The 144,179-nt window shown below is 38.5% G+C and overlaps 1 protein-coding gene across 2 annotated transcripts; it reads right to left on the bottom strand.

Moving 5' to 3' along the window:
• Positions 1-40,975: 40,975 nt before the first annotated feature.
• On the bottom strand, positions 40,976-130,363 carry EML4 (EMAP like 4). 2 transcript variants are annotated; one of them, XM_018085248.2, is made up of 23 exons: positions 130,347-130,362; positions 111,908-112,090; positions 100,908-101,037; positions 93,464-93,592; positions 90,352-90,377; positions 89,873-89,905; positions 77,908-78,031; positions 73,153-73,302; positions 71,611-71,680; positions 70,186-70,296; positions 67,808-67,903; positions 66,039-66,173; positions 65,682-65,817; positions 63,807-63,958; positions 62,173-62,298; positions 61,923-62,054; positions 61,528-61,595; positions 55,667-55,755; positions 54,383-54,480; positions 50,060-50,147; positions 48,757-48,855; positions 44,287-44,417; positions 40,976-43,801 (listed from the first exon to the last, which is right to left on the bottom strand). In XM_018085248.2, exons 3-23 carry the CDS (start codon positions 101,006-101,008, stop codon positions 43,337-43,339), a joined length of 2,559 nt encoding a protein of 852 aa, XP_017940737.1. In that variant the 5' UTR covers positions 101,009-101,037; positions 111,908-112,090; positions 130,347-130,362; the 3' UTR covers positions 40,976-43,336. The 2 variants fall into 2 exon arrangements, with proteins under 2 accessions (XP_017940737.1, XP_017940738.1); XM_018085249.2 differs by lacking the exon at positions 89,873-89,905 and having other exon boundaries at positions 130,347-130,363.
• Between the last annotated feature and the right edge of the window lie 13,816 nt (positions 130,364-144,179).

Below are 144,179 nucleotides of genomic sequence, written 5' to 3'. Positions count from 1 at the left end.
GTTTTGACACATCCTTGTTCTGATATAAGACAAATAAGTGCAGCAACAGAAAATTAAAATTAGCTTCAAAAAATTTCAGGGACCAAATCAGGGACCTTGGATGAAAAATTCTTCTATGTAACAAAATACGGGTTTTGCCTCAAGTGAATATGATATGTGGATGCACTAGACATTATGTAAATAAACAAATTCATATTAAAATCTTATTTCTTGACCTGTAGCCCTAAAAAATAGTTGTCATACAAAAATTTCATTTTTGCTCAAAATACCGTCTCATAGGTGGAGAGAAGGTTGCAAAAAATACCAGCCCATGGCTTGTTTATGACAGTCAAAGACAGCAGTGGGTAATGAATTATTCTGTGTGAATCAGCAGAGTAATAAAGAACCAGGGCTCACTGCGAGGCAGGGCTGCTGAATTAGCTCCTCTCACCTCTCACAGTCACCACCTGGAGATCTGACATCCCCAAACTCATTTGCACACAATCCTCTCCTGTAGCTCCTTCTAAAAGACATGGAATGTGTTTTTCCCCATTACCTCAGGTAAAGCGCAGATTTTCTGGGTCATTTAGTCATTCCTTCCTCCCCAAGGTCTTGTTTCTCATGTTTTGAAGAGAAGCATTCCTGCTACATACAGGCCAGATTTATGACTAAAATTAGGCTGCTCTGCTCCCAAGTGGGGAAAACAACCCACCTTTCAAAGACCTGAGATACAGAACAGCAGGGACAGGTTCTTGGCAGTAGGAGGAAGATTTACATGTGGCAGCACCTTTTCAGTTTACAAAGGTCTTGCAGTTCCCATCTTTATATTTAACATGGAAGTTTTCATATACCTGTTATTAATACTAGTATTCTGAAATAAGATTACTTGAAGAATATTCTAAGTATATCTAATTCAAACTAATAGTTGTGGTGTTGTTTTTTGTTTAGTGAACTTAAGGCAAGAAATGGAGTGAGGGACAAAAAGACATAGACCATAGTACAATAAAGGTGGAAATCACATCATTACGTCTCTCTCTCTCTCTCAATCTCTCTCTCTCTCTCTCTCTCTATATATATATATATAGACCCTGGCACAAGAACAGCAGAGGGATAATTGGTGTCATTTGCTTTCTGTGCTGAGCAGTCTGGAAAGGTTAATCATGATTACCAGATGTTACACACACAGTGTCATCTTAGTGAGTGTATATGCAAACATATACTAACTGTTGTTCTAAAGCTCTTTAAACTGCTAAAATGTGGGATACTGGTACAAAATAAGAATATATTTCATGCAAAGCAAAAATACATAAGAATATTGTTCAAGATTGTGTTGTGGGTTGTTTTTTTTTTTAAATTAATATAGCTTAATTAAGCTGTGGTTGCAAAAGTAAATCATGAGCGTTCTTGAAATAGAGTATCTTTGCGTAAATCCATTAGAGCACATAACCGTGATAAAATCTGAGGATCACAGAGTAATTAACAAATTCTGGTGTTGCAATGAACATCTAAACAGCACAGTCATCCAAACAGGAGATTTCTTGCCCATCCCTGTCTACAGGCAGTTTAAACAGGATGTGATTACAGAAAACCACCAGAGATTGCGCAGTCCAGAGAGTCCTGGTTATTACCAAGAATTTTGTACTGTGCTATGGCTGCAAACTGTCGTATATGTACATCCCTCACACTGCTCCACTCCCACCAGTGAATTTATGGCAAGGATGAATTTAGGCTAATACGTCTAATGCAAGACAAAGTCTGAAGCATTGGAAAAAATGAAGAATGTCCATTTTAGGGACAGTATGGTTTTACTTACTAAACTATCTCTGTTAAAGCAATATCACTGATATAGTAAAAAATTAGAGTTCAGAAGTCTTGCAAGGACTTCTAATTCTTAATATTTACCCTCAGCGACTGTGTATAATAGATCAATTTTATCCCACATGGAGAATCATTACCTTTTGATTCTGAATTTGCAGAGCAGAATTTAAGAGCTATAGTCTGTTTCCCACATGATGGAAAACTAAGTGTTTCCATCAAGATTGCCTAGTCTGCGTGATATTTTTTGTCACTGTACTATAAAACTTTTAAAATATTGGGAACTTATAATGTTTCACAGTGTTGAAAGTATTCCTTCTGGATTTACTGAGGCGTCCCAGAACCTTTCATAGTCTTCCAGTCACACAATGCAGAATAGTTGGTCTTCCTGTGCACATCCAAAAATATTATTCACAGCTGTGTTTGGACACACATTTTAGGACTGCTAAAAACAGGACTGGATGTAGCTGCCTGTGGCTGCGATGTGGGTGGGAGGCTGCGCAGAGACATTTATCACCACAGGAAATTCTCTCTTTCTCTTTTTTATTTCATTAATTTTCCCTAGATTTATATAGGACACATGAAAGGTGCTCTAGTTAAAGCATCTTTAGTCCTCAACATGGCAGCAATACCAAGCATGTCCCTATCTGACAGCTTCCAGTTCCCATGCTCAGGCTATATCGTGCAGCATAATCTGCAACAGCAGTTTCCTTGTGTCCCCATGACCCTTGGTTTTTTGGGGCCCCAGAGATCCTCATAAATATTTGGGGAAAATAAAAATAACAACAGAACTGTAGACAGTCTAACAGTAACCTAGTTTACTACTAAATCTCTGTACTTTTTGAAGACTGCATGTGATCAGTACCATAACATTGGAGGATGTTCTATACATGATTTGGGAGACCCCTATGGCAAAAACTGTGTAGCATTCTGTACCTCTTTATAAATCAATTAATTCATAACCTACACTAGAATCAATTCCAAGAGAACAATTTCAAGATCTGAGTCATGGTACTTTATCAAGTCCTATCCAGTTCTACTGAGGTTCACACAATAGTGAATTACCGAAACGATTATTTAGCATTTGTTCACAGTGGGCATAGTTCCCTAATAGTTGTAACTTAATTGCTGGAAATAATCAGCTGGGGTTTTTGGACATCTTTTACAAGCAACTAAAAGTGTTCTTCCTCAAGAGAGATTTTAGGCTATAGGAACATATTTGATGGCTAAATTGGAAATTCGATCTTAACATCCAAAGATGTAATTATTGTATCACTTGTAACAATGGTTAAAAAAACCCAACAAATTAAGTCTCTGCAAAAGGCAGCTTTTTGTCATATAAACATTATGAGAAAACAAAATATGGAGGGTATTTGATATCAGTTATGACTGGCCAACCAGCTAGATTCCTACCACATCAAATTTCTTGTCAGTTTTGCTTCTATGGAAATAACTGAGAAAAAATATACTGAGGGCCTGGGGAATAGCTCTGTACTCTCCAAGCAGCTCCACTGATACATTTTAATCTTGATCTCCAGAGTAAAAGAACACCTGAAAATAAAAAGGTTAACCAGTCATTCACTGTATTAACACTTTTTCTCTACTTCTTTGTTAACTAGCTCTGGGAAAGCCAACGCAAAGGCAGAGGAAGCAGCCCTTCTCTCTTTGCCTACCCAGCAGCATCTCCTTCGGGATCTGTGCCAAAAGGTGTTCCCAACTGCAGTGTGGCTGCTTCTGGATACTCCTGACACCCTCTGTCCTCCAACAGCTTGTTTGCTCTTATATACCTATTGAAGTGATTCATATGACTGGTAAACCTCTCTTTACCATTAGGAGAAGCTGTGAAATGTAAACCAGCCTGAAATTTGCCTGACAAAAGCAAATCAATGGATAATTGTGTTTACACTGGAAAGGAAGCAATTAATCAATTCCAGCATACACATTTATTTGCAAGAGTAGATTATGAAGGCAAAGCAATCTGTTAGGCTCTGCTTTCTGATTTTCTGTTGGGATTTGCCTTCAGATTTACCTGTGTGCGTTTCAAAACACTGCCAACTGTGATAATGAAAATAGTAACTAAACAATGACAGAAATTGGTGCCACGAGAACATTCTTTATGAAGGAGGCACATAAATGAAGTTCTAGTTTACCTAGCACCTGGCACATGAGCCTCTTGTGCAGGAGTTCTTCCTCTCACATTCCTTTCAGCCTCCCTCGATCTCAGCACCTCTTGAGCAGCAGGTCCTGAGACAAAGCAGAGTCTCCCTGCAGAGAACCCAGGGTTCCCAGCTGCCCACCAACTGGGATGTGTGAGACAGTCAGCATGAAGGGGTTTGAAAGCCCAGGGGAGATGTATTTTCCACAGTAAGGCACAACTTTGTCAAGAAAGTATTTGTTGGTTTTGCATAAACACAGACTAGCAACAACATTCCAATGAAATGAATGGTTATGAAATTTATATCATTTTTCTGAGCAACTTTTGTGACCCATTACTGTCAAGTAAGCAAAAAATATTCAGAGTCTATCCAACTGACTTTCAATAGCTATTGAAAATTGTTTATCACTATTTTCTCTGTGAACTTCTTCCTTCTGACAAAAGTAAACCATAGCAGAGTTCAGACTTCCCAGAATTCAACCTCACCACAGAAGCTCCTTGCCAAATCCACATCTGAGACAATGAAAGAGGATCTGTTCCAAAGCATCCAGCTACGGCTGTGGGGGAATTCAAGATACAATACAACATGAAGATATTTTTGATTTAAAGATAAAAATGTGTACTATACATAATTCTAACCAATCTTTACATTGGTTTTATGCCCTTGTAACTGCTCTCTTCCAAAGGGTGAATGTCTTTAAAATACAAAACACTTACTTGTAAAAGCAATGATTTTTGGAAGGGTAACACGACATTAACCTAATCTTTCTTGTTTAATCAGTAGACAGAGTAAACGGGATATAACATGACGGTCCACATCCTCTGTGGCTTGAACTCAGAGAAATTGATAGGGAACATGTTGGTGGAGGAGAAAAAAGGGAAACAAGACTTTTTATGCACAAAGCACAGCTCTGTTATCAGGATGATTAAAGCCATTTACTGTAAAATAAGAGCCTTCCAGATCCTCCCAACATCCTGAACTCATTCTGCTATTCTGTTGTAATTAGATGAGTTTCAAATGTTGTAAAATATAAGCCTGTTTATGGAAAAATGTTCTGCTAATCAAGATGTCTCGGTGCATTTGGTATAAGTTTTCATTTCTATTCCTTCTAACATCTGTCATATAGGGGCGCCAATGGAGTTTTGCAAAAACATATCTAATACCTCTGCAACTCCAGCTTGCTACACTGAAGAACAGAAAATTCTCTAAAAAACAAGTAAAGGTAGGGTGGCCATCAGGCATACTCTCTCTGTGTGCATGCATGTCTGGGTTCACGTCCTCCGGAACAGGTTGAGGAGTGAACACAAATCTCCTGTAGCCCCAAGAAGAGTTCTGTCTTTCTTTTAAAAAGTTTAAAAAAGAGGAAATAGCAGAGCTACCAGCAGCACTGCTTTTAGATCTCTCCATTCCTTTTGCTTTCTTACAAGTCATAGCTTACAAAGGAAATTTTCTGGTGGCTGAAAGGTTACGTATTTTTTATTTCAGTTTCTCTTCTCAGTTTTCTTATTCCAAGTTTTCCTAATTCTTTTGAGGCAGCGAACTGTTGGTCAATGGCTATTGATTACAGTTCCATTTTTGTCTATTCCATCACTCATTTCACTGTCCCAAGTGCTTTCTGCAGCGCACTGAGGAGATGAGACCTGTCTTCCACAGCCCCTGTTCACCAGCTCTTACTGGTGAGCTTTGCTCTCTCACACAGTGTGAGAGCTCTTTGCTGCAGGGCCATGTCATCACCCTAGTCATGTTTCAGAGTCACTTTCCGAGGTCATTGACTCCTGTTCAGGAGTTTTGGTCAGCAGCTCAAAATTGCAGTACATCTCAAGGCTCTGCAACATCAGATATCCTCCTTGGGTTTTGACAACGATTTTTTATAACTAACATTTTAAGACCATTTTAAAACAAATACACATATACCAAATGCTAATACTCAAACTAATGGTTTGGGCATGGGCGTCAGGATCCTGAGTGCACTAACAGACCTCGCTGTCCTTTCCCAGCCTCCTCTGGATCTCCCCCTACTCTGTCTTTTCCCAGGAGCCTCATTTCAGCTTAACTGGGGCTATCAGTCCCTGTTCTGGTGACACTGCAGCTGTGCCAGTCTCCAGCCTCTGGCCCTGCCTCAACCCTATGCTGTGAATAGCCTGCCTTCCAGATGAAGTCTTTGGATGTACCCTGTGGCTGTGTCCCCATCCCTGTCTCCTTTTGCTGCTGTCGGAGATCCCTGTGTGGATATCAGACCCAGTTCATCCTCTCATGGTGCCAGAGGCTGCTGATGGACCCTGCTAGAGCTCTCTACCTGTGGTGACTGGATGTTGTGGAACTACACTCCATGGATGAGGGTCACCTTGGCTCCTAGTCCCTCAAGATACCCTGGCAACACACAAGCTGCAAGGGGGAAAAAAGACCTGTTGGTGTATACAGATGCATCATGGAAACAGTTTATAAATGGAGAAGATTTAGGAACTAGAATATATCTTTTGAAGAAGCAAGACTTGATTAGCAGGGTTTAAAGGCAGAAACTTTGCCAGAGGGATTGTAATGGCACAATACAGATGTACATATGTTTATGTACACGTGGTGGAGGTTCTGCTTTCTCCAGAGCCGAACAAAGTTTCAAGGAAGTGTGGATTTCTTCAAATGCAGTTAAGAGGACAAATCTTTTCTCTGGTAATTATGTACCTTTTTCTGCAGCCAGTAGCATGATATAACCTGCCAGGATTAAGCAACAGCCATCTGCTCCCTAGCCAAGCCTGGGTGTAGTTGACTGCCAGGCAAAGTGAATTACCTGCTTCACTAGAGCCTGCAGCGAACTACACAGCATAGGCAGCTCAAGCCAGATCACCTCATCAGATCCTCTCTCCACACACAACCACTGATTAATAAGAATAGCAACCCATCACAGACAGCTCAAGGAAGGCTACGGTCACACATCCAAGTGTCACTGGAAGCCTTGAGTCCAGTAAGACAGGATATTTTATGAGTGAAAAAAATCCATGGCATGGACATGCCAGTGTAAATATCCTCATTGCATCCTAGGGCTTAAAGAATCGTTCACTGTGGCCATTTGTCTCAAGACTGAACAGATAACAGCTGCACTGTAGTAATTCCTGACTCTTCAGAATACTTCTAATCAATGAAACAATGCAAGGGAACAAATAGATGCAGAAGCAGCAAGAGACCAATCAAACAACATTTTTAATACCCTTAATCAGGCATGCCTATAGAAGATGTTCTACATTTAGTAAATTTGGATCACAGTCTCAGGTCTTCTGATTTACAAAGAATTTGGTTTCAAGGTAGCTTCAGTTCATATTAATAATAATTGACATTACCTTGTAGGGGCTGCAGTGCTTTTTTCTACCATCTATAAAGGCAAGTCTTGATTGCATCTGAACATTAAAGTTGTTTGGAAAAGAAATGCCAACTCTTTGCTGTTTTCTTTTGGTAATGTGGGAAATGCTGTTTCTCATAAACAAATTGATCCAAATTCTGCAAACTACCAGTTTTGCTTCATCTAATAGTCATATGTCCAAGATGGAATGAAACAGGCCAGAAAAGAACATCATAGAGGATGTAACAAATATATTTTCCAAAAGAAAAAAAAAAGGGGTGGAGGGGAAGATGAACTGAGCTACAGTAACATATTGTGGTGTCAACAATACCAGTATTGGCAAAAATATCCCTTTATGTTCCATTACGCGGGGAAATGTCGTAGGCAGAACTAATGTAGGAATGTTTGATTTAGACAGAGAGGTTTTAGACTGTTTGCAAAAACAAGAAAAATTAACATTTGTATTTGGCCATTAACAGAAGTTCAGCTGATGCAGTTTGGGGTGCAGTTTCAGCAAGTACATGCAGGTGGATGGTATATTCAGGGAGAGGGAATTCAAGCACAAGAAACAGTAGGAGGGCTAGTGAGACACTGAGACATCTAGCAGCAATGCTTTTTTTAGTTTTTGATGCCAAGACACACTCTCTCCAATTTACTATTGCTCATATAGATAATTTCCTCTTTGAAATCAAAATCAGTTCAAAGCAAAGAGTGGCAGCCAAATTCAGGTAACAGACAATAGATCTGCATCAGGAACATCAATAGATCAATGCTGGTTTTCAGTGACTGCTGGGAGACAAATGACTCTGGCACATGATTATACAAGAAGAGTCTGTCAGCTAAACAAAACTATTTGTATTTAAATGAAGTTACTTCTTCCTTATCTATGAAGTTTACAAGAGATGAGCAGTGATCAGAGCACTTTCTGTCTGCATGGGAATCGTGAAATTTCTTTAATGTTTTGTAGATGTTCTGGTGACACCCAATGGTTAATGGAAAAGACATTATGTTACTTTGACCTTTTGTCAGACTGATTTGGAATATCCATAGGTCTTTTTATTTGATTAAAAAGTTACCCTTTTTCTCTTTTTCTCTTTTATCTGGTACCTTGTAGTCTGGAACGAGGAGTCTAACAGACTTGTATTTGTTGTATTGCATATTTCAGCTCTCTGTTGTTACATGGCTTTAATTTACCTATCAGTACAAAATGTTTGATTAAAATAGACATGGGTGAGTGTGTGGCAAAATTGCCACTTGAAACAGCAATCTAAAATGGGGTTAAGAAAAATTATGTCCTTATGATTAATTGGAGGATTTTTTTATTTGACGTGAAGTACATGCTAATGACTGCTTTTAACCTATTCCTGTTGCTTTTTCTTTATTTATCTGTCCACAAACTCATTTGATTGAGTAACTGTTGTGAGTGGGGCTTTATATAAATACACTTTACAAAAACAGAGGAATAGGATTACTGTAAATTTCTTAAAGTAACAGATTCTGGTAGCAGCAGTCCAGCAAAAGCAAGAAATTCAGTACATGAGCCTTAATTTTTCTGCCCTTTCATTCGGCTGACATTGGCATAGAAGCTCCATTCTGCAATGGAGTTTAAATTATGGAAGGAGTGGGTTCAGTCCATACTGTACATGAAAATGTTCAAACAAGCCATTAACTAGATCTTCCAACACCTCTTTCCATCCCCTGACACTTTAAACTACTCTCTCCTCTGACTGATGCACAAACTGTGTTCAGAGAGAAAGATTTTTCAGTGAGAGAACTGCAAAGGGACTGTAGAATGCTTGCTGTCACAGGATGGCACAAGATTTGGTCACTCCCATCAATGCAAGGGCTGTCTTAAGCTACCAGGAACACCAGGAGTGTCTGTCTTTGAAAGCAGAGAATATCTATCTTCCATTGTTCCCATATGCAGAAAGAATTCAAAACATAATAAATACTATATGTATATTTCACCCATAAGAATAACAAGAGTCACATGGATAATACGTAGACAAAAGAAGTTGACCCAAGTGGTTATTTTTTGGCCTGTGGTAGAGAGTCTGATGGGGATCTCTGAAATGCATCTAAAGAGGCTATGAAAGTTAACCAAGTTCCTTGTCCATAAGACTACAACACTGGCATGGAGTCCAAAGATCCACTTGAAAACTTTAGGAAAAATGTTTGAAATGCACTATTTTTGATAACATCACCAGTCAGGGTTTCTTTTCTTCGCCCCACCCCTGGAGGTGTTCAAGGTCAGGTTGGATGGGGCTCTGAGCAACCTGGTCTAGCCCACAGCAAGGGCGTTGAAACTAGATGGTCTTCAAGGTCCCTTGACAGTCCAAACCATTCTATGATGCTATGATAAAGAGAGAGAGACCTATTAGACAACTAAGATCTGAGAAGCAAGTGCCTATTGAAATAATAGGATTTCATGTCCTATTATTATCGGGGGAAGAAGGGGGGAGGCAGTTTCCATGTGAATAATTTCTTTTCTTATAAGGTCTGCCGTTAGCATTTTTGCTGTTACTGTTCTTTTCCTTATCTCATTGCTATTTCCAGTAAACTGTTCTTATCTCAACCTGTGATCTTTGCCTTTTGTGCCTCCAATTCTCCTCTCCATACCATAGCAGGGAAATGGTGGGGAAAATGAGGGTGTGGGAGAGCAGCCTGTGGTTTGGAGAGTCTCGGTGGGGGCACTGACTTGAGGAGTACCTTTCCTAAACACCACACCCTGTAAGAAGGCCAGAAGGTGAGGAAGACACATATTTGGGTCATTACACCTGTGCAAGTAGGATTTGATGGGCAAGTGAGAAGTAGATGAGATGTTGTTTGTGGAACTGTCACCTCTAAATTTCCCCCTCTGTATATAAATTGAGTAGTTTTTTCATACAATTTGATTTTGCGTTCATTTTGGTCTCAGGATACTATCCAGAAAACCATTACTTAAGTTAAAAAAAAGCTTCCAAGGGAACAGCATAATACCCTCTGTGAGATATCCTGCAAATACTTCCCTGTGCTCCTGGTAGCAGTGCTTTAAGCTGTACCTGTCTCACTGGTGTGCTCCAGGGAAATAGGCAAATCAGTAGAAAATTCAGAAGAGCCTCATGAACTCAGAATATTCTCAGGCCTTCTCTTTTCTTTAGCTTCTGAAGACTTGATAACATGTAATGAGCCACACCAGATAGTTTCTGGATGGGTGAGAAAGACTTGGTTTCACTAAAAGCAGGGATGAGAGTTAGAAGCTATTCCAAAGATAAAACCTGTGACTCCTGGAAGGTGAATGGCTGCATTAAGAAATCTTGAGGACTTCAGACTGATCATCAACACGTGAGTGGATTTTTCTGAATCAGAGAATGGAAACAAGTTGTTTGAGGAGGGGGAAGATGTGAGACAGAATTCCTTGTCAGAGCCTATGTAGATGAGCAGAGAATTAAATAAAGGGAAGGAGCAAGGAGAACTATTGCAGAGATAGAAAATGTTGTCCAGCATTTGTGTAGAAAAAATTACAATGGACAAGACTATAAATTGTAAAAGAAAGAAAATGGGGGCAAAGTACAGGAGATATGATAAAGACCACAGAGAACAACCTTTTCCCTCCTTTCCTCTGCCCAGATATTTGTGTTCTGCAGTAGGAACAGGGGAATCTCATCTCATCTCAATCAACTCCCACCTAAATCCTGTTTATTTGGCTTATACACCCCACTACTGTGTTTTTATTTTCACTCTAAGTTCCGCTGAATCTCTGGTGGTGGAGAGGCATTTCTCACTGCAGTGTCTGATACAACTAAATCAAAAGAGCGGCCATCTTACTTCTTTTTAGAGGTTAGTATGAGTTAGGAGTAAGTCTGAAGCCTATTTGAGCTCAGTTCAGTTCAATATTATATGGCTAAATTACACAGCTTCTGTCTTCTGAGCAACTTTGTTGCCTTTCAGAGCCTCCTTTGTTCAGCATCTCCTGCTACACAGAAATAGCATACTTCATAGGACTTCTTGTAAGCATCTCACAGAGCAAAGTACAAGGACCTGAATCCACAATTTTAAAATAAATACAAGTGCTTGACCATAATCAAATATATCATGATGTGTACCTTCTCTTGTTTGCTGATTGTTTATATTTGGAGCCAGAAATACATTTACCACTCCTCAGTTTGTAAGAAAATTGTTTTAGAAACAATTTGCCAATACATCCGCAGTTCTTGTGACCTCCATGTTGCAGTCATTTGCTAAATTCTGCCCTTTGCCAGCATTTAAAGCCACAACCTTCTGTTCATTATTAAATCATTCTAAAAAATATCACCAGCTAAAATTAATCTTTGGGAGACAGGAGAAATAGCTGCGAGACTCCATATGTTACCAGTCTTAATTTTATTCCCTCCCAGTCTCATAATCCTCCTTCCATTTGTTCCAGTAGTTCACTTATGGGCTCCCTGAGGGTACCTCAGAGTAGTCACTTCTTATCTCTTTACCACAAATGTGACATTACTTAAAGTACAGGCTTGAACAATGATATCAGTCACTATGTTTTCCTCTCCCTTTCTCTGTCAATGCACAGGACTAATCCAGCTCACTCTCTTGCACTTGCTATTCACTGAAATAGTTAACAAATACAAGCTGTTTTCTGTGGGTTTTTATTTCTAAAAAAACATAATTATCTCTCGATAAATCACAGTGTATTTGACTATGTAAGATAAGTTAATTTGAATATTTGTTTAGCATTTTTCATTATGAAAATGGCATTTTACCAGTAAGCTTGAGAGCAAAGGATGACAGCTGGGCTGATGGCAGAGTAACCTCTTGTCCTGTGGGATTATTGCCAGGGCTGCTGACGAAAGTTAAGTTAGAAAACACTCCCACACTGAATATCTACCCTGGGATTCTAAATCAGAACACTTATTCCTGAACATAAAACTTTCTGCCAAAATCAGACAAGAGGAATTCAACTTGCAGGGTCAAGTTTGTAAGGCGTCATCAGTAAAGGACTATAGCACCATGGCTTCAAGGACCAGATGGCAAACTAGGGAAAAATATAAAATACCAGGATTGTTCACCATCCAAATTATGCAATAAGCATTTTTATGATACATACCTTTTGATGAAACATTTTTTCTGCAGTTGGCAAGGAAAGAGAAAGGGTTGTTCACTAAGAACAGCTGTGAAGGAAGAGCAAGTTGGACCAAATCCACACATCAGAGAAGACATGAGAGAAGATAAGGTTGTCTAAGAGAAGAGTAGATCAATAAACGCCAGTGTATGATGGCTACCTAGGCAGCCTCATCTCCTCAGATGGTAAGATTGACGGAGAGATAGACAACAGGTTAGCAAAGGCATATAGTGCCTTTGGAAAGTTTCATAAAAGAGCTTGGCGAAATAAACACTTGAAGAAAAGTACAAAGATCAGTGTTTACAGAGCCATAGGGCTGTCTACTCTCTTATATGGATCTGAATCATGGGTCATCTACCGCCACCACCTGCGTCTCCTAGAACGCTTCCATCAACGCTGCCTCCGTACAATCCTAAACATCCACTGGTCAGATCATGTGACCAATACATCTGTTCTAGAACAAGCAGCAGTCACAAGTATTGAGGCCATGTTGCTGAGAACACAGCTGTGTTGGGCAGGGCATGTCTCAAGGATGAAGGACCACCACCTCCCTAAGATCTTGCTTTATGGTGAACTTGCCACCAGCTGCCGCATGAGAGGAGCCCTGAAGAGGAGATACAAGGACTCCCTGAAACAACATCTCAGCCTTGGCCATATTGATCAACATAACTGGTCTACTCTGGCCTCCAATCGGGAGGTCTGGAGACACACCATCTATAACGCTGTTGATGCCTTTGAGAACACACGCAGGATCACTTTTGAGGAGAAAAGACAACGCAGAAAAAATTGTGCCCTGCAGAATTTACCACCTAAGGAGTCTTTCAGCTGTGCCTTTTGCAACCAGACATGCCTGTCTCGTATTGGCCTTTTTAGCCACCAGCGCTTGTAGCAAACGTGGGTAGAGACCTTTCCCAAATCTTCGTTCGCGAAGCCCAGCCATGATGATGATGGCTGACAGAAAAACTGGTGAGGAACAGGAAGTTAGGAAACCTAAGGTCTTTATGGAGACAGGACAAGAGGAACAGAAAAGTAGTGGCATGGTCAAGCTGCAGGGCGGGATGTTGTTACCAGTTCAATACTCAGCTGCTTTATCTGCAGTTCCTTAGAAAATTTGATTTGTTCAGTCAAAGTAATTTGAGGCATATGCTTAGAAGGCAAGTATAACAGTTATTTCTTGATAAATTAAATCTTCTCTACCTATGACTTAACCAATGTTTGCAGAGCATCTGTAGAAAAATAACTACATTCCTTCAGGGCTCCCGGTGAAACAAGTCATGTCTCAGGGAGATAGGTCTTAGTTTAAGTGCACCACTCCAAGAGTAAAGACCAGAAAATACGTGGAAATAAAGACCTAGCAATTTGGTTTGCACAAGAGCATATTACAGTGTTCAGTGAGAATAACAAATTTTATGTTGACTCTTGATCCTTAGCTTTGTGCATCAGGGACAGTACCTCCTCTCTGTGGGTGTAGGAATCAACAAGCAAGGTTGTTGCCATCAAACCTGTTTTTCAGAGCACTAACACAAGAATGCATTTCCTGTTATTGGGAAGTCTGGAAATTACAGTCACAAAATAATAAAATGCAATTACTGGGAGAGCTAGGGAGAAGTTACCTGTCTACAGTCACTTATATTACACTTCAGAAATGATGGAATTTTTAATCCATTCTTGAATACTACTTGGAAACAACAGCTGTCAGCTCAGACAAAGTCTTCAGCGTGCCCTGATAGTCCTTGTCCAAGGCTGGTGAGCCCATGGGTATCTGCTGCACCCTGCTCTTACAAGTCACACAGGAGAGAGGAGAAGGCAGAAGTGAGCCCAATGTGAAAGTGAAGGCCAATGGCAAACCTGGAGAGGTTCTGAACTCTAGAATTCCATGAGCTGCTTAAATTGGTCTAGGAACTCTTCCAGCCTTGAATCAGACTAGAAATTAGGATATAAAACACATGGCCTATGTTTTCTAGCATATGCCTGCAGGAGGCTAAGCGAAGCATTTGACCCTGGATTTAATATCTGAACGTCCTTTTTCACATTTAGCTGAATACAACCAGAGATTTGTGTTCCCTGTCAGTGCCACGCTCCGCCTTACAGCATGCATTATTTCTGACAGTTTGTTTTATGATCTGTGATGATTTCATTCCTGCTGTGGAAAGCAGGAGCAGGTCTTCTCTGTCTCAGTGTATCCTGCATGCCTCTCTCTCAAACAATGATTAGCTGCTTTAGCTCCTATAAGACACCTTCTGACAAATTTATACTTTAGATAACCTAATCATTCTTAGTGCATGCTATGAAATTTCTCCTGCCAAATGAATTCTGTACTTCAATCTGACATTTACAGAATATTATGTAGGCTATTTAAAAAAAAAAAAAATTAGGTCTGTTTTGTGAACCTATAGGGTCATAATTTTTATTTTATTTTAATACCAATATTAATAATTTTAAAATGCAAATTTAATGAAGAGTGCAATTTTAAAGGTATGAAAAATATTAGATTTAAATATTTCAAATTATTATTTTTGAACTCTAAGAGAGTTTAGAATTATTCAAATAATTACTGGCAGCTTACTGATAAAGTACAAGTAACTCTTTAAGTTTGCCTTTTAAATTTAGTCAATAGGATTATAAGTGGCTGGACTAAGCCCTAGCTACAATTCTCACATGATCAAGTGAGGGGTATGCGTCACTGCAGTTTAGTGAGCTGCCTACACTTAAATCTGATTGAAGCTTAAGTAGATCAGAAAGATGGTCAGCCTGCGACATATTCTCAAATGCCAAATCCCCAAAGGAGGAAGAGAAGCCCTCAGATTTTAATAATTTATCTTTAAATGGCTTGGTTAGTCAGTCCAAACCAAACAAAGAATATGTTCTAATTAAACAATTAAAAATGCTTTCAGATCTATTACCAGGAAACTCATACAAAATTACATCCTTATGTTTCTTTAGCATGGTTTTATTCCTTTAATCCTTGATTATATAACAGTGCTTTAATCCAAGATAAATTGCAAGAGAACAACAAGGACCTAGAGAGTTTTGATTTTCAGATTAAGTTTGGTCTAAAGGCACACTATGCTCTTAGAATACCTCAGCAGAAACCTTTAGATCCCTGTAGAAGCCATGGCTGATTTGGTATTGTTCCAGGTTTGGTCTAGAAAAGATACTCGGTTTTAACTTTTATGCTCTGCACAGTTATAAAGTTTAATCAGTCTTTGGGTGTGCATACCCAGAGTGCCTTGAGCACTTAAACAGAGTTCAAAGTCATTTTGCTCATCAGTGGGACAATTTTTAATCCTCATGTGTGTCTCTGATGTCTGCTAATTGTCTCTTCAGACCTGAACACTCCTTTTACTCTGTTTACACAGGCTGTCCTCAGTAAAGCAGCTTTCCTCAGTAAATTGTTATTTTTCCACACTGCAAACACCAAATATCCCGCTTGTAGTTACTTTAACTCCTACAGTTGACACAAATAATACTGAACAAATACTTAAAAAACCCAAAATCAATATCTCTAAATAAAGACAGAAAATATGTCTGGGGAATATTCTAAGTACTAAGCGCTTTTTTTTAAAAGTCAGTTAGATAAGGATAATTGCTGTCATGTTACGGATATAAAGACAATGATACACATAAGACATTTTATTTCCTTGATATTTTTTAGAGGAGAGGTGAGTCAAATACACAAAATATCAAAATTTGCTGAGGTTAGATTTCTAGGAGTGAGTTTTAAGCTCAAGAAAATCAGAAGTTTAAAAGCCAAAGATCACAGGTACATAGCGGACACCAGAAATGCAAGGTTTGGTTAGGAGGTGTCCCAGATTTGATGCACTTCCCTCAAATTGGGCCTCATGACAACCTCAGAAATAAAGAAAATGATTCCTTCAAATTCAGTTGGCCAGAGCTGAGATTGCAGAAAAAAATGATGCTGAAGTGTCACATACAGCAGTGGGTTTTTGTAGTCATTCCTTTTCAGAATAAAATTGGAATCACAATCACACCACTGTTTTGTAATGAGACCTCTAATCAATCATTATTATGATAACAAATGTAACACTGTTCACCTGAGCCAAACGTAAATTAGAGACTACACTATAATAAATCCTGGCTAAAATATTAAACTCAATGAAATTACATTCATTAATTCAAAAAATAAATTATCCCCTGACATGTGAAAAGCTCTGTGCTGTCATGTGAGACCAACTGAAGTCTTTGGAAATTTTTTATGGAGAACAATAGTTTTTTTCATGGAAAGAAGTTTGGAAGGTCTGTCAAGTGTTTCAGAGAACATTCTTCTCTAGATACACTTGAAAATATGAATAAATACTTTTATATTCAAAATTTACTGGATGGTCTTAAATAAAAATAGATTTTTTGAAGTTCTATCTCTGCATAAAGAAGGGAGAGGAATTTATTGAAAGAACATTTTGACTTCCAGGGGATATTAATGCTGTTCCCAATAAAGACTGCAAATCATTGCAAGCACATCTTTAGCCTGGGTTCTTCCACACAATCTCCTCCCCTTTGGGTCCTCCTGCTTCCTGTCAGATTTTGACCTTGCAAGCACTCAAGAAATGTTCACGCTGGATGTCAAACTGGTAAGGTATTACTCTCTCCACTTTACTTACCTTCCAGTTTCTCACTTGTAGCCCCAGGATTTGTGTCAGCTGGGTGTACCAGCAGATTATTTCAGCAGTAAGCTTGTGGAGGCTGGGTCCCTGTTTGCAGAAAAGCATCCACCCCCTTGCCAGCTAGTGAGGTTACCCATGGAGGGGTGTGAGGCTTTGATTTCCACTCCTGAAGCTTATCTGTGTTTTACATAAAGAGGTACAGATGCAGTATATGTGGCTGGGAATCCATGTTTTTCTGCTCCTGAGCAAAAGCCACTGAACTGCTGAGCCAGGTTTACACTTACTGTTACAATCTTGTGTTAGAAAAGGAGACACAGAGGACATGTCTCCCACCCACCTTACTCTGACCAGTAGGATTTTATTAAAATTGAAGAAAGAATGGAAAAAAAATATTCACCCTTACTGTTACAGTCTTGAGGTCTTCACCAATTACTGCTATGCTGGGAAAGGAGACACAGAGATAATGTGTCTTCCACCTACCATAACTTGACCAGTAGGACTTTCTAAAACTGAAGATAAGAATAGGTCTGTGGATTCACTCCAGCTTTAATGCTTGGTTTGTGAGAACACCACTCACGTGGCTATTACTTGCCAAACTTCTTTGGACGTATTTTTCCTCCTGAACTGATGATCTGAGCTGATCGCAGACAGCAAAGAATTGTGATAAAACAAAAGAAAACATATGAGCAACATGAGCAGCTGATAAAAGTCAAGGCAAGAAAGCAACAATGACAGTTGCCACATTTAGAAGACTGTTATGAAAAGGGGAGTAAATGCTTTGTTCTCTGTAAAAAAAAAATTCTCAGAGAGGTAGTAACTTGAATATTAGGGAATAATTCTAATAATACAGGTGGATAAACAGACACACAGGTTACCAAAATGGTGTTTCTAAATTCCTAGTCAGGGGGGATTTTCATATCAGGGCATAACTCAGACAAAGACAGGACTAAAGAAAGTTTATGAACCGGAAATGCAGGTGGCCTCTGAACAGTGATGGTCTGTAAACACCAGAATGCTTTCCCTGGGACACTCTTCTCCCTTGCATGGCTGGGTCTCACCTGGGTATGTAAACATATTTGGCCATTTGTACTGGGACATGAGGCACAGCACAGCTGAGCACAGTGCAGAAAAAGCAAGAGTGGCTGTAAGGATCACATGCTACCATATCTTGTTTTTTCATAAACAGGTATCATGAAGCAGCTGAATGCAGCATATGTATTAAAAGTCCAGGTCACTGCTCCCCCCTTAAAGCTCCACCACAAAACCTTCCATTCCCTGTGATCCTGCACATCTCCAGAGCCCAGGAAGGTCTGTCCACCAACAGCACAGCTCCCAAGTACCTCACCACAGCAATCTGTTGTGTACATCTCACAGAACAGAAACTGAGATCCATGGGTTTCTGTGGACTTTCATTTCCTATTTCATAATACCTCTAGTTATCCATACTGGAATGCATGATGAATACATCTATACAAACTTAGTGGAAAAAACACACTGGGCATTATCCATTTTATATTTTTCAAAGGCTCAGAATGTTGGCCAAATCAAAACCAATTTCCACTGAAACTCTCCAAAGTCCTTCCCAATGAAAGCTATAATCCTTGCCAAATGTCAGTTCTCAACTGAGCTATTCAAATATTAATTTTTAAATGTTTTCCTGAAGGCAAAAATATTTTTTTTTATTATTTTTACATTTACAAACAGAACACAGGCATCTCATCAAAATTTATTGGACAATGAAAAAGGGCTGCCTTTCCCAAGCAACATTTTAGCCTCAAAAGGGAGACATTTTGCCTGAATTAAGAGGAAATTTTTGGCTACCTCTATCATGCAATCAGTCTCTGCTTTTGCAAGATCACTGCAGTAAGTTCATGATCAGTTATACTAATATTGATTCCTTGCCAGAATTAGGACACACTGCCACATCATACCCTGAGCAGAGCATCTCCCTGGGTGGCGGAAGGAGCAGCACTGACAGCCCAAGTGCTCATCCCACACCTGCCCTCACACATACTCAGCTCAGGAGGTCTTAAAGCAATAAACTTTAATTTATAAATAAAAAGCCGAATCACATAAAAAATTTAGCACTAAATCATTCATGACAGAAAGAAAAACAACAAGTACATCATGACTCATGCTTATTTATGTGTTTGTTTTTGCAGACTCCCAAAAGCCGACCAACAGTTAGCTGCATATAGGAGTATACTAAACTACCCACAAAAGGTATATTCAAGACACAATATAAATCATATTTTTCACTGACAGTACCTTTATTAAGTCAGCAAAATGAATTTTTCACTTCATAATTTCATTTAAAAAAATTTACAAGTCCTTTATATATTTATGCTGACTTTGTCGCAGTGAGGTACAAATTCCATGTTATCGGTTTTCAGTAAAATTAAAAGAAAAAATACAGCTGACTCAACCTTACTTAGTAAAACTTTATGACAATCTCAGAACATATTTTCTTTAATATTCTGGTTCAACTCTAGCTTTCACCTGTTGTTTGAAGAATCTTATATCATTATAGCCCGTGGGAGGAACAAGATTAACAGTTGATATTCTGGGGGAGGAAAGGGAAAATGATCATAATTAATTTTGTACCTTCTTTTAAAATGTCTTGTTATTATTTGCTATTTTTATAGGCTTCATTAGAACATATGAGAGAATTTCCATCTACTTTTGCTTGATGGTTTAGTGGTTTTATGTACAAGAGCAAATTCAACAGAGGAAGAAAGACAGGTGTCCTGGCAGAGAACTTGGAGTCACCTTCCTTGGTGACAAAGCTCCCAACATACCTGCTTGCATTGCTGGGAGCAGTTGCTTCTCTGGGATGCTGGCAACTCTAGGAGCCAAAGGCACATCACAAACCTAGCCTTGCCAGCCCACTCCTAAGACTGAAATACCATGATCTGGAGGCTGGATCTTCAGCCATAGAAAGCAATGTGGAGAGGATGAAAACACCATGCAAGAAAGTATAGCCAATTCTAATCACAGCCCCTTCGTCTTTTCCTAATTTTTTCACACTATGAGTAGGCCATATGTTACTGGTCACACTCTATTATCATCTTGTGACTGAGTCTGAAATGTCCCTGACAAAACCCCTTCTATTTGTATTTTACTTGGTTTCCATGACATGATATGACATTTGCAACTCTGTCAATCGCAAGAGCGAGCGAAGACTTATGTTCTCTCTCAGTTAAGACTATGGTCAGGAAAGTCCAAAACAGCTAGCTATTTTGTTATGGGATCATGATAAATCTTAGAAACATATTTGTGTAGCCTGGGCTGGAAAATGATTTGAGCTGGCATCAAATATACTTCACAGGAGAGGCTCTCTAAACATGCCACTGCACTGTCATCACAGTCAGCCTGTGGTCTCTAGAAGAGCTGACAAACTTGCTGGGAGGGGGAAGCTCTATCTGTTGAAAGGCACCTTGTAGAACATGTATTTTATTTAATTCCTTCACTGCATGCACCAAAGGAAAGCAAAGGATAGGGAAGCTAGGAAATGATGTCTTCACCAAACTAAACTTTCTACCAGGAGAAAGAGTCCCTTAGTGAAAAATGTGTCCTCCTGAAATGCCTTTCCTCACTCCATTCAGCAATCTGACATCCTGGATAGGAAATCCTTTGAGCATGGACAGACAATTCTCCTTACCTGACCCTTCAACACCCTGTAATAGATTTTTCCAGTGGTTTAGAAATACTTCTAGTCTAGGAATTGCTGGACTAACTAGTGCTCAGTGCAGAATTTTAAAGTAGTCCATACTGTCAAACAAGAGTTGGTCTGCATTGTTGCTCTTCCAAAACTTCAGTAGATTCAGCTGACTGTCATCCTCTCTATTACAAGGTAGTGCTCTCTTCTACCATTTTCCCAGCAGACCAAAATACAAAGGTTCATACTGGTCATAGAAAGCAGAGACCAGTTCTAGGACTGTATTGCCATCTCGTAATAAAGATTCCTCTTTTGAAAAAAAAGTCTCTGCTGTTTACTGAGGCATCTGACTAAATTCAATCCTGCATCAAGATTATTTTTGGCTTCTGCAGAAAGTGTCTAAATAAATCCAGCATCCATTTTAATGCTAATTTATTTAAATTAATTAGATAGACGTGCATATTAATTGTATTTTCTTTTTCCTTTCAGATATTTTTTGTGAACAGTTAAAACAAGAGGGAAAACATCTGTTCCAGGTAAATGACATACACAAAAGCCATCAACTGGAATATGATGCAAAGGATGTCAGCCATTAACATTTCTCTACGAGCAGTGTTTTATGCATCTCAATAGCCTAAGCCTAAATACCATAAGAAAGCCTTTGTTTCTGAATAGTTGTGCTAATCAGGGTTAAATATACATAATCAGATACAGAAGATAGACTGAGCTAACAGAAAACCAAACAGATTAAAGATCAGAAATTCTAATACTGCACTTAAAAAAACAAAGGCCAAGTTCAACTTCCAGCTCTGCTGGTGCACTGGTTTCAGTGGTATTATTCCAGATTTACAGCAGCATAGCAAAGACCTGAACCTCAGTAAAGGCCAAGAATTACATAATATTCCAGCAAAGAATGTGTGTTGTACTTATATCTTAGTTTTATGAATCCTATCATGTTTTTCCCCATCAGATCTAGAATTACTACAGTCCTGCCAAACAGTTAATGAAAATAGTGAGAGAACTAAATACAGAATCAAGGAATATTTTTCAGAAGCATATACCATAGAAAGCAGAAGGAAAAAGGGTATAAGTATATTACTTGAAAAGCAGCTACTTTTGAAAAACGTGCTAGTTAGTCAGGATGACAAGATTGTTAAATGACTTATTAAATGAAAAAGTTTTGTTACCTAAGTAAAGATTCGTTCAACATACTCACAAGTGGTACATGTTCAGCATCATGCTTAAAAAAATAGAAGATGCCCAACTACTCCTTGCACACTGCAAGTAGACATGATTATTTTGAAGTCTGCTTTATTCTTGCAGTGCTTTCCTAGGAGTGAAATCCTGTTAAAAGGAAAGAGCGAGCACTGTAAACACTTAAAGACTTATCAGCAAGCAAAGTACTTTCTTTGATTTTTTTCTATAAAGCTTTATTTCCTATTCCAGCCTCCACTGCTTCTATCAGGCAAGATCTAAAGCCCCATGATAGATAGAGGAATATATGTGGAGTTAATTACAGGGCCTGGAGAGCAACCAAGAAGATACACTGCTATGAAACGTTTACTCACATTCCGTAGGTCATATGAACAACATTAATGGAATTCCCAGTCTCAAGACTGCATGGAAATAAAAGTGGGGAACCTCTCATAGGAATAGAAAAATGTAAGCTAAAAATGGAAATTCAGACAATAGGGAAGGGAGGTTTAGGATTTATTAATGCAAGGAAATGTGCTGTGATGAAGTGAACATGCAGTTTTTTACTTATATGAAAAGAGTAGGTTTTTAAAATCCAGCATGTGAGTATACAGCATTAAAATATAGGGACTAAGATGCTACCAGCAGGTGAGCCTTCTCTCCCTAGCTTCTAGGCTTTGAGAGAAATGCTTGTGCAGGAAATAGGAAACATCAGGCAGATTTGTTTTGATCTCCCTTTCTAACTTCTATTGTGTTGATTTAATACTTAAAACCCGGAAGGTCCTGGTTTGGATTCCATTGGGATGGAATATTACTTGGTGAAATCCCTCATTTCTATACAATCAAGCTGCAGAGAGCAGAGGTGCTTGGTGGCCATGTTTCCCAAAGCCTCCAGCAGGACAGATGGATGCACAGACATGAGGAGGTACAGTTCTCCCAAAAGAGGGAAAGATGAGTGACCTGAAGTAGCCCTGCATTCATCTGAGATGTCTTTGGGATACAAACCAAAATGCAGTGAGTGGAATCAACCAGATCTGCTTCAGAATTATGCTCCTGACCCAGAGTACAAAATTAATTCCTTATGTGTTAAAATCAACAGGATGATGCTCTCCAAAAATGCACATAATGTGCTAATGGGTAGCAAGTCCACAGGATCAGATTACAGCTATTCGAGTATAAATTCCCCCTAGGCATGTCCTGCAGACTTGAGACTCCCCAGCACTAACTGTTTTACCTTTACCTTGTCTCCTTCTGCAGTGCATTTTTTTGCTAACATCATCATATTAGAGGAATGATTAGCTCATCCAAACCAAACTGAAATGGAATCAAGTGAGAACTGAAAATATTTATTCCACCCTGTGTTGTCTATTCATAGACACCTATTCCTAACTCACCTTATTTTGACTGGTTTTCCACACACAACATCCCACCCACAAATATACCTCTCTCAAATAAACCTCCTTTGCACCTCTCAATATTTGTCATTGTCACAGCAAGTCCCATGATTGTTACTAGAAGAGTCTGTCTGTCTCTGTAGATGTACAGACTTAATCTCAGGAAATCCTTTCTAACACATGTCCTTGTGCTGTCAAAGGCAAGGGTTTGCTGCAGAATTCACTACCAAGGCTTCTAAGTGTGAAATCACCTATCCACAGATTCACACATCTTTTTATGCTCAGAAACTGTTTTGCCAAAGAGCAGTCTCCATATGTCCAATACAGATAACTCAAAGGCTTGTCAGCAGTCTTTGAAAACACTCAGGTTTGTCAAGATGACCAAAACTCAAGTTTCCCACAGCAACTAAGAGACAAATGGTATATAAAAAAGAGAAGCCACATCCACAGCACAGACCAATGTCTGATTTCTTAATTCTCCATAGAAGTGTTAGAAAAATATTTAAGTACCACAAAATATTAAGTTTCTATCAAAGTTCCCATTTGAAGAGTACACTTGGGTCCACATCACCTAACTCAAGCAGACTCGTGCTGAAGAACATTCTCTAATCCTTCAGAGAGAAAGGGGTTATCATGAAGTGATGCACTACTTACACACCAGATAGAATATATCTTCCTCTGCTCAGCAAAATTCTGATGCCCAGGATGACAGTTTACACATTCCCTTTCCCAGGTGCTTTTTCCTTATTAGCGTTTTCCAGGACATTTCTATTCCTGCTAAAAGGAAAATTGACACTGTTGATTTTGCTCATGATTAACTTCTAGACAATAATTAAAAAAAAAAAAGAGATCCTTTATTTGTTACCTCTTCTTGGAGTCTTACATATAGGCTCTGGATATTGGTGTTCTCTTTGTTGGTGTTTTCCCTCAAGCCTCTTTAGGAGTCAGCAGCTTTTGGAAGATCCTCTCTTTCATCTCCTATTTATATTTTCACTTGTTTTTTAAAATAAGTTTCTAGTCCGGGCAGGCATAAAGGAGAGCTTTATTGTGTAATCCAAGAGCATAATTTTATTTTGTGAGCCAGAAAAATAAAATTTAAAAAAAAGACAAAATATTTAATATTAAAATAAATTCCTCTTATTGTTGTTTAACTGGGAAAGGGAGGTAGTGAGAGAAGAGACTAATGCTTAAGACTTAACCACACTGAATACTTGCGGTTGACAGTTCTTTCATCCAGCCCCATTACAATGTTTGCAAACATTTGATGCGTATGAGACCTGTACTTTGTACATGCAAACCACAGAACTCTCTCTAATTGCAGCTCTGAAGCTGACCAGGTATCTCTTCAACGACCCCCAAAACCTGACTGGAGGTATATGGAAACCTTGGCCCTTTTTCAACACTGCAGACTGCAGAGCAACAACGCATTTCTCATCAACTGCTGCATGAATTCTGGATAAGCTGAATTTTCCTGTGTGAAAACTAACAGCAGCTGGCAAATGTAGTGCCTTCTTAGGAGAGGTCCACTGCTCCATGTACAAAATATCAAAGTGGCATAAAAGCACAGATGCACTTTAGTTCAAATAATTAATTACGAAAAATCTTTTCACGTGCATTAGAACACCGTAACACCACTGTCTTCAGCAAAGTTGCTGCTGCTTTCATATGTGAAATATCTGAATCTGGCCTCTAACCTTAAAAGGTCTGCATATTTCTTATGTCATGCAGCCAACAGTACTTTAAATCTATCTTGCTGACGTCCTGTAGTCCCAAAGCACATTCGTGCCATATTGTGCTTTTCAATCATATGTGTGGGATGCAACTGTATCCCTAATACAGGCCTCCAAGAGAAGTGCAGACTATTAAAAGCATTCCTTCCAATTTTTAACAGGATTCTGCCAAAATACTTAAATATAGCTGGTCAGCAGACTGCACAGTGGTTTCTGAGATGAAGTGAGACACCAGCTTAAGCTCTGTCTGCACCACAAATTTAACCAAGCTGGTAGCTGGTTAGCAGTACAGTCTGTTAATCTGGGCTCATCTCTCGGTATAATACAAGCTCAGTCATGTTTGCTTCCATTGAGAGAGTATCCAAACGTGTCTGTGGCTGGGTGGGTGTGTGTTATTCAGCTTCAGGAACACAAAAGAAGACATTATCTACGGTTGTTTATCCTCTGATTTAAGGCCAGGTTTTTAAAGGTAAAAAAATGAAAGGCTGCTCCCAGCACCACTTTGCAAACAGAGACCAGGTGAGTTTTTCTTCAAAGAATTGGATGGTTTACTTTCATGTCCCTGGATACTGCCCTCTCCTTTTCCTTGTAATGCTGACGCAAAAAAATCACTAAAACAGCACATAAGCCAAACTACAATTTAAACTTTCCATTGCATTGCACTGACATTATCAAGCTGTGGGTGGATTCACTGACACAGTAGTGGAAGTACGAAATCAGCATTGGTTCCATTCTTTAGAGACGCAGTGCTGCTGGCACCCATACAGAAACGCCTACAAGTCTTGAGAGAATATGATAGTTGACCTAAAATATTTGTATACGCTAGGTTATTCAAACAGTTTTCAAAATATTTCTCAGAGTGAGCCTTATTTCAGTTTGATCTCTGGCTCTGTGCTCAAGAAACATCTTGCACTTAATTGAGAATTTGCTGGGAATCTAGATTATATCCCAGCACTAAATGCTTGGCCAAGGAGATCTAGGGTCTCTGCCAGCAGAAATATACACTGGAAGACAGGCTGCCTAGTGTGTTTTACCAGTGCTCCACCACATATTGGACTGATTTGAAACCACCCATTGCAGTTGTATTGCTCCACAAAAAAAACAGCTACAGAGGGCACATCTTGCCATGAACCACCTCAGAAGGATTTGCATTTATATGGAACTTTTTTTAATGTAATCTTTACAAGGAGGGAAGCAATAGGTCCCAGAAAGACAAGAGAAAAAACCCTAGCCTTTACACAAGTGTGTACAGCCTCTTACTCTCATTGGGCTTTATCTTTCTTTGCACACATGCCTCCAGATAGAAATGCAGAAGTTTTGAGCTCTCTTATCCCTTAGAAAGAAGAAATCTATAAAATATGTCAATTTTTGCCATTACAACAAGTAAAGATATGCTATGGAAAAAAACCCTAAGTTAATTATTTGCGAATATTTGAAGGGGAGCAAGTAATAAAGGCATTCCAAAATATCAGAGCTGCCTTACAGCACAAAAAAAAAGGGCTGGGCTAAAATTCAGGGGAAAACAAAACAGTTCAGTGAACTGACTGTTGGAAGAAAACTGTTATACAGATGATATGCCCAGATAGCCAAGGAAAATGGCACCAGTCACTTGGGGGAATTAGAACTGGTCTACACAGAGCATAAGAAAAAGTATTTTGGGAGGGAGCCTTTAATGTTAGGGACAGAACCCAAACCACAAAGGTCATAGACTGGTATTAAAGAGTCAGCCTTCACCACCAAGAAACATACAGACACACACTCACACTTTATATGAAACACATTTTCTCTATTTTGACAAGGTCTGGCACTTAAGCGGCATTTGAAACCCAGTTCTCCCTCCCAAGCAAATGCCTGAAGCATGGAGCTGGGCCAGACTCTCTCCCTTTGCAGTCCATCCTCCTGCCTCCTGAACTCATGCAAGAGGTGGAAGCCCTGCAGCTCCTCCAGTCAGGTGATGCAGGTGTCCTGGAGCTCTCTCTTGGCAAACAGTGAACCCAGACATGCACCTCCACAAGCCAAGGAAGAAAGTCAGCCTCGGGTCCCCAAGATACCTGATGATGATATCTAATACTTAAACTAGTAAATAAAAAACCAGTGCCCTTCTCCTCCCCTGCCAGCCCCATTTTCAAAGACAACAGCGAGTTCTGGTCAGCTTTCTCAGAAAATGCCTTCAGCTGCCTCCCTGCTGGGATGTCCACAGTTTCTGTCTCCCAAGGGGAAAGATGATGAGCACAAGAAATTTCCCCATGTCTCAGCTTAACCAACAACTCTCTCCTCTGGTCAGCAGCAGAGATACTTAACTCTCATCATCTACCAGCTGCAGAGTCTCAGGTCCCCAACTCTGTGAGTTAGAGGATGAATTAGGCTATAGCAGATGAGCCTTTGACTGTATCCAGCCTTTATGTTCACAGTCACATAGGAAGCCTGTATCATCAGACTTCAATCACCAAAGCAATACTCCCAGGGATGGGTTTGTGTCCCGAGCAATAGGTTTCCCTTCCTCTGAAGCCACCCAGAAATAGCACTGACATAAGATCAATGGCTGACAGTCATTTTACAAATCACATATTTTTCTTAACAGCATTCATGACCTGAGTTTTTGTTTCTTCACGATGAGCAGCACACACACAAATTCACCCCATTCATGAACAAAAAGAGTTTGAACATATGCTGAGAGCACATGCAACATTTTGTTACTCTGCCCAGGGCTGGTCACTGATACTGGCTGATGGTCTATAACACACAACTCAGCTGCATGAGGAGGGATGGCGTAGGAGCTGCAGGGAACAGTAACACTTTCCAGTGCTTTGATCATCACCAAGGAGGCAGGAAGATCCATTTCTAGATACTGGTTGTCCTAGGGCACAGTTTCACTGCCTTTAGGCTTTTTTTAAAAAAATGTATTAACATGGATCAGGAGAAATCTTTTAAAACAAAACCCCAATCTCTCTCTTGAGATTCACATCCCCAAGCAGTCTCACAGGTTGCAAAACAGGTTTCCTTCTTGTGAAAGCTGCTTAGAAGATAAGGTGGTCTGGAGCTCAACACTCTCCATTTGGTATGGGCACTCAGTGGGCCCAGTCAAGAGCCATCCCAAAGCATACGTATGCACCTAAATGTGTAAAGCATGGGTGCTAGGAATTCAGCACCAAATGTCTAGATTGTGGATTTGCTCTTGCTGGGTCACATTACTTTTCAAAAGAGATACAACTTCTGCTAACTGAAATTATGGCACCTGATTTGGTACCTAAAATGTTTGGTTGCAGAGGATTTTCACTCTAACATATTCCAAGAAAATGTGTTATTGCCCCTGTTTAGCTCTGTGAGACACAATTTCAGAGCTCACTCTCAGGTGATGTGGTGCAAAAGGCTCTCCTCTCCTACTTGTCATGCTGCTGATGTCACTGGAGTGGAACTTGAGCAGCCTTCCTTGAACATCACTTTCTGGAGTTTGGATGAATTGCAATACAACTCCAAGATTTCTGGGTTATTCTTTATTGCTAGAAACTGAGTTCCAGCACTCCAGTCCTATATCCATCAATTCCACTTCTTATTCTATTGATTCGCTCTGCAAACGTGCCCACACGAATACCCACCACCAGGAATCTATCCTCCCCTTGGACTGATAGTTGGTTCTGTGCCCATCCAGGCAGTATTTGACCCAGAAACCCACCTCTCTATAAATTCCTCACACACCCCATAAATTCACTCCATTAAAATATATTAAAAAACTTACCAACGCAAACTCCTAAAAATTACAGTGGAGCTTTCCCTCTCCTGGTCTCCATAATACAAAATGTACTAAGAGCAAATGGGGCAGAACACCCACTCTTCAGTAAGCGTCCCACAATCCCCACCCTATTCTCTACTGACCTTGAATAATTTTAGATTGTTCCACTTCCCAAGAGGGTACCACATTATTAACCCCACAAAATACCTATTGGTTTCTCAACAGCAAGTCCAATGACTGGCACTATTAGAATAAGTACATGGATCTCGTTTCCTCCCTGCCCTCTCATCCAAGGACATTAGAGAGGCTCAGACAGCTTTACAATCTAGTTAAAATTCCCCTCATATCACAACATGGGTGACTATCCTGGCAAACTGTTGATGAATCTAATCTCTTTTTGTTGTTCCCATTGCTAAAATGTTTACCAAACTTCAAAAGTAAGGCAAACTAATTTAGATTATAGCAGAGTGCCACCTAGTGCTAAGCAGGTTTGAATTCAAAAGGCGTGCTCTTATCTACAAGAAAACATTGACCACAAATTCATTCTTCAGTTGTATTGGCAGTATAAGACAACTTCCCTCAGAAGGTGCAAAGAAGGCAGATGAAATAACGGTGGGGGAAATTACAAAAGAGTCTGTAATAATTACGCTCTTTGTAAAGTTGACAAGGCTCTGATGCTAATGATGCTCTGCAATTCTAGATGAGTACATTTACACTGTTACATGTGCTCTAGATGCATTTACTTTTTGTTCCACCAAGAGAAAATCCCCTGGCTGAAGTGTGCACATCACACAGTGCCAGGAACACCTTCTGTATTACAGATGCAAGGCATCTACTGATCCTAGCAAACATCAGCCAAAATCTTTTCATGTCCCACAACTCCCTGAAGAGACACGAGGTAAAAACTCTGCTTGTGGGCTCTGAAAATGGCCAAGGACATGAACAGAGATGAGAGTGTCAAAAGTTTTCACTCCTTAAATGCTCTTACTGATGTTCCAAGGGAAATATTAGGCTGTCAGAGTGTGGGGGCAGGAAGAACTTCACTGATAGCTCCAACAAAGATTAAGTATTTCCGACTGTCAAGCTAGAGAAAGCATTTCCCTGGCTAGGATGATATTCCCAGGCTGCCATTCTTCCATGCATTCCATTCTTCTCTGAGACCAACAAAGGAAAAATTGAGAAGTGTCAATTTTTTTTTTTTAATTTCTTAAACCTTCAGCACACCCAAAACCAGGTGTTTTGTAAAATAAGATTTCCCAGAAAATGATACTCAGATTACAGGAACCTCAGTCCCTTCTCTTGGTGAGCTCTACATGTGGTAATGAACAACTGGCTCAGACAGACTGCTGGGGTGGAGCACAGATATTCCCAGGAAAACACAGTCTGAGGTAAAGTCTGTTTGCTGCTCTGTTCTGTCTTCTTCCTTGAGTGTGTTTGAGAAAAAGCTGAATTATCTGACATTTATTACCAAAAACACAGCCTATATTGAGGTTAATAGGAATGGGCAGAATTGAGCAAGAAATAAATCAATTAATTTTTCTAAATTACTATTCCAGTTCTTGTGTCATCTTCTTCAGTGTTTTTTGACTGCAGCAAAGCCACAAAACATCACCATCACTGTTGGTGTTTGTGGCCTATTATAATTTAAAAATATGGACTGTGGCATAAAAGTTACCAAATCCTTTTTTTTTTACAGGACAAAAAGACTTCAAAGTTGCTTAGTAAATGTTTCTAAACATGAAAAGTACACCTTTGCAGAACATGATTCTGTGAGTTGCTTTTTTCTTTTCTTTTTTGGTTAAAACCAGTTGAGTTTGAGAGGGATGAAACATGACAGTATAGCAATTTGAACCCTTTGTCTGCTATGCAGCTACTGTATGAACAAAATCAACCTGAGTTACTTTCCTCGTGAAGCAACCAAAAGCCATCTTTTGGGTCACATCTACTGTGCCCCAAAAGTCTTGAAAGTCAAGAGAGGTGCCACTCTGCTGAGATGGTGCCCATTTGTTGCCATTTTTACGCTGGTGGAAGAACTTGGTGCAAGCCCAGCAACACATTAGCAGGCAGGGTGTGGGGGTGCCTCTAGGCTAGTGGGCTTGGGAAGACTTGCTGATGAACACCCTTTTGAAGCATCAAGCTGGTCCCACTACACACTTTCCCACCACACAAAGCTTGGGATGGGTGGCTCCAGCTAACGAAAGTGTTGTGTACCTGCACACAGTTTCATACTGCACTCTGTGTGACAAAGTTCATACCCTCTGGGCAAACGAAAGTGTCCCTTTTTTTAAGTCTTAAAAAGCAGAACTCCCTTCACTCAAAATCTTCAACAGTAATTAAGACAAAATTGAACAGTGTCTGATTCCAATTATTAAAAAAAAAAAAAAGGTAAGGATGCACTCCCCCCCTTTTCAGAACTATCCCAGCATCCCTCAGAGAGTCTGTATCTTTCATTCAACCTCAGCAGCCCACAATCTCCAGCATGCTGCAAGAAATGAAACCTCCAAAGCTGGCTCAGCTCTCTGGTCCTGCAAACCTTCTTGCTTGAGGCAGAGAGAGAATTAATTCCATCCTGGTTAGAGTAATTTGCAAAAAGCTCCTTTTCCTCTTACAGGATGCCCAGATAGAGGCAAAGTGAAGTGATGCTGTTGCCTACATTTCCTGTTTTACTGAGAATGAACTTACATCAGCCCCAGTACAGCAGGTGCAATGTGCTCTTTCACCATCTAAGATTCTGTCCCACATGCTGATGTGCCATGGAGAAACTTGTGCATCTTTGCAAGTAAGGATGTGTCATCATCACCACAACACCTATTTTTATATGCTTTTAAACATAGTAAATAATATTTATCTTTATATATATATATCTACAGATATCTATATCTATCTATCTATATGGCAAGGCAGCACACCTCAGTTTTACAGAAGTGAGATGCCCTCATGTTACACACAGGGAAACTGAGACACGTGGGTAAAGCCCTTTGGCAAAGGCTTCCCCGTCGAGTTGGGAGCAGCACTCTGATGTCTCCCAACTTGATGGGGAAGCTTTTGCCAAAAAAACTCCATTCAAGGTGCCTCCCTCTAGCTACAGCGCTCCTGAGGTGCCATTTGCACAAGGTCAGCTGCCCTGTTTAAGCTGTGACTCCAGTTTAACACAAGGTCAGCTGCCCACCCAGTGCTCTGGTTTAAGAGACCACTCTCCATTGAGAAGCCGATGTCCCAACCACGGACCTTTGAACTCAATCCAGCAACCAACAAGGAGTCCCCTGTTACAAAACTGCGCAGACAAAACAAAGAGACTGAGCCCAAATTCCCTGCTTGATACCCGCTGGTGGAATCCTCTTTGGGATACTGCATTTGAACTGCTCCAAGTGAAATGCAATGCTCAGCTGTAAAATATTTTCTTTTTGGCAGCTCACAATCTTGTTCCAGAGGCACATGTGAAATACATTCCTGGGTAATCTTGGAGTGAAGTGGGCCAGATGGTAGCACTCAGATGTGACCCAATTCTTCTTAAGCTCTCATATTTTCATAAATGTGTGCTTAAAAGTCTCATGCTTCTCTCCCACAACATATATATATATATCTCAGCCCCTTTTTTTGAGGCAGTTGCAGGCACATACAAAGCTGTCACCTTCTGGCACCCTCTGTCTTGGGGATAAAGGAGCTGTGCACATCTGTAATGGAACAAACCATCCCACTGCAGTTTTTATCCCATTTCCCATGGATCAAGGGGATATCAGGCAGCCTTCTGGTTTAAGGAGGGCGAGGGAGCGGAAATACTTTCTTCAGACTTTACTGAAGGGAAACAGATAAAAGAGGGGAGAAAAGGGAAACTGGTTAGATTTGTTATATCAGCTGGAGGGGAGGGAACGGCTTTCAAAATGGCTGAGGGGATGGCTGTAGAGCATTCTAGCTTAGGGTTTAGACTTGTTTTTCTCAGAAAGACTTTAAAATGCCTGATTCTTGTTCAATTAAGCATGCATGCTGGCCCTCCCCTGCTTCTGGAGGGTTTACTTTTTGTTCTTATTTTCTTTCCACTGTCTAGCACAGGGCATCTGAGTCATATCCCTGGTGTCTAAATGTTTCAACATTCACTGCAGTATCGCAGAGCTCAAGGTAAGTCCATGTGGTTATCACTGTAAAACCCAGCACCACAGGAGGACCACCTCCAAGAGCAAGGGAAGGAAAAGCCCTGCCAGCCCAGATGGCAGCTGGAGCTGACCAGTGTCAAAGCAAGGGTAGGATGGTCCTGGCCCTACTTTGTGCAGGACTCCTCAGCCAGCTCACAGCGGTTTTAGGATGCTGGGTCTGATTTCACGTGTACACTCAGACAAATCTCTCCATAAAACTACATTTTTCAGTGTTTTTTCTCTGACAAAAAGCTTATTAGTACTCAGTCATCACTACCTTGAACAATCATGATCCCTACAGAAAAATAAGCCAAATAATTCACCAGCTAATCAGTCTTTCCCAGCTGAGAAGAAGCAGAATGAGAGTTGCCTGTTAAAATGGTTTTTCTCTCCAACAAAAGAGTTCAGCAAAGGATTAATACATGCCTCCCTTCAATGGCCTTGGCTAGAAATTTTAAAGGTGCATCATATTAAGAAGAAAACAAAACTGATGTTCAGCTGATGTCTACAGTCTGCCATGGCAAGCATGCCTTTGGATGGTCTGTGCCTGGATTTTGCATTTGATAGAAAGTGGGATGTCAGCAACCAGAGCTCATACATACCTTTTCCTGTGCCCTGTAGCCTTGCACCAGCATGGCCCTCTCTCCTGGGGTTCCCCTGCACAGCCAGCAGCACGACCATCACACTCCAGCCTGGTTGGAGCTTGTGCATGGACTCACGGACATCTCACTTAATTTAGAAGGTCTACTCTTCCTCCTCCAGCGGAAAAGCTGAATGGAAGCAACTTGTTCATTAGAAGCATATTACATAAAGAAAATTTCAAACCAATACACACATTTGGTTCCATACTGTGGATGATCAGTTTGAATTTAACTTCCAAGGCAGAGTTCAGCCTCCCTGATGGTGGCTGGGTGCAGCTGCTCACTGTGGAAGGGCTCACACACACACTGTACACGCAGAAGCCAACTTTGGCAGCGACAAGTGCAACCCAAGGATCCAACACCTGCATCTCATCAGTGTCACGGGTTTCCACTGTCTGCAAGGAAGATACAACTGGAGTTGTTTAGCCTGGAGAAGAGAAAGCTCAATGGGGACCTGATCATTCTCTACAATCGCTCTCTAAGTTGGGAGGTGCAAATATCTTTCCACCCAGGCAGATTTTCACCTTCTGGTAAAACAGATAGCAACACAGCCAGTGTAAAGGTAATAACCTGTATAGCCTGTATCACAGCTGGGATATTCAGGGGAAAAGTGGAAGAATAAGTTCAAAAACTTAAGCTTGACTACGTGATTCCTCAATAGCAATGTGCTTCCTTTAAGGGCAGTGGTCAAATCAACACTATTAGTTTCTGTATGTTGAGGAAAATGCTAATGTAGAGCCACACAATACCCGAGGGAGGAAAAATATTCAAAACCTGCTTGAATAAAGAAGGGAAATAATGAAATACAAGTGTCCCATAGGGTGCAGGGAAGGGCAAGGGTATGATTTCCGAGGAATAGGGGACTTGTATTTACATACTGACCCCACAAGCTCTTAATAGAATAATATCCCCGGATGAATGTGAAGAAAATCCTTTAGTAAAGTCTGCTTTGTAACAGGTTTTGACAAAACATTGTACAACATACTTCCTATTGTCTTTACTAGAATATAAAAGACCTTTTTAAAAGATCAAATTCTTGTAGTTTAGAGAATGAGAATCTCAAACACATCATCTGGCCTGTAATGCACTGTACTGGTGAGGAACTCTTTTGCTAAGAAAATAAGATGATCCATCCATGCAAATCCCATTTTACAGCTTTCTCCCTTCTTTCAAATTACTCAGGAAACATGATTATTTCCTAGAACACATCCACTGCTGAACTAACCCAACTCCCCCTGCCAGGGTTTGTAAACCACTTGTCTGTTATAATTAAGAAAATCCAGTGGTGCAATCCCCTCTTTTTTTATGTCAGTCATATGAGAGCATGTATTGCTCTCCCATAATCAACTCTCAGAGTCACCTTTCCACTTCAAACTTAAGTTTGTAACCGTGACCATTTGTTAGCGCCAGATTAAAATTTGCTGAAATTTTCATATTCATGATAAGAAGGTGAGGATCTTTTTCCAACAAATGTCAACAAAAAGCCACAAGTTCACTTGCACTTACAGGTCAGGAGGCAAGAATAGTCATTATAATAATTTATATATATGTATATATATATGGGCAGTGTTTGGTGCATGCAAGTGAAGGAGAAACAAGTATGAACATAACTCAGCCAAAGCAACTAAAGGCAAACAAGTCTTAATCATCATGCTTACATATCAGCAGTAGAAATGGTGTGCCTGTACTGCACTTGGGTTTTAGTTGGCACTACTGTTTTGATTGGCTTTTTCTCACAACCATATTCAGTAACTATGGAGCCTCCCTGCTGTTACATTTCATCAAACTATCAGCTGTAGCTGGATTGATTTTGGATCACTGGACATTGATTTTGGATCACCCAATGGTGGGTTTTACTGCTGTTTAAATGCAGCTCTGTCCTGAAAATTACTCTGAACTGAAACCCCTTGAGAACTACCTGGAACAAACCTCGTGAAGGGCCTTTGAAAATTTGAAAGACCAAGGGAAAACAAACAAATCAGGTTAAGGTTACAAAAGAGTTGCATGCTGGGCTGATTAAAAACTTGCTCATTCCTTTGCACACATGATACTCATTGCCTCTGTTTCAGATACGTTCCATTAAATACATATTTTACAGTGATGTGGCACATCAGATGTGCAGCAAGACCATGTGCACAGAGTACAGCACCCCCAGGACAAGCTCTCTGCACACACAACTTCATGTAGAGGCATCCAGCCTGAAACTCGTGAACCAATTCCCATGATTTTCAGCGAGACAAGTTTTCAATTCAGCAAAAAGTTGGACTGTCAAGTAAGCCATTTATGGCAGCTTTCCCCATCTGCAGCCCCTTCCCCCATGCAAAAAAATCCCTTTCTGCTATTTGCTGTAGATTTATGATTTGTTCCCAAAGGGTGATTCTGGGGAGATAGTGCTTGCAGTGGGAGTTATTATAGTTGGCAAGAATTCAGAACCCAAAACCGGGATACAGGCCATAGTTCCCTTCAGCCTTTTCTTGCAGCACAGCTAAACCAGAATTTCTATCATGCTATCTGTGACAGTAAAATCTGTGACATTGGTCACGCTCCAAAGAGATGGAAGGAACTTAGGAATAAAATTGCCACTCAAACCTGCGTCAGCCTTTGTGCCAGTGTGTCCCTTTGCTCATTTCCAGTCAAACAAATTTAAATCTGTGGAAGAATGAAGGAAAAAAAAGTAAAATCAAAATAGTAAATGAGAACATTGCATACAAAATCCTCTTCCCGTCTTTCAGAGAAATTTATGGATTGCAATTGCCTGCGTGCTGCTGCTAAGCTGCAAATACTGCAGGAGAAAGTAATCCAAGGAAGTGAAACTGCTGCAGGAACACCACATGGGTTGCCAATGATGATGTGCCATTCAGCAAGGCTCACCAAAGAAGGGTGACCTTGACAGTGCTCCACAAGCTGCAGTGGGTGGAAGAGTCCGTGCAGCCAACTCCTGCCACTTCCTAAAGGGCACACACCAGCATATGGACACAGCCAGTCCCGTGGAGCCTCCAACTGCTGTACCAGCACAGAGTAACATCATCTGGACAGCTGAAGCCTTAGCCAAAAGTGTCAGAAAACACAGGTCACAGGTAAGCTGTAGCCATTCCCCTCTTTGATGTTGGGGAGAACAAATCTGATTTAATTGCTGGAAATAACCTGGAATGTCATCCTATTCTTAAGAGGAAAAAACCATTTTGAAACATTATGTATAATTTAATGAAACGTATCAGAGCAAGAAGTCTACTCAGGAAAAGGTTTTTCAGAGGTACAACCCTAGGAAGGCCTCAAACAGCAACTTGGAAAATAATTATTCAAGGAGTTTGGGTTGTTTTTGTTGTTTTGTGGTTTTGGTTGGTTGGTTGGTTATTTTTTCCCTCCCTAGAGAATTATTGAGACCAATACGAAATACTCCAATATAAGCAGAAATTTTATGAACACACACACAAAATACAATGTAAGCAGATCCATATGGTCCTGGCAAAGGGTGGAACGGACATCTGTCCTGAAAAATCTCTCCTAGGTATGCTTTTTTGAAAGCTTAAAATGCTTCACATCTGTTTCCCTCACAGCTGGCAGAAAATCCACAGAACTGCAGATCTCCTGATTTGTGAATCAATCTAAAAAATGCATTACAACTTTTGACATAAGAAACCCAGCTTCACATGCTCAGTTGACATTTAATTTTCTGTTTGCCAAACTTGGGGCAAATGGGATCCTTTCAAGAGCCCTGTCTATACAATAGCCATTTCACATTAAACAGTCATGGAAAATCTCTGTTTAGTATTAGCAATGGAGGACATGTGTGTCCAGACAAGATGTTGACTGCTCCCTCTCCTCTTAATTCTCTGTTGTCCAGTTCTTCAAGTTAAAATTCTAATCAACACAATGCTGCAAACAAGCTTTTCCACAGAAAGTCTGCCTAGGATAGAATCTGCAGCATTACTCGGAAAGAAGAGTGCCCACCCATAGCAAGGGTGCTCCTCACACCCACCTCTGGACCAGAAGAACTGTAGTAACAGCAAGTTTGGCACACAGTGAGCTCCTCTGTGCATGCTGTTTGCTCCCTCTTCTTTCGCTATCAGATGGAAAACTTTTTGCCTGCTTTGCTAAAGCCAAAAGCTTTACTGTATTTTTGTTTGCTTGTGCGTTTCCTTTGTTTTTCCTGAGCTATGAGGTGAGCCTCCAGGCCTCCCTGAGGTAGCAGTTAGCACCAAGTTTGTTCCAAATTCCTTTTAACCAGAATATACATAGCTTTATAAGTTCCCAGTTCTGTTGTCAGTGTCTCCCCAACACCAGAGACACTCACTGATACAGTACAAAATGCTAGGGATTTTAATACTTACATGCTAGATAGCACTGGAAGTTGTATCCCTTGTCTGATGTAGACAGCTTATGACTTTCCTTTTCTATGATTTTTCTTGTATGCAGTTACAGGTCTATAGAAAATGTGAATGGATTTAAGAGAGACTAAAAGGAATAAATTATTGACAGTGGAAGGACTCATCTCTGATAGAGCTGTGGGAGGGGGAGAAAAGGGGGGACACGCACACATGGACACTAACTGGAATGACAAGACAACATACTTAAAGGAAGCCAAGATTAATTCTAAAGCAGCACTAAAAGAAAATGTCACCTCCCACTCGTAGCCTGGGAGGGCAGAGACTTATGCAGGATGAAGAGCCTTGTGCTGTGCGACAAAGAGGATTCAGAGCAAGGTCAACTGGCAAAACAAGCAATGCACAACAGAAACATCACATTGCTGAAACATCCTGCAGTGGGGAACAGAGTATGTCAAGAGCTCTCTGGAGCACTTGTTTGGCTCACCATACAAAAGCATGTTCTAGAAACAGAAACTTAAAGGCATTTATCAAAAAAGAAAGCTGGGACAACATAACTGATAATAATTCAGACAGCCTTTAAGAACTTAGAGAAAGTGAGTTTTTTACAAAGAACCGACAAAGCGCAGTGGTTATCTGAGAGCAAAAACAATGTGACACACACAGAGGTACACAGCAGAGGACCTTGACAGAGATCACTTGGCTGCTGAGAGCTGGGAAGCATCCAGAGGTCCACTTCTGAAAAGTATACTGGGCTATAGAACCCACCATTTAAATCACGAGGACATACATATCCCTTAAAGATTTAGGCTGTTTATAGATTCAAGTGTCTTAGCAGAACCTTTTGGAAGAATGCTGTTTTCTGTAATTGTTTGTTAATAATAAAAACCAGCCAAAATCTCCATAAACTTGCTTTCTCAAAACTACCTTTTAACCACCCAGTACATCCAACAGAAGTAAAAGCTTTTACAGGCTTTAACTTACAGTCAAAACCTAGTAAAGGGAAATCTGGGGTGTGTGGTGAGGAACCAACGCAGGAAACACCGCCCTGGTAAAAACACTATTCCACCATTGCACCTCCTCTCCCAGTCCTCTTGCCTTGCCATCCTGCTGGGAACACATTTTATTCTGTGCTCCTAAACCTGATTAATTCACCGTGAGGTCATCCACTTCTCTCTTTCAAACAAACAAGCCTAGAGCAGCCATACCCATTTGATGCTTGCATATATGTATATGCACACAAAGGGACACCATGCACGCTAAACATATTAAAATGTGTACATTGGCTGGTCTTCTAAATGGTATAATCCTACTGTAAGCAGTTTTTCATTCTCAGTTGATTAAAGTATTAGTACATAAAACATCTGTCAGAAATAAAGATTAGGCAATGAACTTGTTCAGGAGGAGGCAAACATACAGCACAAATATTGCTCAAGTAAAATCCACCTCACGTAATATTAACCCTTTTACTGCCAGGAGCCAACATTATATTGGCATGAGGCTGCAGAAAGGAGAATTTTATGTTTGTTTGTCTTGGCCACGCTTAAATTTCACAAGGACATTCTACTTACTTTATTCCGATTCAACTGAAATACTGCACTTAACTGAAGGAAATGTAAGGGGGTGTAACACATCTTACGGGCTGAAGCACAAAGTAATAAATACAGCATATTGTTCTGTGTAGACTGCAATCAATATAACAATCAAAATTTAATTTTTGCTTTATTTTCAGAGACAGTCTGAATCTATGTTTTTTTAGGGATGATTAAAAAAACTGAGAGGCTGGAACTTGACATGCATCATATGCAAAAACTAGTTTTTGTTATTTAAAATGAGAATTACAGCAAGATCAAACCTAAGAAACGCTTGATTCATCACTACCCATCCACATCCCCAGCCTGTTCCTCACCTATCCTGCAACTTCAATGGGAAAAAATCCCCAGGGTATGTGGTCATATCCTTAAAAGTGCCCTTTATATGTAAAACCCAGTATCACTTTGCACGATATGCACCCTATATGGACACATACTCCAAGAATCCACAAGCATAGCATTTCATAACTTTCCAGTATTTTACTGCACAACTATACGAACACTTTAATACAGACTTTGAATTTAAGTTTTCGATTGTGTAAAACGGGAGGCTGTTATAATTTTACGCCTTCAGTGGAGCTTCCACTCTGAACTTCAGCTCCACGTAAGAAATACCATCACTGCAGTTTCATGAGCTGACAGCAGATGCTGCTGTCCCCAGATAAGAAAGTGGGCACTTAGAAGCCCTACCCCACCTACACCACAAATGAGGACTCAGAAGACCAGCTTACCCACTCCTCAAAAAGGCCTTACTGAGAATCCCTGAAGAGGTAGCAAAAGCCTTGATCTGGATTTGGAGAGAAAGAGCCTAGAAAAGGACAGCACTGCACAGCTGCAGGTGTGCTGGGAACAGCACAGTATGACCTTAGGACATCTACTTTCTGCTCATGTTGGAACAGCAGCATTCTCCTGATTATTTGGTGCAAAGAAGAGTCACTGAGGTTTCCAATGATGGTTTTTGTTTGTTTTTCCTTTAAGTGAGAATAAACATGAGGTATTTGTCTATCTTGCAGGTTTCTTTTCTCTCTACCCCACCCTGCCCTTTTGTGAAGGACAGAAACCAGATGTAAGAAATGCAAATGACCCAAAGCCTTTAAAAAGACAGAATCTCTCACAAGGAATATATTCAGCATATTGTGACCTTCTGCATCTGCAACTGGACAGAGACTATCAGTAATGTGGAAACATTGTGGTATTTAATACATTATAGGTAAAATAAGCTTGTACTTTTCTCATGACTTCCAGAAGAAAGCTTCTGGGCACAACCCTGGAAGGTAGACTGCACTTTGCATCAGGACAAAAACCTATTCATAACACTCTGCCACTTTAGCTACAAAAGGATAATGCTAGTAGGAGATTAATGAAAAACGGAAAAGGGAAATGTCATAAAACTTTTGAGAAGTAAATAAGATTCATGATGCTGAACTAACTTATTTTTAGGTGGTCTGGGAGGTTATCAAAAAAGCACATATTAAATAAGGTTCTTCCAAAATCACAGACCCAGACATTGCAATTGTGACGGCAGCATCCACTTTATAACAGAAACAACCAGAACAGATACAGAGAAAGACACTGCAATATTTCATTTCGATTATTTTATTTTTTTTAATCTTCAAAGTTTTCTGCCTTGAGACAGGAATGCATGATAGATAGAAATGGCTCAAACATCTTCACATGAAACACTCTTAATCATAATTCATTCACAATTATTTTTCTAAAACATCTACAGTTACATAATCCCACCCATTTCCATCCATTATCACAGATTTAATTGTTAAACAGTAGTTGCCAGCAATTGAAAGCTGTAAGGCTTTTTGCATATTAGTAGAGTCTTCTGAACTACAAACACAAGAATATCACAACTATAACTCTCACTTTACATGGCAACCCCAGGTGACAGATGTTCCAAATAGAAATGTGTTGCTTATGTGGAGTTCATAAAAGTGACAGAGAGCTCTCTGTGCCTCATTAGCTCTACAATCCTTTCACCTTTACTAAGATTATTTTCTAAACCTACAGCATATTCCTCATTTGTAACCAAGAATTTTGATGAGCTGACCTTTATCTTCCACTGCTATTTGGCAAATTTGCAAGTCAGGCATACTAGAGCTCTCCAGTAAAACTCTATGTACAGAGCACAGTTTAAACAGATGGGTTGCTTGGAATCCATATCTCCCTCCATCTGAAGGGAACTACTTTGAGGTTCTCTGGAACTGTTGTAAACAAGAGGATATTTTTTTTATATATATATATGTGTGTATATATATATTTATATATTTTATATATAAATGTTCTAAATGTCCTTTGGGAGTCCATTTGTTTTTATCTTTCCAAATGATGACTAAATACCTGATCTGTAGCATTTCTCCTGAGAAGATACTAGTAAGGGAATGACAGTTTTGATGCACTTTGGAATGGCACAATCACGTAAACGCTTGCACAATTAAGACTTATGAACTCATCCAAAGTTTCTAAACATGATATTCTAACTAAGAACTAAAATACCAGCACAATGCAGCAAGTTAGAAAAGAAAATTCTATGTAATCAAAATATAAACAAGTACATAGGAAATGGATATCTGCCAGTAAATCTATACCTTTTTTTAAAGTAGGAAATGTATGCACTTAAGAAAAAAAAATGTAGCTATCTGACAAACTTTGTAAAAAAAAAGTACTTTCCAAATGCATAACAAATGCCAAGATATCCCGTAACTGGCCAGGTATAGCCACATGAGAGCTGCATGGCTTAGAGCAACCTGGGGAGGGGTGGAAATAAAAATCACAAAAATAATAGATCAGCAAGTCTAGGGAAAAAAAAAAATCACATCATCATCATCTAAATTACTGTATGCTTATATCACAACTGCTAAGGGAGCCAGGGGAAAAAAATAAAAGGACAGACTGCAGTTCAATGATTCTTAGAGTTACCTCTAAAAACTCAGAAGAAAAAATTATCAGCTTAATATACTAATCCTAAGCACCAATTTAATAATTTAAGTTAACTGTATTTATATTTCTCCTACTAGGGATGGAGCAAGTTTTGCTTGAAGGCTTGAAGTTTAACTCTGGAGCCCATCTGACTTTTGTGTTCTTGTCATGCTTCCTCTACTGCTCACATCAAAGTCACTGTAAAGATTCTCTCAAGTTTCCAACTCTCTAGGCAAGCAATTCTTTGAAGAGACAATTACATCCTATAGTTTAAATCAACTTTCAGGTCACGAAAAGTGAAACATGCCAGTATTTGGTTAGTCTGCTATTAAATAGTCTGTGAAAATGGAACAGCTGACACCGTTCCTTGACAGGATTTGCCTTAGAACTAGCAGCACCCAGGGCAGACCAACTACAAACACATTCAGACTCCACAAGGAATTAGTAGTGTTAGAAAATTGCATATGTGTTAGATCAAGAAGGCATCGCCATACACGTGGCATTGTTACATTATTTTTCCTCTATTTTTTTCATTAAGAAAAAACAAAGGAAAGCAGCCCCACAAAGAGCTTTTTGGTTGTTTGTTTCATTCTGTTTGTCTTTGCACCTGGAAAAAGCAGCACAGGACTCCCCAGCTGGAACAGCTCAGCACTTCCCATCAGCTTAGTTCTTTTAGAAAGCACTTTCACATAGTTAAGGTGGTCTACTCCAGCTAATTCTCAGAGCTAACCTTTTTTCCAGTATGTATTTCATGCTACTTCCTGACAGCGATTTCAGAACTGAAATGGATCTATGGTAATGTCCACTACTAACTGTGACCAGATCTTGACACAGACCATCAAGCCAGGCCCTTGGGATGGTTCCACACATTGAACTGAAGCTCAGACTAAAAATCTCACTGAAACTCAAAATCTGGAGTGGTCATGAATCTCAGCTAGTCTTCTCTATTTGAACCCTCACCCTGTAATGAAAGCACGCACACCAAGGGAAAATAACCGCCTGAGCTGGGAGCATTAAGACACCGGTGAGTTATCTTGCTGCTCTTCAGTGACTGTGGACTCGCTGTGCTCCTCGCTCAGCTCATTGGAGGGCTCTTCATAGCTCGGCTCGGCGGGATCCAGGCTGCTCCCCTCGCTTTGCTCCTCGCTCTGCTCTTCACTGGCCTCCGCAGACTGCTCCAAGTTGCTCTCCAAAGAAACCGGAGAGCTGCCAGTTACACTTTCATTTTGGTTCATTTCATTAAAAGGCTGTGGGAGATGTGCAGGAGACTGCACAGGATTTTCACTGGCAGGGACGGGCACTTTGGTTGCACCGATATCTATGACAATGTCATTTTGCGGCAGAGTTACCTTCTCCACAAGTTTCCATTGAATAATACTCATGTCTTTCCCTCCAGTTGAAATCAAGTGACCATCGCTATGAGTGAAGCTGACGTTTGTCACATGACTACTGTGAGCACTGTATTTGTGACTTGGAGCCTATTGAAAACAAGCAGAAAGACAAATCACATGTTGACTAGAAAAGCACATGATATGGAAATTTAAAACTACTAGTATTTTTGCTTAGCCCTTTCAAGAGAGATCTTAATTCACAAAAGAGTAAAGAATTATATTTATATATGTTTTTGCTGCAATACATCCACTCTTAAGGTCTGTAACTTGGGACAGATGTAGATCTTTATGCAAAAAGTAATGAACCTAACACTAAGGCCAGCAAATACAAAGCATCAAGCTCTGCTCCAGAATTTAGGGATAACTATTGCCATTTCACTTTTAGGTATATTGTTTTGCATTTATATTATTTTATACTTCCTATTTTCTATATAAATTTAATGGGGGTTCTTGGATATAAATGAGGTATTTGGCTGCCAGGTTCCAAAGCAACTATGCTGGAAGCAGGTGTCTGGCAAGGAAAGCTTCACACAATGTAAACAAGTACATGGACTAGACTGGTCTAGACTTACCTTTGGCTTGGAACAGGGATACTGAAAGAGATGGACCTTACAGAAATCATCAGCAACTGCTATCACTTTTCGGTTATGGGATCTGACAAGGGCATTTATGTCTGTTCCATCTGATCCTTCAGGCCAAACTCCTAGGAAAGAGTACAGCAGATATTCAGCCATGGTAGTTTTAGAAACAAATTAACAGACAATTCATAAACAAAAATAAAATCTATAAAGCCGTGAGAAAAGACGAGTTTAACAAAAGGTGAGATAGAAATTCAACTGGAAAATGGAATGTGCATGGCATTAAATATCATAAATATTTTGCTAGTCTAATGCTGCCCCCCCACCTCCTGTTCTCCCAAATCCTCAGTCTCAGCCAGGATAACATCTCAGGCTTAACATTCATGTCCTCTTCAAAACCTCAGTCTTGTTTAAAGCTTAAGTTTGCTGCTAAAACTGGTAACTCTTAACACTTTCATTCATGCACAGACATTTTAAAAGCAACAGTGGTGCTGACACATGGGACAAATACACGTACTGTACATTATGGTTTTGTTGGTTTCTTCTATGTTTCAATTGGTTTGGCTTCTTTTATTTTAAATCTTAGTATTTGTGTGATTCAAAGGAGACAACTGATTGATGATACTCTGCACAGAAATCCAGCCTGCATGGGTTTCATAGATATAAGTTCTGTCAAGTGCTTAAGTACAATTCAATATGCTTTTAAGTAAAAAGAATGACACAGATATGTCTAGACAAAAGAATAACAGCATTTCCTGGATGAAAAGCACTGAGCAAACTGGGGATGGGGGAGGTTCTAGTTTTAACAAAAAATAAAGACCTTAGAGATTCCCATAACAAAACAGACGATTCACATCTGCAAGGAAAGCTGAACAAAAGGTAAGCAAGGGGTTATAAGATACCAAAGTACCATATTTTTAAGCCCAGACTTGGGTTTCTAATTAGGTTCAGGAGTTAGGAGGAATTTTCCCCTCCTCAAATTTCACACCCACTCCAAAAAAATGTGTCTGATTGACTGAGAGGAATACTGATTATCAGATATGATAATATCTTCTCCCTCCATTACAGTCACTGACTTCAGTAAAATAAAAAACATGTGCTGTCTACTGTTTTATACAGCACAAAAAGCCAAATCAGAATTGCCTTATCTTTTTCAGACTCCCACACTATATATTCTTGTTTTTATCCAAAAAGACAAGCAGTTAAAAAAGTTGGTTTTTTCCATTCTTCAGCAGGTGTAGTAAGAACTTAATTTTCTCTGAAGAATACAAAGGCAGTTTGTTAAACTTGTTACAATGCCAATAAGATACACTGTAGGTAATTTACTAAAGACATGAAGTGCTAAGGAAAGTATTCAGAAACATTTTAGTGTTCTCATATCAGTGAAATCAAACTGGAAAATATAGACTATTTAAGAATTTTCAAGTAGCTCCACATGAATGAATTTTAGCTTTCCTCTGGCTTTCTGTATATAAAATACTGTCAACAGGTGGGAACAATAAATGAACTTCAACTTCCTGAAGCTTCAGCTACCACCTTAGGCAGACTGAGACAAACAGCTATTCTACTGACTCTTCTTTTTAATTTCTTCTTCTTTTTAATTTAAGATTAAAATTACAAATACTCAAGATTGCATCTCTTATTAAACATCTTTTGTGTTTGCAAAGTCCTTTAGCGGCTCTAAATATAAGGCCACCTTTTTTCTTAAGACAGCAGAATTTGCTTTCAATGCATCATGTAAACATGGGAAAACCAAGACATTAATATGACTGAGGTTTTAGTTCTCAATATAACTGTAAAAATAACAAAACTCCCAAAATATTATTATGAGGCATGACAACAACACTTCAATTTCAATAAATTCTGCTAAACAGCATTAAGCCTCTCAAAAGAATCTGCTCAGAAAAAAGTGTGGGAAATGTGCAGTAACCCAGAGAGTGAGTTCAATTGCTTGGGGTGTAGAGTGATGATACTGCTGAGCCAATAGTAATATCAACTGCCAAAAAGGAGCAATGCTGTTTTCATCCAAACCATGCATTTCCATCCTTTTTCTTCTGCTGACAACAGTGCAATGCCTGAGCCTATGGCACACTATCCACAGAGCTAAACTGTAAAACACATACCCCATAAACCCAAATCCCATAAACTTAACCCTCTCTCCTGAGTGTCAGTGAACAGTCCCTAGCTTGCTTGGATCCCTGAGCCAGCTGACCCTCGGGTCAAAGCCAGACTAGCAAATATATACTAGGTTGGCTTAGCTGTACTGTCTGATTTAATGGGAAAATACTTGCCTTTGTCTGAGATGGAGTCGTAATTTTAAGATTCGGTAAAGGGTGTCAGACTAGCAGACAGTATAAAATTAGGGCATGATGAATCTTGGCTAGGAAGTTTAAATATATTCTGTTCTACCCCAGAATATCATCACATTATCACACATCATTCCCAGGTCCTCTGGCACACTGAACATTTTGAGAGCAGTTGAGACTACTTAAACTTAATCCAGAGTGGTTAAAGTTTGTATTAATCCAAAAGGGCATGCAGACAAGATCAAAAGACTTTTCCACTTTTTAAAAACTAAAAGTAAAATGGTTTCTCAAAACAGGGATTATGGGAGCTGCTTATGTCCACAGTCTGGCCCCAGTCGCTAGTAGCTTCTATCTAGCAGCTGTTAAAGAGACAAAGCGAATGGTCCAGATGTGAAACCAAACTCTTTCTGTGCTCCCACATCTCACCTCCTTAGGTCAGGAGTAAAGGACACTTCTGGGAAAGCCCTGGGATTCAGAGAGCTGCTCCCCTTATTCTGTCTGCTCTACCACCAAATGTAGTGGTAGAAGTTCAGTAGCAACAGAGCCTGCTACCTCCATGTTTCTGGTAGATTTAAGTACTCTGCATAAAATGTAAAATGCTTCAGCTCCAAGTCTATTCCAGAAGGAATATGCAGTCTTTACAAAGTGTTTTCCTTGCTCCTGGAGAAAGACATCATATTAGCATGAGAGTTTTGGTTTTCACTTTCTGTATCATCTCCCGAATCTTCTAATACTCCATTTTAAAAAAGGTTTTTGTGTTGCACTATTATTTCAGTCACATTAGCAAAGACAGTGAGGAAATGACTACTGTGCTCCAGTTCCTTGTTAGCCTAAGCCCACATGCACAGAGCATCAGGAGGATACAGCCATCCACTTCCAATTTCACCCAGACAGACTGAATAAAAACAAACATGTACACAACAACCTGGTTCACAGCTCTCAGGATTATGGAAACCAATATTTTCATCAAACTAGCAATAAGCAACAGTATTCAGCTCCAGAAAGAGCATGCTTCTGTTTATTTCTGTTACCTACTTCAAGCTCCAAAGAACTCAGAAATATTTATGCAATCTAGCAACTCATCATCTTCCTTCTCTGATCCCTCTATTTTCCCTATTCTGTCACAGATCTTTGTTACCAAAAAAGGAAATCATGTGTGGTTATTAAGCACCAAATGCCCTCCACCCAACCAATATGCTACACAAGAGTGTCAGTGTTAGCCCACACACCAACTTCAATCCTTTAAGGCTACTTGCTCATTAAGGACATGGCAGCCCTTAAATATGCATGACAGGTGTCAGAAGGTACAGAAAGCATTCAAACTCACTTGATTTTCTTCTATCCTGCATATAAACTGGTATTTAAAGTTGAACACCTAGTAGCTGTGAAAAGATTTGCAGACCTAATCCTCACCTCTAAAGAATTTGCTGATTTACCTGCTTTTGATATTTCCACCAACACAAAGGACAGAGGCAAGTATTTGATCTCAATGGTGGAAGAAAGACATTCAACGCCCTGCTCATACAACTTCACTGAGAGGCTGAACCATACTTTTAAACCCATCACAGAGAGGCTCCTTATTTATGGCCAAAAGAGCTGTCATAAGCAAAAGCAGTTTGAATTGTACTGTTAAAAGCAGATCTGTCAGCTTTGTAAAGTGATTTTGGGCATTTTAAAAGTAAACTACTAGGCAAAGAATCTGTTTAATCTGTAAAGTATTTTTCTTCTTTACAAACAGTGTATATTACTCACCTTTGACTACAGGTATCAAAGTACTGTCATGATTTTAATTTATGGACTATAACCTACACTCATACCTTCTTGTTCCTATCCAAAACCAAGGTAAGCAAAGGAGAATGCACATGTGCTATATGAGCACTTTAAAATATAAGCTTTCTGCGTCTAAAAATGGTAGCCTAAAATGACAGCAGAAAAGTCAAATCTCAAACTTCAAGAACTAAACAGAAACCAATTGCACGTTGTCTGTAGAACATCCGGTGCTCTTTATTTCAGACAAATATTGTGGTCAGTCTCTTTGGTCTGTGATCTCAGCACCATCCCTAATAATCGTTAACAGTGTACCTCTAATGACAAACTGAAGCAAACAAAAACACAAGCACAGCATGGATAGCTTAAAAGCAAGTTAAACAGTGCTTACCAAACACCTGGAAGCCTAGCACACAAGTATATGTTGTCCAATCTATATCCTTACAGTCAGAACGATTCCTGATTAGCTTACAGCCACTTGGAATGTCCCCTGTAAAAACAAAGTGAATGATGAATTAGGCAATGCAAAATTATATTTACATACATGCTCTTTGAAGATGCTAATACAGTAAATAAATGCATCTTAAAAACAATCTGCAATTACATTGTAGAGGCAAAGACAGACCAGTACGTTTATGGAATTCCAGATACTTGAAGCTTTACTTGGTTTTTATGAGTCATATTTACTTCTCATTTCCCTCTTCTGATAGCATAACCTCCCTGCAGCTTGAGTACCCTGTTACCAACTCAATAAAATGCTTTAATAAAAGTCTGCAATATAATAATTTCTTCCTCATACCAGCTCCACCGATGTGCTAAAATTCAATCAGTCATTCAGGAAGTTCTGCTTTTAAAACAGTGAGCAACTACTGCCAGAGAAACCTTAGACTGCCTTTCAACTTTTAACTAGGAAAGATTGTCCATCTTGTAATACACTAGGCCACTACTAATGGGTCACAGCTCTTTTCTTCCCTATACGTGAAATTAAAGCGCCAACATGTCCTTTTGATAGATTGCATTATCTAGATTTGAAACTTAAGTGTGACAGGCAGAAAAAACATGTTAAGGGGACAGATATTTAAATTGCTGGTTATTCTTGTCTGTACAGGGAAAAGACTGCAGTCCTCTTGGATCTAGTTAAAAGTTGTAAGAAGACAAGAATACAAAAACCAATTTAAAACCAGACTGATATGCACTACTCAAGTTGCATTTCTGACATAGCCATTATATATTAAATTCATACTTTCACATATTAAAAAAAAGAAAAACCCAAAACCATTATTTCCACTAACTTATTAAAGTAGCAATATTGCTTTGCTTAGTTTTCAACACCACCAGCCAAGATAAGTTTCAAACAAGAAACCCCAGAACTGTGGCACAGACCCACTAATTTTATTCCCCCAAAATAACTGGTATTGTTGACATCAATTAGACAACTGTATATATTATTTTCAATCTACAGAACTTTGGGCCAACATCAAAATGTTTATGACCTTGTAAAGAAGTAAGCTATATTTGGCATTGCCATTAGGTAATACACAGCTCTGAATAACATCAAGATATCAGGTTACACAAGTTCAAATTGGTCCCTTTGTCAGTAAGCATTTTGTACAGCCCTGATCAAACATATTTTTCTAAATATTCTGAGAGTTTATACATATTTCTGTTTCCAGTCTATTTAATTTCATACTTACAGTATAGTATTTCATAGTCTCCTGAGTTTGACATTATATACTTGTTGTCCGGGGACCAGTCAAGGTGTGTAATATAGCTGGAATGTCCCTGGAGAAGAATGCAGTAACAGCAGTGTGAAACACCTACTTTAGTGGAAAGCGAAGCAGAAGTTGCACCCACAGATGGGACAGTTAACAGCAAAAAAAAAAAAAATCACCTCCCCACCCACCCCAGGTCTGCTGCAATTCACTTGTGTTCTTTTAGAGGCTCCTTCCTTACTCACAGTACCACATTCACTAACAGCTAAACAAATGCAGGCCTCTCCCACTCTTCCCTTGTAAATCGTGTCCCTCTTGGACTCCAGAATGATTTACTGCTAGAAGGTATTATGCTAAAATATGGATGAACTCAAAATTTATATGTGAATTAGGAACATACACATTGCTACTAATTGAGAAAAGCAAGTAACTTGCACGGGATCATTTTTAGAGCCCAACAAAAAAAGTGACAGAACTCTTATTTCTCTATTTGTTTAAAATAACTTCCACTAAATGCACACACATGCAAATAACCTTTGCTCACCCTAAAAACCAAGGATATCTTGGTTAACAACCACAATGTAAAAAGTACAAGATCATGACCTGGTGTTACAAGAATACTCTTCTAAGCTTTTAGAAAGTTTCTGCTGTGCTTCTTACACTGCACACATGTTAGTGCCAGCTTTGAAAGCTGTCCTCCCTATAGGCACGGGGTCATCTATATTAAGAATCAAAACCCTCTGGTCTAGTTGCTTCGTTATTACCATCAAGAGCACACTGAGGGCTAAACACCCGTCTGGGGTTTTGAGGGAGAAGATAAATCCAGTTGGTCGGAATATTTTTTCCTGTGCACAGACTTTTTTGATGGTAGTAATAATAAAAATAACAACAACAACAAAAATAATAATAATAAAGCTATGAAAGGCTCCAGAAAAGCCAAAAATTTGTATAAGGTAGGAATAATTTATTTCCTGTAGAGGAAAGGGTAGGAAATGAATAAAAGTGACATTCATGTCACTCTTTTCTTCCTCCACCATTCCATTTCTTCTCACTGCTCCTCTTCCTCTTGTAAGTCCATCTATTTTCTCCCCTTCCTAGTCATTCTGCCAGGCAACAAAATGGCATTTTCTTGACTGATTCAAGTCAATTTATCTCCCTCTCTCAGGGGGCATTATGAAGATGGTGTCCCTCATTCTGAATGGCCCAGGGTCTCATGGCCCAGTCTCCACTGGCCATGCCAGGGCCATGCAGAAGCACTGCACTGGTTGCCAGGTCACCACCACACCAATTGCTTCCACACAGAACTCTAAGAGATGTCGATTGCTTCCAGAATTACATCCATGTCCTGTCTCCCTGTTCCCAGGCCTCTGTGAGAGACTGCAAAAACATTGAGGAGAAAAGCTAGCCTTTATGATTTATTTACTTATGAACTAGTCTCTCCCTCAAGCAAAGAACAGTGTATTGACATAACTGCTTTGCAGTCATGAGTGAGATATATGATATTGACTTGCAAACTTGGTATTAAACAAATAAAAAGTGCACAATTGGCTAGGATTTTTTCTCCCCCCTCCCCTTATTTTTCAAGTCTTTGAATATGCAATTGAATTCCAACATGGAAAAGAATTGGTCAGTCATTTACTAAATCCTGCCAGACATTTGGCAGCTGTTAAAATTCCTGGGGGCTGCAGGGCAAGCAACAAAGCAATTGGCCAGGGGGCTCTAGGCTGCAAAATCCCTTCAGGCAAGCGATCACCAAATGATGAACTGGAACATAACATTGTTATCATATTTTCAATAGGAGGATCCTGTTTTCTATTAAAATCTTTCTTTGGTAGCTGCCCACTGATAAGGCAACATTTTACTCTCTTCTTTCCTGTACCTTTATATACAGTGAATGCAATGATTCATATTATCACTGGATAATAAAACTATCTGACTAAACAGAAATCCTCTCCTTCATTGGCAATGTTTATCTGTTTCAGACTTGAGTGGTGCAAGTTTCAAAATGCCCATAGCCTATAGGAGAGCCACACAAATCATTTCAGGTCAAGTCCAGTGCATTAAATACTTTGGTGTGGCTGCCTGCGTGGCTTTCACCCCACAGCCCTCTCCATAAATGCACAGCATTTGCTCCTCTTTTGCTAAGTTCTCTCTGATGTAAGGCAAACAGAGACAGCACTAGCCACCCAGGAACTGCTGACATGCTGGAAGTTCATACCCCAGCCCATACCTTCAAACTGCTGACTGCGTAGCTGGAGCCCTCAAAAAACAGCTGCACTAGTCAAAACGGTTGTTTAGGCTCATCTGAAATTCTGATCCCAGCCAGCACTATCCCTCACTGTGGAAACAGGCTCACAGGTCGCAGACTTGCCTCTCTGGCAGCAGCAGAATGCCTGGTTATGACTGAGAGGGGATTTAAATGTAACAGTGGGCATACAGCCCTCATGCACAAGCTAATGCTGCTTCAGGAGATAAAATCCTTCCGAAAGTATTCGAGTAATGCATTCAAGTTGGAAGAAACAACTAGAAGTTGACTACCAGGAGGACTGAGTCATACTACTTGGAGGTCACCCGCAAGGCTACTGAATGACAGAATGCCAGAAGGATGCAGTGCCAGGAGAGCGCTCCCGGTCCCGAGCATGCCTGGGTGTCTCCCTGCTTAGCATCAAACTGGTACGGACCCGCCAGCATGCTGGCAGGAAGCAGAGGGGAGGCACAGGGTGCATGAAATCGGATCAGCAGCCTCACAGCTACATGTCACTGCCTTCTGCACAGGCTGGAGGGGTCGGGGGAGTTCAGCCCCGACAGAAACCAGGTTGCCAATGTCTTCTACATGCAGTCACTCAGACTAAAAAAAAATGGGATAAAAGAAATCTCCTTTGAAGCCTTAACACTTCTGCCTGAGTGTAACAATGCTCAATTCTCCCACTCTAATTTTTATAAACCCCTTTCCTGCCAAGGCAGAGGGACAGAGGGACATACAGATGATGGTTTAAGTTACAATATGCTCCCTCTTAACACATAATACATACGATATAAGAAATAAATGCTCATGCATCTTCAAAGAGCTCACAGAGACCTTGAAGTACATAGTAAGCTAAATATTATGTATGTTAGGATTAGCCATCTCTGAGATATTTTATATTCTATGGTTAAATAAATAAGCGATGAGGTGAAACGTTGTACTAAGGTGCAGTCAGCCATTGCCATCCCCACTAGCCCCACTGGGGCCCTGGTCTAAGCTCCCTGCAGGCTCAGCCCTTTCCCCATTGCCTGAGCTCCTGCGGAAGGCTGCAGATCCAACTTCTCATCTCACAACCATTGTGGTATGGGGTAACCTCATCATCACCCTGCTCAGGGGCTGCAGCATACCCTGGCTCACCCCACACCACCGTGAGGAGTCCCCAGAACACCCACCAGCCTTCCTGCCCAGCTGCATCCCATGGCAGCGCTGAGCCCACCCTGCCAGCCTGCACACTGCAGGGATGGGGCAAACCCACTGCTGCTGATTGCCCTGGCAGCCCTGTGCCCCCCACGGCAGCTGCACACAGGCTGCTCTGGACCCACATGCTCTAGTAGCATGTGTCACATTTCAAACGTGAACCTGTTCTTATGATGTAATTTGCACATCCCATTAAGTTTCACGTGTTCTTTTTGTAAATATTTCCACTAACCTAAAGAGATAGCTGAACTTAAGACCAGAATGTTAGATAACCAAACACTTAAGGAAAAAATAGTGTATCTCTTTAGCATTGGGACAACCTCATCTAAGTGTAATGACTAATATAAATGCCACTACTTGTGCTACATTTAGATCTATTTATCCTGGGTCATATCCTTCAATTTCAAGTTTGGTAGTAACAATTACAGCTGAAAACAGTGTACATTCACAGTCTCTAAAAGTACATGTTCTAACGGAATTCCACCACCATATGTTGGTTCAAGGAGTACTTTACCAATAGGGGGAAAATACCCCCAAACAAATGTAATATTTTCCTTGAAAGAGTTTCAGCATACAGGTGCAAGGCATTTCTCCATCTTACTGCTAATTTCCTTTTTCAGAGAAACAGGCAATAGTCTGATAAATTAGTCATATTTGATGCAAAAGTGATCACTGAACACCAAGAGTTATGGTACCCATTAGACTGAAGTTCCAAATCAATCAAATGCTGAAAAAATCCCTGTCAAACATTTAACCAAAAGGGAAAAGCATCAGTCTGGAAAGGGTTTCATTACTTAACCATCATAGTGTATGTATAACATCAAAATGCAAGAACTGATGATTATATGTGCTCCAAAACTTACATTGCATTTTCCATATCTGCTATACTTTCTTCCATTTTCTGTTACTACATAGAGGTAAATGAAGTTGTCATGGGATCCAACTGCAAGTAAGGTGCCATCTAGAACACAGAATATTTGATATAAATTAATAGAATGTTTGTTTTCTGAATTTTAATTATTTCAGACATCGCTAAGACAACAGTCTCAGTTAACCTACTGCTTATGAATTGTATTGAAGGATTCATAACTGTTTATATTATGCTGTTTTTCAGTCAGTATCTGTTTACTTTTTGGGCATGGTTTTTGGGCAAGTTCATTCATTTCTGCTTTTTTTAGAGTCAGTGTCCAATGGTCAGGATATAAATCCTCAGATTGCACTGGATTTCTGAAAGCTGTTGACAGGAGGCAGATTTGAGTTTTCTGCATCATAAAAATGCAGAACAGTATTTACTCTATGGACACCTTAACTTTGGAGGTGTGGACTGCATATAAATCATCACTAAATAACGTCTAAAGATGTGGGACATTCAAACATTATAAGCAGTTTTCTAATCTACATTGTATTCATTTAAAAAAAGTACGTGGACAAAAGCTGACATGAATCATGATTGAACACCTCCAGTGTCAATGAATGTCAGTGATTTAAAATAAACTGCTGTGCTTGGCATATGCAGCAGCAGCAGCAGAGGAACATTTTGCTCACTGACATTCCATGTTAGCCAAAAGCAAACAAGAAAAAGATTTACAAGGGTGTTCTTCCATCCTGTTTTAACAGAGAGAGGAGTCAGCCTCTGATGATTTTTCATGTCACGCCTGAAGAGGAGACTCAATACTGGCTTGGACTCCACATAATCCCTTAGCAAATACTTGACAAATAGCTCTGACTGTCAGACAGACATGAGCTTAGTTTTATCGTTTTGCATTAACAAACCTGAAAACCAACTAAGAAGTATATTAAAATATCACTGAAATATTAAGCTTTTTACAGACTTTTCTGTTAACCTGTCAACTATGTAGTTAAGAACTTTTATTTTTTCTTGGAGCAAAGCTAACATTTATTACGACAGCACAGTGTAACATGAAGGAAAGGCTGAGAAAGGCAATGGCAACTTTTGTAGTTACAAAACTCCAAGATGTAGCACACGTAAACAGACTCGTAAGCAAAATACACAGTTATGTATTAAGTATCTGAAACAATTTTTTCAAAGCTGTGTCTTTTCTAGTGACTGGGGATTAGTTTACCATCATTTAACAGAACATATATGTGATTTATCAGAATTATTCTCCATGTACAAGTCTGCCTACCTACTGAGTAGCGCATCACTGAAAGCTGTTCATTGCCATCAGTGTGTATTGAAACCAGATCCCTCGTTTCAGCATCCAAAACAAACCACCTAGAGAGAGGAGAATTCCAATGAGTATCACTTTCACTAAACAAAAAAACAAGGAAAAGAGCAATAATCACTGCCTGCCTTCATGTTCTCAAGCTATCCCCTCAAGGGTAGCACAGCGAACATCTGTTTTTAATGGAACACTTTCCTGGTTCACAAAGCGATACAAGTTTCAGTGAAGAACAGATAAAAGATTCTAAATACAGTTCAGTTTTTCCCCCTCCCCTGACCACTGTAGCAATCACCAAAATTTCTACTGGATGATAAACATGCCAAACAGATAACATGACTGCATCTTATCATCATGAAGGCTCAAGGCTACAGCTGAATTTTATTCTAGTTCTTCCCTATTTTGAAGAGCAACTTTGATACAAAAACCGATCTTTCAATTTTTATGAAGCAAAGTTAAAAAAATAAAAATAGAAGTAGTAAGTGAAAGTGGAAAACATTTTCAAACTCATTTTAAACACAAATTATATTCCAATTTGGTATTTTCCTCTCAGTCCTTTCCACTTCTATGAATAATTTTATCAATATAAGAAGGAATTCACTAAAATTTGGTGGTTCATAACCTACCATTTTATTTTTTAATTTCTTAATTGGTTGGATGATTTATAACTACAGTAATTAATTGCATTTTTTTATTATTTAGCAGTAACTTTTAACCTATTATTTATTATGCAGTATTATTTACCAGGCACATGCAAAAAGCCCAGAGATGCTTACAAAAACTCGCTCACACATACACTGAAATGGCCACTGACAGCAAGATGTGCAAGATCAGCAGAACCTGAGCATTTTGCAATGGTTCTCATCCCCACTTAACAGCTAAATAGAGTGAACATTAGCAACAGAGAGACAATGACAATTTAATAAAAATATATACTCATACATGTAGATCATGAAAACAGAAGGTGTCAATATGGCTAAATACCCTGAAGCTGTACTGAGAATTTAATGTCTTTGCTCCCAACTTTTGATTTCACAGCCAGGTTTCTATCTCTAATGGTAAACGGTGAGTTTATACACTGTGGAAACGAGCAAGGTAATTCCACCCTTTGTATCATAGTGAACTCAGTGGAACATTGCTAAATCTAGGATCGTAACAAAGCTGTAAAATAAACTCCAGGAGCAATAACACACATTGCTGCTTTCTATGGATGGAGATGATATTCCAGCTTATGCTCATCCAGTGTCTGACAGCTAGGCATCTGGAAAGCAGCCTGGTCCCAATGGTTTAGAATCAGCTTGTGTTTAGAGAACCACACGAAAGGAATTAAACAACATACACATAAAGAAACCCCAACCCCATATGCCATGGACTGCTGAATAACCTGTGTGCAAGAGAGATGGAACTAGTGGAAAACAGTTAACATGTTTGCTCTGGAAAGCAGTAGAAAACATGCTGAGTCTCTCTGATGTAATTCTCTAGGATTTTGATATCCAATCTACACTGAAATCTACTGAAGCTTTGCAGGTTCTCTGAACACATTAGGAGTTACAAGTTGTTATTCTGTTATTCAGTTCAAACTATGTCACCCTTTGGCCCTGACAAATGCTTCACTAAAATGTTACCTGGCTGATAACCCTGAGAGGGGTGTGGATATTAAAGAACAAACTAAAATAAATTTAAAAAACAAAACAAAAAAATCCCCAAAACAGCAAAAATCTATTTATCTATCAAGATGACATAGCGTGATACCTGTTTGCTTATCCTGAGCAGCATAGCTGGAGTGCCTGTATTTAAAAACTGATGATCAGCACAGTAACCGCCAAAAGCAGCCTTCTTCCACAAAGCAGATGGGTACCCCCCTTCCCACACCCTCCCACAGGTGATTGTGTTGCACAGCAGTTTTGCCAGACAGCCGAGGGAAGGGCTCAGCCACCTTTGTCCCAAAATACATAACCAGGGCAGAGCAGGGAGGCTACTGCAGCAGGGACATGCCCTGAGACTGGCTGTTTAAGTTTTTTCTTTGAGGCCGTCACCTGAATCAGATAATCCTCCCATTAGCATTATATAAAATGAAAAATACCCAAAGCCTAAAATGCAGCCAGAAAAAATATGCAAACCATCCCTATTTTACTTAAAGCCCAATTGTGTTGTATCAAACACAATGCAAAACATCTGCTGCTCTTAAGAGTGCACACTAAACTGCATTTGGCATCTGGAGAAAGCGTTTTGTGACATCAGTCCCTCTCTAAAAATCCTTCTGAACAGGAGATACTGGCAGCAATCCTAGCTGTCCAAGGACACAGTCAGTGCATTGTGACGATTTTGATAATAATTTAAGAAAGGAAACACTGGTCACATGTAGTACAGCCATTTCTTGATGCTTTCACAGCTGTAATCTATAATCAGAAATGCTCTCTTTAATCTTCCAAGCCCTTCCAATGCCGTGGCAAACACTGCAACCACCAGCATGAAAGTCCATCTCCATGAAATGTGTCTCCAGTCCAGCAGCTACAGCAGTTCATTGGCATGCCACACATACGCCCTTCTTGCAAACAGCTGGGGTCCACCTTGAGACTGTGTTTCAGAAGATCTTCCTTCCCACGAGAAGGTATGCAACATGCAAATGGCAGCTGACCCAGAAAAACTCTTAAGGGCTGGGAAATGCAAAGCTTGGCTTCCAAGTGAAGTTCTGATCCATAGATTGGATGAAATAAATGGATGAATGGTATTCCAGTGCCCTTAGATTGTGTCTCTTTCACTTTTTCTGATTTTAATTGATTCTTCTCCCAATTGTTACTGTTTGTGAGTTCACATGAAAAAGAAAAACTTGAGCAATTTTCATTTGTTTCTTGTTTTCCCATTCCTTTGCTTTAAAAAAATACTAATAACCTATCTAAAAAAAAAGTCTAAGCTTTTAGGAACAGAAATGCCTTAAACCACTCTCTTTTGGAAAACAAATTCTACCCATGACAGACGTGCATTACTGATAATTCACATCTGTAAATGCAGAATTTTTCTGATTAAATCACCAGGGAAAGAGTATTCCTAAGTAGCAATATATTTTTGCACTTACACCTGCAATTCCCATGTTTAGTTAATACTGAATGCTGAACTTGCCAGACATTAATCAGAGTGCACAAACCAACCCACCTTACAAGGTTCCCTCGGATATTTAGGCTTCTTCACCTTAATACAACAACAGATGCTGAACTATATAAATCTCGGTAGCTCTACTGCCTGATTCACTTCCCTGTGGCTCTGGCTTACAACACCCTTCCAGCCTTCACTTTTCTTAATAATGTTAGCAGTTTTGTAAGACTCTTGTTAAGTCTTTTTTTCTGCAGTGCCTTTGAATACTCATGCTTAGCACTCAAGATATGCTACATGATTAGTCACATAGCAGCATGGCAAAAGGATCTGCATAGTGCCTTGAAGAACCCACTTCTGTGGTAGGATTTCTACCAGGATAGCTGTCCCTTTTTAGTTTTCCAGCTGTGCCTTTTCAGCAAACAGCAGGATCCACAAAAAGTATTAGTTCTCTCCAAACCAGGCTTACTTCCAAGCTACTGATGATCAGGCACACAGCAGGTATTTAAAGAAGTGGTAACAAAACCTGCAGTAGACCATTTGCAGACAGCCCAAAAAGGGAAGTGATACCAAAACACTCATTATGGGAAGTGATACATGAAATACACACCAAAAGCATGACGCTTGGTCTAATAAAAAACACAGCACTGAAAAAACAGACAAGAACGGGAAGAGACACAGCAAATCCAGTTTTCTTTAGATGTTACAATTTCGGCCACCAAATCCAACTTTCTTAGCGCTCCATTCCCTGCCCCTGTCTTACTGACCTCTGTACTGGAAGCTGAGCAGCACTAGAAGGTAATAGACACATCCAAGGTTTGGGTTTATTGAATTCTAAACACATTAGACTAATTTAATATTTGCTTTAAGATTTTTGGGCTGTGAATCAAATTATTAAATTATTTGTTATGGGTTTGAGGTTATTTTCTCCTACGTTAATCGAGATATATCAGGCTGCTCTCATTCCTTGGGAAATAACTCCCTTGGACCAGATTATCTGGCACATAAAGCACTACATGATCCTGCTGGTTAGGCAGTAATTTTAAAACTGTTTTGTTTATCTTGACTCACAACTCCACTTATTTCTCATCCACTTATACACTTACCAGGTCTCATTTCAATGCAGTTTCATTTGTGTATCTCAAACCTATCATTGAATCATGCAATTTCAGAACACACTAAAATAATAATGGTGAAAATATAACTGCTTAGTTCCAAGAAGAACAGGGTAAAAAAATGCCAAAAAAACCCCAAGGCCATCATCATAAACTTCTTGAACCCAGTATAAACTGGATGCCTCAAGTAAACTAAAAATAAGAATTTCAACTGAAACATGCTGAACCTATAAAGTAACATTAAATGCTCTGGGAGAGGGAAAAAAAAGTCAACCAAAAGTAAACAACACACTGAATGCTTTGGCCATGCAATGCCTCAATTGTGCTTGATCTAAGTTCAAAAATGTCTAATAACTCTGAAGAAACATAAACTGACCTTCTTTCACCTTTTCCCTGTTTCAAGTACTATTAGGTCTGAATGTCCTGCTCTGTTTAATGAAGACAGAAACATTTATTCAATTTAATTTTTATGATTATAAGAGATGAATAATTGGAAAGGTACTACGTGGTAATCAAATACACAAGAGCTCAGCAAGGTTTTTCTTAGGAAGGTAAGCTTGGTTTTCTAGCCTGATGCTATAACTTAATGAATTTAGTGCAGACTGCATCTTCACCTTGGAGAAGAAAACTTCCTAAAAATATTTAACATTTCATTTTTCCTGGAAAGTTTAAGGGTGTTGCACATGCTCAGCAGTTTCGAAAAAAACAATCTTCAAATGGTTTTTAGGCATGAGGCTAGGTATAAAAAAACTTTCTAGTGAGTGAATTAAACAAACAAACAAAAAAATTAACAAAAAAAAATCCCTATTTTCTTACATGCACAAGGCATTATTTTATCATCAAGTTATCAACCATGAGGTATAACTGAAAAACAGAATAAAATGCTAGTAGATTTAAAATCTGCTCCTCTCACCTTTCTAATGCTATGAATATCCTGTTTTTTTCTTTTAAGTGGTACATTGGTACTCCTTTCTTGGGAGATAATACCAAGCCAGAGTTTGACTATGAAATAAAATACACATTTTTCACCACTGCAAGAAGCCCGAGTTAAAAAGATTCAGCTTGTGCTTTTACAGATTTCAAATATACAACAATTTGTGTATTTCAGGAAGAACTTCACTGCAGCAATGTGCCATTTTGAACTCTGTCTTACACAAAAGTCAAAATACTAGCCTGTTTACTTGCCTCTCCACCTCAATTTAAAATGTTGCAAGTGTGTTTGATCTGGGAAAGAGAAAGATCTCTACTGTACCTGTCTTACAAACTAATGTAACATGCACGTATTATTAAAATATATGATACTTGGTAAAGACAATAAGGAGTGTTCATGGAAACCCCTGCAAAAAAGAAAATAGTTAAAGAAATAAAAAAAAATCAAGACATGGGCTTTTGTGAAGGAGTTGTTAAAAAAAAACAACAACCTAACAACAATCAAATAATTCTTCTGCCTGCATCTAACATATATATAAGATGGTCTGCCCCCTTCCACCAAGCTTTTTAGGCTCCATAACCTCAAGCAATAAAAAATAAAAAGGAAATTACCTCCAACTATAATATGCATCATATTAAACCATGTCCTTCAAACTTTCAATCATCACAACTCAGTTGAAAGGTGTTTACCTGCCCGAGTGTGTTCCTATCGCGACCACTGCTCCACTGGGATGGAAATCAGCACAGTGCCCCGGTTCCTGAACAGAGAGGGACAGACACCATATTCACCCATCCGCCTCCTGAGGGTCAAACACCTCTCCTTATACCAAAGCTATCCTAAAAATCTGAGGTGAACTGACACAGGAAAAACTAATCAGTCAGCAGCATGCTAATCCTCAGACAGTTTTTCTTTTAATGTATCAGTGACATGCACTACAAGACAACCTTGAAAGTAAAAAAAACTAAATTTCTGTGTAAAAAAATATTTCTGCTTGGATATTAGGACAGAACTGGTCAAAATATGAAATGAACACTGCTTTTTCCTATTTTCCAGCTTTATATTTAACATTAAAGGGTTAACATACATCTAGCAGCCTGGTCCATTCCAGTGTGTGGTCCACAGAGCTCCACATACAAACTTGCCTATCTTGGGCACATGTTAAAAATAAGTCTTTGAAAGGATGAGATGCCAGTCCCCAGAGTTCATCTGTATGTCCCTAGAAAGAAATCACATATGATTTAACTGTTAATAAAATGAAGATTCTTAAAACAACACACCATCAGGGAAAACCTTTACATTTTTGGGTTATAGTTTAAAAACACAGTTGTGCTCACCTGCACCTCTACTACGAAACCATCGTTAAATGTTCCCCGCAAAACAAAGTTTCGTGAAGTGCCCACTAAAAATTGATCTGCTTTTCCTTCTGCTACTGCTCTGATTGTTCCATACTGATCAGGAACCTAGGAAAAGAAACATCTGTAAAACCACATCACGCATCTTGACAAGCACTCATTTTTGAAGGCCACAAATAGTGCACAATGACAGCACCATAAGTGGAGTTCTCCCAGTAAAAAGGAACAATCTAATCATGTAAAATCTAGATCAGGACCTGACCTGAAACCTACCTCATCTATCTGTTCAGTACAGGCATACAAGATGATCAGGCTCCATGACAATCACAGTTATGCCATTTTAATAAGTCTCAGTAGAAAAAATTACAAACTAAATTGCACAGCTTTAAAGTGTCAAATACACTAAACAAATGCACTCCACAACCTCACAACTCATCTTATAAGGAAAGGAATAATACACAGTTACTATTTACTCTCCAAAATACATTTTGAAAAACAAGAAAAATCTTGTAGCACACAGTAAATGCTTCCTGGTTTTCTTAATGCTTCCTGATTAGCCTTAAGTAAATGTTCATGTGCCTTATGTCAGCAATGACTCTGAATTTTAATGACTTTGTTTATTGCAGGCTTGAATTCTAATACATTTTTTTATTTTACAGTGTGTAATTGTTTGGTTTTTTAAATGATTTATCTTAGAAAATACACTAATATTAGCCACACAAGATAGAAAAATCAATCTGTCAGGGTTCTGGTAAAATAAAAAGTAGCTTTAACGTAACATTATTAACAAAAAGAAAACAAAGAGATTGATGTGAATAGAGTATGTTACTTAAGTCTAAGAATTGTATATGATAGTCAATGCTTTCTTTCATCCATGTTTTCTAAATATTAGATTCAATATTAGATTAGTCAATATTAGATTCAAGGCAGTAACAAACTCTAGATCAAACTTACATAAGTGTTAAGAAAAAAATGCTGCTATAAATGGACATTAGGTAAGAGGAGTAAACCATTGGCTGAAGAACTGTTTAAGAAGAATACATTATTTCAAAATCAGGGAAAAACAAAAAGTATTTCAAAATCCAAAATATGCAATTTTTTCCAGTTCAACCCCTTTGACCTAGTGCTGCCATATAGGTAAATCACAAAGAAAATATGTATTCACTAAACACCTATTTTAGGTTAAATTCAAAGTAAGTTCCTCATCATAGCTTATTAATCATTAATTATTACAGAATACCAATATGCATCCTACCATCTATTTACCTTACATCAAACGTTCTATTAAGACCCTCAAATGCTGGTAAACATTGTCTTTCTCCAGACAGGTAACTTAACAAAAACACAGGCGATACTAAGGAATATCCTCAAACATCCCCTCAAATAGGATGAATAAAAAAACCTAAGGAAGGTTTTGGAGGAAAGAAAACCCTTAAAGTTTCTGTTCAACTTAGGCACGGAAGAACTGAAGCCCCTATAAATTTAAGCCCCTCTATAATAAAACATTGTCATCCACTTAAAAAACAGCAACCAGAAGGTATTCTGTCACCCTCCAGGGTGTGGGGAAGGCTGTCTTGCTAGCCAAGGCAAATTCCTTGTCACTCTCGCCTTCTTACCTCAATTTCCCTTTCAGGATTCAAATCATGATCCCACAGGATGATCTTTCGGTCTTTCCCACCTCCAGTTAGCAGCATCCCATTCCTCATTTGACAAAGTGTGAACACACTGCCATCGTGCGCTTTGATTTGTCTGCTTATCTGATATACTCCTACATGCACAAAAAGAAAATAATAACTTTGTCACCTGGGGCTTACAAGAAGCTTTGCCTTTTGGCAGAAGAATAAAATAAGTGTGCAATAAATAATTACATTTGGATTGTCAGGCTCTTAGTATTGCAAACACAAGGTGGTAGTGTTTTCTTACGGGATAAAAAGATAAAACAAAGGGCCTGCATTTCTGAAGAGAAACTTTTTTGACATTGATTGTCCTACAAACTGTGAAGGCAAGAACAGCAATTTGCAAAATGCTTTCATTTCTCTGCTATCCAAGGGAACATAGTTTTTTCAGATGCACGAGAAACTGTGTTTTAGAATCAAAAAATCTCTAGCAAGTCATTATTATAAAAGAAGTAAAATTATTTTAATAAAGAAACTCAAAGACTTGTTGTCTACAGTCTTTTGGGAATAAAAAGCAAATTACTTATAGCAAAGTTTCTGGGATACACGAACCTAGTATCTACTGCTGGATGTTGCCACACTTAAGAACAGCACAAGCAGTATTTGGCAACTATCAAGACAGCAGTTTATGCTAAGGAAAACACATGGAAGAATGAGAGATGAGAAAATTAAACAACAAGGGTAGCAAAACAAGCCCTTTGCATCCTAATTTGAAAGTGTATTTAAAAAACCAAACCAAACAAGACTCTGGTGCTGCATATTTTTAAATAGCAATCACAGAAGAGTCTAAAACATCACCCAACTAAACATGAGCTTAACTTTGCTGATTCTGCCTGTGGCTCAAATCAGTGTGCTCTCACACTGTGAAAAAGAGTATGAGATCAAGTCCTTGTGACCAATCTAATGTGATAAAGCAACAAAAAAATCCAATAGTTAGTTAGCCTTTGTAAATAAATGTTCTATTTGACAACTTTTAAGATTATACTGGAAAAAAATTATTTTTGCCCAAGAAATTAAAAATTAAACATCAGATAACTTGTTAAATTACTTTTCCACTGCAGTTAGCTTAAAAGACAAAAAGATTTACCTACAAAAACAGACTTACCGTTAAAAATTTACTTTTTACTTGAATGTTTTCCTGGCACACCAATTTAAACCAGAGTGTTTGAAATAGGTGCCAAGTAAAATAAATTATCACTGAATTTATGAGTTACCTTAGGGCTCAACTGTGCCAGGTCTGCATATGTTTGGTAACAAATCATTTCCCTTTCTTTTTCACAAAAGCTTTGCCCTAAAATTTCAAATAAAATGTGTTGTTGGTTTTTTTTTAAAGCATATTTTACTAGTAAGACTTGAGTGTCTGCTAAACCAGAAACTGTTATTCATGTAACTGGTACAACTAAGCAGTGTAATTTTTCTTCACATCCAAGTCCTATTAATGTCAGCTTCACCACTTAACGGTATTCCTCTGAGACTAAGCATGGTACAACATAAACCTTTAGGGGCAAAGGTAGCCTCCAGAATCCTCAAACTGATCCCACAGCCTTTTTCAAATCACAGGATGAAAGGAAAGCTGATTAACCACATTTTTTAATGCAAAATGTTTAGATAAAATAGTTTTCATTTATTTGAAGCACAGTCTCATTAATTATTGAGAAACTCTAGACTGCTCTTAAATCAGCAAATTCATAAGACTTGCAGGAGTTAATACCACCTGTCATTTACAGGAAGTGAATGCTCTTAGTCAGGCCTGTTTCCCTATTCCTTTTTTTCTACAGACCACCTAAAATCTGTGATTAACACATGTATCCCTACCTTTAGGTCCTTTTCCTGGAGTAGCTTCTACAGTAGTTTTGCTCCATATAAGTATTATGCCACCTGAGTCTCCAGTGAGCACATCACCATTTCCCAAGAAAGCCAAACACTGAACAAATTTGGGTTTTTCATATTTCTGAAACAAAATAAGCAAGACAGAGGGATAATTTCTTGTAGTTGTTACATAATTTGTATATTGTACCCACACACTTACACCCTGCATACATGTTAGCAGAATTAAGTCTTCTTTGTTTGTTTACCTCTCTGCTCAAACAGTACATGGTAACAACAAAGCAAACATATAGAAAACATGATTTCCACTGATTCAAAACTGTTGTGGTATCAAGACATTATTACCCCAAATATTCCTTGCTTCCTTGATAATGAATTGCCACTCCAGGTCCAGAAAAATATATGAGACTTTCCACATGTTATTATGGTATTTGCATCAGTTGGATGGAATTCTATAGCAAGAACAACTTCATTTGTAGTCTGAAATAATAACAGAAAAATATTTATTCAGATTGGACATTAACTACTAGAAACACATGTAAACACCTTTATTAAACTTCAGTATACAAGGCAGGTTTTTACATTCCCTTTCAAATCACAGAAGCTTCTGTTCTCTGGAATAGCTAAGACTTCCTGCCAAGGAAAATGAATAATATATAAAAGGCAAGATTTTTGGATTGAAAACCCTACTTAATTTTTACACAGACTGGTTTGCTATTCTGGATAACAAAGCTGCAACAGAGCAAGTAAGACAACGATAATATAGTAGGAATATATCCATCATTCTCTTTTTGAAATGCTATAAAAACTCATTAGGGTTCTTTCTTTTTCTCCTTTCTTCCTCATGAAAAAGAAGAGAAACCTGCATAATTCAAAACTCTGAAACATAGGGTCCCACCTTTGTATTTTTACTGGCTGCATATACTGTTACTGAATTACTAACATCATAGAGTATTTCATCCTTTATCAACAGATTTTACAAACATAACAAACTGACTGGTCATTTACTTAACTTCTAATGGATATTCAACTTAACTGTCTTTGAAGACAAATCTCCTGGAGGCGATGATTACAAACCACTAAACTAAATGCATCAATGCATTTATTTCTACTGGATTTTGAAACAGGTTGCCCAGAGAGGTTGTTGAGTCTCCTTCTCTGGAGATACTGAAAACCCATCTGGACAGAATTCTGTGCAACCTGCTCTAGGTGAATCTGTTTTAATTAATTTTGAAACACCAAGGCGCTCCCTTGGAGAGTAAAATTAGTCAAAACAGAACACCAATAAATGGGAAATACAAGGCACATGCGAAATAGTTTCACCTAAAATATCAGCAAAGACATGAAAACATTGGCATAGAATTAAAACTTACAGAACGGAATACAATTAGTATTGGTCAACATAATCTAAAGAAAATGTGTCAAACCAACCTGATTTTATTATCTGAAATGGCAAGCTTGTAATGATATAGACATATATGCTTGTAGAGCATGATTTAAAAAAAATTAAAAATACTCAGGTTCACATCCGTGTAATATTTCCTTGCTTAATACTGCATAACACGAAGGATTGAGTGTTCCCAGTGAAATCAACTTTACATGAACACTGAGCACAACACCTCGGAACCCACCTGATTGGTCTGAAATTTAGAAAGGTTAAAAAAGAAACTGGAAAGCAGACAAGATCGCAATCTACTTAGGACTTCAAATGAGAAGACACATATGTGCTGAGAATCAAGGAACAGAATTTGATTCAGAAAAAATGAAATAAGGAATGTCTAAAAGTATCTTATTTTTTTTAACAACTACAGGCTGAATCATTACTTCACTTTCCTAAAGTTTCCAGGATCTACATTTTTAAATTGAGAAAATATCAGATAATTGTTTTATTTGAATTAGCTCTTAAGGATGAACAAAATGAAATTAAAAACCTTTCAATATGCAAACCCCTTCCATTATACAAGTTAAAAATCCATTTCTCTGGTACCCTTACACAAGCCAGCATTATTATACAGTTGCAGTTTCTGACTAACATCATAAGAGTCTCACAAACTGTTGTATTTATGGGAATAAAACCACCTGTATTTCAGAATATTTATTTGTTAAAAAATTACCTTTATTTCTGCTATTTTTGATTTCCTCTGCCAATCCCACACAGTAAGCATATGCTCGTTAGAGTCATCAATTACACACAAATGAGTACCAGAATCCTAAAGGAAAAAGAAAAAAAAAAAAAAGAAGTGTTGATAAAGTAATATCATACTCCATTTAGCAACAGAGCAGGGCAGAAGTATTTTAAGAAGTCACAAATGTAAATTAGCCAAGTCCTTTTAAAATAATTACAATCTCAAATAATATTCTAGGAAAGCTTTTAAAGTATCTTATCAAGTCTTTCTTTTTTTTTTTTTTAATGTCACTGTTTGGTTGATTTTTTTTGTGTTCTTGTTTGCAATTTCATGCTAGCAGCAAAAAGGTTTCTTCCTTTATCTAATCTGTAAATATTTTGTTTTTTCTCAGGTATTAAAGGACAGACACACAACCTCCACTTGTGTTTTTTTCTTAAATGCCACCAGCATATACAACTTTACATTATCAAATTTTGTAAGCACATCTTGTTTTTTTCTCATGGTGTGTAAAGCACAAGCAGTTTCACCATGTAGCTGGTAAAACTGCAGCAAAGGTAACACTTTCTGAATAAAACAATGCTTACAGAGCAGGAAGAGTAGCACCTACAGTATTAAATATTACAACAAAATGGTAAATATGGCTACATATAATTAAAAGAACAGACAGAGAACCTAAGAACAAAATATACTTATTCCCAGCAACACATACTTGCACAAACCAGTTGTTTTCAAAGACATTTGTAGAAAGATTTGGAGACTTTAATTATTTTAAAGTTGATTCTTGCAGTTCAACTGTGTTCTCTAACAAATCATGAAAATAGAGGTGGCTGAAATTATTATTCCCAAACACTATTATGAGTATTAGTATGCAAATATATTATGTGAATTATCAACTGGAAAGAACCCTGAAGACAGCAATGGAGATACACACAGTTTTTGTGGGGGTTAATGAATTATGTGGTAAAAACACAGTTCTAGATACTGCACGTGAACTGTGTCAATACAGTGAGGAACCACAGGAGACTGTAACAAGGTATCAAAATTAGTTTCAGCTGCAAAAGAGAACTAATAAAAAACTAGAATCTAATCCTCAACAATTCCTTGAGGTTTTTTTGTTTGTTTTGTTTTTGAAGTGATGGAATACATTCTCATTCACCTTGAGAAAACCCCTTATCAAAGTTTATAAATTTTATTGGTTTGTTAGAGTGACAGGAATGACAGTACTCCTTTCATATTCTATTTTATTTATGCTACCCTCTGTCTAAAAAAATAAAAGTCTTATTCACGGAAACACAAAACCTACTATAACTAACCTAGCAACACTTCAATGTGAAGTGAAACTGCAGCAAGAGAGCATGAGAATTTCTTTTCAACAGGTCACCCAGAGACACTGCTGAGTGTCCATTCTTGGAGATACCCAGAACTCAGCTGGACCACAGCCCTGAGCAGTCTGCTCTGACTGAACCTGCTGTGAGCAGGACAGTGGATGAGGTGATCTGCAGACAACCCTTCCCACCTCAGCTGTCCTGTCAGTCTCTTACTCTATTAGCAAAATACTGTAAGACACTTCTGCATTTTTTATTTTTTACATACATTAATTCTTCTTGCTGGAATGAAAGAATCCAGCCCAGGTTTTCAGGTCTGATACGTCTCAGTGTTTTGGTGAAAATACAATGGCAGCTTAAAGATTAAAAATATGCACATATTTTACAAAAAAACCCAACTCATTGGCAATTTTGAAATGAGAACTTTCTCAATGCCAAGTAGTGCATCTCCATGTGCCACTGATTTTTCTGATAAATTCTGTAGGCCCAGTAAGAAAGACCTCTATTTTTTTTTCTATGTAAAAGTAGAGGCAAAAAGTGAGCAAGCTATTCCTTGGAGAAAAAACAGTACAAGATAACATAAGGGTTCTTTTCTAAATTTCCTGTTGGTGGACAAAAACCTACTCCAGCTGTGTAAGCAGAAGAGTTAACCCTCCTATCAGAATTGACTAAAATTTGTCTTCACAAACCTCACTACCAAAGTTGTTTTTAACATCAAAACAAAAAAGAACCAAGCCCCTCAGAAACAGAACCAAACCACTAAACCCAGTACAGAATTCAATTTCTGGTTCAGGTGTTTCTTGCCTGCTATTTATTTACTATGCTAGTTTGTTACCACAATTTTACATATGCCATTTCCTGTTTTTCCAGCTCGTTTGCTGTCAGCTGGTTTTATCAAGTATACATAAACTTTACTGACACACTTTCAAATACCAAAAGAGTTCAGCTAGACAACCACACGCAAAATCTCCAGAGATTTCCTTCCCGTTTACAAGGACTGCATAAATTATTTAACACACCGAGTCACTGCACCCATCTTACCGCTTTTGAAAAATCCAAACAGCCCACTCCACGCTCGAAAGTCCCAAGGCCGATAACCTGCAGTGTCACCAGGCTCACCGAGTCCCATACTCTAACATGGGGCTGCAGAGGCTGCGTGAAAAAGCAAGGGGACAAACAGCGTCATCAACAGTGAAAGCATCAGATGCCAGGGTCAGGTTTTGTTAATCAAATGCCACCTGAATTACAAACTGCAGACCAAAATGCAGGATGACCTGAGCTAATGATGCTGCTGGATGCTATCTTTGAAGTCAAAAGGGGAGAGTCAAGACAATGTTGCTCCCTGTGTCTGGGCTACAGACAAGGCAGCGCTGCCGTAACTATCGTGGCATTTGGTAGTTGTGAACATACTTCAACCAATTTAAGTTAATTGAACAAATAACAGAAGAGTCATCTTGCATTTCAGACCCCAGACCTAGCAATATTATGCAACAACTGAAAATAATGATCAAACCTTTGCTTTTATATAGAAAATAGGAAAAAAAGAAAATAAATGAAACAAACCCTAGTGCACCAAGTTCCCTAACCCTCACCAACCACTCAATGAAAATGTCCATGGTTATATTTCATAGAACTACTATCCCAAACCAGCTTAGCCTCAGAAATGTGAAACAATCACAAATGAAGTGGGAATAAAGTTGGCTTAAGGACAGTATTCACCATAGAAAGTGACAATAAATCATTGTGCTGATGGAAAAGCAATCAGCTCTAACAAGAGTCAAAAAATGCTCAGTGGAAATCATAACATCACATATACAAAAAGTCTCACATGAATTTCTTACAAAATCTAAGAAATTAAGTTGAACATCTGAAAAAAAGTTATATTTAATATGCTTCTATACGTTGTAGCATCTGTCTGTTTTTTCCTCTAACTTCATGAAAATAATCCAATTAAATTCTGACAGAGTATGCCAAGAGTCAGAGATAAGAGCACTTAAATGCACCTTATCTCAAATGAGCGAGTTTATAGGATAGCTTGGCACACCTTCCACGAATTCTCAAAGTTGGTTTCCTCTTTCATGAATGCTTAGGAGTATACTGACCCACAGAACTCGGGACTTGTTCTCCTCTGGGAGAAGACTTATTGAAAGTAATGTGACAGAAATGATGTGGTCTTATGAATCAATTATAAGCTTCACATTTTCTTGCAGAATTAAAATTGCACTTCCTATGTCATAGATAATGGACTTTATGAGCTTCTGCTCTTTTTGCTATATGGTTGAGTGCTTCATTGTTACTGTCTTTTGCTAGAGGTACAGGTTGTTACCTGAGAAATGTCAAAGTATCTCAGTAAACACAGTATACAAAATAAACTGCAAACAGAAGGTAATGATTAAAAAAAAACTCAAACCACTTTTTCCTGATTTTCAAAACAAGATACTACTGCTCAACAGCTCTATTACTTACCCTTCCATCTTTATCCACTCCAGCTAACTGTCCTGTTGCAATTCTAATTTTGTCTGGATGAACTGCAAGACTAAGACAGACAGAAATATGACTTGCTTTTGCTGTCATAGGTCTTCAAAACTGAGAGGTTTTTTGTAAATTTTTGTTTCTTTGTTTCTCAACAGAAGCCCATGAAGACACTTATGATCCTAAATCCCACTTTTAACAAGACAGCTTGAATGTTTTTTGTCAGACTATGTCATTACACGCTGTATTGATGGGTTGATCAGGCTCTTGCAATGTTTGCTGGCACACAACTAGGAGTGCCAGAAGAGCCACCTCCACGTGTGCTCTGATCAATCTAAGGTTTGCACTAAATCAGGAGTCCACTGTAACAAAATCTATATTGTCTCTTAATGGACCTCCTGCACATTGTTATGTGTCATATTTATAAACACTACAGTGTATTTTATGCCTCAACTTACAGGTATCATGAATCTGGGGGGAAAAAAGGCAGAAAAGTTGGCTGAGGGTTTGCCTGTGTACCCAGGAGTCAGGGATTACTGCCATGTGAAATGAGTTACTGATTTAACTGTACTAAAGAAGTATGGTGCACTACCAGTGTAAGCAAAAATCTGCTCTTGCTTATCACATTTTGCTTTGGAGTTGATGTGAAAAAACAGATTTCAGAATATACATTCTCTCAGTCCTAGGGATTTTTTGACCTACCTTCTTATTTGCTTTCTCTGTAAAATCACAAAGATGAAGAAAGCCTTTGAAACAAGAAAGAGGAAGCAGGGGCGAGCCTGAAGAGGTCAGAATGATGGACACAAAAAAAATTTACAATTCAGTCCTGTTTTCTGAATGAAAGTGAAGAACACAAGACTGGCAGCATTTCTCCCACAGGAAGCAATTACATTTATCAAAACACAGCCAGAAGAAAAGAGCTTCAGATATCAAATTTTCTCCAGTCAGGTACAGTACAGTAGGGAGCTTATGTTCACCATTACATTTTGTGCACTATTCTTCAGACTAACACAGCAGCTTCAGTACCTGCCTTTGCACCCACAGTGACACTGGCTTCAATTTCCCTGCCTCTCTAATTCTTTTTGCAAACATCTTTCTGATTTCCCAGACTCTCTTAATACTTGGATGGGGCATCTTTTACAAAAATGAGAAAACGATTGCTCATTTTTCTGCTTGGTTTTCTAGTTCTCTTTTAAGGTTACACCTTTGCCATACTTTCTGTAAACAAGTGATTTAGAGTTAGGCTAACAACAATTTGTAATTTCTGAGATAACTATCTGGAATAATTTATGTAAAGATCCTTTCTTCAACCCGGCACTCTTCAATTGTCTGCATATCCCCTTGTTTTACATTTAAGCCAGCATGGACTGCTCTAGCACCATTCATTTGTGCAGTGTTTACTAAAGTGAAATCAAACAGGAAACAGCTACAATTATGATGACATTAATTAGCTTACACATATAGCAGGAGAGTACAAAAAATAATATATTTCTGCAGTAATACACACATACTTACATGCAAAGGTTATATACTAACCATTTAACGCAGTCTGTATGACCCAAGTAATGCCGCTGAGTTCTCTCCTCATAGTTAAATAGTACCACCACCGATGCTATGAAATATACAATTTCTCCGGTAGGAAGGAGGTAAACATTGGCTCGACAGTCTCGTCCACGATACCCATATCTATACACATTTTAAGTCAAGGTTTTCATAATCACTGAATACCAAAAAAAAAAAAAACAAAAAAAAACACCTCGACAAAATTTTTTTTCTTCTTCTTAAAGGATTCCCGAGGAGCAAATGCCCTTTAAGTTTTTCCCTCTGGAACAAAAGCACAGTTTCACTAGTAAATTTTAAAAATAAAACAAAACAAACCCCATGCAACCGGACTTCAGGAAACCAAACCCCTCAAGGAATGATGCTCATTGATGTTAAAAATAAGACGTGCTAGAAGTAAAGCAAATACAGCGTTGCAGTTTTGTAAGAATTTCCATGCGAAATTTCATTAGGTAACAGTAGGACTTGCTGTTATAATTTACAGCAACAGAGCTGTGCATCTGCACACTGGGCATCAGAGTATTACTTTCATTTGGCCTTTTAAAACAATTCCTAAGGCCCTACAAAAAAAGGCAAGCCTTCTGCACAGCAGCTGCCAAGTTCAGCAAATATTTCTTTAGACTGTTTTAGAGTATTTTTAAAACAAACCAAACTCAAAAGGGACTTACACAGGGAAAAATATTCTATCCCAATCTACCCAAAATATATAAAAGGCATGTTTTCTGTAGGTATATGTATGGCTCCTAATGACATTCAGAAGTCTTAAACACAGTGACCAGCCTTGGTTAGCACTGATCAAACGTTATTATTTCTTTGGAACAGGTGCCATTTTCTTCATCCAGACTATTAATGTGGCTGTCTGCCTATATTTCAGTTCCCTGGGTCACTAGGTACAATTAACATCATAAATCAGACTTTAACAGTAGCTCTACAGCCCCAAAAATATAATTTTCCTGTTATGTCCTGCACTTTAGAGAGCCTTCCGCTTCACTGCCAACTAATACACCTGCAACAGCAATGAAAATATGGGAAATACATTAAGCAATTTCAGCTAAAGGATTCCAGCTTTAGGTTCTGGTTAATCAGGTACATAAAAGAAGTTCAAAGGCTTGCATGGAGAAAGCTGGATGGAAGAAGCTGGTCCTTTCTCACAAATAAAGGTAGGTGCAGTAGTTCAAGTTTGGGAGTATCTAAACGGGCATCTCCTATCTGATAGCCTGGCCTCTGTTCTTCATGGAAAAGGGCTACCTTTCTATCAAAAACAGCACTGCACCCCTTCCAATGCCACCCTCCCATCCCCAAAAATCCCCCAGTACACTACCGTTCCTCTTCTGCAGTCCCTCCAGACCACAGGATCAGAGAAACACTTGCAAAACTAAACACACGCTGTAACTAAACAATGGTTCAAAGAGGGACATTGCATTCAGTTGTCAACTAAATCTCTTTGGAATATGGAAAACAAAACAGATTTATATCTTGCTGTCTTCCGTTTATTACAGAAGAACACAATGGCTCCTCTGAAGCAGAGATTATTCACTGGCTTGCTAAGCAAATGATATCGAGAGAAATGCTGATACAATACAATGCTGAGAGCAGAATAAAAGGATGCCTCTGTTTCTCCTCCATTACTATTAACTTTGCCACTAATTTTTTCTCTTTATTCTTCTTTTAAACACTGAAGGACCAAAAAGAAACTCCAGAAAGGCCTTTTATAAAAAAAAACAAACAACAAACCAAACCACTGAACTTTCAAAACCAATGGGCTACAAGCCAATGAAAATATTTTTTCTATCCTGAAGCATGAAGAATGCTATTCTAAGTACCTTTTCAGAGGAGAAAGGCAGATTTTGTTAATCTGCTGTATACAATACGGAGTGTATTGATAAGGATTTAGTAAGACTGACATCTTTGAACATCCATCCTAGAAAAGTGTTAATGATTTACACAAACACGTCTTTCGACAGCAGAAGCCTACAATGCTTAGCCAAGCTAAAGCTAAATATTTTGGCACCCACCACTGAGCTCTGGCATTTATGAGGCTGCAAAAAAAATGGTTACGTTTTCCTAATCCATTCCTTTCCTTTACTCCTCCTACATAATAAAATACCAGAGTGGCTGCATTTTCTAGAAGTATGTTTTTTACAAGCATGTAAAGGTACAACCTGTTTTGTGGGACAGGGAAATTGAGAGACAGCTGCCTTCATATCAAGAATGTTTCTCACAAATGACAAGTACTTTTTTGTCACAGCATTGAATATGCTTAACAACTCTAAATTTTGGAGGTTGTTTGTTTGTTTGTTTTTACTTGGCTAAAAATAGCCACAGTCCTCAGGAAAAATGATCCACTGTACATCAGAATTCAACAGTATATTTACCGCTGTCTTCAATTATTCTTAGAAAGAAGAGCAGCAGTGCTAAAAATAATCTCATAAAACGGAGTCTGAAATACCCTCCAGAAACTGAGCTACCATACACTGGGAAAAAGAATCTATAAAGTCACTGCCTGACAAAAGCAACCCTGACTGTGACCTCTGTAGCTACTAAATAAGCCAATTTCTCTATTACTAGAAATGTCAGATATGCTTTAACCAGTTCTGAAGTGCAGTAGGAAAGGTTGCACTACAAAGCAGGGATACTCAAACTAAATTATTAAATTTAAATGAAATCACTCAGGAACCAGACACAGTCAAGAGCTCAGACTTCCCCATGAACTGCTTTATCTTGCCAAGCAGCTTAGGTACTTCATCAAATGACAGTAATCTGCATGGCAGACAAAAGCTACGTTACTCTACTTTAATCTACAGGACAGGGTATCAGTAGTGGAATATACCTACAGGACACAGTTCTGTAGGCATATATAAAAAGGAGACCCCCCACCACCACCCAAACCAATCAACCAACTAAAAATCCACCCCAAAAATCTATCTGTTCCTTTCTAGAAGTTGTTCACAGTTCAGCAGCGTCTTCCAAAACAGTAATAACAAAGGAAAACTCGAATATAAACAATCATCCAGAAGCAGGAGAATTAAAGGCATTCCAAACAAAACTTATATATTGAACAATTCAACACTCAGTTGATCTTTCAGTTGCAAACCAATGACATTACTAAAATACTCCGTGAATCGTTGTCCTCATGCCTTCTTAATAAGGTGTACAAGGGTTCAATTTGCCATGATATTTGGAAGTTACAGCTGGCTTGCAAATTTGTTCCCCTTGCTAAACCTGCACATAAAGTACAAGATCTGCTGCTGCTGTACCTTCCTGTCTCCAAAATTGAAGAACAATTTTGTGCAAATTCGTAGAGACCAATATTACGCCATCATAAATTTCACTGCCTTCTCCTCATTTTCCTCACCATCGCATCCAAAAGATTCCCTACACTCATAATTTTACTGGTCTGATTTAAGATGACATTTCCTCAGATTCCAAAACATATGGACGGTTTGTTTAGAGTAGATTTATTTCACTTTAATTAGCCCTCAGTAAGAAACTGGTTTAACCTGAACTTAAGGTCCTTGGACACTAAATAAGTGTGTCCACACTGGGATTTGCACCTACTTAACTGAGGGTGTGATTTCATGATCAGTTTTCATCAGAGCAAACTGGTCACTGACACTGGAAAAGTAAAGCTGATATTCCTTCAGCGTGCCAGTTCCAGCCCTTGCATGCTTGTGGGGCAAATCAAAGCAATGTACTGGTCCTGCTTGAAAGTTAACTTTGCCAAGAAAATTACATTTCAGCCAGACCAGTGACTGACCTAATTCACTCCACAGTCACGATGCCAGCATCAGCAACAAGGAGCTGTTGGAAAGTTGGGTACCACAGCTTTACAAAGCGTGAGTAAGACCTCTGTTTTCCTTCCAGTCAGACTTTTAATCCAAAACTTTCCTCCTGACTTATGACAGTGTATCATCAACATTCCTAAAAATCTTCCTGATTTCAGCAACACTGGAAGGATCTAACTTCAGATTATTACACCCACTCAAATGCTGCCTAGACATGTTATTTTACTGAAGTACTAAGAAACTTACACAATCATGGCTTACTGGAAGAACCTGCAGAGGTGAGTGAGTGACAGGAAAACCCAACCATGTGCAAAAGCACAATTCTTAAAATGAACTTAATGTCTGATCTAGTAAACTTGGAGAATTGTTTTCAGCCACACACCTACTCAGTTCTTCAAATGATACATTTATATTAAGTGCATTTAATGCAAACTAATTTCCAAGAAATTAACCACTTCACTTTGGAGCTGAAATACAGAAGCAGTGCAAAGGATGGCTGCTTCTGCAATTCTCACTGCATATATAAGGACAACAAACCCAAGATCTTCCGTAGTTCTAAAACCTCCTAAAAATGATCAGAGATTGAAAACTAATAATGTTTCTGAATTGAAAGCCTACATTAATATAGACAGAGGCAGAGGGGGACATTTTTGAAACTCTGTAACTCTCCAAAGACACTTTCTTTCACACTGAAAATAAACTGAATTAGTTTCAACAGGAAAACAAACAAAGGAACAGTGTTTCTGTGCCTACACAGTCTGCCACTAAAATCATACTATACAGGAGCTACAAACCCTTTCTATTGTTATACTAATTTGAACTTTTTTCCCTCACTTTTAAGTAATTTTTACCCTTAACAGAGAAGACAAAACACTGGATTCTAAGGGGGAAAAAGGCAAGACAAGACAAACAGGGAACAGTGAGTAGTTACTGATATTAAGGATACACCCACTCCAGTTTTAATTTTTCAGGAGGCAGCTCTGTCCTAATATCATCATAGTTTTCTACATCAGAAGGAATGTACATTGTGATTGGTCGACCTCGCATGAACATCTTGATATATTCTCCCTCTGTTGAAACAAAAGAGCATATTAATCATGTGGCAAGTTTACACAAGTAACAAGCACAAAAGATATGAGGAATTAGCAGAGTGATGCAAATAACACCTGTGATATAACAATTATTTTTGAAATGTGAGCTTGGTAAAGGCCTAGATTTTTTTTTTTAAATGGAACACTAACACACACATACACACAGAGTAAGTGTTAATTGAATTTGTGATAGAACAGACTAAGCATGTAACATTTCAGACATGCAAGTTAAATTACAAAGGCAAATTTCAAATTCAATTTCAAATCTGAAATGGAATAAATATGTAGTCACAGTATCACAATATAAAGTATGTCAGGTTGAAAAGGATCTGAAGAAGTCTTTAAATCCAACTTCTGTCTGGCCATGAGGCCAGACTAGGTTGCTCAGGCTTTTGCGTAATCCAGACTTGAAAACCCCCAAGGATGTAGATGGCACAGCCACTTTTTGCACCTGGCACTTGCCAGCACCCTCAGGGCTGCCTCCTGCAGCCTCTCTGCCCCCAGACTGTATCCCTGCCAGGGACATCTCCTTCCCACAGGTGCTGGATCTGGCATTTGTCCCTGCTTAATTTTATGAGGTTCCTGCAGGCCCACACATCCAGCACATCAACTGGGCCCCCTGGTCTGCTGTCACCTGTGAACCTGAGCATTTTAAAGATGCTAAACAGGAGAGGTCCCGGCCAGAATCCTGCAGACTCCACTTGTCACCTACTGGCCACCAGGCAGAGTATGACCCAGTAACCACCACTCTCTGAGGCCACTATCCAGTTGAATCTTTCACCCACCCAGCTGTCCACCTATCCAAATCCTAACAGCCGAGCTAAGACACAAAGATACTGCAGGGAAAAGTGTCAAAAGGTTTGCTGGAGAATATAATCTAGAATTATATATCATCACAAACTAATACGCTAACCAGAGTTATTAAGTTACGGGAAACATTATCAGTACCTAGTATTGTATGTGGTATTGTATCCTGACAAATGGACAGAAGCCACAGCTCCTAATGACTCCAGCTATAATACTGCCCATAGCCGGGACAAAATACACGCATTTCACTAATTTTGCATCAATGAAATATTAACTTTTTGTCACTCTTCAACTTCTTTAGTAATTAATATCCATTGTTAATGCAACTGGTTACCAAAGTAATGAAATATTTTGCTGTGAGTTTGGAGTTCTGACATTTTTTTTTGTAAGTGGGGATTTGAAAATCATAGCAGACATAGGGAACTCAGAGCTCAAATCAAAATTTGAATAGTTGAGTAGAACTGGAGTAGAATAGCTGTCAATTAGCAATACAATATTAAGAAATCTCTAATCACATTTGATGCACCAACATCAGGCTCTAAAATTAAGATTTTTAAACAATTACTTTTGCATTTCTTTCAGAAGACAAACTTGAGACAGACTTCCTCATAAATGCCCAGGGAATGCTCAGAAATACTTCCCTAATTAAGCATAGGATTATTACTCAGACTATATGATTGTGCAATCTGTGCTTTGCATTCCCTAAAGCACTTAAAATTGAAATTATGAGAAATTCAGGCTCATTCCCACAGAATCATAGCTTAACAACTCAAATCAAACTTGAAGATCTAAAAGGACACCAGAAACCAGAAAATTTTGGTGACAGCAGAAGCTACATAGTGTCAAAAATAATCTCTTGCTTACAAAACATTTTTAGAAGATGCAAAGATCAAGAAATAATCAAAGTTGTGAACAAGAATAACCCTAAACCATGGTCTCTACCCTGAGAGAAGCAAAACCTGTAACTATTTTCATCCACTAACGTTATAAAGCTATCTTGTACAAAGTTTGGAAATTAATTCTTGATGTTCACGATAGACAAGATAGAAGAACAGCAATCATCAGACTACTGAAAAAATGTGGTGAATATTCTAGGTTATTTAAAAGAAATATTTCTGATCATAAGGGATTTTATTATTTTATTTATTTTATAGCATTGAAATAGTGTGAAATTCTGTTGAATACCTCCTCAACTCTGAAAACATCAGAAAGCACTAGCTTTGAATACAGCAGTGGTGATCTTAGCACACAGCAGTGATTTGGACAGCACTGACACATACAGAAAAAAAATCTGTGGTGATCAAGCCATATAATATATTCAGTAATGCCTAACCCGAGAAAGAACTACCCATGAGCCTGTGTGATTTTAACTTCACTTGTCTCTGTACTGATCAAACTTAACCAGATCAATGAATCCATGTACCTGAACATAAGCTAGTTAAAAATATTCTACTATGTGCATGATACTCACTGTGAAGATTTCACAACACATATGGCTTAATTTGTCAAAAACTTTTGGTTTTCATCTTAACACATGGTAGTTGGAGTTCTTAGTGCTTAAGAGTTTTATCAATTATCAATTTTCGTTTGATGAAACAGACCACCATTTATCAGATTTACCAAGTTACCAGATCTAAAAATATGATTAGTCTGTTCAAGTCAACCTTCTGAGACCCAAAAATTCATTTTACTTGAATACCATGTCACTTTTATCCTCAGTAAGTTTACCCTGTGCTGGAGGCGAATACAACTGAAATCTAGTGCAAAAGAACCCCACAGGTTCAAGAAATTATTCCTGAGTAGAAATTGCAATAATTGAGCAACGTAAAACTAACACATAAAAAAAGGTTGTTCTTATTAGCATATTAACACAAGGAAAGCTGAGCCGTATAAGTACAGTATGAAAGGAATAAATGTTGAAAAGATGAGAAATAGTTGTCTTGCTTCTTTCTAAGAACAAACACAGATCCTTTGAAAAAGAACCTTGCGAGTCCATCCACTGACAGCAGTAGAAAGCTTGTCTCAGATAAAATAAAAAAGAACAAAGAAAATCACTTCCGGGCAGCTAAATTAGAAACAATAGTTAGTTTACCAAATGTGCATCACTTAATTGCACTGTTCAGAAAAGCTAAAGATTGGAGCTGTCACTAGTTTGACACAAATGTTTAGATAATTAGTCCAAACTAGTAACATGTCTCATTTTTCCACCAATATATTTTTTATAGTATGTATTTTCAGATATAAAATAACATCAGCCAAAACCAAGACTTATGTATTAACAATGACCTTTCTATTAAAATCTGGCACCCTCACTCTTATAAATTAAAGCCTGAGGGTATTTACAAAAGATCGCTCATTTGTGCAAGTCAAATTCTTGATTTAACACTGAGCTTGACACGTCTGGTTCCACCAGATCAGTGTAAAATGACACCACAAATTTAGGATCAAATTCCTCATTGTTGCTTAGAACAGTGGAGACAAGCTGCAACTAAAATTCTTAAGGATGGAAGCAGTTGCACCTGTCGGACTTTGAAGATGAAAGAGATGAAGAGTCCAAGAGCAATTCAGTCAAGTCTATGGCCAGAAGGGGCTCTCCTGGAGCTCAGGGAAAAGGATATCTGCAGGATATTCAGATACAAATTAGCTCTCTGAACTTTCCATTAAAGAAAGAACACTTTTTACTTTTATTAGCTAGCTGCACTCACTCAAGATTACCTTTGAAGATACATATTTAACACACTTGTTAGAAAGACATAGGTTAAGTATAACTTGATTAAGCCTCTCCCTACAGAAGAGAAAGGATTAGCAAAAAAAGAGACAACCCACTGAAAGATTTTTGTCTAAGACTGTAAATTTCCTTTTGTCAGAATAACCTGCGGGGCAGATATAATATTAATGTAAAAACCTTTTGAAACACTAGAGAGGATGGCAGTATATCAACACCACCATTCCCAAACAGGAACTAATTGCCTTAGGCCAAATTCTTGTATTTGCAAGTTAAGAAAATCAGTGATTTAACTCTTTCATACTACAGTTGCTCAAATTAATGCTCAAGAGCATTAGACTACATATCTTTCCTGCATTCTCACTACTTTCCAGTACATAGAAGAATGTCTAAACTTCTTTTTCCTTCTTTTGGAAGAAAGGAGCCTTGGTCATGTTATGACAGATAATGTATGAAAGGGAGTACAGGGAAGAAGAAGTTTTAAAGAGAGTGGGTAAAAACCCCACCGAACTCCAACCAACAAAAAATCCTTGAAAATTCTGGTATCTACCAGCCTGAAAATAATAGGTATGAAAGTAAAAACCTCTAGTCCATACAAAGGCAGGTTCAGGCCCCACTACGCTCTCTGCAGAAGCATTTGGGGAAGGCAATGTGGAAAGGGATAGGAGGGCATACCTTTAAGAATCCTTGGCACTTGCTAAATTAATTAATCTGCAACTGCAGACATCCTATAAATCCTTTCAAATATGGATCAAACCAATCAAAAAGTAAGAGTTGAAGCCCTGCAGATAGCACACCCAGGTGCCACAGATTATCCACGCCACACAAAAAGTAACAGCTCAGGCTCAGAGTTGTTACAAAAGGTAGCATCAAGTGGCTGGAGCTTCCTGGCTTCAGGGGCCAGCTCTTCACCAGGAACAGCTGTAGCTACTTTTGTGCAGCTTTGAGCTCAAATTCACAGCCCTTGCCAAACTCTGCTTGGCTCCACAGTAATTCACCTCTGGAGCCTTGACAAGCTCTTTGCACAAGCGCCAGGGAATACAGGATCAACACTCCCAATTTTTGCTCCCAGGATCGGCTCAGGCTTATTAGCCTCATGTAGCAGTCCTCTGGGTGTGCTGGACCTAAGCAAACTCCTTGCAGGTCTTGGCTCTCCGTGGCTTCCCCAGAGGTTTGGGGAAATTATTAACTCAGCCCCACAGATGCAGAAACACTTCATCCGACTAAAATGTGACCACAGTCACATGAAGGGACCCAAAACACTACTCAGAAGGAGAGACACAAAGAGAGAAGCCAGGACACGGTGAGGGCCCATGTAAAGGTGGGTTAGAGCACTGATCAGGCTTGTGGCTTTGTGAGGAATGTCCTGGCTGAGCTCAGCCTAGTCCAGCCTGATGGACCCAGAGCATGTCCCTCAGAGCCCTCCCTCTGCTTGCATCACTCTGTTTTTCACTCTGCAGGGTACTGCAGCACTCACTTTCTAGAGCAGAGTCTTGGCTGCCACTGGGTGACACAAACACACTCTACTGATTTCAGAATAGCATCCAAAAACCTCCTTCTCTCCTAGTAGTTGGGAACCTCTCGACTTCCAGGTGACAATATCACATGTCCAGGTTGTTTTCTTTTTGTGTGTATTGACAGCACGACTGCTCACTTCAGCACAGGTTTGCCCTGCCTGAAAGTGCATCAGGTGAGCATGAAAACAGCAATCCTCCCAGCCTTAATTTTGAAAAAAATAAAAACATCAGCTATTTAACTCTCTTTTGAACAATAAGGTTTCAGTCTGTCTCCACACCATCACAAAATTTATCTTTCATGATTGTTGGTGCATGCAGTATTACAGAAGAGAACCTACCAGGGTTTTGATGCATTAACAGTTTCCAAAAGGCTATGGATCTCCATTAGAATTACTTCTGATACATCCTAGGATTCCATTTGTGTTTTCATAAGTTAGTGGTTTAATTTTCATATGATTAAGTAGCATGTTATAGCCCTTTTCCCCATCATTGAATTCTGGCAGGCAACCTGTTTAGAACTTTGCTAGCAACTCCTGTATGTGTGATCTTTCACTTTGAATAATTTAACTTTGTCTTATGCTACTCCAAGCCTCAGGAACATCTAGGTCTTACTGTATTAAAATCTCAGCTTTCAACTCTATCAATTTGGACTCTCAGCTTCATGCCATTAGTGAAATTTCAGTGCTACTACTTTCCTATGTTAAGTTCATTAGTGTAAACACTAAGCCAAATAGGTCCCAACAGGCTGGAAGCAGATGTTAGCAACCAGAGAATCTACTGCAGGTTCTTTGAAAGTTTATAGGCTGATAAAAAAGAGAAATAAATATGTCAGTGAAACAAGGTGCTGCTAGTGAGAGGAAACTCCAGAAGCCTGGCTCATCTGCAAGGAAACAAGTGCATCTTCACTCACAGTAACCGTAAGCCACTATACTGACCTTGCATGCAAAGAAACTGTTGGTAAAGCATGTAACACCAAGAATCCAGGACTAAAGCTAGGGGTAAATAGAAAATTGTAGACATACAGTAGACTGGCTGAAAATTTTCTGCAAAGCCTCCTTGTATCAAAAGCAGATTACTGTTAACATAAATAAGCTATTAATCTTATATAAAAAAAAGGAGATTAAGAAAGAAGAAAAAAGCAGCACAAAGGTAGCAGTAAAATTCAACTCCCAACAATGTCTATTAATTCACCTTTGGAAGAAAGTTTAAAATCCAGCAATTCAGGGGAAGCAAGCTGGAAGGTAAGGCCAATGAAAAACACTGCAGGTGGTAACAGATAGCAAAGATATGGCAAGACAGACCATCTGAAAGGCTGAAATTAAGTGCTATCGAAGCACTTCATGGACAGTGCTTCCATGAAGTCAGCACACAAAGACTTATGCAATGGCACATAAGAATTTATTACTTTCTGTGAATCATATTCTTAGGGAAATATGGAAGGTTTGCAAAGGAAAATAATAAAAATAATAGGAACTGAAAGGAGGAGAAAAAAACATCAAAGAAGTCTCTGTAGATTAACTCAGAAATATCTACAGCGAAAAGCAATTCAGGAGACATGAAAGCTACTTTTTAGGTACATCAGAAATCTGAAGACAGTGACATTACAAAACCAAAATCCTGTTTTCCAAAAAGCATTCCTCAAAAAGAAATTGTCAAGGAATATACAGTGGTTTTGTAGAAGGATGTGAGAAGCCTTCATCCTCAATTATTGATTTCTTCAACAAAACCGGACAAAATATTAGAAAAATGTATTTTATATCCCACTGTTCCTCGTTATTTAGACAAGACACTGAGGTAGCCCTGCAAGTCTGTGCTGTAATTAACTGCTCTTAAGCTAGCAAGTGTATGCATAAAGGGAAGTCTAATGAGCATACAGCAGATTATATATATACACACACACACAGAGTAGGTAATAGTGAACAAACAGCAAAATTAACTGCTTTTCTACATGGTTTTAAGTTTAATTCTAAAAGAATCACTACAGGAATTTTGCAAATTATTAGTGACCTTTTCAGCAGGTCCCACCCCATCTAGTTTGAAAGATCAACATGGGTCGATGCATTAAAACCCTCAGCTCAGTTCTATTTGTGTGTAGCATCTAAATCTTATCCTTAAAGTGAATTACAAGCAAATGAAAAACCCCGAAGAATCCAACTAGCTTGGCCAAGCAGAACGCTCTACAATAAACTACCACATCCAGAGTACATTTATTAATCTGTCTTCACCTTCTAGTTGCTTGACCAGTGAAGTTATGTTTTTTAATACTACAAATAGCTTCTTCCCACAAGCTTTCTGCTTTCAGGCCTGTGTCCAAGAACTCTGCAGGACCACTAACCTGAGGGACAAAGGCTTAGAAGCCTGTTTCTAATTTAAATCAGCGCTAATAGCACAGAGACGAATAACCAAATTCAGCCACCATGCCCAGACCACTACACTTTAAGTTACAGAGGAATTAAAATGTAGCTGCAGGTCTGCCATCTCTCACCACACGCTTGCTGAACCTGACAAGAGGACAGCCACTGTTGCTATTGGTGCAATGCCAACCAAATAGCTGGAAAAAGCAGATTAGACAATAGACTTGCCTTGATTTGGAATGATTTTACAACTTTGCCTGGAAGCTTCTTACCATGTCTTTGGTTATTAAATTTTATATAATTTGATAAGTAAACCACAGTTACAACCTTGCTTTTTAACATATCAGGTGACATTAAGAATCTAAGTATTAACGACAGTTACCATTTGCAATGAACTAACTGAAATTTTAATACTAAACTCTAGTTTTTTATGAAAAAAAGAAAAGGACTCAAAAAGGAATACTGGACACAAACGAGCTCAATCAAACTGTATCTAAATGCTTCCTGCTTAAATAATAAAATTCTAACTTCAACAAGAACCAATGGTAAAAACTTCCAAATACAAATTTTTTTTTTGACAGTACTGATGGTTTTTAATAATATTCACTGTGCCTGAATGAGATCAAGCAGCCCAATAATGAGATAGACTGGGTCTCCATTTGCCCTCAGGGCAAGAGTGCCTTCAATAATAATCTGACAGAAAATCTGTGCCTGATGAAAAAACTGTTCCAAGGTAGTTACTGAATTTTGTACTCTCAGAGGACAGGACACATTGTCAGCAGGGTAAATTTTTTCCGTTCTGTGCTTCATGACTGCTCTGTGCTGTGAAGCTAGAGCTATAGCACAGTTAAACTAACAGAATAAATAGTACTGGAAACTAATAAAGCACAAGAGAAAAACCAACAACAAAAAAACAAACGTAGGAATGCAGTGAATGTTTCCCATTAAGTCTTTCACATATGGTTTTTATTGCCATCCAAAAAGTTTAAGTGTCCCATTACTTTATAATAAGTAAACAAGTGATTCATATATGGAGCCGCTATCACTGAAAATCAAACTCAAACACAGAATCTCAGTGAAATAAATTACCTTTTATCTTAAAATAAGCCAGGCCTTTAACTTCTGGGTATAAAAATACAAATGCTTTATGATTAATACTTTAAAAATGTTTCTGCTGAAGTGAAAAGCAAGATGGATTTTACAGGCAATTATAAACACCTGCTGGTAAAGAATTTAAAAGAATAACTTTAGTTAGGGTTCTTTTAGGGCTGCAGTAAGCACCTGTTCATTTCACTCATATTGTCATCAGATTTTCACAGAATTTTAATACCTTCTTAGAACTGGATTTTATTGTAAAAAGATTGGCCTGATTTACAAAGACAAACAAACAAACTGACGGTATGACCTCTGCTTCAGCACATATCCAGATGCATAAAGCTCAGGACTAACCTTAACATGAAGTAGATGCAATTCAACCCAAGTGGGAGAGATAAAGGCACCGAGGGAATGTGATGAACATTGTAACACACGTGGCCTCGGCATGGAGCTAAACAGAGGAAAATCAACTGGTTGCCCCCAAGGCAGCTGCAGGCTGTGGCTTCCCGTGCTGCTGCTGCTCCTGGCAGGAGAAGAGAATTGCCTAGGTCTTGTCGATATCTGTCGATATGCAACACTCTCTGGGGACTCCATATCAAACCAGTCAATCCAGACACCAAAGCTAAAGCCTTTCACTACTGAAGCTCATCTCAGATTCTCACTTATTCCTGAAGTCTTTCATTATAATAGCTAATACATACTATCAACAGAAATCAGAATGAATCTGCACAGACTGTTGCAACACAGATATTACTGCAGTAACTTCTGCTGCTAGAAAAATTGGGTTACAAGAACTAAACATGCAAAAAATATATTTATCTATATTTTGTGGTACTATACTGACATTTTCAAAACAGTTTCTTTAATAGTTGAATCAGAAAAAGGAAACAAAGTGATTCCAGGATGTTCAAAGCTACACAAAAATGTCATCTTCCATCCCATTATCCCATGCAAACACCTTCTGTTATGATAATTTGCAATTTCACAGTGATTCCAAACTTATTTTATGTGTGTATAAAGACACCGAAGGATTTTTAATGTAGATTTTCTTTGAAGCTTGACAGTTTGCACACCAGCAGCCTTCCCAAGAGCCTCTTTCACAGAATTTCCAGGTCTAGGAAGCACATTGATACAATTGCTACTGCAGGCGGCATGAGCCGGGGGCACATACAGTGTTTTACATACAGCCTAGTGAAACGAGCAGCTCTGGGGAGCTGCTCTAACTTAATTAACATCGTGCTACAGAATGCTCACCTCTAGGGGCAAAGGCTGGCAAGCCACAAAGGAGTGTTAAAGCAACTATAATTTCTCATGCCTTTGGGTTGCAGAACAGGAAGGTCCTGTACAAACACCATGAGCAAAGTCAACCCTCCATCCCACCCTGTCAAAGACAACACTGTCCCAGCTCCACAAGATTTACCTCCAGAAATCTTATGTTAACTGCCTGTGCAACTTTTCAACTTCCTGACCAGCTGGGTCAAGGTGTCAACTGGAAATTGATTTATTTATGTGGCAACTATTAACTACAAAACAAGCTAAAGTCATCTGCCCAGAACAGGATGTTGCACTATAGAGAATTGACTAGGTATTGCTAAGCTCATACTGGAAAAGATGGGTGAACCCTCTGCAAAAGTAACTTACACATGGTTACTTCTGTGGCAGAAAACACAACACAACACAATCTCACATACACAGACTCTAAAAGCTGTCAAAAATACACTCACTGGTCCATATTTTAGAAAAAATAAACCTCTGAATCCTGCTAATTGCAAGTCCATGTTAGAGGCAGAATTGTGTTTTGCCATTATACATGTTTAAAATGCAGTAAATGCAATTTCTGTGATAAGACTCTCTCCAGCTTCCATATATGTGGGGCCCTGTTATCTGAATCATGTTTCTCTTTCATTCCAGTTAGGCTGAGAACAGACTATGGCATATCAGACTTGGAAGATGCTTGTTCATCATATCCTCTGCATAGTAACACAATAGATAGCAGGCTACACGTTGAGGCCACTTAAGTTATAGCTACTGGGATGAGAGAACTTATGGATGGCCCATTCTTGGCAGAACATGTAGAATTCTAGAAGCACATTGTAAGGAAAGAAGTACTACTGAAGGTATTTTAGATTTTAGCTACATGCAATTTGGTTTTCTGAAAAGCTGTTTTTAGTAGAAAGGGTATTTTTAATATAATAGTTTTATTCAATCCTTGCAAAGCTAAATTGCAGCTGGTCTGGCCACTAGTCATTACTTTTCCTTTTACAGTAACCACTGCTGCATATATATACCGGTCCACGGCTGGCGTTAAGCAACCTGGCATAAAGAAACATTTCTTCTTTGTTCTTGATGTTTATCCATTCTCTTTCACACATCTTGTCTTTGAAGGATGCTCTTGGTAAGCATCAATTTAGAATATTTTTATACCTGTAGTTTCTCTCTGAATTAGGAAAAGATAAAGCAATTGGATTCAAATTCATTTTGCTTTCATTCCAACAATTTGTATAGTAACTTTCAAAAAATCTGAGGGTTTTTTTTCCTTTTTGAAGGAGACCAAAAGCAATCAAACTGTGAATAATGTAAACTTGCTGACAGCACAGAATCTGAAGACTACAGATTTGTTAATTAGCAGCAAAAAAGCATGAGACAGAATCTCTGTACATAGATATGTACAGCATGCACTTGGGTTACATGCTTTAATTTTGAAACCGCATGCTTCAGCACAGTTTGCAGGACATCAAAGCAGAGTAGTTTTGCGACACCAGAAGTGGATTTCTTTTGTTTTCACATCCCACCATGTTCAGACAGACAGCTCCTTTTCCTGACTAAACAAGCCAGCAGCAGAGGGTAGCCACAGAATGCAAGATTCACTGGTGCAAAGATATACACTTTAGAAGAGACTCATTTTTCATTTTAGGAGACTATGAAACCTTCCGTCTCTGTTCTTGTCTAATCAGTGTGTATATGTTGTAATACTGGCAAGACAGAAAGCTGAGATAAAACAAATCTTTTAGTTGGCAGTTCTTAATACTCTGATATCTTAGGCAACAATGCAAGACTTCTATTCAAACACATATTCCATCTCTGAGGAAATTATGTGTGTCATAATTTATTTTAGACTATCCCCAAATAATCCCAAAATAGATTGCAATATGCATATGCATATAAATTTGCAAAAGAAGAAAGCTGAAATATTTATGTAAATGCTCAAAAAGTTTTTAAGAGATCATGCACTGATGCTCTCTGATGGTGAAAAGCCAAATAGAAGATTTGTGAGAGTGCTAAATTAGAAGAAAGCAACCAAAGGGCATAGCTTTATTCTTACCTTGGCTGTTTTTTTCACGAGTTGACATTTTTGCTGGTTATGGGACAGAAATAAAATATCTTAAAACTATTTCTAAAGTCTCGCTCACACCTGCTTGCAGAAGACTGGCACATAAGTCAAAACTTTAGATTTTTGTTTTCATAACCTCTCTCTATGCACATACACACAGAGAAAATACTAAAAAAAAAAGTTCTGTTTTACAGAAGTAAATAAATCCCACAACCCGCCCATCAAAACTTTCTGTATGTCCTAAAGATCCAATCTGATGAGGCATTTCCCCATAATTTCAAAGACTCATGAACATGTCTGGAGTAATGCTTGACCAAATAAAATCTTGGAGATTATTAATGTTTTTTTACCTCTAATTCCCTGTTTCATAAGCATATGTCCCAATGTATTCATCTATAGGAAATACTATTCAGTCAAAAGCAAGTATTTTCAACTTCATCCAGTATTTAAAAATAAATGTTTTTATTTACCTTGGCTGACAATGACATCTTTGTGCCTGGGGAAAAATTCAAAATAATATTGTTAGTAATATGCACAATACTTATCAAGGCAACACCATCTAGTTTTTACACATTATTGCATTTAGCAATGTCATCAGATTCTGTGTACAGTGTAACTGTAGTACAGGATGCTAAATAACTGATCATTTTAGTTATTTAGCATTTTTACTCATATATTATTTTATGCAGTTCACTGTATCTTTCAAGTAACTTCAAGTGTCTTTGGTTCTATAGCAAGGGTTTCTAAGAATTAGTCTGATAATAACAAAATGCAAAAAGCTTCTAAAATAAATTACGGACGGCATGTTTCTTGTGCACAGAAAATTCCACTTTGAGAGTGTGAACTTGTAATAACCAAATGTTTTAAGCTGCCAAACATCCTCAGGCCTGCATGCAAAGCATTTAACACCTGCCAAAATAAGCCATCAGCATAAAACACCACAAATTTTTGTAGGAATTAACTCTATTGGACACATGGATTAAATGTAAGCAAGTTGCAGTTTCATTTAAAACAGATCTGTGCAGCATTACTGGATGTGTTCAATGTCTTCAACAGAGTACAGTTGAGACTCTCCTTACCAGAGCCAGAAATTAATTACTCACAGAAAACCTCAATAATTTTTTTCCAAAGAGGGAAGAAATACTAATTTCCAGCACCAGAGCTACTTCTTAACAGAGTAACACTCCTTGGTGGGAGAATGTATTGCATAAAACACCCTCTTGAATTCATTTGAAATTCAGCAGAAAGGTATGAGTGGCATCCAGTATTTTTAGCTGGATGGCAGTCAAATTTTTGTAACAGTGACAAAGGGTCAAGCATATGCATGAGGAAAGTCATCTCTGGCTATTGGTAGAATCAGCCTTCACCACACTGCCAAATGAAAAATTTAAAGTAGATTCCCAGTCTTGCCTGAAAAACACTGCTGTGGGAACCCTCTTACTTCTTGTGGCTTTATCAAACTGATTTACAGCTCAGTGCTGGCTTAAAGACTGAGCTTAGTAAACAAAGTTCATATCCTGGTCTGATAGTGCAAAGCATATGTAAAACATTTCTGTCCTGAGGCCCACAGCAGGGGCTGAATTCTATTCCCTTGCACAAGAGTCACGTAACTTCAAGCAGATGAGGCCAACGTTTCTTAATAGAGAAAAATAAATGGAAGATAACCATATGCCTTTGCACAAAATCAACCAGTTCTTATCGAAATATGGCAACAGAACGTAAGAAATGAGCATTAATACGTGTTCTTGTATGCAAATAGTGCCTTTGTTATAAATGTGAGCAAAAGAACAAGGTACACAAACAGTACAACCCCCAGTCTTCAATAAGATGATGGTCTACAACTGATAATGTTTGAAGTTTTGTTTTCTGCCAAATATACTTAAGATAAGACAGCTTCAAATGTTGACAATAATTAACAGACAATAATTAAAACTAATCTTTCCTTGTGCACTCCTCTGTTAGACACCTGATTTTTTTCTACGTTACAGATTGTAGAAGGGCAACATTTAAAGTCTCTTAGAAAATAAGCAGAATCACAGAAAAATGAAATACAATACCTCTATTTTGACCATGCCTGAACCAATATGCAAAATGTCAATAAAAGTAAAATTTATTTCTTATTTTCAGCAAATTTGAAGTACATACCCCATTGTGAAAGATATTTCAGCAGCATAGCAAAAACCCAGCAAAAAAATCAAGACAAAGGGTTTTTTCATTCCAAAATATTATCTAACACTACCCTGCTATAATCTAAATTGCCAAAGGGTTTTTAAACTCCAACAGTGAAAACCAATTACAAAAGAAAAAGAAACACTTGCAAAATATGCAATGCATAATCCCCTCACACACAGCACTTGACTGCTCTGCAGAACTCTTCAGGCTAAGTACTAAGCTTTTAGTAAATGTGCCGATATCCACACCCAAGATTAATTTGTTTTTGCTCTTCCCATTCCTAGGAAAGAAGGAATGCACTTGCACCACTCTTGACTCTAAGTATGTATTTGACAGTCTTACATGCAACCTAAGGAGAGCACTACAGAAAGAATCATAAAAAGACTGGTGATTACTCTGAAAGGTCTGAAGAGTTTTATTTGTCATAGTGGGAGGGGTTTTCAGGTAGTTCTGCCTTGAACCAGTTAATGGCTATTTGAATGAAGATTCACGAGCAGATCTATGAATCTGCAGACAACAACAAAGAAGCTGCCAGCATGCTGGGGAGATACTGGCAAACAGGAGAGGGGTCAATCAAAAAATCAACACCAATTCAACAAATTCCCCAAAATTTCAACCAAGTCAAAAAGAGAAACTGTGTGAAGACAAAGCAGGAAGCCCAACTGGCAGAGAGTACTGAGGACAAGTACTGTGGGTTACAATAGGGGTCAACAATGTGAAGTTAAAGCAAAAAGCAAACTCTTGACCTTGTGTTGACAGAAGCAGGAGGAGTAACTACTCTGTGCTATTAATCTCCAGCAAGGCCTTCACTGGAGACCACAAACTGAGAAAACCTGCTGCTGAGGAAGTGGACAAGAGGACTGATAGGCTAGCGCACATCACCTACTGGAAATGACACTGAAAAGAAGGCACCTGCGTATTACCTAGAACCTGTAAAACAGGAATTTGCTAAACATTCAGATGGAGAGATCTACCTGAAAACATAAAAGTATATTCCTACTATTACAGTCTACTTTAGAAACACACATACTATGTGAAATCCAGTAAATTGACTTCAAGGAAATACAGTTGCATTTTCAAATCAGTTTGAATTAGGAAAAAAGGTTGGAAGCTTCACAACAGTGGCATTAAGCCATACATCTTAAATCATAGTACATAATTCTTCTAATCCAAACGGGCAACATTAAAATATATGTATGCAAAAATCCTGCATTCACATTTTATAATAAATTTAAGATTCCACAGGCACCTGGAGCATCACATCGCAAGTTATGTAAGTAGTTACTCATGGCAAAAACAAAGATGCAAATGGTCCTAGCATATACAGAAAAAAGTTGACTAGAATTAAACGATTTCATAATATTTTGACTCTAAAGTTCACTTGCTTTTATGTACCAAATCAATACATACTTGTCTGCATTCTTTGCCACTTTTGATATTAATTTAGATGTTGATGGTATTCTCATCAGCTTGTTACGACCATCATCTGGACTCTCCCAAGCACTATGAGGCTTTTCAGCAGCAAAGGATTTCTTTATGCTAGAAGAAACAAAAAATATTTTAAATGACAAGGTGATAATATAACTAACTGGAACTCGTATGCAACAGACAGATCAAGCAGCAGGAGACAAAAGCAGAACTAGGTCTTCCTTCAAGCTGAAGCATGAAACAGGAAAAAAAGATTAGTCAAAAAGTTCTAACTGGATGAATGAAAACAATTGAGCAAGACAGTTGCCACGTTTTTAACTACTCCTTTGCATTTCCAAAAGCTTTTACGTAAAGACTTGAACAAAATACCTCTCTTCATTACTACATTGCTAACAAATTACAAGAGCAGAAAAAATTAGGCTAAGTACATTAGCCTTAAAGAATAAACTATATTTAAAAATCAATTAAGTAGATAACAAAGAAAATTAATCTTTTTTCCCCTGATTAACTGTTCACCAGCTCTAGCACACTGATGTCTGAGGCAGAACAGTTCTATCAAATTACAGTTTCATATGGCTGCTTTGCAGTTAGCACATACTTAACAACATTAATGGCTTTAATCTTTTTGAAACAAATGTCTGCAAACTTCTTGGGTAAGACAAAATAGGTTTGGCCCAATATTACAGACAATTAAATTCATGAATTGTGATGAAATTTTCAGCAATCTTATTGTAATCAATTTACACTAATGGGAACCTGCAAGTTATGCAGTCACTAGTTCATTAATTTCACACATGGAATACATGTTCAAAAAGAGATCTAGCCCAAATCACTCTTCAACCACCTGATTTAGTTTGCACATGTCCTGCTAATAGTATCATACTTCATCCTGTCAGAAATGCTTTTTGCAGGATTAAGTCCTGGAATGCAACCTTAGAAATGGCAAGCTCCTTCCACAGCACCTCAAAGGTCCTGCGACAAACAAGTTAATCCAATCAAGTTAAACCATTATGAGACAAAAAAAAGCATTTATTTTTTCCCCACACTGCAAAAGATTAGTAAGCAAGGCTTCAGACAACTTTACAGTGAGATACCAGGCAAGAGAATAACAGGCCACAAGTTCAGCTTCAGACAACTTACGGGTTTGTGCAAGACATGGAGACAGAGCCTTTATGGAGTGTTACAACATGCATCAGTCAAGTGAAAGTTTAAATATTTATTAGAGCTGTGAATTCAAGCAATGCAAGACAACAATCTTGTGAACTAAAGTAAATTTCAGAAAAATAAATTTCATTTTCATTTTGTCTCAGTCTCCTAAATGCCAAAAAGTAAAAAAAAAATTTCACACCTTCCAAAACAGTAAGGTGACAATGAATGAAGAAAAAAGAAACCACACCAAGTGATCTGCATAGTTTTGAAACTCAGAAGATACCACCCAAATCTTAAAATCCATTTTCTTGACTTTAAAAAACCATCTAAAATCCCCAAAGTATCTTTTTTTTTTCTCTGTTTAATTCCCACTAAAATGATGGGAATTTAGAGGTAATCCTACATAAACTTCCTCATTTACTCAAGTCAAGCAGTTCTATGATCTGGGTGTAAAACCAGAACTTCACTCCTGTAAAGAATGAGAATAAATGTGAACCATCCTGCAACATAGCAGGAATTTGGGAAGGGCTACAAAAAAACCTCTTGAAAATACAAACTGCAGTCACTTTGTAGAATAATTATAATTTCTGAAGGAAAGGTTGCAATGATACTAGTATTTTAAAAATACTATTATGAGATGTAGTAAATGGCCATGTACAAAATACACTCCCACAATTCAGCTGTGTCAGACAAAATATGTGAAGTGTATTTTGAGAAGGATCAAGTAATAGTCATGATTAAATATTTTAGAATGATGGCTGATTAGAGGTAATCTACCATATTAGGATTTCAACCAGAGAACAAAAAATTTTCATAATCTTAAAAATGTACGTTAAGACAAAAATGCATTTTTACGTATTTGCTCTGCTGCAATGCATATTCAATGCACCTTCTCTAGCAAAAAAAATATCAAACATTAACTTGATCGTGAGAAGAACTATTTCACATGACTTGTTGTCAAATATGAACTCAGTATCATTACAATAATTTTCTAGTTCTGTACTGTGGTACTGTGAAAACCTTTTAGTTGGAGCAGAACTCTTGCTTTCTTGAGTTTGCCTGTGTGTTTGGAGAGTCTGTGAGGAGGGCTGGGGAGAAGGTGATGCTTGAGTTTGTGGACTTTGATCATTAGAATGAGAGTCCTCTTTTTTTTCTTTCTGTCCTGGAGGTTTTTCCTTCTTTTTTTCTGTACCGCTGTAAAATAAAGTGTAACATAAGGGGGGAAAAAAAAGGAGAACAAGCAAATAAATTAAAAAGGTGGGAGAAAATGTCCTCTGTGAAAAGATGGGAGAAGCATTTAACAACTTGCTATAAATAATCACAGAAAAAAAACTTTGATTAGTTACTCACTCTCTTCAGGTTAGCATTTTGCTGAATAAGATTTATTCACAAGCTCCAAAAATAAAATACAGTGCAGGAGGCATGGAAGATTGTTTACTTATTTTTAATGCGCAGTTTTACTACATTTACTCCGATTTTAAAATGAACATAACTTTGATTTGAGCATGTCCTCTGTTCACGGGTGCTCCTACAGCATTCAAAGCTGACACAAGTTGATGCACCACAAGTCTGCCGTGCCTCGGAAAAAACCACCGTGTGGTTCATCTCACTGATTACCTTACCATGCTGTCAGACAAGGCTCAGTGCAAGTGAAAGGCAGGACTGTGACTTGTGCTATCTCCAATTAGCTTAAGCCCACCATGAAACTGTATCTCTCACTCCGTATTTCTGGACATGAGTGGTACTGCTTATCTTTGAGTTGCCACCAAAGTTCTGAAATGCTGTTGCTTGTCCCTGGGCTCTCCCTGGCTGCACCAGAGTTCAAAGGAAATCACCCCTGAAAACTCATGACTGTTTTGATTTGTAGTTGACTTACATCAGACTGTCTTGCCACTTCTTTAGTGCCTTCAGTCAATGACCGCTAAGAACATATCTTTATTTTCATAGTGCTGTATTTATTAGGCTAATATTTGAAACAAATTTAAATACATGTCATTAAGAATCTTAAATCTATTAAGAACCAAACCAAAGGTTCTCTAAGTAAACAGAAAGGTTAATTAAAAGGCTCTTCTAAAAGGCAACATGCTTTTTAAGATACTGAATCATTCAAACAAAACCAGGACCTGAAAGAGAAGAGTACTCTGTACTACACAGTCTATTTATTTCCTAAGATAAAAGAATTAAATCTTCCAAGACAGATTTCTCAGTGAACAAAACCAGCAAGATACAAACACCAGCTAACAAGGAAAAAGAAAGATTTTTCTCTTAGGGTCAAAGTAGCCTGCAAAGTAAAAAGTAAACAGTATCTTTCTGAACAGGAGAAGCCCCATTTCTGTTCCTAGACACCAATTTCCCCTGCCTCAAAACCTTGCATGATCTTAATTATTTGTGTTTCCACTTACCTTTGCCCAAAAATCAATAACAGTAAGACAACATTCAAAATAAACTCATAAAAATAGGCCCCCAATCATCCATAAGATTTTCTTTTTGCTTCTTTAGTTATTTCAATTAAAGTGTGTCATCTACCACTGAGACAAAGCCCCCAACACTTACATGAGTTCAACTTTTCCAACTGTTTTCAGAGAAGCAAAGCATTGAAAACCAGGTAAAATCATGAACAATAATATAAACCCCAAATACATTTGTAAGGATCACTCAGGATTTCTACTGTAAACCATAATAACAAGTTTAGGATGTCAATATAATCCATCAGAGTTACATTTTCTTTTCAAAAAAAACCAGACAAAAACAAAACAAAGAGCTTTCACATTTCTTGAGAGCATATATGTGATCATAGAGAACAAAGCTTAAAGAACTGTGGGGTTTTGTTTAATAATTTATAGCCAAAAGTCCTTAATTAACTACTAGTACTTGCACTTCTGGATGCAAAGTACACTACACTTAATACTATTGCAGTCTGTTGCAAGAAATACAGAATAGTGAAATAAATTTTTGGAATCTCTTTTCATTAAAGAAAATGAGTCTTTCTATTCCTATGACAGTCATGGACCTCTGCACTCTCTATCTCATAAGAATGGGATTTCTCACAACAAAGTCAATCTGTTAGGACAGGGTTTTTTTTATGGATTGTTGTCATATTTTTTTAACAAAATTGTATTTCAAGAAGACATGCTTCCAATTTTCCTTTTTCTTCTATTTAAGGATTTCAAAATACAGTCAAATAATGGTGAAAGATGGAAGGGAGGCAGGAAGAGAAAGAACACATCAACACTATGATTTCGTAAGTCCACCCTGCATTGCTACAAAGAATGATCCTACTTGGTCAGAACAACGGCTCACCTGACATCATATCTCTCTAATGGTAGTATAAAATAATTCTTCAGGTCATTAGGTCATGGTGAGATCATTATCTGTAATGCCTTATACCTTGGATTTCAATGAAGTGCTTTTATCTACCACCAGGTTGTAAGTGGGATTCTTTTTTTGACTGCCATTTTAATTTGGAGGGAAATCACGTAGATATGTGGCAGTCTGAGTACTGAATACCTTCTGAATTTATTTTGTTTGCTCACTTCTGCTAAATTTTTCAGCTTAATTGTATTATGACTGGCTATTACAGAGTGGCTCTCACAACTAATACTTCTTCAACTAGGCCTTGCGTAACAACTGAAACCAAATTAAAACCAGCACCTTTTCTTGTGGGTTTCTAAAAACCAGTTGTTCCGGGAAGCAGTCATTTAATGCAGCCAAAAATTATTTCCAAAACCCAACCTGATGAGGCATTTTTTCAGCCTGCATCTGAGTAGTTGAGAGCTATTACTATCTGTCCTAATTTTGGAGCTTCTTTAATTTCACTTAGTACTATGTTTCATCCTTTGGGCCACAACACACTGGCAGCTACTGTAGATGGCAGTCACTGTGAAACATGAAGACTATTCTTACCAGAAGCTGTTTTCAGAAGAATGTTTAGTCCTAAGAAAAAGGATCAAACAGGTCTCTGACAGTCAATGTTTGGTTGGGTTTTGTTTGCTTGTACAAAATACAAACCTGTTTCCATTCCAGACTATAGGACTGAGATTTTCTCAACACATATATGACTTTATCTCTGGCAATGGGACATATCTACCTGGTGTTCAAAGAATATTCCTGGGCTCTGATTTTAGTGACAGCTGGTATTTTAGCATACCAGCATTGTTGACATGAGACATGCCGTTGCTGTGCAGCTACTGAGCCATCCCATCATCTCCAGTGTTCAGGTTGGTAGAACAAGATTAAATAGTCCACGAAATGAAACTGCTCATTCATAGAAGAAATTCTCAGAGACAGCAGCTCTACAGGGGCCAGAGATCCAGAAATGGACAATATTAGGAGTGCACCAAACACAGACACTGAACTTCAGCAACAGTAACAATTTGGACACAAGTAGGCCTTCTGTTATTTTAAGAAGATGTATGACTATGTATAGTTAGAACATGAAAAGCCCTAGGCAGGCTGTGGGGTCTGTTTAGAATCTAAAGTTAATTCTATACCTACAGATGACCATGTCCACTTGTCGCACCACTCTAAGCTTCAGCCTGAAGAAAGACCTGGACAAGTTGAGGTGAAGCATCCCACGACCAGCTGATAGTCTCCTCTGGTCTCCCTCCTTTTCACCACAACAAGTGGTAGAAATAAACACAGTTATCCCTAACTTTGTAAGGAGATGGGACTACTATTAACATTCACTTACATTTCCTTTTACCTTTTTTGACCTGGTAATTTTATAAAAGGGTTTCTTCCAAGTACCAAACAAATTTAAGGAATAAAGACATGAGAGTGAAAGGAACTGCTGGAAAGACAACTAAAGAGCCTTCCTAGGCCTTTCTAAAGCAGGAAAGGCCTTTCTTGAGGAAAGGAGTCACATCTCTTCATCCTCTGGAAGCAGTGGGCTCCCCTGGACACTTATTCAGGGGCCCAGGGAGACCTGCCCTCTGCATATTACGGTTTTCCTCTTTTGGCCTATCCAGGTCTCCTTTTAAAGACCTTAACTCAGATGAAAGGGATGCCGGCCACTCCACTCTGCTCTTCTTACGTAGTCGAGTGTTGAGCAGCCAATGAATCAAGAAGATGATTCAGCACAAATGCAAGCTGAACACCACGTGAACCGGACTGGCTCTCATCAAAATGCCAAGAGCCACAGGGGTAAGATTAATGGAAAAGTGCTAACTAAGAAATACCTTCCTGCAGGAATGTCTTTTGTCCCCGTGCCTGTCACAGTAGCAGATAGAGACATACACTGATCACTGTCTGATTTACTGTTGAAAAGTAAACATAAGAATACAATAAAAAGAAAGATATGCAATGCTACACGATGGAGAAGAACAAAGAGTGGGGCATTACCCTTGCTTTGCAAGTCCCAAAGGGCACTAAAGCTTTTTCTAGTTTGTTCTCATACAGTTTATATTTGCATGCAGCATTTTTATCCCCTGAAGTATTTCCTTGTCTTGTTGTACAGCACAGTATTTACATCCACACTAGAAGATAAACCAGCCCCTGCAGTTACCAGAGTACTCTACAGAGGCCAAGAATTTGTTCACGTAACTTACCACATTACACATCAGAGTATTCTCTGCCCCGTGGCTATATCTGGCAGCCTGTTCTTCACAACAAATAGGTACAAAACCTACTGTTCAAGAAGGCATGCAATCACTGTCTAACAGACCCACAGAAAAACACAGTTAAGCAAACACTTTGTTTACCATATGAAGCTGAAAGTATTATATGGAGGAAAACTACTATTGTTTGGTTCTTGGGTCATTTAACTTACAAATTACTCAAGCAATGTTATTTCCACACATCTGAGATCTGATACTGATTTCATAAAGGCTAAGTAGCCATATTTGGGTTAAGATTACAAAAATGTAAACTTTTATCTTAAACAATTCACTATTGTTTCATAGCTATTTTGCTATTGCCAACTATTTACACTCCAGACAATGAAGTCAGTTTTATCCTTTAATTTCCTTGGGAAGGAAAAAAAAACAATCTATAAATACCAGGAGGAAAAAATTCCCATTTGTACATTTGTGTATTTCCTTAGTGAGAATTCATTTTGGACACTATACAGTATAGAAATACTCTCCATTTATGAATTCTGTTCAGAACCCTGCTGTAAGCAGCCCAACAACATGGTACATCTCCAAAGTTCATTTGTGCCTTACTAGACCTCAGGCAGCTCTGCTGAGTGTTGAGCAGAGACAAAAATTAAACTCTTGTTCTTTTTGGTTTTGGGTTTTTTTAATATATAAACATTTCAATTTTAATAAGAATTTGGTACCTTTTTGCAGCAGATGAAAAAGTTTCTTTTTTGGCAACAGAAACAGATGAACTGTGGCCTGTTTTCCTGCTTCCTGTACTTCCATTAGTTATACATGACATCGAGATAGCTTCTCGCAGGCTTGGCTGACCTAGAAAAAAGTAATATTGAAAAACACAAGGGTTTAAATCTCTATCCAAAAGTCCATCTGAAAAAACAAAAAACTCTCATTTGTGGACTTGGTGTCACACAGCAGCAGCCTGAGCATTTGGGACAACCATCCAGTGACATACACTCATGAAAGCTTTAATCTAGGCAGCTGGACCCAGAAGACACCTGAGAGGGGTCTGCTTCTCTACCACCATGCTGCTATGAAATAATTACTAAGTTATTTAAGGGTTGGGATTCTAAGGATTGGAGGGGGAAAAAAAAAAAAATCAAGATTTTCAGTTTGTTTTCAGCTGCCCTTTGCACCTTAAAATACCTTTCAGTATATGCACTGTGGTATAGTTATTAAGTTTCTGATATTGCTCACTCTGTAGACCATCTGCCACATCCAGTGAACATTACAGACTCTCTCCAGGGATGAATCAAGAGTGTATATGTGAAGAAGGCTGTTGTCTGTCAGATGCCCACTTCACTCATTGCAGAAGTTTAAAACTATGCAGTGAATGTGGGAGGGGATTGCAAGGAAGACAAGGGAGAGCAAAGGCTCTTCTATTTTCAGAGCTGAACACTAGCCTGGCAATTAGCTTCCAGACCTGCCTCTGCCACAGAATGCCAGTGAAATACAAGGCATTTTAATCGAACCTGATGCTTCATCCTTTCCCACTAACTGTGTGTCTCTTTCTTTTTGTGTGCCTGTCTTATTTCCAAGATCCTCCTCCTAAGCACTAAACTTGTACTTTTCCCCTCTGAAGCACTACATGCCCAGTAAAAAGATCCCTGGACTAAACTCACATTAAACATCCAAAAATCAGTGGTCACTTTTGAGCCCATCTCTGTGTCACATCCCCATTTCACAAAAAGCAAGTTGTTATGCATCTCCTGGGGTCATGATAACCAGTCACTCTGACTTCAGCAACAAGCACGAAGGACACAATCAACAGAAAAATAAAAGGTCTGTGTTCATGGCACGCTTGGAATAGTGTGAGATAGATAAGGTCACACATTGAAGATAAAAGTGAGGAGTAAAAAAGCAATGGGAGAATCGACAACTCTGTGCACAGAGGACAAACTGACGCAGATGCCTTATTTGAACAATACCAGCATTTGGTCCATTTGTCACATCATGGCTCTATCAGGTAGATTGAGAGGCAAATTAATTCTTATTTTAAACAAGCACTTTATATATGAGATACTCATCAAGGGAACATTAGATTTCAGAACTATTTGTATGAAGGCGGAAATGGGCTGACTTGCACTAACCATATACTTCTTCAAAGTGCACCACACATCATGTGATCACACCTGAAATTCAGATCAGGAAAGCAAAAAGGAGCATGCAGAATATCCCAGGCAGAAATGAGAAAAAAAGGAAATCTGAAGAAAGTAAAAGTACACTTAAAATCAGAAACACTTCAAAGATTATATTTTCTTCCTAAATTCTGCATAAATCAATTTGCTGTGTGATTCCTTCCAACTAGTACTCTTTAGAGACTGTTTATTTGGACCATAAACATTTGGAACACAGATTTTATTTTAGAAGTTAGTATAGTGTACAAAACCTCTAAAGCTCAAGAGATTTTTACCCTATGTTACTCAGATGCAAAACCAAAAGCACATGAGCTTATAAAGCACTTTTACTATTAGAAGCCTATAAATTAGCTTCTTTTATTTTCAGTGACAAAGTAAGTCATCTTCTTTGTGGAGATGCACAATATCAAGGCCTATGATTCACTCTTGAACTGCATATGACCTTAACATCTCTGTCTGCTCATTGTAATAGATTAATGCCTCTCCAACCAGCACTAGTATGGCTTTCCAGAAACGTGAACTGGGAGACATAACAGCGGTAATTGCCAGTACAGCAGGGAAAGCATTCAGTGGGAAGTGTAAAGAACAACAGTGCTACAAGGCACAGGAGTTTAATAAGATGGAGAACACACTGTCAGTTTTATCAAGCGAGGAGCACATAGCCGTTTTGTTTACTGATGAAATCTAGAATAATTACCCCTACTAGGTATGGAAAGTGTTAGTTCCTGTTTATGTCTAGCCACAAAACTGATTAGAAATAAAAATCTACATCAGTGTAAAACTCCGTATCAGTGTAGTGTCGTACTCATTACAGAAATGTGCACTACTCCATGCAGGGATGAATACAATAATAATTAAAAAAAGGGAACCAAACAGCAGTTTTGGGATTATTTGTTTTTCAGTAAAGTGGATATTGATAATGGATCTGCAAAGTGCTTCCTAATGTCAACAAGTGACATGCAAAATAACGTTTGAGATTAAGATTTTTGAATCAAAGTAAAAACAAATTTTGCAAAATGACTAACAATGAAACATAGCCCGGATAAAAAACTGCAGTGACCATTTTGTTTAAAGTGTCAAAAATGTATCAGGCTTTCTTACACTCCAGAAAAAAATCTTGATCAGTTACAGTAATGTGCCACACCTGACATGCAATAAAATGTAAAAAAGCAAGAAAAGCAATGAAAAAACCCCAACAAATAAAACACCCTGAACCCCAGACCCAATACCCCTCAGAAAGAAGACCCCTTCCAAATTCTATATATTGTATTTTAACTAGATACTCAAAAGCAACTTTTAGAATACCTACTTTTAACAGGGAAAAAATTCAATTTATCATCTGCAATTATATGTAAAGAAAAAGCATTTATATTTTAATCCATGAGAAGGAAGTGCAAGGTTAAGCCCTGTGCACATCCCAGGCAGCAAAGTCGTAAGGTCTGGCTGCCCATAGAGACAGAGACACACAATAGGGATCTTCTCAGCTGGGTCATAAATCTGAGGAAGCTGACCCACCAGTCCAAACCACTCAATTCTCTTCATGACTCTTAACCAGGGCATCTCTACAGTCAAAAGATGTAAAAATGAACACCACTATAACCTTCTTCACTGCAGAGACAGTACTTCATAGTCATAGTAGTCAAGTGACTTTGCTTCAGACACCTGGGAAATAATGAAGCAGGACAGGAGAACACAAATTCCAGATCAATACACTAAAACAATTGAGTTCTCCCAGCACTCTGGCTGCACATCTCTGCCAATACCATGTCATACGTCACCTGCTAGCATAAAAAGTCTGACATTTTTCAGGCTGAACAGCACTCAGCATTATCTGCTAGCTTGGAACAAAAGCCAGACATAAACTGAACATAAAATGAAAGCCAGTGTATGGTGACCAGGATTAAAGCCAAATTGTCAGAGATCAAAGTGGTAAAAAATGTCTTTTATGGATAATGGATTCATCTCTGTTCTGATAATTTTCATAGAATAGTATCTGTTGAGTTCAAAAAAAGCATTTCATTAACATCTGTCAAGTATACAAATGTGTGAATTAAAGATTAGTAGGACTAGAAAAAAACAGACCACAATAAACCAAAAATCTTTTTCCAACTCTTTATCAGCCTTGATTAACTAACTGGGGAAAAAAATGAAGTCAAGCTATAAGAGGCAGTGTTAAGTTTTGAAAATGTGTGTCCTGTCATAATGCAACATTTTTGTCTCCAAACATACTTAAACAGTGCTAGAGCTGAGGATCGGTTAGTAATTCATTTTTTTCCCAAAACTCAAAAGTTACAATATTTTAGGTTAAAATGTAGTTTACTGTGTTATTAATCATGCTTACTGAAACATCAATTTGCTTAATATCTTCATATTTGCCAATATCCTGACAGATAAACTGCCTTACAGAATAAAAGCAAACTTTTCTTTCTCTTCTTCAGGTAGTTCCAATTTAAAGTAAGTAGCTGCAGCTATATTATAACTTCTCTGGACACTTAATTCAAGTGGATTTAAAAGAAAAAGCTCAATAAATTACATGTTACAAAAATTAAAAAGTGGGGCTCTATAGTTTATTTATTTTTTTCCCTCTTCATTAAGGCATACAATACCCAAGTCCTTCAAAAACCTTAAAATACTTCACTTTCAGCAAAACTTTACAAAGATTTCTATATTTCAAATATATTACATGCCATGGGGTTTCGTGCAAATAAAAATGATGCCTGGAAGGACAGGAAACCAATTTAGTACTCTTACTAAAGAAGCCTACAACGTTAACTCACCAGAGAGCCCACAGAGGTGAGCTGCAGAAAAAACAGACAGAAACAGTTCTAAGTGTACCAGAACATAAGATTTTATCTGCACTTCCTTCCTAATATAACAACATCAAAAACAAACTAGAAATTATGACAAATTCTAAACTTATTTCAAGATTTTATACTGAATTGTATGAAAGCAGCTTATTGTAGCCACTGCTCTGTTTCCAAACTTTTGAAGGACCTCAAGTCCCTCAGTTCACGGAAGATGCTGGCAAAGAAACAGATCAGAAGCACTAAAAATCTTTTCAAAGCGAGTACTGTATTCTGAAGGGGAGAGAAATATTTTCTTCAGCATTTTGTTTTATTCAACTACTTCACTTTCACATAGTGAGAGTCAAATTTTGATTAAGACTTCTTAATTAGAAAAAAAACGTTCTCTTCTTCTATCACATGAACAAACATTACAGGTCAGGGTGAGACACCAGGTTTCAAACAATGACGAAAACACATCACGAAAAATAATTCAGTCCGCTACCTATGGGTTATGCTGCTTCTTGTTTAATAATCGAATTTTAAGACAGAACTAAGTTCTGACAAACTTCATTATTCTTACAATAATTATATCCAGCTAAAAAGATGCATGCTTCTTATATTTTTCTTTTTTAAACTGAGGCCAAATTTCACAAATATTAACTGACAGTTAGCAATTAAACACATATTATTTGTCATTTCCTATTAAAAAGAAAAGAACTATCTGAATAGAGGTATGCTTATATGCAACAGTTTGAGAATGTATAGCTAATGCATAAATCTTGAGATGCAAGTGAATCTTTCCTAACAGGTAGATAAACTAACTAAAATGTTAAGAATAATTAAATACATATTTTGAGATTTCCTACAAAACTTTTATAGCTAGGGACTTAACCCATACATTTCTAACTTAAATGGTCCTCCTATAGATATAGAACTAGTTTTTCAGGCGTTAGGGGAGCCATGGCTCCACTCTTCGAGCATGCATTTAAAACATGGAAACTGAAGACTTCTTTGTCCAATTGCATGTTAAAACCACACACCCCTTTTCCTTCTCCCTCCTATCTTATTATTTTGCTGTACTTTCCTAGAAGCACCATCTACTCACTCAACCAATTGTCAAACGCGCCAAATCCAAGCAGAGGAAATAAAATTTTAACTATGATAATTTGAAACAATTTGGTATAGTCTGGCAAACAGTGATGAAAAAGCTATTGCAGTGTTATAAACAATAAGCAGTTCTTATTTGAAAAAGTTAATGGTAACACTGAACTCTTCCAACACTGCAATTCTTGGTTTGAGAAGCATCACGGAGAACAGCAGAGTACCACTCAGGAAAATTTGCCTACTGTTCTAATAAAAGCACACAGATGCAAAAAACATACCCAAAACTGTAAGAAGCATATGGCAAAAGAATAAGGATACTTATCCCTACAAGTGAAAAATGCTCTACAATGCTCTGAATATCTTCTCCAATGAACAAGATTAAGAAATTATTTTAAAAAAAAAACCAAAAACTCCTGAACTTTTTTCTCCACTTCTCTTCCTAAACTTGGTTTAGCTGGTTACTGACCTTTAGTTCATTAATGTCCTCTAGTCCAAATTCTTTGAATAAAGGAAAATATACGAAGAACATAAAAAATAGTAAGTATAAAAGAAGAAAAAGAAAATACTCAATAAGTCAGAACAGAGGATAGAAAAAATGGAGAAGAAATGCAGAAAATATAATTTTAATGCAGAAAGAACAGATGGCACTAAAACCAATACCTGGAAAATGCATTAAGACCTCAAGAGTATCATTATTTGTTATGTGAGCATACAGTCTGCAGACTTCAACTGGACTTTTCCCATGAGTAAAATGACACATGTACAAGCTTGCCAGGTTAGTTTTAATATTGTGGATAAGAACTTAGGTCTGACCACTACCATAAACATTTTCCTATTTACGTTTCTATTTTCTCTTCCATTAACATTTACTGATTAGACAAGATAAACATGTACTCAGTTATAGAACAACTCTGCTCATTTTAAGACTAAAAAACCAAAAAATGCAAGTCTGTCTTATCCTTTCATTAATGAAGTTTGCTGAACACCTGAAGTCAATTTTTGTTAACATAAAACAAAATGACAATGTTATTGAAAGGAAACTATTGCTGAGATAAGGAAAAAATCACATCTGAAGTGCTTTGCTTACATTAGTGCAATGAGACAGAATTTGATGAGACATACTATTTCATATAAGAGAAGGAATCAGGAAAAGAAGGAAAACTTGATGGGTTCCTATTTTAAAAGCCCACTGCACAAAGGAAAAATGAAAAATAAAAATACCCCACCAACTGCATTTCCAGTACATAGCTGCTTTTCAGGTCCCCAAGAACATTGCTTTAAGCAAAATAAAATATCTCTCAGTCTGCCAGCCTGCACTGTCATGAGAAACCCTTTCTGCATATTGCCATCCATTATTCCAATTTCACTTTGTGAGTTCAATTTGCATACGAGTTATTTGATATCAATTCCTGTCCAAGCAATAGGAAATGTTCCCCTAAAGGTTTAACCTTTGACAAGCCTCCTCATTATTTCTTAGGCTAGAAAAAGGACATGAACTCTGTTTCTCTACAGGCAGACATCAGATGTACTTTCTGGTAGATGGCCACTTTTTCAGGCACAAGTTCATACTCCAGTGAAATGATTAGCCTGAGATATTTTACTGGTGCTATTGTGTGGCACAAACTTGTCCACACACACAGAGCCTGAGGGATGAATTCTCCCATTACACACATTTTGATACCCTGGAAGATTTTAATAGGTTTACCAGGCACCAGCTGTGAGCCAATCTATCTTGCTGGCAGCCACGAGTACCAGACTGCTTTATGCTTTCCTTTTCTTCACTGTCCAGGTAATCTTTGGTTTGGGAACTTTTTGTGAATGTTAACAGCATCAATCATGCATCAACAGCAGAGGCATGTGGCAACAAGAGCACAGAGCTGCCAAAAGCAAAGAATTTCCCACCAAAGAAATTCTTCTTACAAAGCCATCTATTAAAAAAGAAAAGAAAGAGAGAAAGGAAAATCCCACAAACACACTCCCACACTCTGATCCCCACAAAACCCATAGCTGCTGGGGATCTGATCTCTAACCAAGCCCTTATACATTTCTAATCCTCAACACTGCCTTCAGACCTGGTAATTTCTCCTTTGTGTAGTTATTCTTAGCTGTGTGCAGAGCTGGAGAAGTACTATCACAGCCTTTTTTTTTTTTTAAGAGATTCTCTCTATTTAGAATAACTTTGCATTGAGAAGTCACACACGAACACTCCCAGCCTGCTTTTCTCTATGAAATACAGACAAGTGCTAATCCTGTTGCAATTCCTACTAGAAGTATTTTCCTTATTCAGTATCTCCACTTCATGCTTTACTAGGAGGCACTGCAGTGGCTAAAAAATGTTGCCCTTCATCTTATCTTCTACAGTTCACAAATCTCTGTATGAAGAGTAGCTTGCTTCTGAGAGAGGACTAGATGTATAAAATCATAGGTAGCAACCTCCTGACTGATAGTCCATGAATTAGAAATAAAAATCTACCCGTGCCCAGACAAATTTTTTCACTGAAGACTGGACTAAGTTCAAAATAAGCATGAGGCACAAATGTAGGAAAAAAAGGAAAAACTAAGATTTAAAGGATAATCCAAAAACTTTATCTTCAGCTACTGTTTCAATCTATCAACCTAAAATAAAGAAGTAAGAAAATTAAGAACAGAATTAGATCACCAGATGTGCAATGCAGACTAACTAGACAAAGCATGACGGGATCGCTTTTTGTACTAAGTTGAGCCATCAACTTCAGAATAAGAAAAACCAGTGAAAAAGCTACAAGGATTTGTCCCTTTTAGCTTGATTCACAGACTGTTCACAACACTTATTCTTAGCTTATGAAAAATCTCTCTTCAAAGACACTGGTGAGGTGGCAACAAAAAAAAATTGAAAGGTTTTAGAGAACTCATTTCAGCAAAAAGCAGGAAAGACTCCTTCAAACTAAGTTAGTTATTGCCTCACACTCAGACTGAAACTAAATGGAAAGATTCAAGATGGCTTTTTATGGCACTATGATAAGTTCAGTTTGTTTTGAAAGTATTTATCTCACTATGTTGCCATACTTGAAATTAAACACATATCTCTCAATGAAATAATAAATCTATATACATATCTATGCTCTTTAGTAACTATTTATGTCAGTATGTATTTAAGAGCTGTTGTAGAGAAAAATACTTTTGTGATTGAAAGCCTCAGCATTTTTTTTAAAGAAAACCAAGAAAACCTACCTATAATATTTACCACGAAAACCGCAATTATTGTATTGCAGAAATCCAGACTTTTGATAGGATCATAAACACCAAAACGAATTTTGGAGGAATACAGTTACCTTTGCAGCAATCATGACTTGACTAGTAAGAGCCTGTTATATACATGTGTAATACTTCAAAGGAAACTTAACAATTACTTCCTTAAGTATTATTTTTGTATGGCAATTCAGATCTTCTACTAATCCTACTCATCCAAGAAAATAATACACTGATCTCTGTTAAAACATTTCAAGAGTTTTTTAGCTATTGAACGAACTTAAAACACAAAAATCAAATGTAGAACCTAGGGTATTGCAAAAAGCTATGTATGAACTTGTTTTAATCTCAAGCTTACTTTTCAAGACTAATTTTAGACTCTTAAAAAATTCCAGTGATTTTATGTGAGCAATTTTTTTCGTACTGTCTTAATACCATCTATATACAGCTGATTTCATGATTAACAGTGAAGCTAATGTGTTTTCTGGTGGTATTAGGTAACTGAACACAATGGGGACACATCCACCACAAATTAAATACAGTGCCAATTAGTCATAACTCATAAGTTCAATGTATTAGATCATACGTGTACATATCTGTCCCGGTCCCCATCTCTTTCTTCACAGTTACAAGCTGTTGGTGTTCATTTGTAGAGATTTATACGACCAACCTGAAGATATTTAGATATTCCACCCTCTGTCTGCACTGCCTCCTTCAAATAATTAGTTTATTTTTCACTGCACGAATTGACCTAGACAAGTTGGTATGGTCCCAAGACCCCCAGAAAGGAGATGGCTCCAAGGCATTTTGCAGAACACAGCATGTTTGTCCTGCCTGTACGCAAAGTTTGCTGGGTATTAGACAGCTCCAAGTCGAAAGTTTTTAGCCATGTTTGTGCACATCCCAGCTCCTCTGCATTTAAATGGGAAGAATAAGGTACAATGGTGCATTTTGACCACAGTTTTTCACTTGAATATTTTCTTTTCGTCATAATGGACAGCGGACAGTAGAGTGATTTAGCCAAAATACTTGCCAGGGCTCTATTTACAAAGAGTTAAAAAAGGAAGCCTCAATCTTGATGGGACCAGACATGTAAATCAGAGAGATAAAAGCTGCATTTATAAGCAGGGATGACAACAATCTACCATTTAGCAAGCAAGAGAGAATGGCAGAATTCAGAGCTCAAGCCAATTAAGCATCATGACTTCCTTCCATCTGGCAGAGAGACTGTAAAACCACTTAATTAAGGAATTTGATATCTCTGCCACATCTAAAATAATTCAAACTTTCAGCATTTTCAGCTTTTGCATTTTCAGCCTGTATAATGCAGTCACCCAAACACAGGCTGTGTTGTATCAGTTCAGTGTTATTATACTGGCACTGGTGTAACAGGTGTACTTCAAGGCTGAAACACAGGGATGGATCCCAGAGATATCTGTGCTGCATGGTTTGATGGCATTACATGAAATTATGTATTTAATTTGTGGTGGATGTGTCCCCATTGTGTTCAGTTACCTAGTACCACCAGAAAACACATTTTCACTGTTAATCATGAAATCAGCTTTAAATAGATGGGATAAAGACACCACTGAATAAACCACTTCTAGGTGTGAATTATTTGAAATATGACCTAACCTTTTCTTTAATTAGAGACTTGATATATGTCACAAATATACATAGCTGTAATTTTCTTTGAATACACAACTTTAAGTTAGACTAAGTCCAAAACTTGATTCAAATAGTTCTCCAGAAAAGAAAATTAAATGTCCATAGGAAGAAAAAAAAAGTAAAAATTAGTGCAAACGGCACCCAGTTTCTCTACTCTTTAACAATCCTACATATTTAAAGCTGCAACGTAAAGTTACTAGTGACTAACCAAAAGAAAGATTGCTGAGTGGCTACGTGGCCATTTCTTACATGAGACCTACTGGTGGTGAAATAGCTATATTCAGAAAACCTTCTTATTTGGTGGTAATGTGTTTTGATTTTTGTTTTCTTTTTAATTTAGGGGCAGGGGGAAATGCAGCCTCTAATATGCCCTTTCAGTTGAGTAACTTCTAGGTGAAGTCAAAGCTGAGACTAAAAACTGTCCAGAAGCCCCAGAACCCACAATGGCAGGCTGAAGACTGCAGCTGTAAAGCATTGCACCATTTACATTGAAACAGGAACTTTTTAGCAAGAAATTAGGAAAATTTTCAGAGGCATCAAGAACATAAAAATCTTAGCAAAGAGCAAAATTAGCAAGCATATTTCAGATATCTATTAGCCATATACATTTAAGCCACTAAAAAAATCTAACCCCTCCAGCTCAAATATATCTGCTTTTCCAAATGAGACAGAAATGGGAAAAAAGAAGCGACCGATGGAGAACATTCTAACATGATTAACACTCTGACTTCAGAAAGAGTTTACCAAATACGGGCTTACCTTTACTTGGTGCTGATTTTCTCACAGAAGCTACATGGTCTTCAGAGATAGCAAGACGCCTTAGCACATCAGCCAGCGCTGCTTTTAGCACAGTGATTTCATCTTCTTGTTGCTGCACTCTCAGCTCCAGGGCTGAAAGACGGTCCTGGACATCGGACGTGCTCGCAGCCGAGATGCTGTCATCTGCAGAGCAGAAAGAGGCATTTAACTGGTTTGTTCTGAATTAAAAGCCACAGAAAGGAGCATCCACAGCACGAGTACGTCTGTCCCATCATTTTGAAATACTGAAGACATTCAAACAAACGTGTTCAGGCAAATAAGGAATGGATATTATGTCAAACATCAAATTAATGCTTCAAGACAGAAATGTTACTAATCTTTATCTAAGACAGAAGGCTTAAGGAGTGTGGCCCTATTACAATCACAAGAGGCAAAGTGCTTTCTGTTAAAATAGCGCAGAAAGGAAAACACGCTTACCAGCAGAAGGAAGACTGAAATCAAGTTTTTTTTAAACAGCCAACTAAATAAACTAAAAAAGCATAAAACTGTGGTAAAAGTTTTACAATATATTCTTTTGGAACTGTTTACGAATTTTAACTATGATTCTTAATATTAAAGTCAGTTGTAAAGTTAAAAAAAAAAACAGCTCCACAGTTGAACATACAAGTATTGCTAGCCATGACCTAACTGCATCAAGTGGCAACCCCAATTTTAATGGTCTGGATCAGAGTTCCTAATATCAATTCCTTCTTTAACTTTTTTCACATCACCATCCTGTATGTGTCAAAAAACACACAACCTTATAACATTTGGCTTGAAGCAACAAACAGAAAATAAATATACTACAAAAAGGTTCCAAAAAACTCTTTGGCCACACAGAGATAGATTAGCATTGAAGGTCTAATCCAGCAAAATCTATTCTTCAGTGGTAAAAAGGAAATTACAGTTTCTGATTACTCTTTGCCTTTGACAGTTCTTTGCATTATTTCTGCCAAGCCAAAATAACACGTAACAGATTTTTGTATTTGGCTGTTCCAATAAATCACAGGCCAACCACAAAAAAAAAAAATCTGCAAAAGAATATGTTGCTCAATCACAAGGTACTGAATTCTTTATCCATGCTGTTTCAGGTTTACTAAAAACTCACTAAGGAAATTCTAATACAGTTTTACCAAATTTACCTGTATTATACAAATAGACAGTTTAAGTTCATATTCTACAAAATAAATACAAACAGCAAATTTACATGTAAGGGTAAAAAGTGAAAAGGTATTATTACTGTGATTATATAGAATCTAAACTGTAGTTCACTTATCTTATGAAGACATATGAAGGAAAAAAAAGTTAATATAAACCACAATCCTAAAACTCTGTTTTTCCCTAAAAAACGCCTTAATCTTAGAAATACTTGCAAAAGGGCACTTTTAAAATACCTGAACGCAAAAGAAACACTGAGCCAAATTCCTCCAATGGATTAAATATGAAAGAGATTATGGAGTTCAATGCCAATTTCCATTCAGTTAAAACATGATACTCACTACTGACAGACCAAGAATCGAAACAACCAAAATAAAGAACCACAATAATACTTTCACAACACAAATTTTTAAAAGGAGTTAGTAAAAAAACCCTAATGTTAGTAGTGAAATGTATTCACAATTATTATTAAACTGAAAGGAACGGTCGAGGTTACAGTTGTTAAACATCTCCTACAAGATGAACAGTTTTGCATATTGATTTAATTCACTATTTGGTTACACCAAATGCAGAAGTGTATCGCTTCATGGTTAATACTATATTCATTCAGGTTGATAAAAAGAACTGCAGGGGAATTAATAAGGCACATAATCAGACTGAGATCCAGAGACAACAGATCAGAACAGTTCTGAACAAAATGCCTTTAATACCACCATCCTACCTGTACCTCCTATATTCAGAAAATTTATTTTAATGGCTCTCTGTCCCAGCATATCCAATGCTCTCTCAGCAGTACTTTACAAATCCAGACCTGTGGCAGCTGCCCCAGGTTAGGAAGGACTGCGTAAAATCTTTTATTAAAACCCTCATTTTCAAAACATAAAACCCCATCTGCTTTAAGAAGCTAGCAGAAGTTCCTACAAGCACACATACCTATGCAGCACATAAAAAGGAACCAAGATAAATGTACGTTAATCCATGAAGAAAAGCCTTTACTTTAGCAAAGTAAATGGACTTCAAAAAGTACCATATAATTCATATTTCTACTGTCCTTAAAGTGTTCATCTTTAAATACATGCAGTGGACCAGTCAGAACGAACACTGCAGAAAACAACTATTTTCAAAATATTATAAACCTTATAATTCATCTTAGATTGGGTACCAGTCCAAACAGAAGAGAGAAGTTTGATATTTCCTTAAAAAAAGGGGAGGAAAAAAACCCCACACTTTTTGGTTTTTTTCTTTTTTGTCTGCCAAAGCCTTCAATTAATAAACTATTAAAAAGTCTTATAATGGAAAAATTATGGATAAATTCCCAGGCTGCATAAACATGCAGCAGATCACTATAAAACATTTGTAAAATGAATAAGTAGCTATGTCAAATCATCATTTTAGAAGCCAAATATTACTGTGTTCCCTGTGTGGAGTCCAAATAATAGTAATTACCAAACCAGGAAAGGTTCCACTGCTGAGTGGTCTTTCTGATGTGCACAGATGCAAGTGCTCTGCACATCTCTGTATATCTTTTTTTCCCCACCAAGTACTAACATTGACTAGACTGTTTCTGTTGAACCCCAATACCCCAAAAATGGGATACATTACCTGGCTGCTGCAGCTCCCAATGCCAGTTATATCACCAATTAGAAACTTCAAAGAACAGGGGTGCAAATCTTTCTGCCCTGTAAGGGTGAGCTGCAAATGCTCTGACCTCCTCAACATATCAAATGAGATGGTAGCAGAGTTGACTGATGCTCCCCTCTGTGAACTGTGCTGTGGAGGTTTAAGCCTTGACACAACACAGAGAGGCAGAAGGACTCTCAAACTCAACTACAAACCAACAGCTTCTCAGAGGTCATAGCTATGTAAATGGGGCATGAGTAGAAAACAAAGTAGGTTAAGCCATTTAGCTGATTCAAAGCCAGGCAAGGTAATGGGCCATGTGTGTACTACAGGAGAAAAGGGGTTTCAAACCACCAGCAGCTGCTTTGCATTGCAGAGAGGGCACATGAGGAACAGCAACTGAAAGAAGCTGGAGAGCAAGAATATCACTGGGAAATCAAGAATATTTTGGTTGATCAAAGAATACAGTAGCACACTGGGAAGACATTTTATTGTTCTTTATCATTCTACAGAAGCAGCATCTGTTTCAAGTGATGACAATCATGTATTACCCTGGCAACTATTAGAGAATTAAAATGAATGATTCCCAACCCAAAAACCTCACTCATTACAGCAAATATTTTACTGAACTCCAACATGCCCTTCTTGGCAGTGTCTTGAAAAGTAATTCAACAGGGATTAGCTTAAAAGAAGATGCCTTGAAAGTAAGCACAACTGCAAGCTGTGAGATCATTCTGCCAGTTCTGCACAATGCAAAATTATACCTTTTCTTCTCATAAGTTTTCAAAATCTCTTACAGATTTCTTCTTCCATTAAAAATACATTTTATAATCTAAAGAACTACTTCAAAAGAAGTTTAAACAAAAAAACTTCCTTCAAGGGCATGCCCTTCCCCTTTCAGAGAGGAAACAGCTCTTATGCAAGAACAAAGTCAGTCACTTTTGAAGCAAAAGTCCATTTCCTCCCTTTCTCTTCTCCCACTCCTAAATATCTGCCCTTTTCCTCGTGCTGAAAAAGACATCTATCCAGGCCTTCCATAGGCCACTCTTTTTTTACTAAATCAGAGGGAGATTTATTTATTTAAAGAGGCAAACCTGTTAAGCAAATATAGCACAAAAATTTTAAGTGCAGTTCACTACTGATTCATTCTAAAAAGACCAAAGAGCATCATTTTTGATGTGTTGGTCATGTTTCCCAAGCTATTGATGACCTATGCCTTCAAGAGAGCCACAGGGAACAAGATCCATTGCAAAGATCCATCTACAGTGTTCACTGGCAGTAGTGAGGAGACATCCATGCAGGTGTGAATCTAAGGTATTTGTCTTAAAAAGTGGTTTAAGGTAAGAGTAGTGGTAGCCAAATGACAGCAAAAACATGCTAGGTCTCACCATAGAGTACTGTAAATTTCAAAATAAGATGTTTCACTATTTTTCATAGTTCATCAGTTTGATTTTTAATTTTATCCAGGAAAACATCAATTCTTCCCCTGCTTTTGGAATATGAAGGGATAAATATGCTGTCTCCAGTACTCGTGAGACATGAGGATGAACCTAAAAATTAGGGTTCATTTTTCAGTCAATGGAACAGCATTAAACAGACACGTTACTCTGTGTGGGACTCCCCACAGTCACAGGCACCAAACCAATCCCAGCAGATTGAACAAGGCAGCAGCTCAAACAGCCTCTTAGACTTTGGCCAGGAACTTCAAGAGGGGTATCCAGTACATAGTGATGGTACTTTACCAACCTCCCAAGCCATGTATCACTCCTCTTCCCACATGTCACCAGCAGGCACTAGAGGATAACAGCATCTGAAAAGCATCACCCTTCATCATTCGCTGCCTAGGAGAAATTTGAAATGGCTACATTTGGAAAAAAAATTATCTTACTACTGAACCATCTATTCTGGGCCTCCTCAACAATTCCAGAGCATCCACTATCACTTCTCTGAGTCAATTCCTCCCAGCCTCCACCAAACATAAGTAAGGGCTTCATTTTAAACAGAAGCAGCATTTCAGAAAAACAAATTCTACAAACTCCAGCACATGGAAATTTAAACCACAGGGTGGAAAATTCTACGTTTCATCCAATAAAGCCACAGAAACCACAGGTAATTTTAAACCCCCATCTGTTAAGGAACCCATGAAGTTTTCTGAGAGTGGTAAGAGTCTTTTATTAGAGAATAGCAACAGAAATTACTTGGACTGGCATAAAGATCTGGCTGACAATTTCAGGGAATAACTGGCCCAAAAGAATGCTTTCTCACCAGTACTATGATCAGCTCACATCTGCAGGAAACACTGTATTTGTACAACTTGCAATTTCTGTTCTGAAGAGTAGTGAATAATTTTACTGCAGATGAGTCTTATATTTCCAGAGAAATAACTGACAAACTTGTTTTTTCTACCATGCTACCAGAAAAAAAAACTCCGCAGTTTTTTGCAATTCACTTATCTTAAGACTAGATTATAAAGGGTGTAAAGATCAAGAATTGTGTTCCATATCTGTAATTCATAATTCTCAAAAAATCCCCAAATCAATAGAATTAGACTCCATGCTTCTGCCCACAGTATCTTCTTCACCTCCTCCAAGTGCCAGCACACAAATTATCTCAGTTTTGTAAAGGATGTGAGTCATGAAAAGAACACAAAAATGGGAATTAGAACACACAACACAAACATGGAAAATTAAAAGAGCTCCCTCTGACCCAAACAACACTGTATTAAGTTCTAATTTGCCCCTAAAACAAGACTACGTGGGATGGCAATGGAGTGGGAAGTTCTCCCCAAGTTCTCACTTCCCGCAAATGCAAGACTCTGGTCGTTAACTCTCTCAGTTATCCCATATATTTTTTGCTTCCTTTGCTAGTTTTTCATTCTTTTTCCTTAATCTCCCAATTCTTCTTTACTGAATTGAAACTAATTTGCTGTTCAGCTCAGGGTTGATGCTGAATGAGACAGTTTGGTTGAAATGATGGTCCTTTCTTGTACAGCTCATGAGATTTTTTTTAACAATTCATAGATCCATCTTATTTTAGTCCCCTACAAACAGTTAATATAAAAACAATATATTACTCTACACTAGCCTTTCACGAACCATTTTGATAACAAGTCAAGCAGCAAGCAGTAAGTTTATTTACAAAGATCCTACTGCAGAATCAAATCATAAAACGGGAGTGCAATGTCTAGTGGATAGTGCCTTAAACATCAAAAGTCATCACCTCAATTGCTCATCTGCATTTTTAAACAGAAACTGTCTAAAAGACTGCTTATTATTTACTTTAAAATATAGCTGGGCAATCCACCATGTTGTGATGGATACAGAACTTGGCCATGAACAAACCCAAACAACACCTCCTACCCAAAAAATAGAACCTAACCAAAGAAAACCCCACCAACCTTCACTCAAGTCTGAAACTTAGACTACATCTAAAAATCTCAGTCAAAGCTCTGAAAGGAATGTAATTTATGCTGTTAAGAATTTATCCATTACTTGAATAAATGTAAACTGGCCCATCTGTAAAAGATCTATACACATCTGTATATATCTGTAGAGATAATCATACACTCGAAACCTCAATTAAAAAAAAAGGGGCCATAAACTATAAATTTAAATCATTATAGTAATGCATTAGATTTCAAAAGAACAACAAAAGATATAACTACATTGGACAAAGCTTCTTAGGACTTCTCAATTCAGCATGATATATATTCATTTTACAGTTGTAGTGATTTGTCTGTAGGTGATCCACGGGATGATTTTGCTGAAACCCATGAATGTTCTGCAATGCAATAGCTGCTACTGACCTTTGATATTTGTGACTGTTTTATGGTTAATTCAAAGCAAGTTCGTGTCTGTGAACCTACTACTGCACCAATACATTATAAAGAACATGACCCATGTTTCAAACAATCTCATTTGAAAGGGTTGTTTGGACATGTAAGATGATCTACAACTTCATGCCTAATAATTAATACTCTGTTTGTGTATGCTAAACAGATTTGTGCACTTAGGCCTTCATACCTTTTTTTGTCCTGACATGAAAAAGCAAAGGAAGGAAAAAGATTAAGAGATGATACAAAAATATCCTGGAAAAAAATAACTTTGTAAAAACCACAAGTTACAGCAGATAAAAGAATATTTTTCTAACAAGCTTTTGCATCTGCTGCTGTAAACACTCAGTTTTAATACGGATAATCCAGAAATGTATAAGCGTGAGATTCACAGGGTACATCTCCACCCATGCTCTATTTGACCAACATGAGTGTTCTGCTTCCCTAAGTTTCCAGTAACTGTATTACCTATTGAGCACAAAAGTTTTATACTTTTATACTTGCTGATACTAGTTTTGATAGGCAGACTGTGAAAACAAAACACTTACAGACACTTCTCATATTTGACATTGGTATCCATATAATTACTTGAAGAGGCAGGTAATTATGCAGGCTCTCTCAGGTATCCTTCCCCAACTGCATACTTCATATCAGCTCCACCTCCATTGAGATGCATCTCAAGAGTAAGACCATTCACAGGTTTTCCTCCACCCACTACTTAAGACTTGTGGTTTTCAAGTACTTTTCTTCCCCTTACATTGCTTAGCTCTCGATGTTCCTGATATTGTTCTGAAGCTCATGACTCTTCAATGCTTGGCCTTCAACCAGCAGGACAAGTCCTTTTCCTTCCAAAATAGCGTTTCTGCTACAGGTGAGTGACCTCTACACTCCATTGAGAGAATTTGTGGTGTCTATGGGTACCTGCTTGAGATCCCCCATATAACTCATTCAGCAGCACTCCAAGTCACCTCAAGCTCTTTTCAGTATCTTATGCCATCCTATTTTCACATCACAGTAAGAGAGAGGGGCAGGGAGCACCTTTTCAAACACAAAAACTTTGAAATTCACGTAGCAACCAAAGAGCTGCAATGAACTGTTCTACTATAAATTACACACACGTTAACAAAAACACTTTAGCCCACATATGTCAGTATTTCTTTGCCGAAAATATTTCATGTTGTGCTAGAAGTGTTAGAACATTTCCATGATAAAATACTGATTTAAAAGTTTAAAAAAGCATGAAACAATGCAAGTTAAAAATTTCAGTGCCTGCAGTTTTTTCCCCCACCCTCCCTAATGCCCAAACTGATCTAACCAAAATTTTCTAAGAAAACAACTTTTCCTATGCTGAAGTGGGACCAGATCTCTGAGGTCTTCCTCTTCACCAAGGGCTCAGCCACTACTTGCCTCCCAAGCCATCCCATGAAGAAATTCAGCAGGTTCCAGCTTTGCAGGACAGAGGCAAAGCCAGTCACTGTCTGGGGCTCCAGGGTAACCACTGCAGGACAGCAAGAGTAGGAAAACATCTCTCCCACCTGAGGAAGAACCTGCATGTTGTGCCCAAACACCAGACATCCATCAGTGGGGAAAAGTGCTAAGCTCTCACAGGTACTCCCACCAGAAGCAATCAGGCTTTTGACATGTCCTACCTACACACTTTGACAATCAAGCCTTCCTAGTTTCAAATCAGGCAATTACTTAATTAGAAAATTAGGTAATTAGCAGATGCTTTTGACCTTAATCTCTTTTTAACTTCACTCTTCATCTGTTAAATGCAAACATTGTCCCACACCACAAAAAGGTTAATTAACACTTGTGGGCTACCAACACACTACCCCTGAGTGCCACAGCAAAATCAATGCTTAAATTTGTGCATTTCTTTGAAAAGCACGAATAAAAGTCTTGCCACAAAAATAACAGAAGGACATGCAAAGAAAATGAAGGCAACTCAAAACACCAAGAAACTGCTTTTTAGGCAGAACTAGCTTTTCAGAGTTCTGAACTGTGGGAAGACTATGAGCAAGTAATTAAAGGCTGCATCTTAATATCTATATGATCCAGAAGATTAAATACAGTCTTGAAGAAAAACTCCAATTCTGACTTCTATGCTCACTATGACTTCCCACTCAGAACACCCTTCTTAATCATATGGCAATAGTGCATAAATCTACAAAAAGACAGCAGCATTAATTGTCGCTGATCTGCTCAACACAACAATGAATGACAGTAACTTTTATCAGGCTCAGATAAAAGTACTGCTATGCAAAACATCACAAAGTCCAGAAAAAGCACAGAGTTCACTGAGAAGCATGGGATCATCTGAAACACTGATTTTCCTGGAGTATTCAGCAAACTTATTTACACAGATAGGTACCACCACATGGCAGGCAAGGAAGGTGTGAAGGTTTGTAAATGGAAAGAGGGCTTGGGGAGCAGGGGGTAGAGGGAAGGAGGGGAGGAAAAGAAAAAAAAAAAGAAAAAAGAAAAAAGAGCACTCAGAGTTATCTCAGATTCTTCATCTCTCTCTGCACCTCTCCCTCCCCCTGGGGCCACTTATTTTTTAACCACTCTTGTAATAGTGATGCTGCTAACTCCTGTTCAGAGAAGTGTCCGTATATTTAGAGAATTTTTTTTTTTCAGAATTTAAGCCTAAATTCATACAGGTTACTTCCAATTTTTCAAATTCTATTTCCAAAGCATATTTCCAAAAGATACTTTTTCCCAGTAACATGCAAATAAAATCCAAATTTGCAAAACATTCAACCTTTAGACTGCAACAACACAGGAAAAGTCCAACATTCCTCATCATTGCAGTGCATCTCCTCTGCTGCAAAATATTTGAGTCAGTAGTACCAACATACTTTTAATCTGAAACTTATGGAAAACTTCCAACATCTTAAATATTTATTGCTTATTTGGGCATCAAACTTATCTGAGTTTTTGTCTGTGGTATGCTTTTAACAAGTACATTTTTGCCCCGGAGGAAAGATGTTTCTACTCTTTAAGATTGCTATATTCTCATCAGTTCTAGAGTATAACATCACAACAAATTAGAAAAGCACTGAAATCATTAAGTGAGATAACATCAGGAAAAACAACATACCCTCTTCTTTTATAGATACATTTTATTTTGTACCATGCAATGTTTAATTGCAAAATTTTACTGATCTCATATCCTGACACACAAACAAGTAATCTCTAGTTTCTGTTATCTAGCAATAAAGTTAGACATTATCTCTGAAAATAAAAGTGTTGGAATATTTCTGAAATTTTTTGTACTGGCTGCTTCATTGTGCTGCTCATTTCCTTCCCCCAGGACTCATAAATATCTAATTTGTAACATCAAAAATACCAATTTACAAACTAAGTTTATTTGATCTTATTCTGTGCTATTCTAAGCCAATCTATGATAAATGCCACCCTGCAAAACTCCACCAAGTCAAGAAAAACAGAATCCTGGCCCATAGTACTCATTTCCTTTCCCAAAGAAATAAGCAACTCTCTCTCACAAAATACTCATCTACCCTGCACAGGGGAAGCCTTCCCTTTCAGCTCTGCTGCAAAAAGCAGGATCTGGTGGGTTTCTGTGCTCAGCAGAAACATGCTTAAATCAGAGCAAGAGGGAGGCACCAGGGCAGGTGTACACAGCGGGGTAATTGGATGGCTCTTATCCGCCAAGTCACAGGACACAGTGAGTTCAGATCAAAGTAAAATCTGTTTCGAAATAGACTTAACTCATTGCCTTATCTTAGTTTTCTGGTATTTTGGGTATAGGAATTCCTTCCACTTATTCAGGGTCTTATGCGGCCACAGCTTTATTTCCTTTCAATACCAGAGCCCATTTAGTAAAATGCCAACTTTCAGCTTCCTCTCTGACAAGCCAAAGAGACCTTGAAAAGTTATTGTCCTTCATTGCATTTTCTTATCCAAAAGCTAAAGATTATAATACACTCTTGTAAAAAATAACCTCTATTAAGAGACAAGCCTTCTGGTGGGAGTATTCATTCCAGTGATAAGTTTTCTCTTGTGACCATCCACCACAGCTGTGGTGCTGCTGCAATGGGGCCAGGATGGCTGGTTGTGCTTGCATGCCTGGCATGCTCTGTCTGTTCCAGTGGGCAGCCATCTCCTGCAGAAGACACCCCTTATCCCAGGTCTGTGACAAAAATATTATCCTTGCTGTTGCAGGGGATACCGTCTTGCAGTTGTTCAACCTCTCCTGTGTCTTGTAGGCAAGAACAGACGTAAGGTTTGGTTTTGATATTTTAAAAAAAAGTCCATTGTTTCTTGGGAGTGTGAGACTAAAGCTCTCTAATCTGTGAGACTAAAGCTCTCTAGTCACAAGCTTGATCCAACTCAACACTTCCAACAGTAGCAATCACAATCTCGCTTTTGTTTACCTCCACCAAAATGTCTCCCCAAATTCTGTAACTGCTTGCAGTTTTGGTACTAGAGGAACATTTCTACAACAGTTAATGCTTACTCCAGGTGGAACCAAATCCACAGCAGTTTTGTTGGGGGCTTTTTTTGCATAGAAAAGAACTAAACTATCTCCGTAAAGACTAGTCATACTACAGATGCAGTTAAGCTCTCCACTTAGTTTCAAGGATAAAGAACAAGCTGCATGACTCCCACACAGCCAATCTGTAAGGTGGTATCTGCAGCTACTCATCTCACATTAGTCACAATCTCCATTTCAATTACTACAGAGGAGCAACTATTGAGAAATAAAGGGAGTATTTGCGCATTGTGTGTCATAGAAAACACAGGCCAGAGAGCGAGCAGAAGTATCTACGCTGGTACAAGTCAACAGCCACCCTCAAAAAGCGGAACTGAGCATAAATACAATTAAACAACTGACTGGTTCTTTAGTTAAGCTCCCTTTTTTTTTATTATGTTAGCAATTAAACAGCCTTGGTGAAGTAACAGCTGTAAACAAGGTGTGGGTGGAAAGCATTGCTCACACCTTTCCTGCTGCTGTGACAGCTGCTGCCTGACAGGAGACCATCCAGACATTCACCCTGCTGTCCTGTAACACGCTGCTTCTGAATAGCTGTCGAAATGTTTAATATTATTATTCATTATTTTATAAACACAGGTAGCCTTTTAAACATTCAGAGTATAGATCTATCATCAAGTGTTGCCGCACTTTCCTTAGCAAGGGAACTACCAACAATAATTTTCGACAAATACTCTATGTTGATAAATCATACGAAACCATCATGAATATATGTATGGAATTTGCTTACATGCGAAACATACCTGTCTGCAGGGATATTTTTTTCCTTTTTTCACAAAGGATTCTGTAGGAAAACACACTTCTGTGTGGAAAGTTTGCCAAATTTTGTAAACTCAAAAGGGAGTCTATCAAAGTTATGTCTATCAAAGTTGCTTAAATACATCACATTTGGTACCATAAACAGATTACTTCTCTGATCTTTCTACAGATGGGAGTCTCTGAAGTGTCAAAAATCCTCAGGTTTCTCTTCCCACTATTTGCTACAAAGCAACAGTTTTTAGGTAAAGAAGATACCCCTACAAATAATAAGAGACATGACTGATCGTGGATATGTCCAGTATTAGAAATACTACAAATACTACAAATACTTGATAGGGAAACAAGAACTGAATCTGATTGGGACTAAGTAACAGCAGTGCTGCAAACTATGAGTAAGTTGCATTTTTTTCCCACTTATTTCCTTCTTCCCCAAAACTAAGGCATTAATTAATCAAGAACTGATAACAATCCAAGCCTCCTCAGAAATAGAAATCTTTATGTGCTAAAGTACATAAGTTCAAAAAAAGCAGAAATGTTTTGCTGCAGAAGTACACGAGCACCAATGCAACCAGACAGGCTCTATACCGTCACTCAGCCCGCCACTGCCACATCAGCGGTCACTCCCTTGAAGACCTATCTCAGAGCTCTTCTCTGGCTATATCACTGGGTACCACTTTCAGCTTTTTATAAGAGATCAGGAACAGCAATGCTAGGTAAAGCCTGCCTGCAACCCACAGAAAAAAAGTTTATAGTTTTTTACTAATACACTTCAAACTCAAAGTGAAAAATATACTGGAAAAAGCTATATATTGTAGGTCTCCAGTGTTTGCAATTCAGTTCTATTCTCTTTTTTATGTCCAGGAGATTTCTATTTGTTTGATAACTGGGGGGGGGGGAACAATCTAAAGCCAAAAAAATAATAGTTACTCTGAAAGCAGCTATTATCTTAAATCACTGAATTATCGAGTTTATTCCTCTAATGCTTATGTTTTAGAATTGATTAATTCCACATACACTTACTAAGCATTAGCTATGCTAATTCAGCTCTTTATACATATAAAAGAACCATCCGGGAGCATACTATTTCTGTATAATACTGCCAGTCAAAATAACAGAATCTTTCATGCATGAAAAAGAATCCTCCCACCACAGCAGAATACATCAGTAAGAACATTATTTTATACATTTTCAGCATTTTCTACCCTTCCTCACAACCTTATTTTACTACTTCTATTTTATTTTTAGCAATAGGAAAAAGAATTAAAACTGAGCCAGCATGACCATGTTCTTTGGGCTGCAGCTGGGGGTAGGGCCACACAAACTAGCAGGGAGTGAGCCCGAGAGAGAGTGAACAACATCACAGCTTCCATGTAGTAACTATTCAAGCACACACTCCTACTCAAGACTAAATGCCAGGTTGTTTAACCTACTAATCCACATTTAGTAACCTACTGTGTCAACATGCTTTTGGTTTCCACCTCCACTTAGCCCTCTGCAGCTCATGTGCAAGCCCACACTCTAACTAGGTGTGGCCATTCTTCGCAACTTGCGAAGTTGCATACGAGGAAGTCCTCGCACGAGAGCGCTACACAACATGTAGCCTGTACATCTCCGAGATGTACCTCAAAAAACACCTCATTGCTCAAGACACCGTGCCATTTATTTACTAAATAGGTAAAATCATGCAAGAACCTGAAGGACCAACTCCATCAGCTGGAAGGGAATGTTTCCTTTGATGCATTTCACAGGTATCAGACATCTGACTATGGGTATTCTCATGGTTTTAAATGCTCCTGAAGAGCTTCATGGGCAAACCTCGACAAATTAATGCATTTTTAGAACATACAAAGAACAAAAAAGGTGCTGGGAGAGAAGAGCAAAAGCAGACATCACCTAAATTCTACCTGGTTTTACGACACATAAGGGCATCTTCTCACCACACAATAAAAAACTGTGATTAATGACTGTAACATCTGGTTATTCCTTTTCCGCCCCTGCTCACAGAGCAGGATCTGCACATCCAGTAGTTTTTCTGTATTTCTTTTTGCAAGTTCTGCTCTCCATGCTGCTCTGGCTCAATGCAGAAGGAGCAGGTTGAAGAAGCCTTTCAGTTGAGTATGCTGCAAGGAGGAAGTTTCCAATAACACCACTTTCTTGATGAATTTACTTATCTGTGTGAAGCAGGGGTGTGATACAGGGTTCATAAAGATACTTTCTTAATCAGGACATTACTCAAAATTTGAGAGCAAAGACTCGGTGCTGAGAAAGTGTGTGCAGTCTGAACCTTTCTATCTGACCTTTAATGACATGTTTGCTGCGTCAGCTCCACCTTTGACATTTCACCAATTTCGATACTTCAGCAACTTAAAGCGTGGTTTGCAATTACATTCTGCAATTGCAAAGAAAACACTACCCATTAACCTGCACAAGTCACTATTATTTCCTCAACCCCCTTTTGATGACTAACACATATTCCTAGAACCGTTAGGAGTGAGACAGAGACCTGAAAAGGCAAAGCAGAAGAAACATTACCAAAAAATGGAATTATAGTTTCAAAAGGTAACTATCAAGTTAAAGAAATGAGACTTCCATTGAGTCAAGACAAGAATTAACCTACTAAACAGTGTGAGATGAAAACTCCTATGGATCTTTACACTATATGCAATTTTATGTTGTATACACATAGCACTGCTGTTACAGTGCAGTACTGCAGATATTCAGTTAGACGCTACCGAGCAATAACACTGTTAGTTACCAAAGTATGTACCAAATATACTGAAAGACTTGTAATGAGACGTGTACATTTACAAACATTTACAGCAAGTTTACAGTCAGCAACGTGCAGAGTCAAACACTGTTCGACCTCGGAGAGAGCTCCCCATGCCACTGCACCAGCCTGTACTGTGCACAGCTGGGTGACAACAGCCATGTCCCTTCTCTGCCTTCCTGGAAAGGGGGTGGTATCTGATGAGGAAACAGCACTTTGACAATAAGTTTAATGCAATTAAGCCTTTTTACACAGCCCACCTAGTTTACAGCTCACTTCATTAAGCATAGGCTCAGCTAACTTACAAAGCAAGAAAATTCTGCTTAGTCCAACTGTGCTTATAACCCTTCAACAAAAGATTCTTTTAACTCAGTCAAATTACTAGAAGGTGGTAAGTAAAACTATACTAACCTGATAAGGAGGTAGAACTTAAAACCAGTATACACTATCCTGAAAATTCCAGCAGATAAGAGGCAACAATGGTACTTTCAAGAACTACAATGAGATGGGATTTCAACTCTAGACTATCAGAAAAAACAGTGCTTAGGGAGATGTAATCCCCTGAAATAGGTTGATACTTGGTTTATTTAACTGGTCCCCATCCAGTACCTATCCATTTTAGGTAAAATATCAAGCTGAAAGTAGGACTTCTATGTCACATTTGTCTATTTTTGCCTACATAACAGGCACTGGAAAGAAAAAAGCCCTTGTAATATCCAAATACTCACAGCTAAGTTCCTTATGTCAGATACTAATCCAAATTAAGTACCTGTGCGTGAGCATCCAGACAGGGAAGCACAGCACCAAGAACAGCAGCATATGCAGGCCACTGTCACTCCCTGCCAATGAGGCAGGTGGCAAAGCCACAGCCAGCTGAGGTGCCCTCCAGAGAACAGTGACAGACCCTGGGTGAGAATGGGTAGCAAAGCCGCTGCTGGTTGAGGTGCCCTCCACAGAACAGTGACAGCCCCTGGGTGAGAGGCACCAAGCCCAAGAAGGACTCAGTGTCACCCCTGGAGAAACCCTGCAGAGCCACCACCATAACCTCACCTTTATCATCCCTGTCTCCAGCAACTGGTGAATCCACACTGCGAAAAACCCTAAGCAAACTCTACTAGTATTATCATTAAAGATAAATGAATCGAAACCAAAAGCCTGAAAGTAATCAAGTTTACAAACATGGGGATACTAGAGTTTGTTTCACTTTTTTTTTTTTTCTGTTTATAAATACTATTTTCAATGCTAAGTGTCACTGGAGGCAAATATTTAATCAAGAAGCATGACAACTGAAGGTTTCTTTGTAGGTAAATATTTCCATTTGTCAAACTCAAAATTTCTAACCTGATCTGTATCATCTAAGATAAATTCTAGCCCATATCTAATTTGATAGCTATGCTCTTCCTGAAGGAACATTGCCTTATCTTAGCTTTAGTTATAAAAGGATAATTAGAAAAATTAGAAAAAAAAGAATTCACCCCTACTGACATCAGAGAAGCTTTTTTTTTAAAAAAAGTTTGATTAAGCTGCTTATCAGCATTGGTATTCCATATGTTAAAAGGGAGTGCTAGTTCTTTACTCCTGAATTAGGAATTAATTTTTTTTTTCCCCAAAATCTTCGTTCGCGAAGCCTAGCCATGATGATGATGAGGAATTAATTTTTAGCTATGGCAAAAAATGAGCAACTGAAGGTATGTATAATGACACCTGTGACAAAACAAATCACAATTAAAGGTAAGGTAGACAAGTTCCTATAGAAAAGCACATCGTTATAGGATATATACTTTAAAAAAAAAAGTTATCCCAAAAAACCTCACCTGAAATACCCTACTGTTAGTACAAAGCCTTAAGCCCCTTTAAATAAAGCAAGAACGAGCATGTATGGCCCAACAGAAAAAAAAAATTCCTTCTACAGCTTAATCTCAGGCTTTTTCATACTTGTTACCACTGCAAAGTTGCTAAAAGCCCTCAAGGCAAAGAACTCTCAAGGATGAAGTTAGAAATTTCATACGAACAAAGCACTTTGTAATTCTCCACCACACCAGTTCCTTAGTTTATGTGCAAACCAACACACAGTCCTCGAAAAACTCTATATAAAGATACATTAGGTCTAACTGTATAAGTAGGAATCAAGTTTTAAACCAACAAAGCACACTGCCCTGCTAATAATACCCAAAGCCACGGTTTCTGTTAATCACAAATGCTGTCTTTAGCTCTTACTCAGCACAATCTTCAGTCTTTCACCAAGATTTCAGGCAAAATAATTTTTTAAGACGCAGAAAAAAATTGACGTAGAACATATGCATTGAAAAAAAAATGTGTTTCTTGCACCTTATTTTGCTGGATTTCTATACAAATCTCAAAAGGTAAGTCCATCATGTCACACTCGCTTCAGAATTTCAAGATACGTCTCAAGCTGAAGTTTGAGACACCGCTACGTTTTTTACAGACGATCACAGAAATTCTTGCTAAAAGCCATTAAAGTCAATGGAAATGTTGGTAACATAAACCTCTACATATCAGTAACAAAGCTTCAAGTTGTAGCCATAAAAATTGCTGTTCTTTTGAATTTTGCTCTGAAGACAAACAGCTAAACAGTAAACTTTCTTTTCTACTGTAAAAATCCTTGCAAGATTGCAAAAACAAATCATACGAAGCACTTGTAATGTTAAAATTTCCAATTTACCCTCCTCTCTTTCTTAAGAGTTGCAACATCTTGAATTCTAAACCGAATAGTTTGAATTCTAAAGCAGATAAAGTACAGTGCATTGCTCACTTCAAGAAAGTACACCATAGCAAGGTCATTCCTTTCTTCCCCAACATACTCATCGAAATCTATGCATTAAATATTTGCCCTTATTTTTTAAAACACACTTTCCCGTTGACCATCATATTTCAGGCCAGAAGTGTAAGGTTTTACACGTGAGATGCTGCATTCGCACCAAAATCGCACGGCACAAATCAGCAAACAAAGAAGAGCTGCTCGGTGATGTCCACTCTATTCGGAAAAACACACTTCTCCACAATATACAAGAGAAACACGTCTTATCTCTGATGCGATTTGTTGGCAAGGATCATTTGGTTCTTTTTAAGACCATATATTTTTGGTTGCTACAGCCAGAACGCTGCAATTAAATGACCCAATTCGCACTGAAGAGGCTGGTTTGACAGTAGCTGTTTATAAAGAAATGAAACAGGCATTGAAATATTTCATTTTTACTATGATACTAGTAAAAACGAAGGCGGGGGGGAGAAACCCTTATTTCTGAAGGGCAAATACATGCCTCGGAGACAGAAAGCCCCGCACAGGAGGCGCACGGCTGGAGCCGCAGCAGACCGCCGGGTCTGATCTACCTACGCTGAGCGAGCCTTTACTGCCGCCTGCCTGAGGCCCGCGCAGCCCACGCGTCCCAGCGGGGCTTCCCATGACTTTTCCTTTGGAGAGCGTCAAACAGAGAGGTCCAAACGAAGGGCTGGACGCGTAAGAGCCGCCCTTTCCCGAGGGCTGCGAAGGGTCCCTCGCACGAAACGCGCTCCCCCGACAGCCCCGGGCCGCCGGGCCGGCCCCACGCTGCTCCGCGCCAGCAGCCTTCTGTCCAGAGAGCACTAACTTCGTCATTATCCTCCTCTCGTTTCCTCCGTTATCCACACACATCATAATTTTGTTTGGCTACCTTTTTTTTGTTCTGTGTTTTAATTTTCTCGAGGTTGGGATGCCGCAGGGCAGCGAGCCGCTCAGCAGGCACACCTTGCCGGCTGCTGCCGGGGACGCGGAGCTGCCCTCGCACCAGACAGGGCAGTATCTACCCGGGTACGGACAGGTTTCCCTTCCTCCCCTCCCGGGATGGGGAAGCGCTGGAGATCATTCCGAAAGAGCCCTCGCAGGGCGCTGCGGGGCGGCCCCCCCGCGCGCGGGCAGGCGCGGTACTTTACCCCGTGCAGAAGGCGGCGAGCGCCGAGGGGTTCGCAGCCTGCGCCCAGGCAGAGCAAGGCTTCCTCCATCCCTCTCGCCGACGCCGAGCCGGCCCCGCCGCCCTCCCGCCGAGGCTCAGCCGAGCACCCGCGCCCCGGCTCGGCCGGCGGACGCCGGCGGACGGTGCCGGCCCCCGATCCCTGCTGGCGGCGGCCGGTCCCCGCGCCTCTCCCCGCTGCCCGGCAGCGAGCGCGGGAGGCCGGCGGGGGCGGGCCGGGGCCGAGCCCCGGGGAGGGGCCGGCCCGCAGGCGGCGACCACGCGCTCGCTGCGGCACCGGGCGGGAGCCGCGGGCCCCGGTGCCTTCTCCGGAGGGAAGCGGAGCTCGCCGAGCTGCTCCCGAGCAGGAAACTGGCAGCTGCTCGCACACAGGCAGGGTCCTGCACCCTTCCCGTAGGAAACCACAGCAATCGGCAACAGACACCCCCCTGCCCGGTCCCACCGCGCCGCACGGTGCTCACGGCCGGTGACAAAACCGGGACATTAACTATAAAAAGCCAACAGCGATCAGTCTGCCCTCGGTCTGGGCATAAGGAACTACCACAAATGACTAATGAATACGATTTTTATACTCGGTCTATTCAAATAAACCATTATCGTTCCAAAGCATGTCTATCTGTCAGAAACACCCCAGATCTATCGTCAGTCACAGAGCAGCGTGACACGAGAGGTTCTCACGGGGAGGGGGGGAGAGAGGAAGGGGGTGGTTGTTTGCTCTCGATTATATTGGAATATTTTTCACATGACATCTTTCGAGACGAAAGAGCAATGACATCACTGGCAATATACTCAAATCCATTATATGAAAACTAAGCAAAATATCATGGCTTAAAAGCAGCAGCTTTGCAAAGTTATCGTTCTGTTCAGCAGAAGGGAACTCGTATTACAAACGCATTACAATCTATTTAATGTGATCATGATTTTGTCTGTCTTGCAAGACGAAGCACAGCCAGATGAGAACTAATGAATGCAACATGTGTTCATTCTTTTGGTAGCCGTGCCTGAAGCCAATTGGCAGAACGACTACAGCAAGATAAATGTCAAAACAAAACTATTTATGAATATGTACTGCATGTATTTTGCCTCTTCTATCATACTTGAAATAGTTTATTATTTTCAAGCTTTGCAAGCATATTAAGTAAGTCTGGATTAAAGTTTTAATTTCCAGACAACAGTGGGATAGTAAAAAAACCCAAAAAACCACAGGGGAAGTCCATGTCTCCATTCAAAAAATGAGGGCAGCAGTTTTTTTCCACCATTACAAACAGTTGCTGAGAATGTTCATAGGTTCACAACAACATATAATTTAGACAGCACACAGTGGGTTTTGTGTGTTTTCCCCAAAATTATCAATCTACATAACAGTAGTATACTTCTTTTCAGGCAGCTCCTGACAGACTGGAGGAATCGACCTCTGCAGTGATCTAAAAAAAGAGAAGGCAGTCAGCTGAACACAGCTCTGCAGCATAAAGCCAGCCAGACAACTACTGTGATTAATATCAGGAAAGGACTGGGAAACTGAATAGTGGAAGATGATAAACGGTAAAAGGCAAGGGCACACAATTAAGGAAAGGGCCCTAATGAAGACATGGGCCTCAACACACAGCTGTGGCACACTGGGATTGACCAAGAACCCATCTTTCCAACTTGTCCCAACCACTATGTTGCATCATGTCATTAAACAATTTTAATTGCAGGATGAAACACTGAGCCTTATCTTGAGTGGGTTGGGCAGACAGAATAATTTAACACACACTTTGGTATCCTTTCAAACTCAACATCCTTCCCAATACAACTATGAAGCCTTGGAAAAAATCGTAGGCCAAAATGCTCCATGAGGCCAAACAGACATTTTATGTGCTGGTAAGACCAGCACTGAGCAGAAAGAGGCTTGATTTGCAATCTTAAGTGGCCATTACTGCTCTGAACAATGACACAGATTATGTACAACTGGCAAGAAACATCCAATGTAGTTCACACATTGTAAGTAAAACACTCTGTATTTAAAAAGTTAGGATCTCCTATTGTAAAATAGGTATGAAATAGTGTTATTTCTGGGTATCTATGACCCTAATTTTTAGTTCTAAAAGTAAGGGATTTCCTCAGCAAAGAAGTTTCATTACAGTGGTATTTTAAACAGAGATTAATTCCTACTGAATCAAGAGCATACAGAGTGAGGCAGAAGAAACCAAAGCAAATGGTAGAGCACTATCATAATGATCCTCTGAACTCTTAACTTTTGAAATAAGATTTCAGAAGGCACAGCTCTCCCTGAAAATAGCAGAAGCTGTGTCAACCCACCCATTGCCTGTTCCCTGCTGGGCTGAGGACTTTGATCAAAATTCCTTGACTTGCCTTTAAATTTCTCATTAAAATCATAACTCCTCATTAGGATTTTACACTCCTCTATCTCTGCACCATACCTGTCCTTCTAAGCAATCTGACAGCCTTCAACATCCGTCTGCCTTTAAACTTTGCAAACTTAAACACCATCTCAGGCCCCTGTTCCCTGCTGTTACTTAACATGGGTGGTGGGGGATGAGGAGGTGCTCTTCTTAAGAATTTTAGATAGGCAAAAATGATGAAAAAAATACTTAAAATATGGCACAGACCAAAATAAAACACATAGATAATAGGAAAAAAACTTCTCAGATTATTAGCAGTGCAAAGTATGTTGTTACACCACGCAAAAACCGAACATTTTAATTTAACACAGCAAAGCATGTTAAAGATCAGGAACAGACCTCCACACACTGCATATAAATACAGATTCATTCATTGTTTGTTTACCCCCAATATATGGATATTTAGGAACACTACACATCTGGTAAATACAGTGGATGTCTCAAAGACTGCAGCAGCACCAGTCAGATTCTGAATCTACAAAAAGAATAATTTTGGAAACACTTCAAGTTTTTCATGAGCCAAAACACACTCCAATGCACCTTTTCTTCAGAGGTGGGAGCAAATGGCTCCTCCAGCTTTTGAAGAGGGCCACAGGAAGGCATGAAGTTTTTGAAGTCATCACTTCCATGTGAAGAGGAGGAAGAAGCAGGTCCCTCTGCCCCATACCCCCAAAACTGCTTTCCAGTCAACCCAGAGCTAGATAAGGAAACTACGGGGACCCCCACCAAAGCCATCATGTCTCCAGCTGTACAGACTGCAGAACAGACACCTTGTTCCCAGGACATCTTTAGTACTTAAAAAACAGAAGATTATTTATTGAGTTTCCTTGGCAAGTAATACTGCTCCTAAGAAAATACCTGCCATTACATGAAATTTGGGAATTGGTTTTCACAGAACTAGGGTTTCTCAATTTCCTTCAGATTTAAGAGACTTCAGATTCAAGAACTGCTACACAAGGCAATCACAGTTATCTTCCATCCAAAAGATTACTGGAGACTCTCTCTACACACCTTTTCTTCAGAACACCTGTAGCTGTACCTAAATATTACAAAGTGTAACTATACTGAGACTAGTTTAATGACCATCTTCTTGTTGAACTGCAAGAGGGCAGCACCAGTTAATTTTGTTCCTCGTATGTATAAAATCAATCATGTTTCCACTGGCAAACAATCCTGCAATTATTTTGCTTTCTTCTTTCTGAAAAGAAACTGTAGCAATGTTTCTTTTTGAATTGGCAATTAACCTCACCACCAAACAGTATCACCTTTCAGCAGCTGTATCCATTAGCTTTACCCCGTGGAAAAGAGAGAATAACAACAATTTCTTTAATTTAAACTACCCAAATTCTTTAAGACCTGAAGCCTTTTATGACATTTTCTGTAGGGTGGGGGGAAATTCTTTCAGTTCGGTTTTAAAATGATGTTTTATGTGTTATCTCCAAGCTAGCACAACAGACCAAAACCATTTAATCAGATGAGACAAAGTAATTCAACAGTTTTAAAAGACATGCTTCTGTTAAGGATGCTCATTGCTTTGAGCCTGTTTCCAGCAGGACTTGCAAGGTGTACAGAGGTTAGTGAGCTAGGAAGGACAAGAACAGTCTCACAGGATTCAGTGCTCCCATTAACACCTGTGGGATGTGGCAGTCGCTACTCACTCCACTCCAGGTGCTGGCACTGTAATAAACCCTAGGAAAGTCCCATTCTCTCAAGCATTAATACTGAGAGTGACAGAAGGCAGGACCTTTGCCTATGATTAAGGTCACTTACAACTGGCATATGGCAGCACTACTGCTAAAATAAGCATCCCTGCCCTTCTCCTGCATCCTTCCCATTCTCATCCTGCTCCTGCCAACACAGCTCGTGGGGCTGCACAAGGAAGCACACTGGGAGACTGAACAACCTGAAACCTAACTCTTCAACATCAAAACAGGAAAACTTACCAGCCCAGTCACATGGTGTATGGCACAATGACCCCTGAAGCAGCAGGGAGGAGACACTCTTTCCAGTACCCTCTGGAAAGAGTGCTGGGAATCGTGCCTGTCAACAGCAGCTCTGTCCATGGATGACTTAATGTGATTTTGAAACAGCTACACTTGTAAATCACATTTCATTGCCAGAAAACTGAGCAAAATAAGAACTGATACAGAAGAAAGTGAAATCCCCAAGTGAGCAGTGCCAGGGTAGGATGCAGCAGAGAGCACACAATGGTGCCAGAGGCCCTTCTCTTAACATCCTGCTCCTAGGCTAAACTGAGCTCCTTCATCCTATGGCATTTTTCTCAAAAGGAGATAGCATGCAGAAAACATGATAAACAACAGGTGAATATTGGACCTTAAAAATTGTCCCGAGGCTGTCCTCCACAACTAAACCATACTAAAACCTAGCTCAACCAGCCTAGGAAAGGGATCTAATGGGGAAATTTGTTTTATTTGTTTTCCAAACACACACTGCGTAACTTGAAAAAAAAACAAACCTACAAACAATACAAAGCCCTCCAAATGTACATGCATATTTTTAAGAATAACCACATGAATGCCTATTTTTGTCAGGTGGGTTTTCTGCTGAAGCAGCTGCACCAACACAACGGAGGTGGCAGCAGGCTGATGTGGAGAGTAGGAAGGGTGGCAATGTGTAAGGCTGGTATTTCACTGAGCATAACATCAAACCACAGCTGTAGCATGCTTTCCGCTGCCTGCCTGGAGCAATTGCACAGCAGACTGCTTGCAGCTGCCTTCCTGCCTATCCAGCAAACAAGATGAAAATGCATTAAATCTAAAACACAGCCACAAAAGGGTTTCTCCTGCAAATTTTATGTTGAGCATGTGTTCCAGACCACAGTCCAGACCACATAACCCAGGTGGTGGCCCATGAAAACATGCAACCCTGTCCATGAGAAAGGGAAGAGTCTGAACAGTGGCATCCTTGTCAGACACAGTCTGTATTTTTATGGAGATAATCAGTTTTGTCTCTGGTCAAGAAACTACACAGCTTCAAATGCACAAGTTTTGTGTAAGTGATATTTTTAAAACTACAGGTATATCGTACAAGGTTGTGAAATATGAAGCATTTCCATCTTCTGAAAGTGCTCAGCAAGAGATTGATTATTAATAATGACAATTAACTGGTAATCTTAGTCATACCAAAACTTGGTTACGGACTAGCTATGGTGAAGTGACTGCTGTCTAATCATTTAGTTCATGCCAACAGAAAGTAAAATATTGCTTTTGCCATGCAGAAGGGAAACATAGGCAGAGAAGCCAACTACAAAACTGTTTTCTAACAAAGTACTTTCAAAATAAAGTATCTACTTCTATAAATATGACACTGCTTAAGAGTTGCATATTCTTTAAAAAAATGATTAAATGTCATTCTTGCATGTCAACAAATCTCTACATTTTGACTGTTTCCATTAATGTATTGCTGTAATGGTGACTATTTTTACTACTTTTAAAAGTAAAAAAAAAAAAAAAAAAAAGAGTAAAAAACCCAATAGAATTTGAAAGAGTGCACTATTTATGACAGAGACCAACAAGAGTCTCATTTACTATCCACTTTGAGATACTGAGGAATTAGAAAAGCCTTTATGAAAACACTACCACCAAAAAGTGCAATTGTTCACACAAAACTAATTCTTATTGAGGATGTCCAGCACAAGACTTCTGGATGCACAGAGAGCTTGCACAGTGGGTGACTAGTTCAGCAATGCACTGGGACGATGTGGGATCACACTGTGATCACCCCACCTCACCATCACTACGTCGATGGCTCAGACGTAGAGCAAAACATGTAAATGAGGAATAAAACCCACAGATGCTAGTCTGGCTTAGTCTAAATGCCTAGGAACACCTTTTGACTTCTGCATACGCCAGCACAACAAATCCTCCATCTGAGGGGTGGGGTGATCATCTCCATTTGTGACCACCCAGCATAAACTCACTATCTCTGATTTAAATATTACCTAACACATGCAAATGTGATGTAGGTGTCAGACCTTAGACTATTACACCACTTCAGAGTTTGACCTTATCAAAAGATCATTTACAGCCACACAGTTTTGACATATTATATACAACAGCTGTACAGTCCATAAATTAATTACCCTTCTGATGGCACAGACTACTAAACAAAGTGGTTTAAAGAATCTGTAGAGACAGTTTTATATCTATGTCATTCCTTTAAATTTAGTTGACAACAGATTTTTGTACTCTCAGGAAAATGGGTCACAATAATTATTTACAAATATAGGATTGAACTATTGTGAAATCCTAATGCAGGGTTTAGGACCTGTGCTGTTGGAAAAACATACAAGATACACATTTGTTTTTTTAAAAAAAGACAAATATGGAAATGCTGTTTACTTCCCTTGTTTTTCAGTAATATTCTCAGTAATATAAAAATTGGTGAATATAAAATGGGAAAAACAAGCCACATTATTTGCATGAATTGTTTGATAAAAAATTGTCATTAGAAAGATTCAGCTTGGTTCACACAGAGATGTCAAAAGGTACCTTTCAACTAAGTCAACAAATTAAATCTGCCAGACTAGAAGTCATGCTTACTTGAAAGTCTGAGTAACATTATTGACATAAAATTAGGTATTGATTTCCCATTTATTCTACCTGTAGGAATAGTAATATTACAAAAAAACACCTTTGACAGCCTCTCTGGAGAATAACCAAAGGACAGTAAGACACAAGCAACATACCATTTTAATTGGTATCCCTATCACAAGAGTCGAGACCAAGGTCAACTTTTTACTACAGAAATGTCTGTTGATATTGCCAGAAAAAAAACATTCTATAGGTGAGGAAAAATAATTTCTTCCCCTGGATCATAAATCCTGCTATGACAGCTAAAGGTCAAAGCAAAGAATAAAAAGGCTAAATTGAAAGAGGGAGAAAGAGAGAGAGGAAACTGTGGTGTGCAGCAGTAGAGACTAATTGAACTGACAGACTAAACAGCTGTGGTGAAGACAAAGACACCTCATGCTACAGGGGGAAAACACCACTAAAGAAAAATGGAGAAGGTCCTTGGTGGCTTTAAGAAATGCAGTTGTATTTTCCAAGAATTCAGCTCAACAAAGATTCAGAGACCGACTAAAGGTCAAAAGCAGGAGGAATTTGATGGTATCATATCACCTAAGACACTCCTCCACACACTGTGGAACCACCAGCCCTGAGAGGTAGAGGTGGTTATGGCAGCATGTGATCAAGCTCATTATGTCCTCACTTCACCACAAGAAGCTTCTGTACTCCAGATCTACCTAGTTACCTTCAAGTAATAACAGCTGGAAAACAAGAGAATAATCCAAAACATACTGAAGTCACAACTTTTAAAGGAATTTAATCAAGACTCAAATGAAGAGTTTACCCATCTATTCTTTGAGAAGGATGAAGTCCATGAGCTAAGTGAGTAAAATAACAGGAGTGATGGGACTATAACTAAAAGTAACTTCTTCACTAGCAAACAGGACAACAGTACAGACTGCTCTAAGCTCCCAATGGCTTAGGATAAGGAATAATCCCTATATATTTGCATACAAAGTAAACTAAAATAATAAAAAATACTTTTGTGTGGCTCCCCCCCCCTTTTTTTGTTTGAAATACAGACTATGGCAGCATTTATACTTTTCTTAATACGTGTGGGTGAGAAGTTAGCAGACTTCATGTAACTAGCTGCTTACATGCCAAGTTTATACAACAAATCACAGAATGGCCTGGATTGGAAAAAACCATTAAGTTCATCTAGTTTTAACCCCCCTGCCAGGAACAGAGAACCTTCCACTAGACCAGGTTGCTCAGAGCTCCATCTAACCATGCCTTGAACACTTCCAGGGATGGGGCATCCATAAATTCTCTGGGTAACATGTTCCAGTGACTCACCATCCTCACAGAATTTTTTCCTAATATCTAATCTGAAACTACTCTCAGATTGAATCCATTCCTCCTTGTCCTGTCACTACATACTCTTGTAAGAAGTCCCTCTCCAGCTTTCTTGTAGGCTCCCTTCAGGTACTGGAAGGCCGCAATAAGGTCACCCTGAAGCCTTCTCTTCTCCAGGCTTCTCATATCACTTAGCCTTTCCTCATAGGAGTAATGAGCACAATTCCACCACAGGATTTCTGGGTAGATACTTGGCAAACAGCTTTACACATAGCAAGTTTTGAGGATTTTTGTGTGTGTGTGTTTCTTTTTTAACACTAACTTCTAACCTGCAGACAACCTGAACATATAACTCCCATTTGAAATACATGTTACCTATGAAACGGACTGTAAACACTTTTTCTCATATCACCTTGTACCATTTTTAAAGCGCTCCACAAAGCCAAATGGAGAATTACAGAACTGTTAAAAGCACATGGCTACACGGATTTTAAAGTATGGACATAATAAAGTATTGTTACGTTTACAGTCTGTGATGTTCCTAAGTATTCCAAATTTTTAAAGTAAGCGACACTTGATTGATCTCAGGACAGTCTTGAGACACAGAAGATGTCCAAATCTCAATAAGGTGATCAAAATTATTTAAGAGATTTTTTTTTTTGAATATCGCATACCATAGGTTACATCTAACCACTGAAATATTCAGTCCAGTATACAAGTTCCCTAAAAAAATCCACATTCCTTCTTTTTCTATTCTCAAGCCAAAAGAAATTATTGCATGTTTAAGAAGTTTTAGTCAAAACAAAGCTTCAGAAGACAAACAGTAAAAGTGATTTATTTATTTGTAAGTCTGTAATCACCACAGGAGCTCACAGGACAGTGAGCAACAGGCAATGCTACAATTTCAGTGTAAGTTTTATTTAGGAGAAGTGTTTCGTCTGCTATCTCTATAAACAGGAAGACTCAGCTATTTCCTTCAACCAAGTGCTAGTGACTTACTACCTTAACAGAGCCCACAGCAAAATCTACTTGAAAGTTACAAACTTGCAATGCTGGATATTTTATTTTATTTCTCCACGGGCTGTATTTACAGCATGAATACATGGTTTGCTTGTTTGTTTTTATTTTCAATATATATGAAGGCTTCTACAGGAAAGCATGCACTACCAAATTATACTGCGGGACATCAGAACAAAAGGAATGGTATTAAGTAGCAAGGAGAAGACCAGCTTAAATACCAAGAAAATTCTAGTCCCTGTTTCTGAAGTTTTCGCTAAATGTTGCATGTTTCTTTAGGCATCATTTGAGGATGCATCCCACTTGCAATGTAAGAGATTTGAAGCAACCTTAAGAGTCTTCATCCCCATCAAGTATACAATTTTCCACTATTCTGTCAAAATGCTCAATATTCTGCCACTCCATATGAAAATAAAGTGGAAAATTATATTACTGCAGTCAGGAATTGATGAATTGTTGCAAGGTACTTGTGCAGCTTTCCTACACTAAAATAGCCAGGATTTTAACATAGACACATTTGTATTGCAAAAGTAACCCTCAAAACCACCTTACTGAAGCATCTATCACCCTACAAGGTGGCTCACAAGGAGGCAGTTTCCCTCAGCTCCTTTAAAACGAAGTCAAGAGAGAGCAGTTGTGGACTGCAGATGATTATACTTCATATCTTTCAAGCATTTTGTAACAGAGGATTTATACCTTACTATTTTTCTTTGCTAGTCTCTTGACAGAATTCAAATCACTCATTTTGTTTCACCACAGGAGAATTATCTAATTTAATGAGCAACTCATTTGATGTGTAATCAGGCAACTGATTTTATCTGCTTCATTGCAGTGAAGAGGTCAGCACTACCTTCCATTAAGGCAAATTACAGGTTTTCAAGCATACCCACAATCAGAGGAAATCAGTTTGTTCTTGCAGCATCCTCAAAACACATGGAGCATATGGGCATTGGAGGGACGTGGGGAGAAGTGGAAAGAAGAGGATTAAATTAAACAACAATTTGGAGGAAGCATCTTGCTGTTTTCCCTGATGAAATCAGGTCTGTGGCATTAAAACGGACATGAGAGAACACAGCTTATTTGCATTGTCTCCTTCCTTTTCTCATTTATAAATCAGTTGCTATTCTTAGGCAGGATATACATTAGAAGGAACGCAGTAAACTGAATTTGTAATCCAAACTTAATCACCCATCCCAAGAGCCATACAAAATGGTCTGGAGGCAGGCTGCATCTGACCATCCAGCAAGGGCATCACGTGTAAACACCAACACAGGATAAGCATTTGGGCTACATAAAAAAAAGCTTTTGTTTTTTTAATAAAAATTGCATTAATTTATAGTGGCAATAATTTTTAAATATTTAATAGCTATTTATTTCAGTGAAGTCCTCCAGTCTGCAAAAACACATAACCCAAAGCAATACCTTGGGCTATCTGTACCACGCACACACATATGTGGTGCAGAGCATCTTGATGCAGGTGGGGAGAGCACAGTGGCTTTTCAGCATAGGTCCACTTTCCTACAGACAGGACAGAGTCAGGCAGCAGCTGTGGAAATGAAGCTGACCATTCCTGAAAACATGCCAGAAAACGCTTGCAGATAACTGCTTTCAAGGTACCACTCTTTAGTAAAAGGATTAGAGTGGAAACGGCGCATACTTGGCACAAACCTCTCGAGTCAGGAGTTTGGTTTGGATCATTAGCAAATTAGCAGTTTAAACTAGATTCACTGTTGGAAGATTTGATTTAGTAAGGAAGCTTTAGATCCTGCAGCACAATTTAGCAGGGAAGAGCCTGCCTGGAAGCTGCAGCACCAGGCAGAAAGGGGACACAGCTCTGAACACAGACCACCTCCTAAGTGATGGACAGGCTAAAAAACAGGGAGAAACTTCACTGACTGAAAAGGGAACCAGGATTAACCTCCAGACTATTACACCTTATACTCTGATACAATTTAACATAACATGGCAATTCTAACAAGTTATTAACACAAGATAACCGCGTGGATACAAAAGTCTTTTTTAATAAAACTATTAAACATTTTAATAAAACTATACCCTAATAGCATTTGGACAACTTGGGCTATGTTAAATATTATATGATACTGTCATTGTTTCTTATATAGTATTATGTTCCCAATGACTATCAGAGCTACGTTTGTAAAAATAATGGCTACTAATATTGCTATGCTATCAGTTAAAAAATTGCTTTTGCAAATTATTCAAGTACTTTGATTTCCCATACTTGTTTTGCTAGGAAAAAAACAGTTTAATAAATTCATAAATATGAGAAAAACAATAATATGCTGACTTAATAGAATTACAAAGAAAAAAAACTGCTTTAGAGGTACAGTACCAGAGACTGTAAAATTGAAAACTAGTCCATTATTAAAATCTGAAACACTAGTTACTACCAGACATTTTCCTTAGAGAGAAAATTACACTGATTTGTTATTTATGTATAAGTTCTACCTTAAACAGAAAAAGTAAGATTGGATAATTGTAGTCTGAAAAAAAAAAAATCTTTGTAGGTAATAACAGAAAGTCATCTTTTCCCCCTATGGGTTGCTGCCCTAGTGCTGTTGTAGATACTATCCCTCATGTTATGGAACAATATAAACTAACTTCCTAAGCAAGGCATTCCACTTTTGATTTTTTTTTTTAAATGTTCCATTGCCTTTGCTTTCTTTATGAAAGAAAGTACAGGCAAGCTGGTGCAGCATCCTACAAAGAGCATGAACTGATTCAAAGCCTTCTGCTGGCTTCAGAAAATATGGAAGTGATACAGGAGAATCAGTGTTTCAAGGTCACCTGAATTGAACACAGCCAACATAAAACACTGATGCATCTGATACTCTGGATTAGCTTTCAAAATTATCTGATGTTAACAAGAGAATGGGTAGAGGAGGAGTATCAACCCTCTATTGAGAGATGGTGGTGGAAGTTATTCTATAACTGCAAAAATATTTTTCAGTGTATGGGGTAACCAGAGGAGAGTGAAGCCTCCCATAGGTGAGTGAGGTTGTCTGCTGAGCACAGCCACTAGAAAGCAGGATCTGTTCAGGGAGATACAGTTTGAACAGGACAGCTAGACACAGCGTCAGTTGAAATTAACTATCTTTGTTTAAACGATGTTATATGAAAAGTATCTGCCACATCCAAGTTTTTGTCACTTGTGAAGCAGATCTTAAATAGGAGGCTAATCTCAGAACCTGACTTGTAGGGAGGAGGGCAATGTGTTTTTGTTCTTGTATCAGTTAATTCAGGATTATTTTTACCCCTCTAAACACTGCACCTCAGCTATGTCTGATTTTCACGCTTTTTCCTTTTGCAACTTTGAGGCTGTTAAATTTCCAATTTTATTAAATAAACTCAGAAATTCTCTTTCTTATACTTCACATCTTCCTCAAAAGTGGCTTTAAAGAAAACCAAACTCTTGAAATATTCCCAATGAAGTCATACCCATTAGCAATAGAGCTGATAATGTAAAAAACCTCACATCTGGAGCTGTACAGGACCTCCTCTACCAGGAAGATTGCAGAGTTCAGTCCCTGGATATGCAGCTCTTCACTTTGGCTTACTTGAGCACTCACAACAAAAACGAACAAAGCCTCTTATTTTTACGGGCCATACCAATTGTTCCAATGCATGCTGATCGTATCTTCTACAAACAAAGCCAGGATTTAATTGCATTGGAGCATTAAGCAGAATGCCTTTAAAACTCTTTCCTATTTAACCTGTCTGAATTGCAACTGCCTGTATCAGAAAGGACTGAAGCATGTACCATTCTGAAAAATAACCTGCAATTGTATATATGGGCAGGTGTGTTTCCAAGTCATTTCAAAACACAGAACTGATAAGGAAGAACCATGAGTTTGCCTTTCTAACCTTCTCAGAGACAAACACAATTTTAGGTTCATAAAAAAAGTAACCACATACCCTGCTTGAGGCATTGCTGACATTGCTGGATTATTCCCAGCACAGTTAGGAGGGACTGCACAGTAATAGCAAATCCACACATCTGAATTGTCAATGCAAAATTCCTAAAGTTCCAGTTTAAGCCAGACAAGACTCTGTATTTTTTGCTGCTATTCATTCTTCTAGATATAAGCCAAAATTTTGTGCCATTACAGTTTTATAATTCCTTTGTAGATCACAAAAACAAGCCAGTAAGGCATATCAATGAAAACAAACTCACAGTTTTTCCATATTAAGAGTCAAATTTCCAATCCACTGGAAAATTTAGCAAAGTAGTGATTTATTAGCCATGTCTAACAATTCAAAGGGACACAACAGTATTCCAGAC

Source organism: Manacus vitellinus, unplaced genomic scaffold (assembly GCF_001715985.3).
Source record: "Manacus vitellinus isolate BGI_N305 unplaced genomic scaffold, ASM171598v3 scaffold_8_pilon, whole genome shotgun sequence".
Taxonomy (NCBI): domain Eukaryota; kingdom Metazoa; phylum Chordata; class Aves; order Passeriformes; family Pipridae; genus Manacus; species Manacus vitellinus.
This window is presented reverse-complemented; position numbering and strand designations above follow the sequence as displayed.

What these genes read in the sequence shown, in the direction of transcription:
- EML4 (XM_018085248.2), bottom strand. Translation starts at nt 101,008, where the DNA reads ATGTCATGTATAACTAATGGAAGTACAGGAAGCAGGAAAACAGGCCAC. An exon ending in CATACAGACTGCGTTAAATG is followed by an intron (nt 71,681 to 73,152) that starts GTTAGTATATAA and finishes TGTCTGTCTTAG; the next exon opens with TCTTGCAGTTCATCCAGACA. An exon ending in CAAAAATAGCAGAAATAAAG is followed by an intron (nt 66,174 to 67,807) that starts GTAATTTTTTAA and finishes TTATTATTTCAG; the next exon opens with ACTACAAATGAAGTTGTTCT.